At 43.5% G+C, this 144,179-nt stretch overlaps 1 protein-coding gene and 1 pseudogene across 2 annotated transcripts; both read left to right on the top strand.

The window, feature by feature from the left end:
• Positions 1–34,299: 34,299 nt before the first annotated feature.
• LOC309549052 (large ribosomal subunit protein eL39-like) lies at positions 34,300–34,760 on the top strand (annotated as a pseudogene). The gene is made up of 2 exons: positions 34,300–34,411; positions 34,570–34,760. The product of its transcript is annotated as a large ribosomal subunit protein eL39-like (transcript).
• Positions 34,761–35,540: 780 nt separating this feature from the next.
• PLRG1 (pleiotropic regulator 1) lies at positions 35,541–130,352 on the top strand. The gene is made up of 15 exons (XM_082256315.1): positions 35,541–35,651; positions 56,095–56,201; positions 61,285–61,418; positions 65,007–65,060; positions 67,891–67,984; positions 72,089–72,179; positions 75,565–75,663; positions 78,723–78,815; positions 82,519–82,668; positions 85,949–86,050; positions 86,166–86,268; positions 110,602–110,710; positions 123,830–123,969; positions 124,081–124,274; positions 129,757–130,352. Exons 1-15 carry the CDS (start codon positions 35,622–35,624, stop codon positions 129,814–129,816), a joined length of 1,560 nt encoding a protein of 519 aa, XP_082112441.1. The 5' UTR covers positions 35,541–35,621; the 3' UTR covers positions 129,817–130,352.
• Positions 130,353–144,179: the final 13,827 nt, after the last annotated feature.

Here is a 144,179-nt window from a genome sequence, read left to right as displayed (position 1 = left end):
GGGCGGAGTCAGTACAGGAATAACTGTTCGCAGGCAGCAAGGTACCATGGGATATGTAGTCCTTGAAAATAAATAGCAGAGAAGAAGCTGCAAGGCATGCAGGGAATCCAGGAAGTTGTGGAAAGAGATGAACACCAGACAGGCAGTATTCACAACATGAAAGGAGATTTTTCATGCAAGTTTTTATTGGAGTGTCAAGAAGATTGTAGCACTCATAAAACATGAATCCCAAGATAAAAAAAAAATCAAAGACCAGAAAGTCCAAAATTGTCCATAAATGTCCATAAAAATCATATGATAAAAGTCCAGATGAGTACCTGAAGTGAAAAATATCTCACAATGCATAGAGGTTCCTCCCAAAATTTAAATCCAAGAAGGGACATGCAAAGAGAATATAAAACACATCATACTGTAATACGTCATAATAATTGTCAAAACACAACATAGAGGGTGCATTCTGTGATGGAAAACGTATATCCTATTATGCTCAACTCCTTCGCCCCGCATGGAGTGCAAACTCACCAGATGTTAGGGACAAAGGCACTAGGAATCTCCAATGTCGTTATCTCCTAGAACATCCACATAGAGAGGCAGGCATTAGTTGGCAGGAAAATCCATCTCACTAACAAAGATCACTCCAAACTCATTCCTCTCCAAGAGTAGACAGATCAGTGCATGATGAATATTGAAACATCAATAAAAGAATAGTAACCACTCACATTCAAAAACGCTGCTCCAAACAGCATATGCAGCGACGTGACAGCTTGTGTGTGGCTCCGCCCAACGCGTTTCAACACAAAGCTCTTCTTCTGGGGCTCTTTATTAGATAACTATTTTTTATGATGCTATTACAATGCTGATGTTATAAAAGTAAACTGTATGCAATGACTTAAGATCTTCTGTTTGTGATATCCTATTTGGATAAGTTAAGTCATTAAAGATGCAAGTTCTTGGGATAACTTAGATCCCTTCCCTTTTAAAATGTCATTAATAATTAAATTTAGCCAATAAACAAAAACATTTGAACTCCATACTTTTAGTATTAATTAATGGTTAACACTGTAAAATAATTTAAATATAATAATATTAATAATAATAATCATCTAATACATTACAGGGAAACACATATTCATCCTTATTCAGTAAAGAATTACTAATCATTAATGCTAATTTCTAACTGCAATAATACATCAGTCATGTCCTGACTGATCTGACTTCAGCACAGAGAATTCTAATTAGTTGGTATGGGTTACTGAACTGAATTCAAACCATTTATTCAATAAGGCTGCTCACAGTGATTAATGATTTTCCTTCTGCTGTATATAACCCTGCAAAGTAATAGCAAGGAAAAAAAAAATAAAAAAACAGCATAACTGTACATAATAGTGTGGTGCTGTAACCCTTGTTTGTTCTACTATATATGTCATCACGCAATGATTATAGAATAAGTCAGCTTCTTCGAAAATATGCAGTCAGCTTTTAGCTTTTTTGCTCTGTAAATCCCCTATCCATAACATTTTGTTCTTGTGTAGGTAACTAGTGCCACCTAGTGCTGAACTATATAATTTTAGCTAAACAATAAATGGTGCATTAAATGTAAATAAACTTTCCAGTACAAAAAAGATATATATACACACACTGTATATATACATACCTGTAGCTCATGTAGCACTGCCCCCTAGGGAGGGGGATTCCCCTGAGTTACCCATAGCAACAGTCTGTAAAATTTATCACTTGGCTCAGACAATGAACAGTCCAGGGGATTTGGCTTTTGTGTTTTATTTTAGAACTTGGATGAGAGAAGGGATGAGTGGGATACTCCAACTTGAACTATTCACAATCTCTGAGGACAACTGAGTGTAGTGTGTGCGGCAAGGCCGCTGCTTCATCTTGCCACTAAAGTGAAGCAGAAGATATGTTCCTGAATTAGAAGATATGTTCTTGAATGAATTCCTCTTCAGGGTCCTAACTTGGCACCCCCTTTCTCACTTCCCATGCATGCTAGCCCTTGTCCACTGACTCTCCACTGGAGTGGTCCCCTTCCTGGGCAGACCCCTGGCAAGCTTCCCAGTACTCACGGACACTGTTTTTCCCTGGGTTGCTCTGCCTTCAGCTCCACTCGTCAGTATCCTGGACCTCCTGGGTCAGCATCACACACTCGGTCCACTAGGCCGACTACCTGTGACCACCTTCCTTGCTGACAGAATGAGAGACAGTCGTCACCCTCCTCTTGGGACCTGGCTTCCTGCCCAAAGACGCCCTGTCACATGTGCCCCCCGGCTTTTATGACCTATCCCAGAATGCACCACTATTGTGCCAACCCACTGGGTTAGTCACAAAAGCCTGTGTGTGACTGGCTGGGTTTCCTCCACTGTCCAACAGGCTCTCCCATTGGATACAGTGGGGACACTCCCTCAGCCTAGATGAATCACACCCTGGACACATGCAACAGGTAGAGCTAACAATCAGGCTCCCCTGATAAGCAGATGGAGCTGCTAAGCTTTTACCTACCTAGGAGGGTGCTATACTCAATAGGAAGATAATACAGTATTTAAAAAGTAGCCAGTGACCCATCCCCAGACCATTTGCCATCTGTTCTTCTGAGTTGTTGTCATTGAAGTATTTATTGCATTTGTCTGGCACATCTGATGGCCAGATCTGCCTTTTTGTTCACATGCTCAGGCCCCCAAAGTCATTGCATGGGTGGTCAGTGGTTCCCAACCCTTTCTATGCTTACACGCCGAGGAAATGTTTGAATTATTTTCACACTCTCTACAAAAGTAGTATCACCTTTGTGGAACAAGAAGTCTGATTTCTAATTTATGAAACACAAATTAAACCACATACAATACTGTGGATGAACAAACTGAGCTTAAAAAAAAAGCTCTTAACTTTCACTTAAATTGAGCACTTATAGTTGGTCAGTTTCACAACCAATAAACTCACCCCTCACTAGTATGAGTGAATGAATAGAATGGGCTACCAAAATATGGAGAAACCAACCCACCCAAAGGAGTTTGGGTCTCTCTCAACTCGGGCAGCGGGATACTGGAGTGTGCTTCAGGACAAATGTTATCTTCTCTCTTTCCTTCGCTCTTCAGTCCATCACATTATATACAGGAACATTATTTACAGGAAGTCAGTGGCAACAAGGGAAGTGTATGATTGACTGGACAAACCAGGGATAAGCATGGGATTGGCTAAGTGAATTCATTTGATGTAGGGAGACACAATGCATGTGTACAGAGCTGATGGGTAAGCTGAGCCCTAAAGGTTTATGTAGCACTCACTTCCGTAGGAGCCCATTGGATATGTTGGGTCTTTCCCTTTCCCACAGCCAGGCAACAGGAAGTTTCACACTTTCTCAAAGGCTCAATAAACAGTCCAGGGGTTTTTGTCTTGTTTTGTTTATTTAGGGCAGTGGTCCTCAACCCTGGCCTACAGGGCCCACTAACAGGCCAGATTTGCAAGATAACTGAAATACATCCCAGGTGATATAATTTGCTGCTCAGTGATTGCAGTACTCTAGTCTGCATCTCCCCAAGGTAATACCTAAAATCTGGCCTGTTAGTGGGCCCTGTAGGCCAGGGTTGAGGACCACTGATTTAGGGGATATAAATAAAAACAAGTACATTTCTGTGCTAAAAATGAAAATAAGTGAAGACAATATAAAACGTGATATGAAGGAAAGCAGCACACAAGGACCTATAGAAAAATCCAACGCAAAAACTAAAAATATAAATGTGTAGCGCTATCCACAGTGGATTTTCAAAGTACAATAATCATGAAAGTGAAAAAAAGCAATATGAAGTCCATATGTTAGTCATTAAATGAATAAGGGAAACAAAAAAAATTGTGCAAAGAAGAAGGAACCTCAAGTCCCAGCAAGCGGATGCACTCCGTACTTCTTAACACGGAAGGATCACCCGTGGAAGGAACAGCACACCAAATAGCAGCTTACCAGATTGCGTGGGCCACCCAAGTCCATGGAGAGGCCAATAAGCGCTTGACATAATGCAAGGAGACTGCCAGGTATCACTTTCAAGGGTGTAGTATCACTTTCACAGGAGGTAGTACCAGGAAGGCATTCAGAACCAGATGACGAGGGGCCACATGCATAGAGAAATGTACAGGCACATAGCGTAATACAGTTTTAAAAATACAATTTATTAAAAAAGATAGCACTCACATGGTTAATCAGGCATTTCGTTATAGGCTTGACATCGTCAGGGGCATCCCCTGACGAAGTCAAGCCTATGACGAAACGCGCTGGGGGGTGCCTGACGTGATGTCACCACGCCCCCAAAGCCAGACCTTTTAGTGTATGAGTGCGGGGACGCCACATCTCCTGTTCTACAGCATTTATGGATTTTATATACCTGATCATGCCTTAACCATGTGAGTGCTATCTTATCTTAATAAATTGGATTTTAAAACTGTATTACGCTATGTGCCTGTACATTTCTCTATGCATGTGGCCCCTCATCATCTGGTTTTGAATGCCTTCCTGGTACTACCTCCTGTGAAAGTTATACTACACCCTTGAAAGTAATACCTGGCAGTCTCCTTGCATTATGTCAAGCGCTTAGTGGCCTCTCCATTGATTTGGGTGGCCCACGCAATCTGGTAAGCTGCTATTTGGTGTGCTGTTCCTTCCACGGGTGATCCTTCCTTGTTAAGAAGTACGGAGTGCATCCGCATGCTTGGACTTGTGGTTCCTTCTTCTTTGTACAATTTTTTTTTTGTTTTCCTTATTCATTTAAGGACTAACATATGGAATTTTCACTGTCATGATTATTGTACTTTGAAATTAGTTTATTTAGGGGATAACTTGGATATGGAATAGGGAATGACGGGATGCCCAAACTGAAGAACTTGAATAAACCGTGAGGACTTCCAAATAATGGCTAATAAGAACTGACTCCAATTGTGCCGTCTACCCATGGGAATGATGGTGCAGCTAAGTTAACAATAGAAAAGGTTCCAATATGTAGATGCCAGTGCTGCTCCTTGCAGGAATGCCAAAGCACCTAGCTACTACTGTCCCAAGCTAGAGGTATGGGGTTGCTTCTGGCTGCTTTGTGCTGGCTCTAAGGTGACCCCTGGTCCAAGACATGTAGAGTGTTCCAGTCTTACAATCCTCTCTGTACAGGTTTGGTGTAAGTTGAAAAGGAACTTAGTGACTTAGGTAGTTCCTGGAATCCAAGAAGCTGCTGTATGGGGGCAGTTCTATATAGGCTTTGCCCTGGTTCAGGAAGGCTTTAGCTTAGCTGGGGCTGGTGAATGGGTGTGAGGTTTCCAACCGCTCCTTCAGTCTTCCTCTCTCTCTCTCTTGCTCTTTCCTGGCTCTCCTTTTGTCCAGGGGCAGAGCCCCCCAACACAGGGGTCCCCTGCAGGTGACTGGACCCTGGCCTCTGCTCCCCTTTCTGCGAAGCTCCTGAGCATTAATGGGTTGTCCACCAACCTACTGAGCCTCGCCTCCCCAGGGATTGGTGGGAACTCCATAAATAATTAGTCTGCAGCATCTACTCCTCCACCCACTCGATTCTACAACTATCCACAAAGTTCTAGAAAACAGGGAAAGGTAGCAGAACCACAGCCCTTGGAGCACTGCACAGTCAAACCTCAACAAAGTAATCCCTGCTCCTCAGCCTACAGAGAAGCCAACTAAATTTGCCTCACCTAGCAACCAGGCCCGGATTGGCTAATCGGGAGCATCTGGAGAATTCCCGGTGGGCTGGTCGATATGGGGAGCAGGCAGGGCCGATGTACTGCTGAAAGTTACAAGTATCATCTGCCCTGGACGTGTCCATATCTGTGATGAAGGGGGGACGCACTGGGAGCTTCTGCCTTCTCCTGCCTGGCAGGGGTGAATGTCATTCTCCCTCCTGTCACTGTACAATCAATGTATGATCCTCGGACTTGTTCATTCCATCCACTTCACCTCTGCCTTATCTCTCCTTCAGCTGTTTATCACTCTACTCTTTACAAGCTCCCCTCCCCCTGTCAACTTGTTCTTCGGCCAGGTCACTTGAATCTTCCTCGTTGGTCACTTTCACTTTGTCTGCAGCATGTCGTCTCTTTACCTTCCCTGCACAATAGTAAGTCAGCACCGAGTCTTCTGCTCCTCTCTCCTGTCCTGTTCACATTAACCCTTAACCTTCTTCTTTCAGCTGTCCACTCCATAAATCTGCACTGCATGTCCTGCAGCCTCTGGTCCGAACTCTGGGCTATCCAAGCAGCCATTTATCTGACCCTGTCCTGTCCTAAAATGCAGCATTAGCGCTTTCTGTACAGTCCTTCACTCTGCTCTTCATTAACACATGTTCTTATTACCCAGACCTGCCCCCCCCATCCCTATTCCCCCCTATCCCCCCTATACCCCCCCCTATACCTATCCCCCCCTATACCTTATAACCTGTGCACTGCGGTTTGGTCACAGTGTGATTGTATGTGCGTTTTACCTGGATTTAGGTGGACTTCTATTGAATTTCTATTACAAAGTGTGTTTTCATGAAAGTACATCAAAGTCCTGCATGTTGCATCTTTGATGCGGTCTCAGAAAACGCACTGTGTAATGCAATTCAATAGATGTGCACCCAAAATCCAGGTAAAACGCACATACAATCACACTGTGACCAAACTGCAGTGCACCGGTGTGACCCCACTATAAGGCAAAGTTCACACCTTTGAATGTCAGTCACAAGATTGTGGCTTTCCTGACACACACACAGAAACAAATCGTCCATTAGTAGACATGCGACAGTGCCATTTATTGGTAATGGCACCCCACACATCTGCTATCACATGCACCAAACCACATGGTGTCTCAAAAGTGAAAATTAAACGCACACTGTGTGATTCCTGAACTGGTTGCTATCCACCTGGCGTCTAGCAACCAGTGACATCAGGCACACACAGGCAGAGGCCCAGCATTCATAGCGGAAGAGGGTTTAAATTCCTCCTCCTCCGCGCCAAGAAAGTAGCTCCACCCACCTCCTCCTCGCTGCAGGTAAGAGGATTGTTCATGTTATCCTCGCTCTGGCTCTGCTCTTCTTCCTGCTAAAAATCACTGCCATGCCACAGTGTAGGATTGTCTTCTCATGAGCTTTGCATTACTCAATATTCCCCAGGATCTCAATAGGAGGAGATGACATCCTCCTTGATTGGCTACCTCTGGAGGAAGCTGGGGGAAAGGTAAGTAAATTGGCTCATTTTTTTTTTTTCCCTACAAGTATTTAGGGGATTTTCCCTACAAGTATTTAGGGGATTTTTTTTTTTTTTTTTGCAGTTTTAACTAGCATTTTATGGAGGGTGAGGTGAAGGATGGCATTGAATAAGGAGATATTGCCCCTGAGTTGCAAGGTCCTCTTGTTGCCATCATTCATTTTGGTGTTCCTGAGACAACTGCACAGTACAGGAACAAGTAACAAGAAGCATGCATTCCATGTGGGAGCTTGCAAGAAATCTTAGATTTTTGCATAATTCTTAGAAATACATAAAATTCAGATTAAAGTGAAGTAAATTAATTTCTGACTGCAGCACAGTTGCAGGGTTTGGTAGTTTACTGAAGCAAAATTGGAAAAAAGCCTCCAATGGACGCTGCTTAGGTGCTTTTGAGGTCCTTTAACAAATGCACATAGACCATACATGACCGAATGTAACTGTCACCTTTCACCAAACTGAATGTGATCTATGGATTCTACATCGTTGCATGTCTGTGTATTTCTCTAGAAATTTGTACAGGATAGAGGTTTTATTTGAGCTATAGCCGGAGAACAGATTACAAAAGTTCCCCACTTTATATCACTGCAATGTTTAATCTCATTTTTAATACTAAGCTAAAACATGGAATAGGCTGCTTTGGCAGCACTATGAATTAGTGATCGACCGATATAGTTTTTTTATTGCCGATACCGATATTTTGGCCATTGAATATCGGTTTTGGCCGATATTTTCGTACATTTAAAAAAACTATGTGGCAAATGAGGTTTAATGTTGATAAATGTAAAGTTATGCACTTGGGGGCTAAGAATATGCATGCATCATACATACTAGGGGGGAAGGATCTGGGGGAATCCATGGCGGAGAAGGCTACTACTGTATTTGCACTGAATTGGAAATTATGATATTTTTTGAAAAATACAATGAATTACAAGGCTGTAGAGAACAGTGCGCCATTGCAAACTTATATTCTGAGGTTTTAATAACATTATTTTAATATAGTCAGTCGTGAACTAAAGTGGGCCGGTCTAAGGCATAAAACTCCAGGGCTTAAAATTAGTCCCACTCCGGCCCTGCTAGCAACTAGGAGGGTTCTACAGTTACATACTAAATTAACGCTTGCGATTGTGAATTTATGAATGAAACAACATACAATGATTATGTCAGATGTTGTGTTACTTATAATGAATCTAAAAGCAATCATTTACTCACTTTACTTGTATATTAAATCAGTTTTTCTCTCCTTTTGATTAAATAAACAATGTGGCTACTATTGCAACCCAACCACCTACACAATTACCCACTGCCACTGCTCGAGGTACACTGGCAGCTGGCTGGCTGGCCAATGACCCGTGACTTGTCAGGAAGCTTCGCCCAGTGCAATTCCATCAATTTCCATCAAGTCCTCACCACAGGTTGAGAACCCCTGATCTAAATCAACCCTGCAGTCAAAAAAATTCAGCTCAACCAAGAATTGTAGATTGCATGCCACTCTATCAGTGTCTCAGCTTACACACACACACACATACATATATATATATATATATATATATATATATATATATATATATATATATGTGTATACACTATCTCACAAAAGTAAGTACACCCTTCATATTTTTGTAAATATTTTATTCTACCTTTTCATCTGACAACACTGAAGAAATGACACTTTGCTACGATGTAAAGTAGTGAGTGTACAGCTTGTATAACAGTGTAAATTTTCTGTTCCCTCGAAATAACTCAACACACAGCCATTAATGTCTAAACCGCTGGCAACAAAAGTGAGTACACCCCTAAGTTAAAATGTCCAAATTGGGCCCAAAGTGTCAATATTTTGTGTGACCACCATTATTTTCCAGCACTGCCTTAACCCTCTTGGGCATGGAGTAAACCAGAGCTTCACAGGTTGTCACTGGAGTCCTCTTCCACTCTTCCGTAGTGGCATCACGGAGCTGGTGGATGTTAGAGACCTTGCGCTCCTCCACCTTCCTTTTGAGGATGCCCCACAGATCCTCAAAAGGGTTTAGGTCTGGAAACATGCTTGGCCATTCCATCACCTTTACCCTTTGGCAAGGCAGTGGTCATCTTGGAGGTGTGTTTGGGGTCGTGATCATGTTGGAATACTGCCCTGCAGCCCAGTCTCCGAAGGGAGGGGATCATGCTCTGCTTCAGTATGTCACAGTACATGTTGGCATTCATGGTTTCCTCAATGAACTGTAACTCCCCAGTGCCGGCAGCACTCATGCTGCCCCAGACCATGACACTCCCACCACCATACTTGACTGTAGGCAAGACACACTTGTCTTTGTACTCCTCACCTGGTTGCCCCCACATACGCTTGACAGCATCTGAACCAAATAAGTTTATCTTGGTCTCATCAGACCACAGGACATGGTTCCAGTAATCCATGTCCTTAGTCTGCTTGTCTTCAGCAAACTGTTTGCAGGATTTCTTGTGCATCATCTTTAGAAGAGGCTTCCTTCTGGGAGGACGGCCATGCATACCAATTTGATTCACTGTGCGGCATATGATCTGAGCCCTGACAGGCTGACCCCCACCCCTTCAACCTCTGCAGCAATGCTGGCAGCACTCATCCGTCAATTTCCTGAAGGCAACCTCTGGATATGACGCTGAGCCCGTGCACCCAACTTCTTTGGTCGACAATGGCAAGGACTGTTCTGAGTGGAACCTGTCCTGTTAAACCACTGTATGGTCTTGGCCACTGTGCTGCCGCTCAGTTTCAGGGTCTTGCCAGTCTTCTTATAGCCTAGGCCATTTTTATGTACAGCAACAATTCTTTTTTTTCAGATTCTCAGAGAGTTCTTTGCAGTGAGGTGCCATGTTGAATTTCCAGAGACCAGTATAAGAGAGTGAGAGCGATAACACCAAATTTAACACACCTGTTCCCCATTAACACCTGAGACCTTGTAACACTAACGAGTCACATGACACCGGGAAGGGAAAATGGCTATGTGGGCCCAATTTGGGCATTTTCACTTAGGAGTGTACTCACTTTTGTTGCCAGCGGTTTAGACATTTATGGCTGTGTGGTGAGTTATTTTGAGGGGACAGCAAATTTACACTGTTATACAAGCTGTACACTCACTACGTTACATTGTAGCAAAGTGTAATTTCTTCAGTGTTATCACATGAAAAGATATAATTAAATATTTACTAAAATGTGAGGGGTGTACTCACTTTTGTGAGATGCTGTATATATATATATATATATATATATATATATATATATATATATATATATATATATATATATATATATATAAAAGATGCAGAATCGTTTGATGGAAATTAAAATTATCAACCTACAGAGAGCTGAAGTCAAATACACCCCGAACATCAAATTGAAAAATGATACAGCAGACTAGTCCATTTTGCTGAAATGTCATTGCAGCAACTCAAAATGGTACTCAGTAGGTTGTATGGACCCCGTGTGCTTGTATGTATGCCTGACAACATCGGGGCATGCTCCTAATCAGATGACCAATGGTGTCCTGGGGTATTTCCTCCCTGATCTGGACCAGGGCATCACTGAGTTCCTGAACAGACTGAGGTGCAACCTGGCGGTGTCAGATGGACCAAAACATAATGTCCCAGAAGGGTTCTATTGGATTTAGGTCAGGCGAGCGTGGGGGCCATTCAACGGTATAAATTCTTTCATCCTCCATGAACTGGCTTCATATTCTCGCCCCATGAGGCCAGGCATTGTCATGCACCAGGAGGAACCCAGGACACAGCACCAATCAGGGCCGGTCCGAGGCGGGTGCTTAGGGTGCAGTGCGCCCAGGCGCCGCAAGGTGGGGGGCGCACTATCCTCTCCCGGCTGCAAGTCTCTCACTGCAGCCTCGCCTTTCACTGAAAAAATACATTGGTTATAGCTGCTCCGCCTCTCTGCTGCCTCCTCAGCCAATGGGAACACAGTGGACACGCCCCCTTCCCCAGCGCGCCTTGTTTGATATCTCAGCAGGAGATGCCGACCTGGAGAAGAGAGGAGAGGAGAGGAGAGTGCACAGCCTGCAGCCTTTATAGAAGAAGGTGAGCTGGGGAAAATAAACTAAATGTATTCTTGTCAGTGCTTCCCCTGCTGAGGAGGGGGGAGGGCTGTGTTTTCTCTTCCTGTCTCTGAGTCTGTTGTTTTTTCTGTGTGAGTAGCAGTGCACTGCTTCTGGAGGGAGGATATGCTCTAACCTTCTCCAATCTCTACTGCACCTCCCTACTCCATACCTGACCACCTCCCTCTCTTCTGCATTACCACATGCAATGTCTGTGAACTGCTGGAGCACTACAAGTACCAGCATGCCAGGAAATGGAGGCAGCAGCAGTGTGTTCAATCAGGCAGGCTGATATTTAGATGGAAAGTGCTGGTGTGTGTGTGTGTATACTGTGTGTGTGTGTGTGTATGTGTGTGTGTGTATGTGTGTATACTGTGTATACTGTGTGTGTGTATACTGTGTGTGTGTATACTGTGTATAGTGTGTGTGTATGTATACTGTGTGTATGTTTACTGTGTGTGTATATACTGTGTGTGTATATACTGTGTGTGTGTATATACTGTATGTATACTGTGTGTATGTGTGTGTATATACTGTGTGTATACTGTGTGTATGTATACTGTGTGTGTATATACTGTGTGTGTATATACTGTGTGTGTGTGTATACTGTGTGTATACTGTGTGTGTGTGTGTGTATATATACTGTGTGTATACTGTGTGTGTGTGTGTGTGTATATACTGTGTGTATACTGTGTGTGTGTATATACTGTGTGTATACTGTGTGTGTGTGTGTGTGTATACTGTGTGTATGTGTATGTGTGTGTGTGTGTGTATACTGTGTATAGTGTGTGTGTATATACTGTGTGTATACTGTGTGTGTATATACTGTGTGTATACTGTGTGTGTGTGTGTGTATATACTGTGTGTATACTGTGTGTGTGTATATACTGTGTGTATACTGTGTGTGTGTGTGTGTGTGTATACTGTGTGTATGTGTATGTGTGTGTGTGTGTGTATACTGTGTATAGTGTGTGTGTATATACTGTGTGTATACTGTGTGTGTATATACTGTGTGTATACTGTGTGTGTGTGTGTGTGTGTGTGTGTGTGTATACTGTGTGTGTGTATATGCTGTGTGTATACTGTGTGTGTATATACTGTGTGTATACTGTGTGTGTGTATACTGTGTATAGTGTGTGTGTATATGTATACTGTGTGTGTATATACTGTGTGTGTGTATATACTGTGTGTGTGTATATACTGTGTGTATACTGTGTGTGTGTATACTGTGTATAGTGTGTGTGTGTATATGTATACTGTGTGTGTGTATATACTGTGTGTGTGTATATACTGTGTGTATACTGTGTGTGTATATACTGTGTGTATACTGTGTGTGTATATACTGTGTGTATACTGTGTGTGTATATACTGTGTGTGTGTATATGTATACTGTGTGTATGTATACTGTGTGTGTATATACTGTGTGTGTGTATACTGTGTGTATGTATGTGTATATACTGTGTGTATACTGTGTGTGTGTATGTATACTGTGTGTGTATTTATACTGTGTGTGTATATACTGTGTGTGTGTATACTGTGTGTATGTGTGTGTATGTATACTGTGTGTGTATATACTGTGTGTGTATATACTGTGTGTGTATATACTGTGTGTGTGTATGTGTGTGTGTGTGTGTGTGTGTATATACTGTGTGTATACTGTGTGTGTGTGTGTATACTGTGTGTGTATACTGTGTATATACAGTGTATATACTGTGTGTGTGTGTATACTGTGTGTGTATACGTGTATATACTGTGTGTGTGTGTATACTGTGTGTGTGTATACGTGTATATACTGTGTGTGTGTGTATACTGTGTGTGTGTATACGTGTATATACTGTGTGTTTGTGTACTGTGTGTGTATACACTGTGTGTGTTTGAGCTTTGGTTTGAGGTGCACACCCTAATGCCATAGGCTGCACACGCCTATGTTTGTAGTTGTGAGCTGAGGGAAGGGGCGACAGTGGGGGAGGAAGACAGGACAGAGGGAGATGCCAGGTGAGAGTTCCAGCTTTAAAAAGGCAAGCACATGACAATGACAGATGATCAGGTGAGGTGGGAGGTGTAAACATTGATCGGATGGATCGCTGAGTGTAGTATAGCAGCTGCCTCTCCTTACAATCTTCCTCTGTCTGTTACTGCAAGCAGGCTTGGGGCTGCTCAGAGAGTTCCAGTCCAGCCCCTTTTTCCCATGCGGAGCTGAGGAGGAAGAAGTCTCATGGCATGTGTGTGAGTGTGACTCGGCCATGCCATCCCATAGCCTGAGCCTGCTGAAGTTTTAGTGTATGCTGGCAGTTTGTGACACTGATTAGCAGAGCCTGGGAGGGAGGCAGACTTTACCAGGGGACAAATCTCAGTCCCACACTGACAGATGAATTAAAGTGCCTGCCTGTGTATGGGCTGATCACAGTGTGATCACTGGGTTTGATAAGTTACAGTCAGACCATGTAATGTACACTACACATACACTTCCATAACATGACGGTGATGTCACATTACCTTTATGGAAGTGTATGTGTAGTGTACATTACATGCTCTGACTGTAACTTAGACTGAAGTTTAATGCATAGTAAAACGTTTTAGGCTTATGGAAGTGTATGTGTACTAATAATGCGCATTGTACCGCACATTCACGAGCATATGGGGGGGCAGCAATTTTTATTTTGCCTAGGGGCCAAAAATCCTTGCACCAGCCCTGGAGAGGAGGAGCCATACAGAGGAAGCAATGGCTTTGCTCTCTACTGCAGCCGCCTACTTTCTCTGTACGGCTCCTCCTCTCACAGGCGGAGTGCATTTGATGTCACTCCGCCTGTGAGCCAGGACTATGGAGGCGCCGTTCTCACAGTGACATCCGCAGCCCCGCTGAGATGTCACACAAGAGCTTTACACCACAGAGCCCGGCACACCACAGAGGAGCCAGGAATCAGGACAGGCAGCCAAGAATCAGGACCAGCAGCCAGACCCCAGGACCAGCAGCCAAGAATCAGGACCAGAAGCCAGCCCCAAGGCCCCAGCAGCCAGACCCCAGGACCAGCAGCCGGAATACAGGACCAGCAGCCTAGCCCCAAAAACCAGGACCAGCAGCCAGGAATCAGGAGGACCAGCAGCCAGACCCCAGGACCAGCAGGCCAGCCCCAGCAGCCAGACCTTAGGACCAGCAGCAAAGCCCCAGAAGCCAGGCCCCAGGACCAGCAGCCAGCCCCAGTACCCATTATTTAAGATAAGTGAAGTCTTCTAGTCTTGGGCCTGGGCATCAAAGTGCTATTAATATAATATTGTTTATTTTTCTATTGTTCGGTGACACTCTAATGTAGTCTCTCATCGGGGATGGAGGGGACTCTTTCTATCAGAGACTCTCCAATAGTCACAGAGAGGGCTTCTGTAAGATAAACCCCCCTCCAGGTCCCATTAGACTCCGTTGTAGTCTCTAATGGGGCCTGGTGGGGGGTCTTTCTAACATAGACTTTAAAATGCACACAAAGATGACCTCTGTTCGAAAGACCCCCCTCCAGGTCCCATGATACAACCCCATTGTAGTCTCTAATGGGGCCTGGTGGAGGCTCTTTCTAACAGACTCTCTAACAGAGGCCCTCTCTGTGTTCCTTGGAGAGACCCCCTCCAGGTCCCATTAGGAAAGGGGAGGGGTTAGTAAGATGACCACGCCCACACAGGGGGCGCCATAAATATTTCTGCACCCAGGCGTCTGTTACCCTAGGATCGGCCCTGGCACCAATGTAGGGCCTGAAAATGGGTCCAAAGATTTCATCCCAATACCTAATGGCAGTCAGAGTGCCATTGTCTAGCCTGTAGAGCTCTGTGCATCCCTCCATGGATATGCCTCCCCAGACCATCACATATATATACACACACATACTGAGAGAGAACCTCTAGCCAGTACAGCGTGCATTCTGGAACATGCACCCGCATGCACCCACACAGATGTCAAATTGGGAACAAACTGTGTGTCCATGAAGCCGATGCATCCCAGATCACATCAGGGACTGCCTGCACAAGGTTGCATGGAACACCTGTGCACCCCATACAGGTAAACACGTACCTCAATGGGTGTACGCTTTAGTGCAACCTGTGCGAACAAGGCTAAAGTGACAGTCTAAGCTATTTTCTTCTTTTTACTTGTTAATTGCACCAAAAACCTTGCTGAGAAGTACTGCACTAGGCCTAGATAAATAATGAAATAGTGGGAAGGTGGTATGCTCCCTGTGTAGCACCACCCCCGCAGGAGCTGCTGATTATGTTATTGGGTCTACACCCTGCCTAACAACCCTATAGAACTGGCTCGATCCCTCCTCAGGCACAACTGACCAGAATAGGACTGGACCTTCAAATGGATACACAGATTGGACTACAATACTTCAATATGCAACAGTGACTTATTACCTTCTTCAATGGTAGTCTTTCTGGGTGACACAATGGAACAGCACACAGGATTGTAATTAACCAAAGCTTAATTTACTGTATATCAAATTAAGCAAGTGAGATACAATGAAATACGGTTATTTTAAAGGGTTACTTAAATCGGCTTTAAAAAGATAAAAGAAATATCCCACACTACTCCCTCATTGATGCTAGACACAGTACAAGATAGATAGGCCTATCTGAGTCCCTTCCCCAAAGTCCTCTTCTTTCTTCTTCTTGAATCTTCGCTAGCAAGATAACTGCGCAGATATATTTGTAATCCGCATTAGGAATGAAGATCAAGAGAGAGAAAAAGAGCAGTGAGCTGTTGGTTGTCACCACAGGGTATCTGTGTAGCTGAGCAATAACTTCTGTGAGAGAGATGGGCCTCTGGCGACTCCTTTACAGATATTATTGTTTGTCTATGAATCTCCTGAGAGAGTATGCTGATCTACCCCGGGGTTTATCACCTTCTGTTACACTATAGCTATCTGTGGATAACGTTACTTCTTTTGGTAGATAAAGTCAGGTTTGGGCAAGTGCCCTCTCACCAACAGGATTTTCCCTTAGAACTCTCCACGGCTGTCTTAGTCTCTGTTCTCTGTCCCCAGCCGCGCGAGGTGTTTGGGGTGGATGGCTCCGGTCTCTGCAAACAGCGATGGGACCTCTGGGAAGGGTCTCTTGCTTTGCATGGAACGTTTCAGCGTCATCACTTCAGGCCCAGAGGCTTCGGCCTAGCATGCAGCATCAGCCCACAGCGCTGGCTTCCTGCTTGTCTCACTGTGTCTCTCCCAACAGACTGAGCCTGGCTCCTCCCTTCCTTTATAAAGCTTCCCCCAGAAGGCTGTGCGGTGAAGCAGTGCATCCTGGTAGTCCAAGAGCACTATGGATGATGAAGTCTCTCAACTTCCTGAAAGGAAAATCACATCACAAGAAATTCCATAGTAGCTGCAGTGTGTCGTTTTGGCCACTAGATGGAGCCGAGTTCCTCTCAAATGTCAAACAATCATCTTTCAGGCATATTAAACACCGCTACACACTCCCCCCACTTAAGAAACTTTGGTCCCCAAAGAGCACAACAGCATGTACTCCAGTGCATATGTTGGCAGTACACAACAAAAACATTAACATATGCATAACAGGGAATTATCTTCCTTTTCATAAGCAGAATTCAAACTCAACAACTGCATATTACAACACAGGTTCGACATAGGAACCTCCCACCAATTGTCAGGGGAGGGAAGGTAATTCTGTTCACAGACCCCCGACACTTGGGTGGCTTGTACAGATGTGCCTGGGGGTGAGCTAGGGTTGTCCTCCACCAAATCTGCGGTGGAAGAACTAGGCTGATCAAGAGATCGTTTGGAAGTAAAGATAGCTTCTTCCGAGCATTCACCCAATTGGTCATAGGTCAGTCTTTTGGGTGGGTGAATGACTCTCCTGTCCCTCTGTTCTTTGGGAGGCACGATCTCAGAGGTACTAGGACCAGCCACTTCTGGGGATTCTTCAATGTCCTCCTCCTCATGTTCCAACACACAGGAATCTGATGTTTCAAGAGCGGTCAGTTCTTCTTCAGAGAAAGGTGCAACCTCCTCCTCAGGATCTTCATCATCAACTACTTCTTCTGGAAGCATGTGAAAAGGTATGAATTCGGGGGCTTCTGCCCGAAGGGTTCCTCTTTCAGCCAATTCGGATGAAGACAGGGAGGCAGGTGTGGGTTCTGGTAACTGAGATGACCACATCCAGTCAGGTACCTCCTCTTCATCTTCCAGATCTTCAGATGAAGAATTTCCCTCCCTCACATCTGGGAGTGTCGACTGAGATCTGGTGACTGGTCTGGATAGGCGGGAGGTCGAAGGGGTATCTGGCGAATCTACGACAGGAGGCATGCGAACTGCTTCAGAGAGAGGCAGTAGATGGTTCCTATGCCAAGTCTTCAATGGGCCCACACTTCCTTCAGGCCGAATTTGATACACAGGGAGGTTTGGTAGTTGCTTGCAGATAACATAAGGTTGGGATTTCCAGCGGTCTGCCAACTTGTGTTTTCCCGGGACACCCAAGTTCCTCAACAATACCCTGTCCCCGGGTTGCAAGTCTTGGATCCGAACTTTTAAGTCGAAATTCCTTTTATTCCTCAGTCCACGTTGATCAGATGTGGCCTGAGCTTTATCATAGGCCGATTTCAGACTCTTCCGCAGTCGGTCCACATATCCCTTGTGCGATGCTGAAGAGGTGTGATCGGGCGAGATGCCAAAGGCCAAATCCACTGGCAACCGAGCCTCTCGTCCAAACATTAGACGATAAGGGGAATATCCAGTAGCATCACTGACAGTACTGTTGTAGGCATGCACAATGGCAGCTACATGTTTGCCCCAATGCTGTTTCTTCTCTGAGCTCAAAGTCCCCAACATGTCCAAAAGAGTCCTGTTAAATCTTTCCGGCTGGGCATCCCCTTGTGGATGGTAGGGAGTAGTTCTAGTCTTTTGGATGCCTAACAGATCTAACAGTCTCTTGATCAGTCTGCTTTCAAAGTCTCTTCCCTGATCTGAATGGAGGCGTTGTGGTAACCCATAGTGTACAAAGAACTTTTCTACAAGAACTTTGGCTACCATTGAGGCCTTCTGATCCTTTGTTGGGAATGCTTGGGCGTATCTGGTAAAATGGTCTGTTATCACAAGGACATTCCCTTGGCCACTCAGATCAGGCTCTAGGCAAAGGAAATCAATGCACACCAGTTCCATGGGTCCCTGGCTTTGCAGATGGCCCATTGGGGCTGCTTGACGTGGCAGAGTCTTCCTTTGTATACATCGGACACAAGAATGACAGTATCCTTCAACTTCGGCCCTCATACAGGGCCAGTAGAACCTGTCTCTGACAAGCTGAAAAGTTCTTTCAGGTCCCAGATGGCCATGATTATCATGAAGAGCAGCCAGAACTCTCTCCCTGTATTTAGCTGGTAAGAACAGTTGCCACTCCAGATCTTCAGATGGGCCTCTTCGGTAGGCCACCCCTTCTCGGATCTGTAACCGGGTCCACTCTCTATGCAACAGGCGGGCCCCCTGAGGAGAATCGGTTAGAAGCAACTCAGGGCGCTGGATCTCCAAGGCTTCCAAAAGAAGTTTTCCCAGAGGGTCTTCCAGCTGCTCCTTCCTCAAGTCCCTTTTGGATAGCCGGGGTAAATCTTCCCTTTCAACCTGGGTCCCCCTGCAATAGTATTTGGGTACCCCGACAGCCGAAACCCCAATCTCTTCGGCTCTTGATCCTCCTCTGGATCGAAGTTCAGTTCCCTGATATAGGGCACGCACCCCTTCTGGAGCCAAATGGGTCCATTCTTCATCAGGTTCGTGTGGTGCATGCAACCTTCTGGATAGGGCATCTGCATCCCTGTTCCCGATTCCTGGCCGATACTTCAGGCTGAAGTTGAAGCTAGAGAGGGCAGCCAACCATCTGTGTCCTGTGGCATCCAGCTTGGCTGTAGTCAACAGATAGGTAAGGGGATTATTATCCGTCTTGACAATGAATTCAGCTCCGTACAGGTAATCTTTCAATTTGTCAACCACTGCCCACTTCAAGGCCAAGAATTCAAGTTTGTGGGTAGGATAATTCCTTTCAGCAGGTAGTAGACTCCTGCTCACGTAGGCGACAGGTCGCAAGTGACCCTCATGTTCCTGGTAGAGTACCCCACCCAGCCCATCTCGGCTGGCATCGACATGCAGTTCATATGGTTTCATGGGGTCTGCATAGGCCAACACAGGGGCAGTGGTTAGATTCTTTTTCAGCTGAATGAAAGCCCCTTCACATTCTGGGGTCCACTGATCCTGGATGGATTCCTTAGCCTTCCGGGGTCCCATGGTGGACTTCGTCGGCTTGACCAGTTCAGGAACGTCATCTTCCTCGTTCTTTAGTAGCTCATTGAGGGGTCGGGCAATCTTGGCGAACCCCTCCACAAACCTCCTGTAATAGGAGCAAAAGCCCAGGAACGACCGAAGTTCGGTCACATTTGTAGGTCTCGGCCAGGAGGAGACAGCATCCAGCTTGTCCGGGTCGGTGGCTACCCCTTCTGCAGACACGATGTGGCCCAGGTAATGGACCGAGGATTGATAGAACTGACACTTCTCAGGAGAAAGTTTCAGGCCTTCTTCGTGTAGCCTCTTCAGGACCTTTTCCAACCTCTCCTCGTGTTCTTCCAAAGTCCTGCCAAACACGATAACATCATCCAAGTATACCAGTACCTCTATCAAATTCATATCCCCAACAGTCCTTTCCATCAGCCTCTGGAAAGTAGCAGGGGCTCCTGACAACCCCTGCGGCATGCGATTGAACTCAAAGAACCCCACGGGGGTTATGAAGGCTGTCTTCTCCCGGTCTTCAGGGTGCATGGGGATCTGATAGTACCCACTCTTTAAGTCCATCACACTGAACCACTTCGCCCCTGACAGGCTCTGTAGGGCGTCTTCAATTCGAGGAGTGGTATACTGGTCTGGGATGGTTCTTCTGTTCAGTGTTCGGTAGTCGATACAAAGCCTCAAAGATCCGTTTTTCTTCCGGACTACCACTATCGGAGAAGCATATGGGCTCCTGGATTCTCGAATAACCCCAGTCTTCTTGAGTTCCGCCAGCTGCTGACGTAGATCTTCTAAGTCACCCAAGGGAACTCGCCGGACTCTTTCTCGGAAAGGTTTGTCCTCACTCAGGCGGATCTTATGAGTGGCACTCCTGGCGCAGCCCACGTCAAACTCATCCTTAGAAAATATTCCTCGCCATCGAGCAAGTTGTGCCTTGGCCCTCTTCACCCATTCCGGTGGGAGGGCAGCGCTTCCAGAGCAGAGCTCTTCTATGACAACTTCACCACTTCCCTCCTCTTTAAGATCAGATGGGACAACTGGGGTAGCCGGGTTAACTTGGCCCAACAGCAATCTGGCCGGTACCTTCACCGGTGTAGTAGAGGTGTTTCTGACACTCACTAAAACCCTTCCACGGTTTTTCTGTAACACCTTCAAAGGGATCACTTCAGGGATTACTTCTATCCCTCTCTCCTCTTCCTGTGGACCTGATTCAAAGATGATAAAAGGGCCAGGCTGTTTCCATGTGAGTTTAACTGAAGCTTTCAGACAAGCCACCTCTCCTGGCTGCAAGACCTTTTCTGTTCTGTCCAACTTCCAGAGTCTTCCAACTCCTTCTGCAGGAGTCTCTTGCTCCAATACTAGTCGTTGATAGGCCTGCCGTAGCATGGGGTGAATCCTTGGCGCTGGAGAATCCTGTCCCTGGACCAGTTGTGTCAGGAGGCGCCTTACTAGGTCAGTGTTGGTCCCTACAATGAGAGAGCTTTTGTTGGCCCCTGGCGGACGAGGACAGACCACCGCTAGGGTGTCAAAGGTTTCAGCTTCACCAGCCACTGATGGGTCAAAGGTCAACTTGATTGGCAGATACCCGTCATAGGGAAAACTTTGAGTCCCGATACCCCATATCTCCAGATCTTCCAACTTCTGCAGAGGTAGATGGGTAAGGTGTTTATCATAGAAGTCTCTATACAGAAGAGTCACTTGGGCCCCAGTGTCGAGGAGGGCTCTTGTGTAAATTCCTTCTACCTGGACGGAGACTACAGGGGAAGGCCCGACCAAGTTAGTTGGGAATTCTCTTGAAGTGGCCTTGTTGTCTGATTCAGTTCTCTGCACCCAAGCTCTTTTCTTCTTTCTTTTTTTTCTTGGATTCAGTCCCCGCTGGGCACGGTGTGCATTGATTTTCCTCCCCCCAGTAGCCTGGAGTATAGAACGAGGGGCGTTGTACCTAGATCTTACTCCCTGACTCAGTTTCCCTGAACCAGTGAGCCTCCTGGAGTCCCTTGAAACTGGCGGGCACCCGGTTGACTCCTTCACCGGGGGCCCTCTGAAGTTTTCCGCTAGCTTGCGAGGTTTTGAGACAACCTTTCCTGGGCTGGGACATACTCCTCTAACATGACCTACTCCCCCACAGTTGAAACAAGTTAACAATCTTGTAGGTCTCGGTTCCGGATCTGCTCTAAGGTTAGCAGGTTCATCTGGCTTCTCTGATATGTTCCCATTAGGTAGAGTGGATGCCTGACTAGTCAGGATAGACACCATTTCTATCAACTGGGACACCTGGGTCTTTAGGAGTTCAACTTGCGAATCACCTTCTTCTACACTTATCACTCTGACTCGAGCAGTTGAGTCAAACTGCAGACTCTTCTTTTTGTTGTCCAACATGACCTCTTCCTCTCTGACCATTCGAATCAGGTCAGGGTATTCTAGAATGCCACCGTCTTGACGAGTTCGCAACAGTATGGCAATGGGATCTAAAGGTTGAGCCCCTCTCAGCACCTGCCGTGCACGAGTCTCATCTACCTTCCGGGGGTCTATCCCTTTCTTTAACAGGATCTGGTGGATGATCTTATCCAGGCGTCTAATAAATTCGGACAACTTCTCTTCCTCTTCTTGGTAACAGTGGTCTAACTGGTAAAGAAGTTCAGCCACGTTCTCCGTCCGACCAAATACATCTTGTAGAATGTCTAGATAATCCTGTGCAGTACAGTTCTTTTTGCTTAGCTTGAGATTACGTACGGCCTCTAGTGCAGGTCCCCTTAAACTTTCTGTGATTCTCTGTTTCTTATGCTGTTCTGGTACCTCCCACTCTTCCAAAGCCTGAGTGGCGGTATCTAACCACTCTTCAAACCCATCTTCTGTTGAAGGCACAGGCTGTTTCCCAGAGAATGTCCTGAGCTTCCTATATCCAGTCATCAGATAGTTTGGGGAGTCCTTACTACATTTTGCTACGATTTCCCCGAGAACAGCACACAGTTCTGAGCTAAAGGTAGACAAAGGTGGTGACTCTGGACTTCCTTCTTGGACACCTTTTTCTTTGCTGGATCCCCCAGGAGTGGTGGATGAGGGACCTTCAGTAAGGACTTCTGGATGTATTAAAAAAAGTTCTGTTTGGTCAGTAGTCTTTACACTGGTTCCCTTAAAGTAATCGGGGACCCCCTTCCTCCACTCACACAATGCATACGTGTGTGGAACGGTGGTGTCTGTCTTTATGTCAGTCACCCAGAATTTCCTGTCTGTGGACAGTGCCCTTAAAACTGGGAGGAGTTTTTCCTCAGTCCAGACCTCTCCCTTGATTTCAACCACCAGGCCATTTTCCACTACGACATTCTCTTCCCTGCACCACTCGGCTGCAGCGGTAGGATCCATTTCTGCGTTGAGGGGGATTCTGTGGCTGAGAGGGTTGTGTTGCAGGACTGTAGAGATCCCGGACGAGCCCCCACGTGTAGCACCACCCCCGCAGGAGCTGCTGATTATGTTATTGGGTCTACACCCTGCCTAACAACCCTATAGAACTGGCTCGATCCCTCCTCAGGCACAACTGACCAGAATAGGACTGGACCTTCAAATGGATACACAGATTGGACTACAATACTTCAATATGCAACAGTGACTTATTACCTTCTTCAATGGTAGTCTTTCTGGGTGACACAATGGAACAGCACACAGGATTGTAATTAACCAAAGCTTAATTTACTGTATATCAAATTAAGCAAGTGAGATACAATGAAATACGGTTATTTTAAAGGGTTACTTAAATCGGCTTTAAAAAGATAAAAGAAATATCCCACACTACTCCCTCATTGATGCTAGACACAGTACAAGATAGATAGGCCTATCTGAGTCCCTTCCCCAAAGTCCTCTTCTTTCTTCTTCTTGAATCTTCGCTAGCAAGATAACTGCGCAGATATATTTGTAATCCGCATTAGGAATGAAGATCAAGAGAGAGAAAAAGAGCAGTGAGCTGTTGGTTGTCACCACAGGGTATCTGTGTAGCTGAGCAATAACTTCTGTGAGAGAGATGGGCCTCTGGCGACTCCTTTACAGATATTATTGTTTGTCTATGAATCTCCTGAGAGAGTATGCTGATCTACCCCGGGGTTTATCACCTTCTGTTACACTATAGCTATCTGTGGATAAAGTTACTTCTTTTGGTAGATAAAGTCAGGTTTGGGCAAGTGCCCTCTCACCAACAGGATTTTCCCTTAGAACTCTCCACGGCTGTCTTAGTCTCTGTTCTCTGTCCCCAGCCGCGCGAGGTGTTTGGGGTGGATGGCTCCGGTCTCTGCAAACAGCGATGGGACCTCTGGGAAGGGTCTCTTGCTTTGCATGGAACGTTTCAGCGTCGTCACTTCAGGCCCAGAGGCTTCGGCCTAGCATGCAGCATCAGCCCACAGCGCTGGCTTCCTGCTTGTCTCACTGTGTCTCTCCCAACAGACTGAGCCTGGCTCCTCCCTTCCTTTATAAAGCTTCCCCCAGAAGGCTGTGCGGTGAAGCAGTGCATCCTGGTAGTCCAAGAGCACTATGGATGATGAAGTCTCTCAACTTCCTGAAAGGAAAATCACATCACAAGAAATTCCATAGTAGCTGCAGTGTGTCGTTTTGGCCACTAGATGGAGCCGAGTTCCTCTCAAATGTCAAACAATCATCTTTCAGGCATATTAAACACCGCTACACCTGTATATAAAGGTTACATTTTCAATGCACTGTAGCGAACCTTTACGGTAAATGAAGTTAAGCTTACTGGATAAGATTAGAGTTTTACTGATAGAGTTAACTTAGGTTCACCTTTAACTTATTTTTCCTGTGTTCCAGCATCAAGGTTATAATAACTTCACACAGAAGAATAAAATAAAAAAATGCTGTCTATAGCACTTTCTAAAACTTGCAGGTTTTCATAAAAACATTTCTGCTGTTGTCAGCTTTTATTCTGTCCTTCATATATTTTGTGGGTTATAACACATTAGCAATGCAGAAACATGAGGGTATTATTGTTAGGATAAATTGTTGGACCATGTTTGCTGATGTATATACACACTCACGCACACTTATAAGCAGTGGTGGGATTCAAAAATTTTAGTAACCAGTTCCGACTTTCCCAGCAGAATGACCAGCGTGCCCCCTTTCAATGCACAGTGACCAGCGTTCCCCCCTTTCAATGCAGAGAGACCAGCGTGCCCCCTTTCAATGCACAGTGACCAGCGTGCCCCCTTTCAATGCACAGTGACCAGTGTACATGCCCCCTTTAATGCACAGTGACCAGCGCAGCGTGCCCCCCTTTCAATGCAGAGAGACCAGCGTGCCCCCCTTTCAATGCAGAGAGACCAGCGTGCCCCCTTTCAATGCACAGTGACCAGCGTGCCCCCCTTTCAATGCACAGTGACCAGCGTGCCCCCCTTTCAATGCACAGTGACCAGCGTGCCCCCCTTTCAATGCACAGTGACCAGCGCTGCGTGCCCCCCTTTCAATGCACAGTGACCAGCGCTGCGTGCCCCCCTTTCAATGCACAGTGACCAGCGTGCCCCCCTTTCAATGCAGAGAGACCAGCGTGCCCCCCTTTCAATGCACAGTGACCACAGCATTGCCCCCAATCATTGCAGAGCGCCAGCCACAACATTGCCCCCAATTGCAGAGCGCCAGCCACAACATTGCCCCCAATTGCAGAGCGCCAGCCACAACATTGCCCCCAATTGCAGAGCGCCAGCCACAGCATTGCCCCCAATTGCAGAGCGCCAGCCACAACATTGCCCCCAATTGCAGAGCGCTAGCCACAGCATTGCCCCCAATTGCAGAGCGCCAGCCACAGCATTGCCCCCAATTGCAGAGTGCCAGCCACAACATTGCCCCCAATTGCATAACGCCAGCCACAACATTGCCCCCAATTGCATAACGCCAGCCACAGCATTGCCCCCAATTGCATAATGCCAGCCACAGCATTGCCCCCAATTGCAGAGCGCCAGCCACAACATTGCCCCCAATTGCAGAGCGCCAGCCACAACATTGCCCCCAATTGCAGAGTGCCAGCCACAACATTGCCCCCAATTGCAGAGCGCCAGCCACAGCATTGCCCCCAATTGCAGAGTGCCAGCCACAACATTGCCCCCAATTGCATAACGCCAGCCACAACATTGCCCCCAATTGCAGAGCGCCAGCCACAGCATTGCCCCCAATTGCAGAGCGCCAGCCACAACATTGCCCCCAATTGCAGAGCGCCAGCCACAACATTGCCCCCAATTGCAGAGTGCCAGCGATCCCCCCCGCGAGACCCATGCACTTACCTCACGGAAGGTCTCGCAGTCGGCTCCCCGCGTCTCCGAGTCCTCCCGCGGAGCCTCCTTCTCGTCCAACGGCACGGTGTTTGCCTTTCGGCCAATCAGGAAGCGGGAGGACCCGCTCCCTGATTGGCCAGGAGGAGGATCATGTGACAATAGCGAATTCTCATTCGCTATTGTCACAGAATGGGCGGGCCGTGGCGCCACGTCTGCCCGAGCGCGGGACATTCAATTGTCCTGCGCGTCCTCAGACGCGCAGAGGGATTCAGCCGGTTCTGCGAACTTGCAGAAAGTTAGCAACCGGTTCTATGGAACCGGTGCGAACCGGCTGAATCCCACCACTGCTTATAAGAGAACACTGTCAGGTTTAGGTACTAGGGATTCATTTTGTAATGGCCAGAACTCTTTAAAACCAAATGATCTCAGGGAATAACATCATAAAGTAATATACTTTGTTGCACTAGCACTAAAATTGGCTCTAGAATGTATGCAAAAAAAAAAAAAAAGACCATGTAAACAATAAACATGCCCTTCCGCTGCTTGTAATAGCACTCAAGAGGCTAGTTAGCTGCTGTGGTTGCTATTACAGGCATCAACCTGGTACAACCACTTGAAGATTGATGACGTACCAGGCACGTGACTGGTCGGCAAGTGGATAGAACATACAGTATGTGTAGGGCGAAAGAGAGCACAAAAATGCGCAAAAATGTCATAGTGTGATGGGGTCTTAAAGTGTTTCTCCAGGCAATATGCCCTTACATGATCATTGACAATATAATCTGTTTGCATATCCTTCAATGCCTTATGTACAGTGGGTACGGAAAGTATTCAGACCCCCTTAAATTTTTCACTCTTTGTTATATTGCAGCCATTTTGCTAAAATAATTTAGGTTCATTCTTCTTCCTCATGAATGTACACATAGTACCCCATACTGACAGAAAACCACAGAATTGTTGACATTGTTGCACATTTATTAAAAAAGAAAAACTGAAATATCACATGGTCCTAGGTATTCAGACCCTTTGCTCAGTATTTAGTAGAAGCCCCCTTTTGATCTAATACAGCCAGGAGTCTTTTTGTGAAAGATGCAACAAGTCTTTCACACCTGGATTTGGGGATCCACTGCCATTCCTCCTTGCAGATCCTGTCCAGTTCTGTCAGGTTGGATGGTAAACGTTGGTGGACAGCCATTTTTAGGTCTCTCCAGAGATGCTCAATTGGGTTTAAGTCAGGGCTCTGGCTGGGCCATTCAAGAACAGTCACGGAGTTGTTGTGAAGCCACTCCTTCGTTATTTTAGCTGTGTGCTTAGGGTCATTGTCTTGTTGGAAGGTAAACCTTCGGCCCAGTCTGAGGTCCAGAGCACTCTGGAGAAGGTTTTTGTCCAGGATATCCCTGTACTTGGCCGCATTCATCTTTCCCTCGATTGCAACCAGTTTTCCTGTCCCTGCAGCTGAAAAACACCCCCACAGCATGATGCTGCCACCACCATGCTTCACTGTTGGGACTGTATTGGACAGGTGATGAGCAGTGCCTGGTTTTCTCCACACATACCGCTTAGAATTAAGGCCAAAAAGTTCTATTTTGGTCTCATCAGACCAGAGAATCTTATTTCTCACCATCTTGGAGTCCTTCAGGTGTTTTTTAGCAAACTCCATGCGGGCTTTCATGTGTCTTACACTGAGGAGAGGCTTCCGTCGGGCCACTCTGCCATAAAGCCCCGACTGGTGGAGGGCTGCAGTGATGGTTGACTTTCTACAACTTTCTCCCATCTCCTGACTGCATCTCTGGAGCTCAGCCACAGTGATCTTTGGGTTCTTCTTTACCTCTCTCACCAAGGCTCTTCTCCCCCGATAGCTCAGTTTGGCCGGACGGCCAGCTCTAGGAAGGGTTCTGGTCGTCCCAAACGTCTTCCATTTGAGGATTATGGAGGCCACTGTGCTCTTAGGAACCTTAAGTGCAGCAGAAATCTTTTTGTAACCTTGGCCAGATCTGTGCCTTGCCACAATTCTGTCTCTGAGCTCTTCAGGCAGTTCCTTTGACTTCATGATTCTCATTTGCTCTGACATGCATTGTGATCTGGAAGGTCTTATATAGACAGGTGTGTGGCTTTCCTAATCAAGTCCAATCAGTATAATCACACACAGCTGGACTCAAATGAAGGTGTAGAACCATCTCAAGGATGATCAGAAGAAATGGAAATCACCTGAGTTAAATATATGAGTGTCACAGCAAAGGGTCTGAATACTTAGGACCATGTGATATTTCAGTTTTTCTTTTTTAATAAATCTGCAACAATGTCAACAATTCTGTGTTTTTCTGTCAGTATGGGGTGCTATGTGTACATTCATGAGGAAGAAGAATGAACCTAAATGATTTTAGCAAATGACTGCAATATAACAAAGAGTGAAAAATTTAAGGGGGTCTGAATACTTTCCGTACCCACTGTATTTTGCACTATCCTGCTGTGATAATGAACATCAGTTGCTATTGAAATGGCTGATCTCCTTAATACTGTCAGGTCCCAGAAGCATCACTGCTCAGTGCATATGTAAAAAGTAGTGGAATTATTTTTCTCCACTGTCCATGCTCTTCAGTTATGTATTGATCTCCACCACCTCTCAGTCTGGACAGCCAGTTGCAATTCCTTCCTACCTTCACTTCTACTCCTGACATGCATAATAAGGGGATATGTCTGCTCACCATTAATCAGAAAAGGGACGCATGAATTAGTAATAGCTAACTTCACCGCTATTTAATACAAAACAAAACTTTCTCATAAAAAATCAGATGGTGATACAGAAATGTTATCCATTGGTGGTGTACTAGGTTTGTATATACTTTATGATGATAAGTAAAATGTATATCCTTGAGTGTTCAAATGGAATACATACAAGCATCGCATACTAGCTCATTATGTAATGCTTACCTTAGAATGAGCCCCCGCCGTGCCGCCCGCTTACCTGTATGACGGGCGACATGTTCAGTCGCCCGTCTTCTGGGATCGCGGCTTTCGGCCATCTGATTGGCCCGAGCCGCGGTGACGTCACTCCTGCGCACACGCGCGGGAGCCGACGGTCACGGCACTGAGCTCTGAAGGAATGGCACCAGCGGCTGTTTCTTCAGAGTGCATGCGCCAGTGATGTCACTGGCTGCATGTAAGGTAAATATCTCCTAAACGGTGCAAGTTTAGGAGATATTTACAGTACCTATAGGTAAGCCTTATCATAGGCTTACCTATAGGTACAAGTTGCAGAGGAGTGTTTACTTCCTCTTTAAGGACTTTAGTTTGTTAGCTCCTGAAAAGAAGGGACTGATGTGAATTTACAATATATGTAAAGCCCTGAGTAATTTGTTGGCACAATAAAAAATACCTATAATTATAATTATAATAAAAAAAGGCATTGTCTTCAACAAACATGTTTTACTGTAGGTTTATAAAATGGAGCAATTTTAATTTTACTGTTTTATAGTAAACAAAATAGTGTTATGTTGGTCATGAAAAAACTCCTGATGGAATCAGATGTGAACAAGCACTTGACACAAGGCTAAAGCATATGTTGCAGCACACATTAGCAAAAACTGAACAGCTGAAACTCTATCTAGCTCCTATTTGTATTCTGCAGCGTGTAACACAAAGGCTTCTCCCACATGGAGTACATAATCAACGGCACTTGGAAAACAAAGCAGTTCAGTTTTCTGAACAGGCAAATAGGCTGTTTACTTTCCAAGAGAATTTCCTTTACCTTATGTGCCGAAAATTAAATGGCAATAAATACCCAATCATAGTATTTTTGCTTGCTTTGGATGATGGATGTCAGAAGAGCATCACCTCATTCACTAAAGCCACACTTTGAGATACTGTAAATGCTTTAAAGCAGAGCTCCACCCAAAAGGGGAAGCTATGCTTGTTTGCACCCCCCCCCCAACCACTGACCCATTTGCACTTTTTTTAGGGGGAGCGGGTACCTGGTTTTGACATGTACCCTCTCCCAATTCCAGCTTAGATTCACAAGCATGTCCGACGCCTCCTTCTTACCCCCACAGCCTTCTGGGACACACACAGGTTCCAGTAGACTGTGGAGACCATTCACAAAGCGCAGCACCAGGGCTGTCTTTATTATTGATTAGACCCTTGGGCCTACCTAGGCAATTTCGCTCTCTACCCCAACATCCCAAAAAAGCAAATAAACACGCACATAGACTTATCTCAAAAATTTTTACTAATGTACCATAAAGAACTTGTCCACACTCACTGATTGGTTGCTAGAGGTTACTGCACATTCGTACCGCTCACCCATTGGTTGCTAGAGGTTACTGCACATCATTACTGCTAACTGATTGGTTGCTATAGATTACTAAAAAAAAAGCATAAAGTAAACTGCGGTCAGTGCTAATCAGTCATCAATAAATACAGCAGCACTCACAAATATACCCAATACTATGGTGTACATAAAAGATTTAAATAGAAAAGTGTTGCACTAAAATATCCCTTTTAAACAGAAAAGCCTTTCAATAATAAGTCCACCACCAAAAAAAACCAGTGTCAGTGAAATCCATTTAAATTAGTGTCAGTGAAAAATCCACTGCTAAATGAAACATCCACCGGGGCTTTCAATAACACGCTATATCACCATAAAGTGTTCTGGACACCATTCAGATGCGCTTACCAGATAATCAGACTCGCCAAAGCTAAGGTCAAACACGCTGGAAGGATTAATTACCACAGCCAATTTCAAATAGCTCCACTTCTTATTTGGGCTCCTGCTTTTATTTGAATGGGGACACTTTTGATCTATGCAGACTTCTTTTCATTGCCAACCAGTACACAGGGAAAAAGGCACACTGGTGTGAACCAGGGTTTAGGGTACATGAGGAGCAGAAAAAATGCCAGAAATTCTGGCAGAAAAAGTGGAAGAAAAAAAGCTTATAGGAGCTTATATTGCACTAGAGTTTAAGAGAGTTTATGGGCATTAGACTAGGTTCACACTGTAGCGGCTGGTTGCGGGTGCTGAAATTGCAGGGAAATCGATTTCCTGCAGCTGCCTTTTGAAAAAGGTGCAGGCACCTATTTTTGTGGAAAACACAGGCACAACAGCCCATTCAAACCCACTCAAGTGTAACCTAGCCCTAGGTTGTAGGGCAGTGTACAAGAAGTCAGTAGAATGTAGGGCAGTGTATAGAGGTCAGTAGTATGTAGGGCAGGGTACAGAGCAGACATGGGAGTAAGTCACACGTGTGCAAGTCACAAGCAAGTCTCAAGTCTTAACCTTCAAGTCTCCAGTCTCAAGCAAGTCCCAAGTTACTGTGGCGAAAAGCAAGCAAGTCAAGTCGAGTCCCTGCTAGAAGTCAAGCAAGTCAAGTCAAGTGATTTATTTTGGTCAAGTCACAAATCAAGTCAAAATACTGATCTACCCCAATTTTCACCTTTAAATCAGATAAAAGTCAGTGGTCAGGAAAGGTTTTGTTTTATTTTCAACATTAAAGCAGAGTTCCACCCTCAAAAGTGACTTTGGGCCATCCGCTTGCTCTGTGTTATCTGAAAAAGAAATGGATAATGACAATTTTTTTTCTTGTTTACGTACCTTGTTTTTGAAGAAAATATACTTTCCTTCCTTCCTCTTCCTCCCTCTGCGGACACGGCCGCAGCCGCCGCTTCCCATTTGCATTGACTCCTGGGAGCTGAACGTCATCGCTCCCAGGAGTCAATGCGCCTGCACTGGCCCTGCTCGTCAGTTCCGGTGCAGGGGCGTCATTCCCTGCTAAACAGCTTCTGGGAATGCCCAGAAGCTATGCAGGGATGACACGCCTGCCCCGGAACTGACGTGTGGGCCGGTGCAGGGCATTCTGGAATGAAGAGGACACAGAAGAGGACACCAAAGAGGAAGCGCTGGCTTCAGCTGCCCACACCTGAGATGGCAGTGCTGGACAAGAAATTTTCAAGGTAAGTATTACTTCTAAAAAAGTAAGTGCAACCTGGGACAGTTGAGAGGCTATCCATTGTGGAATGTACTAGCCCTGACTGTCCCGGGGGTATTTTTATCTCAAAAACTTTTTTGAGGGTGGAACTCCGCTTTAACAAAACTGCTTAGTGCTTTTTTCTTGGCATACTAAAGAAACACTTTGAATGCCCAAACAGCTCAAAATCCTTCGTCCGGTAATGTTTCAACACCACAGTCACTAAAAACATGTTAAGTATTTCCATTGTTAAACAGCCAGTGTCCTAAAAATCAGAACACACTGAGGTGTTTTAAGTGACTGTGGTGTCAGAAACATAACAGGCACATTAATTTTGCTTTAACACATCTTGAGAAAATGCAAATATTTGCTTAGTGCTTTTTTCTTGGCATACTAAAGAAACACTTTGAATGCCCAAACAGCTCAAAATCCTTCGTCCGGTAATGTTTCAACACCACAGTCACTAAAAACATGTTAAGTATTTCCATTGTTAAACAGCCAGTGTCCTAAAAATCAGAACACACTGAGGTGTTTTAAGTGACTGTGGTGTCAGAAACATAACAGGCACATTATTTTTGCTTTAACACATCTTGAGAAAATGCAAATATTTAATAACTTTAAAAAGTAAAGTCATTTAGAGTCTTATGCCTCAAGTCAAAGTCAAGTCTCAAGTCATGAATACCAAGTCAAAGTCAAGTCGAGTCTTTTATTAATTTTAGTCAAGCAAGTCTCAAGTCCTCAAACTGGTGACTTAAGTCTGACTTAAGTTAAGTCATGTGACTCAAGCCCTCCACCTCTGGTACAGAGGTTAGTAGTATGTAGGACCGTGTACAGAGGTCAGTAATAAGTAGGGCAGTGTACAGAGACCAGTAGTATGTAGGGCAGTGTACAGAGGTCAGTAGGATGTATTGCAACGTACAGAGGTCATTAGTATGTAGGGCAGTGTACAGAGGTCAGTAGGATGTATTGCAACGTACAGAGGTCATTAGTATGTAGGGCAGTGTACAGAGGTCAGTAGTATGTAGGGCAGTGTACAGAGGTCAGTAGTGTGTAGGGCAGTGTACAGAGGACATAAGTATGTAGGGCAGTGTACACAGGTCAGTAGTGTGTAGGGCAGTGTACAGAGGTCATAAGTAAGTAGGGCAGTGTACAGAGGTCCTTAGTATGTAGGGCAGTGTACAAAGGTCAGAAGAATGTAGGGTAGTGTACAGAGGTCAGTAGTAGGTAGAGCAATGCGCAGTGGTCAGTAGGACGTAGGGCAGTGTACAGAGGTCAATAGGATGTAGGGAAGTGTACAGAGGTAAGTAGGATGTAGGGCAGTGTACAGAGGTCAGTAGGATGTAGGGCAGTGTACAGAGGTCAGTATGATGTAGGGAAGTGTACAGAGGTCAGTAGGGTGTAGAGCAATATACACAGGATAGTAGGATGCATTGCAATGTACAGAGGTCAATAGTATGTAAGTCAGTGTACAGAGGTCAGTAGTATGTAGGGCAGTGTACAGAGGTCAGTAGCATGTAGGGCAGTGTACAGAGGTCAGTAGTATGAAGGGTAGTGTACAGGGATTTGTAGTAAATTGGGCAGTGTACAGAGGTCACAGGCCAGTAGTATGTAGGGCAGTGTACAGAGGTCAGTAGTACGTTGGGCAGTGTACAGAGGTCAATAGGATGTAGGGAAGTGTACAGAGGTAAGTAGGATTTAGGGCAGTGTACAGAGGTCAGTAGGATGTAGGGCAGTGTACAGAGGTCAGTATGATGTAGGGAAGTGTACAGAGGTCAGTAGGGTGTAGAGCAATATACACAGGATAGTAGGATGCATTGCAATGTACAGAGGTCAATAGTATGTAAGTCAGTGTACAGAGGTCAGTAGTATGTAGGGCAGTGTACAGAGGTCAGTAGCATGTAGGGCAGTGTACAGAGGTCAGTAGTATGTAGGGTAGTGTACAGGGATTTGTAGTAAATTGGGCAGTGTACAGAGGTCACAGGCCAGTAGTATGTAGGGCAGTGTACAGAGGTCAGTAGTACGTTGGGCAGTGTACAGAGGTCAGTAGTATGTAGGGCAGTGTACAGAGGTCAGCAGTATATAGAGCAGTGTATAGAGATCAGTAGGATGTAGAGTAGTGTACAGGGGTCAGTAGTATGCAGGGTAGCGTACAGCGCCATTGGCCCCGCTGCTGTCAATCAAACTCAGTTAGCCAATCAGGAGAGAAATTACATATTTACCGACCCCTTCCTTGTTCTCTATTGTGACACATCCCCTGCAGCAGCCGGCAGGAGAGGGGAGGGAGCACAGTGGGGGGGGGGGGGGGCAGCACATTGAGGACAGTGATTTCTCTATATGCTGCCCCTGCCGCCCCTCCTATTCAGGTGTACAGGGGGGCCGCACAGGCCCCCTGGAGCAAGGGGCCGGGATGCAATTGCAACCCCTGTAGTTATGCCCCTGGGTCCATATTTGCAGAGGAACAACAAGTCACACCCAAGTTGCACCCGTCCACAGTTGCATCAAAGACGCACTTCAAAGTCGCATGACTTTGGAGTTGTACAAGTGTGAATGGGGTTTACCTGTGGTCATGGATAGATGTGCCCCCAGAGGCAAACAGTCAGCACCCATTGGTGAACATCTATCCATAACCACAGGTTAGAGTTAGCCTGTTATTGATTTGTACAGACTACCTGTCTGCATGTGATAGCAAACACCTGACCTTACCCACTGCTGAAATACAATGATGGCTCTAATTGGCTGTGTGCGTGAGCCTTAAAACTGATACAATATACCAGGGTAACCTCTTTCTCAGCTGCCATTGTAGTGACAGGGTCTACCTGGCTCAGTTTGTCGTCCCATAAGATTTTCAGAATTAAGAGGTTTCTTGCCAAGAACCAGAAACAGAATAGACCAATCTCACAGTGGATCAGAATGAAAACTGGCAATAAGATCGGGTATACCTTTAAGTGAAGACACTGGAGAAGGATCAAGCTTGGCCTGTAGTAAGCTCTGTCCATGGAGGCTGGGCATCCTGTGAGTTACTTGCCAAGACCTAATCAACACCTTATACAGTTATTTTAAATAAATATATATATATATATATATATATATATATATACCAGGGTAAAAAAGTTTAGGCCAAGTTCAAACCTCACCGTCGATGTGGTGCAGTGCATTCAAAGCTCAGCAGTCCACAAATTGGATCTGCGCCGTTATTTAAAAGCACCCCAAACTGCAAAGTACATGCATTGCCTATCAGTGCACTGTGGTGTGGGCGGTGGGGCACACCTTTGGTGGCACAGTACATTGGTGTGTCATTGTTGTCACCATCGCTGTAGTAGAAAGGCGCAGTGCCGGCTGTTGCAGTAACCTACAAATGAATGTATGCATTCCCACAATGCCTTACAGATCATTACAGTCAAAATATGGCTTCCCAAAATACATTTTAATAATTATGTAATATATTTTTGTATAGAGGGCCCTCAGGGTTTCGCCTTTTGCCCCCTTAGAACTGGCTTTGCACGCACTAACAGATACTGGATTAGTATGAAAGACAGTAAAATATTATTTTCATAAGTAGACACCATATTTCTATAGCATAGGGTTTATCTTTTGGCTGATCTCCTATATCTGAACAACAGTGGCTACAGCTGCTCTCCATAGCCAGGCGGCACGGGTCCCTAGCATACAGCGTGTCGCGCATGCACATTCCCCTCCGAACCATAGAGGTCGCTGTAGAGAAGCCTCTATGGCCAACTCTATCGGTTTTTCTCATCTTCCGGCTTGGGAACGTCACATCCGGTTTGGTTTGTGTTGGTACGGCGGTGCATCTTTCCCTCGTTGCTCCTGTGGTGTTTGGCCGGGATGTCTCAGCGGGAATGGGGCGTAGTGGAGGTGAGCGGCAGGGCGTTGTGACTGGGTGTATGTGTGTGTCAGCACTGCTCTCCTATCATGTCCCTGTGTGTGGGGACGTGTGCAATGAATGAGGTGACATGTCCAGAGGGATGGAAGGGGTACCACATCCCACGTGTGTTGTGTGACTGAGGTAAACACAAATGATTCGCATAGTTGATGTTAATGAATTGTATTGACGTTTGAACGGAAGGTATCAAAACTGGAGCAACTGCATGGCAACCAGTGCGGTGACAGACATCGCATTGCTCTGAATATCACATGCAATGTCTGTGCAATACAAATTCAGCCATACAAACTGCATGGCTGAAATCACATTCCCATCAAAATGGTGCAGGGCCCTTTTTTAGCCACACTGCAATTGGGTTGCATGAGTGATCACACCTATGTGATCCGATTCTTGCACCATTTCACAGTTCGCACTGCAATCTACAAACCGATCGGGGGGATGGGGGTCATAAAACTTTACATTGACTCTTGCAGAGGTAGTCAAGCCTAAAGAATTAAAGTCGGCAATACTTCTCATTCAATGGTCTACCTGGTGCTAGGATACGGCTCTGTTAATTGGCTGACGGGGGATGAATTCAGTCATCATTGAACTCAGGATCAGCATAGCTCAGTGTACATTCTAAGCCGCGCAAGGGGGTCAAACTGGCGGCCCTCCAGCTGTTGCAGAACTACAAATCTCATCATGCCTCTGCCTGTGGGGTCATGCCTGTAACTGTCAGCCATGCAATGCTTCATGGGACTTGCAGTTTTTCAACAGCTGGAGGGTCACCAGTTTGACACCTGTGTAAGGGCTCTTTCACACGGTCCGCCTCCGTCGGTGGACTCCATGCTGCTCAGCGGGGGATCGATCTGTTGATCCCCGCTGAGCAGGCAGGTGACGGCTCCCTCTCCAACTGTGTGTCAGGTGTCAGAGCCCCGCTGCTCTCTATGGGGGAATCGGATGAGAGCGGACCGCCTGTCTGCTCTCATCCGATCCGATCCCCTGGATGGATGGAAAATAGGGTTTCCATCCGTCTGGATTTCATGGACAGGATTGAATGCGGATTGCAGCGGGTGTCAGTGGACATTTCTCCGCTGACATCCGCTGCCCCATAGGAATGCATCAAGGATCCGATAAGATCCGCCTAAAAAACTGACAGGCGCATTTGATCGGATCGTTCATGTGAAAGGGGCCTAAGGAAGACTTGTGAGCAGGCAGCTCAGTGTATTTTATTGCAGTGCATGTTTCTTCTGCTGTATTGCTGTTTTTTTAACCACTTGTTGACCACCCCGTAGCAGATTTACTGATACAGTGCGGCCGCAGTGTGCAGAATCACGTATATATACACGATTCTGCACTTCCGGGTAGGGGGCGCACCTCTTCTGCTGTGATTAGTCAGAGCAATAGCCGGCCAATGGATACCCGCTGGACGAAGCTCTGCATATGTAAACAATCTGTCCTGATGGGGGAAGTGATGGATTTTTTCCCTGACAAGCAGAGAAAGAAAATCTATCACTTCTCTTAGTAAGGTCCGGTTCACACTTATGCGATGCGGGAAGGCTGCGAATCCGCAGCCTGTTCCCGCATCGCACACGCACCCCCGGCAGTTCACACTGCCATATGCGATACGCTGGGGGTGTCAATGTAATCTTAACGACACCCCCAGTTTGATCGCATATCGCAGTGCAATCTTGCAGTTCGCACAGGATCGGATCGCACAAGTGTGAACCGCTGTGCGATCCGATCCTGATGCGGCTGCAAAAAAGGGTCCTGTGCGTGTTTGGTGCGGTGCGAATTTAGCCATACAAAGTGTATGGCTAAACTCGCACCGCACAGCCGATCGCATGTAATGAAGGAGCAGTGCGCTCCGACATTACATGCGAACCCCGCACTCGCATAAGTGTGAACCGGGGCTAAAAGCACCACACAGGGCACACATTTAACCCGTTGATCGGCTTAGATGTTTAACTCCCTCCTAGCCAGCATCATAAGTACAGTGACTGAATATTTTTAGCACTGATCACAGTATTCGTGTCACTGGTTCCCACAAAGTGTCAGAATGTCGGTTACAATATTGCAGGCCCGCTATAAGTTGCTGATAGCCGCCATTACTAGTATAAACGTTCCAGTATATATCCCCTAGTTTGTAGATGCTGTACCGCTTGCACACACCAATTAATATACGGTTATTGGGATTTTTTCTTTTTACAAAAAATATATAGCAGAATATATATTGGCCTAAATTTATGAAGAAATTTCGATTTTTTTAATATTTTTTTATTGCCTATTTTTTGTAGCCGAAAGTAAAAATTTATATGCATATTTTTTTCCAAATTTTCGTTTTGTTTATAGCACAAAAAATTAAAAATGCAGCGGTCATCAAATACCACCAGAAGAAAGCTCTGTGTGGGGAAAAATGACACATTTTGCTTGGGTACAGCATTGCGTGACTGTGCAATTGTCAGTTAAAGTAATGCAGTCCCTTATCGCAAAAAAATGGCCTGGTCATGAAGGGGGGTAAATCTTCCACAGAGCAAGTGGTTAATTAGAAACATAAAGCACAACTAAACCCTCATATCCTTTACAGTCAAGGAAGCTGCCATCTTAGCCTCTTTTGGATCTGATGTGATGCTTTGACACGTGATCCGTTATAGCACCAGACATCTGATGGCTTGATAGTTTGGTGAAGAGCAAAAACAAATGTGATAGCTTTAGTGATGGGTTTAGTTCTGCTTTAAAGCTGAATTTTATCCTAATAGTTTAATAAAAAAATAATGTTCTTTAACTAAAAAACATACATTCCTCAGTAATAATTATGCTATCAAAATGAGTGTGTGCTATAAATTGCCTCCAACATTGCTCCTGTTTCTTCTTGCTGGAGGCCACCATTTTGTTGAAGCCCAGAGCAGTCATTTCCCTATGGGAAAAACTCTCCTTCTCCTTGGTCTCAAAAACAATGCCACTTTCTTAAAATATGCACATTTCTAGCACTGATTGTATGTCATGGCTCAGAGGCAAAGACTGACAAGCTTTAGCGTTTGCCCACTGACAAAAAATTGCTCAGTCTATAATTTTATTGGTAGGTTTATTTTAACAGTGAGAGACAGAATAACAAAAATATCCAGAAAATTGCATTTAAAAAAAGTTATAAATTGATTTGCATTTTAATGAGTGAAAAAGTATTTGACCCCTTCGCAAAACATGACTTAGCACTCGGTGGGAAAACCCTTGTTGGCAATCACAGAGGTCAGACGTTTCTTGTAGTTGGCCACCAGGTTTGCACACCTCTCAGGAGGGATTTTGTCCCATTCCTCTTTGCAGATCCTCTCCCAAGTTATTAAGGTTTCGAGACTGACATTTGGTAACTTGAGCCTTATTTTCACATATATTTACTTATTCACCACATATTTTCTATGGGATCATGATCTGAAGACTGGCTAGGCCACTCCAGGTGCTTCTTATTGAGCCACTCCTTTGTTGCCCTGGCCGTGTGTTTTGGGTCATTGTCATGCTGGAATACCCATTGACGATTAATTTTCAATGCCCTGGCTAAGGGAAGGTTCTCACCCAAGATTTGATGGTACATGGCCCCGTCCATTGTCCTTTTGATGCTCTGAAGTTGTCCTGTCCCCTTAGAAAAACACTCCTAAGGAATAATGTTTCCACTATGTTTGACAGTGGGGATGGTGTTCTTGGGGGGAGGGGTCATAGGCAGCATTCCTCCTCCTTCAAACACGGATTCCTCACCGTTCTCATGAGCAATGAAACTCGATGACGTGAGTTTTTGCATGGAGCCCCAGACCAATGGAGATTGACATTTTATTTTGCATTTCTTCCGTTTGTGAAAAATCGCACCGGCCGTTGTCACTCTCGCACCAAGCTGCTTGGCGTTGGTCTTGTAGCCCATTCCAGCCTTGTGTAGGTCTACAATCTTGTCCCTGACATCCTTGAAAGGTTCTTTGGTCTTGGCCATGCTGGAGATATTGGAATCGGATTGGTTCTGTGGACAGGTGTCTTTTATACAGGTAACAAGCTGAGATTACGAGTAGTCCCTTTAAGAGAATGCTCCTAATCTCCGCTCGTTACCTGTATAGAAGATACCTGGGAGTCAGAAATCTTGCTCATTGATGGGGGATCAAATACTTATTTCACTCATTAAAACACAAATCATTTTATAACTTTTCTGAAATGCGTTTTTCTGCATATTTTTGTTGGTATTCTGTCTCGCTTTTAAAATAAATCTACAATTAAAATTATAGAATGATCATTTCTCTGTCAGTGGGCCACCGTACAAAATCAGCAGGGGATCAAATCCTTTTTTTCCCCTCACTGTATGCATCGCACACTAGCACTTTTTGACAGACTTGCCTTAAACGCAGGTCCCTCCAGCAAGACGTTTTCACAGCTGAAATGAAATCCTTCTTTACCCAGTCTTCCTTCAGAATTTGCAGGCTCTGACCACTTGAATGGCTGCGCTGCGATGACGTCACCCCTGCTGCACAGCTCTCTCAGTGGACGACATGCCATCCATTGAGAGTTCAGTGCTCATGTGCCGATGACATCACTGGCTGCTACACATTACTTTATCTCCTAAACGGTGCACGTTTAGGAGATATTTACTGTACCATAGAGCTGAACGATTCTGGGTAAAATGTGAATCACAATTTGTTTGCTTAGAATAAACATCACGATTCCCGGTGTAACATAATATTTCACATTATTCAAAAAATTGGGCTAGCTTTACTGTTTTGTTTTTTAAAATTCATAAAAGTGTATTTTTTCCCCAAAAATTGCCTCTGAAAGTCCGCTGCGCAAATACAGTGTTACATAAAATATTGTAACGATCGCCATTTTATCCTCTAGGGTCTCTGCTAAAAAATACATAAAAATGCATACAGTATCTCACAAAAGTCATATTTTTGTAAATATTTTATTATACCTTTTCATGTGACAACACTGAAGAAATGACACTTTGCTACAATGTAAAGTAGTGAGTGTACAGCTTGTATAACAGTGTAAATTTGCTGTTCCCTCAAAATAACTCAACACACAGCCATTAATGTCTAAATCGTAAAAAAAAGATATAATAAAATATTTACAAAAATGTCAGGGGTGTACTTTTGTGAGATACTATATAATGCTTGGGGGTTCTAAGTAATCTCTAGCATAAAATACTGATTTTGACTTGTAAGTAACAAGTGTCAGCAAAAGGCTTAGTGTTTAAGAGGTTAAACTGACCCCATTTACGGAAAGAAGTTCATTCTTTTGATCTAAAAGAACAAAATGATACATTGTAAAACATTGTGTTTATAGTACTCTCCCAGCCTTAGCAATGTTGATAAACCATTTCCAGGGCTCTTTTTTGACAGCTGTGAGCGAGCAGAGAACAGCTCTGCTCTGTATGAATTGAGGAAATGCCATTTTAAGATCGTCAGGGGGGATGAATCGAGATTGCAATTTTTTTAACGATTATTCGTGCAGCTCTTCTGTACCTACAGGTAAGCATTTTTATAGGCTTACCTGTAGATACAAGATAAATAGCCGAGTTTACTACCGCTTTAACTCAAAAAAGCACTTTCTTTTGCTCGCAACCTCTTCCAAATATCTTCATGATCCCATGACCCCACTGTATGTAACAATGTAGCCACTCTTTTGCTTGTTCTCAGAATGGGCTATAGACTTATGGGATTGTTAGTGCTCATAGAGCAGTTCACATGACTGCTAACTTGTAATGCTTGTTGCAAACAAACACAAGTGAAGAGGAAACATAGAGGTCTGGGAGCTGACAAAAGATGTCACAAGGAGGCAGAAATGCAGTAAAAAAACAATTTAAAAAATGTACAGGTCCAATCTTATAGCCCAGTTTGGGTGGCTTCTTCTACCCCCTTCCAGTGCAGTAATTATGGAGCATGCACAGATATCTCAAAGGGCTGTGCCCACCTATTGGGTCCTGACAGAGCCCTTTGACACATTTGCACATGTTCAGAATATTTCCCACCCATGAAAAAGGTGGCACATTTTGGACTTCTTACCCGTCTTTGTGCATGTGCAGGGGTAAGCCACGCATGTGCAGTTGTACAGGAGAAAGTGCCTGCGTGTGCAGATGTTCCTCAGGGTTCTCATTAACCTGACGCTCTGTAGCACATCTGCACATGCATAGAATCTGGGAGCGGGTGGGGGAGCAGAGATATTTGTTGCTTAGGTGAAAGGTGCTGCTTTGCAGTGCAATAAATCTTAAAATAAAATAAAGAAGCTTTGTATCCAGTTATAAAAAAGAAAGGGGGGAGGCAGGACAAGATGATATTAGGTTTGGGTGAAGGTCTTAATTAGTGGATGTGTATGGATTACTTTTTGGGGAATAAGAAAATCGTATTCTAATATGTTCTTAAGGGATAAGTTCACCTTTCAAAATAAAAGCACATTTTTTTGCACGTGAGAAAATGTGCATTTACTTTATTTTTAGGAGCATTGCACAAACTATCAGCAGATGACATGTGCAATCTCAGGCTCCTGCAGGCAGCCAGTGTATCTGTCTGCTCGTACCTCTTACGGACAGGCAAGAATCAATGAACTACCTTCAATGCGCATATAATTCTGCAAAAATGTGCTTCCATCATAAACCTAGACAGGTGTTTTGCATTGTAATAACACATGACGTGGTGTGCATTAGGCCTGCACGATATTGGGAAAAAAATATATTGCGATATTTTTTTTTCAATGATATATATTGCGATATTGAGGGACTCGTCAATCCAGCCTTTCTGACCATACAGGGTTAATGTATGTTACTGTAGGGAATGGGATTCAGTGCACACTGCAGCCTTGTACCATAGGGTTAATGTTACTGACACTGTAGGGATTGGGAAGGATGCTGGGAATGGAAATCATGAAGCATGCAGGCAGCCTTGTAAATTTTAATTGCAGATACAGGGCACTGGGCAGGTCTGGGTTAATATGGTAAAATCAATTACTCAGTGACAGTGTGGACTGTGGAATCGATCAGAATATTCAGTGACAGACAGTCTTTCTCATAGTGGTGGTGGTAGGAGGCTGGAGCGGTGGACTAGGAGCCAGGAAAGGATCACAGCACAGCCGCATACATTTACTCACTCGTGCACTGCAGCCCGCCCCACACGTTCAGTGAGTATCACTCTCCGCCCTAGTTTTCTCAATGGCACATTCAGAGAACCAATCACGCCGTGAGTAGCTGCACAGCGAACCAATCGGGTGTGCAGGCACGTGTGATTGGTTAGCTGTGCAGCTAATCACGGCGTGATTGGCTCCCTGAATGTGCCATTGAGAAAACTAGGGCGGAGAGTGATACTCACTGAACGTGTGGGACGGGCTGCAGTGCACGAGTGAGTCAGTTTATGCTCACCGCTGAAGTGTCCCGGCTTCTCCCTGCCTAACACGAAGTCTGTGAGTCCTCCTCCGAGTCCCTTCCCCCTGCCTATGCAAATATCGTGACCTCGGCGATATGAACATCGCCTACGACCTCAGAACAATAGTCGATATCATATCGACTATCGTTCAGCCCTAGTGTGCATAATTAAATTTCATAATGTAATGTCTGTTTCTGTCAATATATACAGTGGGTACGAAAAGTATTCAGACCCCCTTAAATTTTTCACTGTTATATTGCAGCCATTTGCTAAAATCATTTAAGTTCATTCTTCTTCCTCATGAATGTACACATAGCACCCCATACTGACAGAAAAACACAGAATTGTTGACATTGTTGCAGATTTATTAAAAAAGAAAAACTGAAATATCACATGGTCCTAAGTATTCAGACCCTTTGCTCAGTATTTAGTAGAAGCCCCCTTTTGATCTAATACAGCCAGGAGTCTTTTTGGGAAAGATGCGACAAGTCTTTCACACCTGGATTTGGGGATCCTCTGCCATTCCTCCTTGCAGATCCTCTCCAGTTCTGTCAGGTTGGATGGTAAACGTTGGTGGACAGCCATTTTTAGGTCTCTCCAGAGATGCTCAATTGGGTTTAAGTCAGGGCTCTGGCTGGGCCATTCAAGAACAGTCACAGAGTTGTTGTGAAGCCACTCCTTTGTTATTTTAGCTGTGTGCTTAGGGTCATTGTCTTGTTGGAAGGTAAACCTTAGGCCCAGTCTGAGGTCCAGAGCACTCTGGAGAAGGTTTTTGTCCAGGATATCCCTTTACTTGGCTGCATTCATCTTTCCCTCGATTGCAACCAGTCGCCCTGTCCCTGCAGCTGAAAAACACCCCCACAGCATGATGCTGCCACCACCATGCTTCACTGCTGGGACTGTATTGGACAGGTGATGAGCAGTGCCTGATTTTCTCCACACATACCGCTTAGAATTAAGGCCAAAAAGTTCTATTTTGGTCTCATCAGACCAGAGAATCTTATTTCTCACCATCTTGGAGTCCTTCAGGTGTTTTTTTTAGCAAACTCCATGCGGGCTTTCATGTGTCTTACACTGAGGAGAGGCTTCCGTCGGGCCACTCTGCCATAAAGCCCCGACTGGTGGAGGGCTGCAGTGATGGTTGACTTTCTACAACTTTCTCCCATCTCCTGACTGCATCTCTGGAGCTCAGCCACAGTGATCTTTGGGTTCTTTGGGTAGGCTATCCTCCCCACAACCACATGTTTCCACTCTGACTATAAAAACACTGTTGTCTTTTTTTTTTCCTGTGATTTCAAAAACCACAAAGATTTTGATGTTGGACATCATGTGGTCTATGGTGTAAATAAAAATTCCTTTCCCCCAATGGGATCCTAACTTTTGTGGTATTCACAAATAAAACAGTACTTCACCTTCACAACCTCAAATTCCTGTTCCCCCAACAGTTCACCCTCTTTGTACATTTCTGTCTGTGACTCCCCCCACTGGAAGAGCATTATTTCCACTATTTGTTTTTGCTAGAGGTCAGTGGCCAACCTCCTTACCCTATAATCTTCCCAAGGTTATCTTGGGAAAGGAACCGCAATAAACACCTGCACCTTCATGAATGGTGTCAAATTTGGGACACCATGGCACACTGAATGTGTAAAGGGTACACAGTACCACTTATCATTTACAAAAATGTAAAAAGTAAAAAAAAAAAAAGGATTGGAGGTTTTAGTGATTCCTTTAATATTAACCGTATATATGGTCAATGATATTGAATGTTGAGAGCACGTGGTCTGGTATGGTTCAGGAAGGAAGGGGGTGGGAGAACACGCTTGTCATTTTTACATTGGTCTAAAAGTTGGGGGAGCCTCCTTCTTTTTTTTTTTAATTCTTAAATTTTCATCTGGTGATCTGGCCAATAAGTTTGTTTTCTTAAAAGAACAAGCTGTCCTACAGATGTAGCAGTTAGAGGGTTGCCTTTCATTTGTATATGTCAGTGTTTCTGTAGTAGGTTGTATACATCACACAGATGCGCCACTTCTCAGGCCAGGGTGTCTCCTGGGCATTTTTTTTATTATAAACTTTTCATTTCAGGCATTACCAAAAATCGCTGCTCATCGCCAAATGGAATTTTCTAAAAAAATAGAAAACTCTGCTTTGCTACGTCTCCCAGGGTAGTGTCCATCCCTCATGCCATTCATTTCACAAACTCTTTTCTATTAACGTTAATGTTTTTTCAACATTTGACTTCATTGGGGTTTAGATACGGCACCTAAACTTTAGTCATTTCCGCTCAGCACATCTCTACCTCTGAAAGTGTGTGTGTGTTGAGGACTGGGTATGTCGGATCATAGCTGCATTGTACTTTTTTAATTGAAATCAAAGTTTAAAGCCTACGTTTAGCCGATATAAAAAACTGAAAAAGGGACATTCCTTACTACATAACCAACATGAATGATATTGGATTTCTAATTCAGGGATCTCAGTCATAGAAGTTGTAGTATTGTTTCCATGAATGGCAGATCTGGAAGTAAAGGGCAGGCATAGTAGAGCTGTCTTGATGAGTAGGGATGGGCTCTCTCTCATGTTCGGATCGTAGTCCCAAGCCACCTGATCAATCCTGAAACCCGGAAGCCATCAATGCACACCACCAAACATAGTCAGTAAGGCATTTCCTGGCCTGCAGCTGCACATGCTGCCTATGATTGGCGGCGTGCAGTGTGGGCTACCTGGTGGGATTGCTCAGGTGGGTTGGGACTACAATCCGAATGTCCTGAGTCCATTACTATTGATGAGAGCTCCTGACAACGCTTTAGCTATATTAACCCCTGCCACACCAGAAAAATATGGAGGTGGGAGGCTTAAACCAATGAAAATTTATCCTAAAAGAAGAGAGACTTCTTGTCCCTTGTACCGGTTTTTCGATTTCTATTTTAAGCTAAACTTAGGCTTGAACCCCCTCCCATGTTGCAGCACTTTGAGAGTCCTTTCTGTGGTTTTATTTTCTGCCATGTCACCTGTGATATATCCAACTTCTATCAATCTTCTGTTCCCTAGACTTACATTATTTTAGTCTACTGCATTACTGGCGGTTTGTCGTGATTTTATTCTGTACATGATCTGAAACTTCTTTGTGGATTGATCAATTAGTGAATGCTGCCCTAGGAAAGAAGATAAAGGTAGTTTGCTGTGTATTTGGTATGCATAGTAAGCCTTCAGATATTGCATAGTAATTCAGATCATGTTCCTATCTAACTGTCTGGAAGAGCTGAACACTTACAAATAGCTGGCTAGAAATCATACTGTTCTAATAAATGCATACTTTGTGAATGTAGGAACAGATCTATTTTTTTGCAGAATTTTTCTTCCAAATATATTATGTTCTGAGTGTGGATATAGTAAATTTTTTATAAGGAAAACAAATGCTAAAAATGCCAGTTGCCTGTAATTATGTTGAACCATTAGCTTTAAAGTGTATGTAAACCTTAAAGCTGGCCATGCACTTGCGGAGATTTACTAAACCTGGAGAGTGCAACTCTGAATAGAAACCAATCTGTTTCCTGGTTTCACTGTCAAAGCCTACATCTTCGCTCGATGTCTCTTCCAGGTTCGGCGGCTTTGGCACTGTGAGCGGCTGGAGCCGCGATGACGTCACTCCTGCGCATGTGCGTGGGAGTTCAGTTTTAGGCAAGGAGCTGTGAAGGTCCGCCGGACCTTCAGAGCGCATGTGCCGCTGGTGTCAGCGGCTGCATGCAGGGCAAATATCTCCTAAACAGTGCAGGTTTAGGAGATATTAATTTTACCTACAGGTAAGCCTTATTTTAGGCTTACCTGTAGGTAAAAGGTAAAAAGCGGAAAGGCGCTTTTCAGCTGTAAAAATGCTCTAACTCCGATAAAAGCTTAAAAACGCTGCTCTTCGGCCTTTATCAACGTTTTTGAGCCATAAGCTTTTGTAGGAATATAGTTTTGCTAAAAAGAAAAAGCTAAAAAACGCTACTGCAAAAAAGCTGAAAATCATCTACAGCTACTGCTTTCTACTGATGTTTTGAAAACGTCCGGTGTGCATGAGGTCTAAAAGTGAGCCGAAAGCTTCACCAATGTGCTCAAAAAGAGAACGCAAAAAAATGATTGGAGTTCACATTTATCTTTTATAGTTCTGACTATGTTTAATGAAGAGATTCTATCCAAAACCACTACATGGTCACCTTAGCACATAGGATATTTTGATTGTGCTTTCACGTTTCCTTTTTGGGTTGTTATGAAATAGGGTTAACTGTGCCCTGTTTTTCTTCCCATCGTGTTAAGGATGTTGTGTTTGAAACATAAAGCTTCTATTATTTTTCATGCTTTGTTTTATAGTTAGCTCAGTTCAATAAAAAAGATTTGTAGATGTAACAAGATTCATTTAAGATGATTAGTGATCACACGCGCAGCAAGTTTAAAGATAATACATAATCCGAGACTGAGAACATTGCATAACAGAATATTTATCATCCGATTTTAAATTTTACCTAATCCCAGTATTGTCTTCTTTGGAAAGCCTACAATCAGTTTGGTAAAATACATTTCTGAGTTCCAGCAGTATTTGTACAGCGGAGCTCCTATACTGTACGCATCATTATCCAGTATCAATATTATTTAAAGAAAGGCCTTTAGCCATGATTCTCCTATAATTTCTTGGGAAACATGATTTTATAGTTTCTGATAACAGATTTACATCTGCTAATTAGTTATATTTACCACACTTTGCTCTTTTCGCTGGCTGTAGATTCAGTGTACGCAGTGTTTATTTTTGTGCAGGGTATAAAATGGAGCATGTTTTTTTGCATCTTTCCTTCAGTCTGATAATGAGGGGGGTGATCAAAAAGTTCGAAGAATGACATAGAAACAATTTAACAAAACAAATGATATTCAAGCTGAAGTTTAGAGAGTAAGTCCCGGTTCACACTAGGGCGACCTGTGAGGCGACCTGGTCGCCTCACAGGTCGCCGCAGGTCGCCTCCCATAGGGAAGCTGCGGACCCGTTCTAATAGGAGCGACACAAGTCGCTCCGACCTAGAAAAAGGGTCCGGAGCTTCTTTGGGGCGACCAGGAGGCGGCCGCCATAGACTTCAATGTTATGAAGTCCGTGGCGGCCGCTCCGAGGTCACGGCGCGCTGCTCGCACCGCGACCTCGGAGGTCGCCACCCGAAGTCGGATCGCCCCTATGTGAACGGGGCCTAACTCCACTTCTGTTGAGTAAAAAAACAAAACACACCCCTCTGGGTGATCAATGTGCATTGTGGGGATTTTAAGAAACTTTGTTTCAGATTCCCACCTTTTTGTTCTGAAGCCATAGCTGTTAAATTTCAGTGTGAAGGAGTGCGTGTTCCTAGCAGATTGTATGAGTGCAGTCCTGCCTAGATAATGTCTACAAGGGATGATTTGCCTCCATGACTTAACCACTTGCAAACCGCCTAATTGTGAATATATACGTCATTAGTTTGACATTAAATACCAGGGTTATGACTGCAGCTAGATGCCATAACCCTGGTATCATTTTTTTCCCTGAGGCGGCTGGCTTTCAGATAAAGATTCGCCGCGGTATCCCTTTTTTTTTTTTTTTTTTTTTAGAAGCAGCGGGAGAGATGACCCCTTCCTGCCAGCTGCCGGGCTCATGTTACTGATCGCTGAGCCTGGGAACCATCTGGCGTTAGCAGGGTTTTCCCAAAAGATAAGCAAAGGCAAAATGGGCATCACTCATCTCTGTGCCCTTGGGGGGGATCGGTATGTCTTTTTTTTTTTTTTTGCTTTTAAGAGTAGAGGAGAGATTTGGGCTCTTTTAGACCCCAGATCTCTCCATAAAGAAGACCTGTAATGCTGTATTATTATCGCAAGGGATGTTTACATTTATTGCGATGGCAATTAAAGTGATCAAAAACATTTTTTTTAAAGGGATAGTGTAAATATGAAAAAAATAAATAAGAAAAACCCTCCATTTTATAAAGTGCCCCCATCCCCGCCTGCTCAGTAGTAATCGCATATGTAGTTTATGCCCACATATGTAAAGGGTGTTTTCACCACACATAAAGTATCGCCGCGAATGTCTGAGCGAGAGCAATAATTCTAGCACTAAATAGACCTCCCTGTAACTCTAAATTGGTAACCTGTAGAAATTTTTAATGCATCGCCTATGAAGATTAAGTACCGTGGTTTTCGTGCCTGTTGGGTATCTCTGCACTCAGTGTAACATCTTTCATATTATACAAAAAAATTGGGTATATATTATTTTTTACATATATCACATTTAACCTGTATTCAGTTATATAAAAAAGTCAAAATAACTAGCACAGTTCGCTGGTACCAATTTAACTAGAATGTAATTACAAGTGCATCGCTTCCACATAGAGGTACAGAAAAGTCCTTTACAATATATCCTAAAAGTTCAGAGTGAAAAATCCAATGGGTACAATTCCACAGAAAGGGTGCTCAAGATTTCCTTCACCAGTAGTAAAGCACTCACTGACCTTTACCCTTGGTGATGAACCACTCTTCATAAAGCGGTCAAAATCGCTCAACTAATTTAGACTCCGGACCACCATCACAGGAACGCCTGATGTCTGCAATCTTCATGACATAGGACACTCCACCAAGAGAGGCCATCCAATCATGCAGGGTTTAGGAATAGGCAAAAAACACTTCGTTTTGCAGTAGTAATGGTACCAACACTTATTAAAATCCACCAAAATACTCACAAGCAATATAAGTAAAAAATGCATGTCACTCCATAATGGAATGGGAATGACCCAAGTGCCACCCCACACGTTTCGTCATGAAAAGACGTTATTTTTAGTACGTACATCGCGCTATATATATACATATAATATAAATAATGAGAGCCTGATATGGGCATACTCCATAGACACTGCGCTCCAGAAGCACGAAGCAACCGAACAACCAGGAACCAGAAGTGATGCCGGGACCGGCATTATAAACATCCTGTGGCAAAGCTAAGAGCTGAAAACTACAGTGGTAGATATTGCAAAACCGGCTTTTAATGTGTACAGCTACCTGAAGAACCATATACAGAAAACAGCCGGCTGGAAACATAAAAATAGGAACTAAAAAAATATTTTAATATTTAAAATCTATTAAAAAACAAAGCCATTAGTAACCATTACTAGAGGACAATATAAAATTTGATCGTCAACGCCAATATCCCAACAAACAAAAAAGGTTAGCACTATCTTGTGTTTGAAAAAATTAATTGCAATATCAAAAACAATGGTCATAAATTCATCACATTTACTGAACTAATTAAAACCGTATCATACAATTATTACTTATAGAAAGCTGGTTTCAAATGCATATATTTACAAACCTACAACAAATTCTACAACCGGTTTGTGAAACAAGGGAAAATTTTAACTGCTAAGAAAGCATTTACATCCCACTCTGAGTTCAACTTTAAAGTATACAGTATACGTGAACCTGTGTTTTCACAGTATTGCACATTGTAGTGCAGTCATACAATATTAATACTCTGTAGGTTTTGTAATGTAAAAAATCTTACATTTTTTTTTTTTTTTTTTATTGCTATTATCAAAGATCCAGTCTCTGCAGGCCGAGGCAGTGGGAGAGAAAGAAGCTGCTTGAAATCGCCATTGACATCCCTGAAGCAGGAAGTCCTGTTTCTTGAGTGTCATGGCAAAGACTGTAAATACTTATGTACATGTGATTGATTTTTTTTATTCTGAATAAATTTGCAAAGATTTCAAACAAACTTCTTTTATGTTGTCATTATGGGGTATTGTTTGTAGAATTTTGAGGAAAATCCATTTTGGAATAAGGCTGTAACACAGGGGTGTCCAAACTTTTTTCAAAGAGGGCCAGATTTGATGAATTGAACATGCGTGAGGGCTGGCCATTTTGTGCGGTGACCCATTGCAGGGGATTGTGAGGAGTGCCTGCTTTTTGTATGGTTGTTCTGACAACTTTTCAATGTTCTATTTACTACATTGGCATCAGTCGTGACTATTATTGCTGCCATCAGTAATCATCGGTGGGTTCATATAGCGCTTATATGTGGTTAACCCTTATGTGACTGATACTTTTGAATATCCCTCCTGATGTGTTTTGTTTTTAGTGCTCCCTAATCAGGCTAAGTCAGAGGCTATATTGAGCAATGGATATAAAGCTAGAGGGGGTGGGTGTTAACAATAGTGTATTCACAAGTAACAGGAAAAAACAGAATTGGATACAGCGGGCAGAGATGGACCATCTTTTTGAGTATGTCATTCAAAACAGTAGCATATATAAGAGGATGTATAAAGTTAATGGTAAAAGAACTAATATGGCATACGTGCAGTCCCGCGGTGTTGAAGGATCCAGAGATCCCAGGGGTCCTGTTGAGCGTTCGGGGATTCACAGGGGCCACAACAGTAGATTTTTCCAAATTACCTGTGGGTCCCGTGGGCCGGACTTTGGACATGCCTGCTGTTGCATAACAAAATGTGGAAAAAGTGAAGCGCTGTGAATACTTTCCGGATGCACTGTATAGATCCATTTAAAGTAATGTTTCATATGGCACTTTTCCACTGCAAGTACCGGCTAGTACCGGCTCGGCTCTACTCGGCCCTGCTTGGCCTGGTTTGCTTTTCCACTGCTGGTACCGCATGGTATAGGGTCAGAACGGTTCGGTATGGTACGGTATAGGTTTGCTTTTCCACTAAAGCAGTACTAAAGTTAAGTGGGTGGGATAACAACGGGGTGGGTGGGATTCTCTGACCAATCAGTGGCTAGTAGTGACTGCATGCAAAGGATTGTGGGATATGGTACCAGTTTGGTACCTGTTGGAACCACAATCGAGTAGGTACTGTTTTTTCAGAGCCGTACCGTACTGTACCGTTCAGTTCCATGCAGTGGAAAAGCAAACCTATACCGTACCGTACCGAACCGTTCCGACCCTATACCATGCGGTACCAGCAGTGGAAAAGCACAAAAGGGTGCCGAACCGGTACGGTTCCATGCAGTGGAAAAGCGCCTTTATTGATCCCACCTCTACTTGTAACAGCAGATAACAAAAATATTATGAGAAAATATCTTTTCTTGCAAAACCTCCAGCTGATGTTTGAACAAGTAAAGGACATGATTTTTTTGGAACAAGCATTTTGGTGGAAGGATTCCGTCAAACTCCCTCATGCAACGTTGTTAAAGTGGCTGTAAATGCACAAGATTTTTTACATTCATGGCATTCAGGCATTGATGGCAAGTGCCAATTGTGGGATGAGGATGGCACGATTGGCTCCCGCTGCTGTCAATCAAAGTAAGTCACCCAGTAAGGAGAGAGAGGGGGTGGGCTGGGTCGCGGCCCCGTGTCTGAATGGACTCAGGGAGCTGTGACTTGGCTCAGGTGCCCCCATAGCAAGCTGCTTGCTTTGGCGGCACCCAACAGGAGTGAGGGACCAGGAGCACAGAAGAGGGACCCGAGAAGAGGAGGATCCGGGCCACTCTGTGCAAAACTAACTTAACTAAGCAGGTAAGTATAACATGTTTGTTTGTTTTTGTTTAAAAAAAACGAGGCTTTTACAATCATATTAAGTGTAAAATGTAATAACATTTGTATCCCTGAGCTTCAGTTTTTGCATTTTGGATGGTAAAGAGCTGCGAGGGTAACTGTATTTTAGCATGGGAAAAGTAAGAAGAGCAGGACTTGAATGAAAAGGCTGAGTTCAGTAGAGAAGAGAATGACAGTAGGAGTGGAAGATTGCTGCAGGCAATAGAGAACATCATAACCTCATTTACTGCAGACCTTGGAAGAAGCAAACATTTGTTTTATTTGGTTATGCACACTGCTACAGTTTCAAATATTTCTTTACTGCTGTAAATAAAAATTTACAGCCTAAATATAATTTGCATGAAATGCAGATTGCATCAGTTATTAAAAGTGTAACTAAGATCCTACTTTAGGGGCCATGGGAATGCTGTAGTCATAATTATTTCCTTGTAAAGCTCAAGAACATTTGAACTGTGCAGTATGTGGATTTCCTCACCATCCTGCTAATAATGTGCAGAATCTCATCTCCTTCTCTGCTGGCATTCTTACTTACCAGCACGCTACCTGAATACATACAAAGTAGTATTTACCATCATGCCTGTAGCATTTTTTTCTAACTGGATGGTTCTGCTTTGCTTCAGGAAAGCTATCATTCCTATTTCATGAGCTTCAACTCCTTTAAAGCCTTTTCCTACATCCCCTGGCTCTACACCCATCCACACCAAACCACTCACGACCAGCAGATGGACACTTGCATAGTCATGTACAGATGTAAACTTGCCTATAAACATAATAGGATTTTGGATATGTAGGTATGATCTAACCTCCTGGTAGGCAGCCTTGGAATACTCTAGAGCCCTGGTGCCAAACACGCAGCCCGCTGGCCCTCTACGCACAGCCCGTGGACTACCGGGCACAATTCAGATTGCAGAGTGGCAGCAGGGTGCCTGATGCTGGAATGCTCCCTGTGTTTCAGCGCCACCACTGAAAGAGAGACTACTGTGGGGGGGGAAGAGTTATCTCTATCCACAGTACAAGTGAAATCCTGGCCTGGCCGTGTGGGAACATATGATGGGTAAGTGATCACCAATGGTGCGGGGGTTAACGTATTCACTGCCATGAACAAAATACATAGTTTGGGGGGGGGGGGGGTGTTCACTGCCATTACAACCAATACTGGGAGGAGGGGGATGTTAACACTTTTAGTGCCATGACCATCCATACAGTGGGATGGAAAGGTTAACGACTTAAGGACCACCCCACGTACATTTACTGTGTCAGGGCAGCCCTGCCGGTGTCATTTATACAGTACCATTGCATATTTTTAATACTGATCGCTGTATTGGTTTCACTGGTCCCCAAAAAGTGCCGCTTAGTGTCAGATTTGTCCGTTGCAATGTTGCAGTCTCGCTAAAATTTGCGGATTGACGCCATTACTAATAAAAAAAAATAAATAAAAGTCCATAAATGTTTCTCATAGTTTGTAAACACTATAACTTTTGTGAAAACCAAAATGCTTTTTGGGATTTTTTTTTTTTTTTTTAACCAAAAATATGTAGCAGAATACAAATTGGCCTAAACTGATAAAGAAATTCGGTTTTTTAATTTTTTTTTATTGAATATGTTTTATTGCAGAAAGTAAAAAATAATAAATAAAATTGTCAGTCTTTTTTTTTGTTTATAGTGCAAAAAAATAAAAACTGCAGAGGTGATCAAATACCACCAAAAAGCTATATTTGTAGTTAAAAAGGACATCAATTTTATTTGGGTACAACATCGCAGGACCGCGCAATTGTCAGTTAAAGCATTGCAGTGCAGTATTGAAAAAAAATGGCCTGTTATTAAGGGGTTAAAACCTTCCAGAGCTGAAATGGTTAACCTGCCATGGAAGTTGGGGGGTATGTGGGGGTAAGGGGTTGACTTTCACTGCCACTGACCACCAGTAAAGGGTGGGTGAGGTTACATTTCACTGCCACTGACCACCAGTGCAGAGGAGGGGTGGGTGGTTAACTTTCACTGTCAATAATCACGAATGTGTGTTAATGGTAATAGTACTGACACCAATGTTGGGGGTATTGCGGCCACTGACACCAATGTTGGGGGTATTGCGGCCACTGACACCAATGTTGGGGGTATTGGGGCCACTGACACCAATGTTGGGGGTATTGCGGCCACTGACACCAATGCTGGGGGTATTGCGGCCACTGACACCAATGTTGGGGGTATTGCGGCCACTGACACCAATGCTGGTGGTTATTGTACCCTCCCTTTTCAGTGTGCATTGTGATATACTGCAAAAAATGCAACAGGACCAACATTTTTGGGCATCGAGATGCAAAATTGTGCTACTGCTGTGCGACACTTTATAATTTTCGAGTTCACCACCACGGCTGTAGAGGGCTTCAAAAACGTTCAAAGTGGCCCTGCTGCTGAGCAGTTTGTCAAAGGTGAGATGAGTGTGGAATAAGGCAGTGTGCAGGCAGAGTCAGCTGACATCGCTTATCTTGGGGGTGAACAGTATTTATTGTGATGAGGATTTTCTAATATGCCCAATTTATTCTAATCCTTTCCCAAGCCCTCAGGAAGGGTCATCTTCCAGCCACTATAGACATGAATTCCAACATGCTGCTTTAGGTTGACTGTTTTTGGTTTAGTCTGTCAAATAATCTGCTTGCCTTTACTTGTCCACCCTGTGCTTGCTTAGGTCCCTCCTTGGGTTCTACTAAGGGGTAGAGCTCATCCCTATTGGTCAGTAGTCCTACATGATCCAGAAGAGGGCCAGAGGATGATTGAAGCAGTATTAAACACAAAACCAAAAATGTAATATATTGCAGCTTACCAATCATTAGATGTGGTAGCTGCATTAGTTTTATTTTCTAGGCTTTTTTTCCTTCTGTTTTCACCTGGTTATTCTGGTGATACTGTATATTTCAAAGCAAATGTTAAATATTTTTTGCAATAGCATAGTGAAGGCTAAGTTTACATTGGCTGAGAATAACTTTCACTTTGTTCACACTGTAAGGATATCTGGAGGAGGTTCTGCCAATCACAGGATTTCCCGCCCCTCCATCCTGTGTCTATAGTGTGTATGTGCTGGGACTAACAGGGAAGTGGAAGCCTCAATCTTATATCTCGCTCCCATAGGGTTTAGAAATATGAAGACATGGAGGAGGAAGGATGCTACCGTAGTGTCATTTATCACTGTGTATGTGCCCACATGTGTGACTCTATAGTCAAATGGGCTGCACAGATAAGAAAAAATAGGAAATGAACAGCTTAAAAGGGAACAGAAATTGGAGCATGCACAGTTGATGTCAACAGATTGTTTACACATTCTCAGGCTGCAGTGGGGACACAGACAAGGAGGGAGGGATGGTAAACAGTAGGCTCAACCAAGATTTTTGAAGGCTACAAAAAAATGCTTTAGTGAATGAGTGAGTGTGAATACGATGTAATTGTAATATAGCATGTATTGACAGTTTTTGATGATTTGTGTTTCACGACACTTGAATGTGCTAATTTTGTTCTCAGGATGTGCAGAAACACTCGGTCCACACTCTAGTTTTCCGATCTCTGAAGAGGACTCATGACATGTTTGTGGCTGACAATGCTAAAGCTATCCCTATAGATGAAGAAGGGTAAGTTTTGTAGCTGCGTTTAGTTTTTTTCATAAATTATCTCCTTTTATTGTTTTTAGTAAGTTAATATCTGGTCAGCCTGAGCAGACAATGCATTGCAGCTGTAATAGTAATGGAAGCCGAGGTAATGACGGCAGTGGTAATTAACGTCTGATAGTTTGAAGACTCCTTTAAACAACATTTGGCGAATTCAGTTACCTACACTTTGCTGGCATGGTTTATAGTTCTCTCCTTTTTATGTGCAACCAGTAATGTGCAGTAAGCAGGATATTATTTATGCCTGCTGTGGAGGTTTCCGAGCAGGAAGTGGATGCTGATCATTTTGGTTAGACTCAGTGAATTAAATCAGACTTCAGTCCACTGGATGCTTGCTTTGTGGCAGTAGATATAATGGATAGGGTACAATACACGTGCAGCTAGCTGTCATCAAATTAGGCAATTGACAATACATTTGTAATTATAATGGTTTCAAATAAGCTTTAACTAAAGACCCGTACACACAATAAGAAAATCGAAAGTAAATTTCGTCCGACGAACGATCTGCCGATTTTTGGAGTTAGTATAGTGCTTTCGTCAGCCGATTACGAATTTTCGGATGACAAAACCTGGATTTGCAGGCTATAAAATTTTTATCATATGTGAACACAATGTCCAATTTTCGTTTAATTAGTACAGTTTTCATCCGAAAAAAAATGATAAAGGCAAGACTACCCATGCTCGGAAACGATAGAATACTTACAAAACAATTCAACACGTGACATCACTTCTCTGAAGTTGAATTCTGTTGTATGATTTTCATATGAAAGTAACCTCTTCACTTTCCATATGAGCTTGTAACAAAAAAACGGGTGAAAATTCATCCAATGATCTGATCGTGTGTACGAGGCTTTGGGCTAACAATCTGCAATTCTCACTTCTAACAGCTATTTTTATGTATAGTGTCACATTACACCTGAAATTCACTACTATTAAAGCTACACAACTAGAGGCAGACTGAAAATGAAACACTAGACAAACTGCTACATACATAATTGAAATTCATTTGTTTTAGGGCTTTACCTGCCAAAGAATCTTTCATTATTCTTGACACTCGCACACCATTGCAAGTTGTTAAGATCTCTCTGGTACTTCCTAGTTTAGCATTACCATTTCCTAGATCTGTTTTTACAGTTTCTAGGTCAGCTCCCTGCTAAGTAGACAAAGGTAAGCTTGCTGATTTTCTGTCCATTGAGGAAGTTAGAGATGGAGAAATGGACACATACAGCTCAATTGTTGTACAAGAAGAATGAATTGCTTGATTGGAGATTTTGGGGTTGATTAACTAAAACTGGAGAGTACAAAATCTGGTGCAGCGGTGTGTAGAAACCAATTAAGTTCCTGTTTTTTTTTTTTTTTGCCAAACCTAAACGATAAGTTCACCTTTTGGAACATGTTACATTTTCCACTTGTATTTAGGGTGGAACATGTAACATGTTCCAGCAGCTGCAGCCTCTCCCCCCTTCCCCATTGACAGCTAACGGGCATTTTCCCTGGTGCCTGCTGTCACCATTTGAAAATAATGTGGCTGTGTGGGGCTCTGCCTGCCCAGACACGTCATTTATTCACAGTGCTCTGAATGGGAACTACAAGTACCGAGACAGCCTGTGCAACTGTCAGCTTGTAGTTTTTAATGAACTGCCATGGTGCTGTTGAATGCTTTGGTAGCTCTCTTTTGGTCAGTGTGTCTGCCTGCCCATATGAGGTACGAGCAGGCAGATACACAGACAAATCTGAAGGAGTCCTACATAGCACCCTCGATCTGCTGATTGCGGGTGCAATGATTTACAAAATAAAAAATAAAATCGGCGCAATCTCCTTGATGTGAATACCGTGAATAAATATATATACTAACTGGCTGCTATCACTAATCGTGTTTCATCATCACACCAAAAAATTTAAAATCTTAAAAACAGTGCTGCGCTAGATATAAACAGTAGTGAGATATTATGTAAAATACAATATACAATTAGGTTGAAAACCACTCACAAAGGAGGCACTAAAAGCAGTGCGGACTAGCAATGCAGGCTGTATGTCTCTCATGGTAGCCGCGATGTGATGCTGACTGACAGGCGTCACATCGCGGCTACCACGAGAGACACAGCACGCCTTGATAGTCCGCACTGCTTTTAGTGCCTTTTTTTGTGAGTGGTTTTCAACCTAATTGTATAATAAACGCAAGTTTCTTTATTTAGAGAGCACTAGATTTTCTCTTTCATCTTTTAACATATCATGGATTCACACCGATACTGCGGGAATTTCCTATGAGCATACCATCAGTCGGCTCCATCAGATTGCCCTTCTACCAGAAGGGAACAGCTGATTCTGACCTGCTGGTGAAACGGGTCAGAATGTGAGGTGAGGGGCTGGAAAGCACAGGTGGTGGATGAGCACAGAGCACTTACTATTATCCCATACACGGATAATGGATTTTATTGATTGATTTGATTGGATTTTCTGCTTATGGACGTTTACATTTATATAGTTTGCATATGACTCTATTTTGTCACTGAGACACTTTATGAATGCTCTTCATTTATGAATGTTATCATCTATATCTGGTGCAGCATTGTTTTAAATATTCCAATCTGCAAATTTTTTTTATTCCATTGAGACACTTTAAATGAATGTCTTATGTATTTTACATCATATCTCACTACTGTTATCTGGTTCAGCATTGTTTTTAAGATTTGCAGTGATTTACAGGCTCCATGTAATAAAAATAATGAATGCACATTATTTTTTTTACCTGCAAAAAGATGTACATTTTTTTTTTTTTTTTTTTAAGGTGAACTTATCCTTTAATTGAACAAGCTGAAGTTAGAAGCTGATTGGCTACCATGCAGAGCTGCACCAGATTTAGCACTGTCCAGTTTTAGTAAATCAACTCCTGTGTGTCAGCGGTCTGGTTAGGCGAATGTGAATAATGTATGTAAATCACAAAATTAGCTTTAAAAGCTGGGGTATGTTTCCTTCACTCGTTTTATTGTGGAAACCAATTAAATGAGTGGTGAAACAGCTTCAGCGTTACAAAATAAGACCATTTAATAAAAACTAACTACTACTAATTGCATGCATGATATTCTCTGTATCTTAAGGCCTTGAAGAACTTTGTCTGTTTCAAACTGCTTGTTCTCTTCTTCTTGCTCTACTTTATACTACTAAGAAATAAGTAGATGGATCAGTTATTACATAGAAAATGGCATTGTGTATGTCTGTCTCTGCTGGAGCACCGTTCTCATTCTTTTGGCATGGATGGAAAATTTACTGTACAATTCAGGATACCATCATAAAATTTTGGAGTAGTTTGTTGTACTATATTGCCTATGGGTAGTAATAGAAAAGAAACATGTAGGCAATAGCTTTTGTGTAGTAAAAAAAAAAAAAAAAAAAATATCCACGCTCAGAAAAAATTAAAAAGCAGCCACTAAAAAAACTGTGATACCAGTCCAATAACAATACATAAAAAAGCGGCGCTGAGGTGCGCTAATGTGAGCTAAATAGGATCAATGCAACAACATATAAACTTTGAATAACAAATAATAATAAAATCAGTATGAACAAATTGTGCAAAAAAGTCCAATAAGGTGATTAATCCAATCTTCAATGAGAAATACAGTGCAAACAGAAGACCAAAATGAGGATCACCACCACCGACGCCCTTCAGCACACGCCTCTTACCAGATCAACAGGACCATAAGTTATAATGGTAAATAAGCTCAAGCAGACAAGTGGATATGGATGATCATCACTGGTGAAAGTGTTGACCCCTGACATTAGATCCCATATGAACCCGAAAATCGATAAATAAAAAGGCTCCCATAGTGAAGTCAATCAAATTCAATATGATGTTTATTTTCAAAATAGATGGCTACAGTTACATTTAGAAGGTCAATAAAAGACATATAGAATGTATCCTTCCAGCAAGTTGTCAGCTTACAAACACCGCTCTCTCGTTCACAGCTCTGCATGCGTGATGACGTCACCTCGAAGCCACTTCCGATGCATTTCGTCACCAATGATGTATATGGGGGACATTGTATATGTCTCTTATTGACCTCTTAAAGGTAATTGCAGCCATTTATTTTTAAAATAAACATCATATTGATTTTGATGGACTTCGATATGAGAGTTCACATGGGATCCGATGTCTGGGGTCAACACTTTCACCTGTGATGATCATCCATAACCACTTGTCTGCCTGAGCTTATTTGACCATTATAACTTTTATACCTGTTGATCTGGTAAGAGGTGTGTGGTATTCCTCATACACCACCGACATACAGTTTGCACTGTATTTCTCATTGAAGATTGGATTTATCACCTTATTGGACTTTTTTGCACAATCTTTTTGCACTTTTTGTTCATACTGATTTTATTTATTATTCAAAGTTGATATGTTGTTGCATTGATCTTATTTAGCACACATTAGCACGCCTTAGCGCCTCTTTATGTATTAATAGCTTTTGTGTGGCAATGTATAATTTGAGGTGAACGCTTTCAAAAACACAAAAGGGATCTGTTAGGGGTTTAATTATCTATTTTTAATTATGTGGTTAGCTTTATTGATGTAATTGAATGTGCTAACACTAGTAATTCGTTTACATTGTATAAACAATAAAAAAATATATGTAACTACATTACTGAAAATGCATTCCAGTGAAATGCATGACCAACCACCTTACTATCATGGTGACTATAGTTTCATCGGATAAGAAGTGAGGTAGATGTGCTATCAACAACATAGTCCAAAATAAAATGCATTTTTTTGGGAGGAATTGGAGAAAACTAGAACGCTTGTCAGCTTTATGTTGGTGTCTGTGTCCCTGTTCCAGATTTTTCCTCGCTTCTTGTCTGGAGAAGGGCTGTCGACACAATAGTAAATTAGGGCAATCCCTCAAACAGAACAGGAGATAGCAGTAAAACCAAATGGGTTTTAATCCTTTCTCTCCCCATCAAAAACGTAAAATAAAGTTTTGGCTGGATATGCAGTTTAATAAATGTTATGTTTTCTACTGATTTTGATTTTTTGTTTCCTTCCTACTAGTCACAAGATAAAGATGTCTGTGAAATTACGGACTGAATATGGCCCTGTGCTACACATGCCCACACTAAAAGAAACCCGTGAAAAGACCCAGCTTGCCATTGGTGATTCATATGAGCACTATACTAGTAATCAAGGTTCGTTGGACACTTTAACTATCTTGATTTCTTGTTCTTTGTGGTTTAATTTGTAAATAAACCTATTTAAACAATTGTACTTGTTGTAAGAAAAGAACAGCTATGGGATTTTTTTCTGTAAACTTTTTATTACATGAAACCCATCATCTTGAGTGCCCCCTTCTCCACATGGAGATGACAAAAGTTGAGCTTTGGCATATTGTGGTTTTAAAGGTGTTTTTTTTTTTTTCCTAGAATAAAAAAAAGATGTTGTACTTATCTGATCTGTGCAATGATATTGCACAGAGTGGCCCCTTACCTCCTCTTCTGGGGTCCGGGGCTGGCACTGTCCACTCCTCCCCTCCTACCCTCCTAAGTGTGCCCCCATAGCAAGCCACTTGCTATGGGGGGCACAGGTGTTGGCTCTCTCCAGCGCCTGACTGTGTGCATCCATAGACACACACAGCACGGCTTGGTCCTCTTCCCTCCTCACTGGATTTGATTGACAGCAGTAGGAGCAAATGGCTCCTGCTGCTCTTAATCTGTCCTGTGAGACAAAGGAGAGAGAGCAATACTGATGCAGATGGCCAAAGCACTGGATCGGCAGAGAATGCATTAAGGTTAAAAATGATGTACCTTAATCTCTGCGAGCCGGCGCCTCCCGGCCCTTTAAGAGGTTTAGGATACTGGGGGCGGGGTTTATGATCATTTGACGGCAGTGATTGGCTGTCACGGCAGGCACATGATCGGAAAGCTCCAGTTAGCAAGCAGCGATCGGGAACTTTCCGTTAGTCGCTGGTAACTGTGTCAGGAGCACGTAGGGTGCGGGCTCTTGCCACAGGTTTTTTTTTTTTTTTGCCCCAATTCATGAAAATTTGCAGCTGCTCGGCGCCAAGAGGCCGTGTATTTACATTTGGCTGGTGCCAAGGGGTAATAACCACTGTAAACTTGACATACGTGGATTGAAATTCACCTGGGTCAGTAGGAACGAGGCAAATTTCGATCCAAGTATTGATCTTTTCATGAACCAGCTTGTTGGTAAATTCTCGCTCTATCAGCGCAACAGTGCTGATTGGTGTATTTGGACGTCAGGGGAGTCCTACTATCAGAATACAATGACACAGCGGGGAGGATTCCCACATCAAATGTGTGGCTATGGGAATTGGGTCATATTTATTTTTTTCACTCAGCCCTGTGGCCAGGACCCGTATATGGCCAGCTTTTTGTTTGTAACTGCTATGTAGTGTCTATTATAGCTGTCTGGATCCAAAGACGTTTCCTGAGAGAAGCATGAAGACTGCCATTGTGGATTTCTCTTTCTGCAAATACTAGTTAGCTGGCTTATTCACTGACCACCTTGTTTCAGTGTTTTAAGGTATTATCCCAGGCTAAAACTATCTAGTCTTAAAATGCTCCCCTCCACCCCCTAACACCTATGCAGACTAACATGTGTAAGAAAGATGTATATACAGTACTTTATCTATAGTATTTTCAGCCCGCTCACGTGATCTGGCTTCCCTATGTCAGCTGGCAGCGGCTGCAGGGGAGAGGAACAGATGGGCCATAAGAGTCTCTGGGTAGCGTCAGTGCTGCAGGCTTTACCAGCCGTTGAGTGCTCTCTTCTTCCCTGCAGTCGCCACTGGCTGACACGGGATCACGTGACTGGACCGGAGCAGGCTGAAAATAAGCAAGTATATACATATTTCTCCCGCATGTTAGTCAACATAGGTGTTAGGAGGAGGAGTCAGTATTTTTAAGACTAATTGGGCTTAACCTGATATTCTACTTTGTCATTAAACCAGCAGATAGCAACTTTACTCTGACTTTCCTGATCTGCACACGTATTCCAGATCAATTAGAAAATATAGTAGTCATAAGTTTAATATAACAGGTAGGCAACCTGCATTTTTGATGGCCAGAAGAGCAGTTCAGATATGTGAATTTATAGCATTATTTAAAGTTAGCCTGTAGACACTGAGCTAATACTCAAAATATTGATCAGATGTTCTGAAATAATAAATTATCCCAGTTTATAGAAATTAATCTATCCAGAGAAAGTTCTTTCTTGTAAGCAAGGAAAGATATGTGGGCTGTGTGTGCAAGAGCTTCCTGTGAATAGAACTAGCATGGCCGTGAGATCAGCCTGTTCTCTGCCACCCATTCTAAAAAGGATCATATCACTTTACTGAGATGTACAGGTGTGCCCAAAATCTTCAAATCTTCCAAAGTTTTCAAAATCTGTGGCATTGCTATCTGTTAAACGCTGCCAGCAGGGCATAGTAATTCGGCTTGCGTGAATACACCCAATTTTGTGATTGTGACACATTTTTAATATAAAGCACTTTAGAAGTTGTTTCTTCTATATTGCTTTGCTGGCTATTGGCTAGAGCATAACACTTGTTAGAGTGTTAATTATTTCCTCATTAAAATAAAAAGATGTAAGGCCTCATGCACACTGGACCTTTTAGAGCCCCAGTAAAAAGCTGAAGCTGTAGAAGGAGTTTTTTCATCTTTTTTGCAGTAGCGTTTTTCAGCTGTAGCGTTTTTTAGTTTTTTTTTTTTTTTAACAAAACTATACTCCCACAAAAGCTTATGGCTCAAAAACGCTGATAAACACCGACTAGCCACCTTTATCAGCATTTTTTAAACTTTTATCAGAGCTAGAGCGTTTTTGCAGCTGAAAACTCCTCTTGAAACCCACTAGTTCTGGGTTTTTTCCAGCCAGAAAACGCCCCTGCCAAAAACTGCTGATAACAGCCTATATATGCATGGACTTATAGGGTAACATGCTGGGGAGTTTATTGGCTGGCAGAAAAAAACATCTGAAGCCAAAAGCAGCAGCTATATAAAACATCCAGTGTGCAATGAGGCCTTAGGCCTTATACATACTGGACATTTTTACAACTGCTGTTTTTGGTGTCAGCCATTTTTTTCTGCAGCCAGTAAACTCCCCAGCATGTTATCCTGCGTGTCCATGCATATATAGGCTGTTATCAGCAGTTTTTGGCAGGGGCGTTTTCTGGCTAGAAACAAACCCTATAACTAGTGGGTTTTAAGAGGAGTTTTCAGCTGCAAAAACACTCTAGCTCTGATGAAAGCTGAAAAACACTGCTGTTCAGCATTCATCAACGTTTTTTAGGCATAAGCTTTTATGGTAGTATAGTTTTTGCTAAAAAAAAAAAAAAGTTGAAAAGCGCTACTGCAAAAACTAGAAAACTCATCCTACACCTGCAGCTAACGCTACTGGCTTTAATATAATGTCCAGTGTGCATAAGTCCTTATACTTACCTGCCCTGTGCAAGGATATTGCACAGAGCAATGGCTTATCTCCTCTTTTCAGTCCCTTACCGGTGCTGTCCGCTCCTCCTCTCCAAGTGCCCCCTCAGCTAACCATGTACTAAGGGGGAACCTGTGCAAGCGTTTCCTGAGCCAGGCTGTGTTTGTGTGGCTTCTAAGTAATTTTCTAGCAAAAAAAAATGCTGATTTTTAACATGTACATGAAAAATTTCAAAATTAGCCTGGACAAACAAGTGATTAAATTATGTATTAGAAGGAAATTAAAAATGCATATTTTGTGCTCTGATTCATTCTTATTTTATATTTCTTTAGGTCTTGATTCTGAATACATGATAACCGGAACACACCCGTATCCATCAGGCCCAGGTAATTAAGTTATTTTTTTAAAATGTATTCCGAAATATATACGGTAATTTCTCTAGCTCTCTTTAAAGGATACCTGTTTTATAAGGGCATAAATTGACTGCCATTGCTAACCTCTCCTTCTGATTAGTTGGCATGGTGATCCATAAGGCTAGATTCACACATGTCCGGCTGCGGTTTGCAGTCCGGAATGATTTTGTTCACCGGTTCAGGTGCCATTTAGGTGCAAATTATTACTTGAAATCGCATGTAAACTGCCCAAAAGCGCACAGGCTCCTTTTTAGAAATGGGCCGCGGGCGCCCTAGACGTGTGTGAACTAGGGATTTACCGATTATCGGGGGCTGATATTCACTTTTTTTTTTAAGTATTGGTATAGGCTACAAACTTCCCGATATGACCGATATTGCTTTGAATGGTTGTGCCAGAGTGATGCCTGCAGTTAGAGGCATCAACCCGGTACCTTTGTTGAGAGCCTATGGTCAGCTTTCTTGTAATGACAACTGATGTGGCCGAGCAGCCCCTCGATTGTCATTACAAGGAGCTGAAGGGGACGTCCACCCCCCATCCCGCCGCCTGGCCGAGGACCCGAACAAAGCCACATTCGGCCCTGATCGGGTCTCTGATGTTAAAACCGTAAAACGGTGTCATAAAATCACTCTTAGACCCCAGATCCCTCAATAAATAGTACCTGTTACTGTCACAAGGGATGTTTACATTCTTTGTGACAGCAATAATAGTGATCAAAAAAAAAAAAAAAAATTTAAAGGACTTTAAATGTGAAGAATATCGACACCTAGTATCGGCCTGAAGGGTGGACAGAAAATCTGTATCGGCCCTGAAAAAACTATATCGGTTGACCGCTAGTGTGAACCGGCTCTATTGAAAGCCGTTCCGATTCACATGTTATGCAAATTGGATGCGGTTAAAAACATTCGTTTCGCATATATGTAAACCAAGCCTAATAATTTGATCTATGTCTTTGAATAGATGTTAAAGCAGAGTTCCACCTAAAAGTGGGACTTCCGCTTTAAATACTCATGACCCTCTGACATGCCACATTTGGAATGTCATTTTTGGGGGGGGGGGGGGGCAGGTACCTAGATCTGACAGGTACCCGCTCCAACTTCCGCCAGGCGGCCCGAGCAGACGTTTTCCTCTCCCCCTCCCTCCCTGCAATCTTCTGGGACACGCCAGAGGTCCTAGAATATTGTCTGGCTATTTACGACGCGCAGAGCAACTCGCGCATGCGCAGTGCGCACCCAGCTAGGAAGCCGCAAGCTGTCACAGCCGGGTGCCTACACTAGGGATGCCGCCGCCGCAGAGAGGAGCGAGGCTTTGGGTGGCTGCTTCACTGGATCTTGGGATAGCTGAGTGTAGAGCCCTGCGCGGGACTGTTTTATTAAACCCGCCCACACCCGCTGAATGTATGACCAGGACCGCCAGCACCCCCAATGTTTGTGTTCCACTCCCGCCCACACCCGCAATGTTTGTGTCCACTCCAGCGGTTTTGCCCTATACTCGCCGAGGCAACACCATTTCATAACATCAGTGGAGCCATCACGTCCCTATTAAATATTTTAGCCCGCTGGATGTACCCTAATATGTACTGTAGATTCCGCTACATACATAACTTCTCTATTAATAGTTTAGCCCGCTGGATGTGTATACAGTAAGCTTTGGCTACTTACATAACAACCCTGTGCTGTAATACTCTTATGTACCACGTTGAGCCAATCACGGCAAGCTGTGTATTCTGTTATTGCATGCAAAGCCTGCTCGGATTGGCAAAGGTTGTATAAGCCCACTTCTCTGACTCGGCCAATCCGAGCAAGCTTTGTATGCATTAATAGAATACACCGCTTGCTGTGATTGGCTCAGCACGGTACATAGAGTATTACCTCACAGGGATTTTCTGTAAGTTGCCAAAGGTATAGTATACACATCCAGCGGGCTAACATTTTTAATAGGGATGTTCTGTAACTAGCTGATGCTACAGTACCTGGCGTATGAGACGACCCCCGATTTTTGGGGTATATTTTTTTTATTATAATAAAAGTAATCTTATACACCGGAAAATACGTTACACCAAATTGCACAGTTGCCCGTGGGTCTCCGCAAAATTTTTTGACAGCCCACTCCCGCCCACAGCAGAGGTAAAACCGCCCGCTCCCGCAAGATTTGCATTGGGTCCCGCGGAAGCCTAAACCCAATGCAGCCCTCTAGCTGAGTGTGTGTGTTTATTAAAAGTCAGCAGCTACACTTTTTTAGCTGCTGACTTTTAATCAAAAACAAAAACGAGTGGAACTCGGCTTTAAGATAACAAGTTAACCTCATTATAACTTTACTTTCCACATGATTGATCTGCATCGTTCAAGCCAGAAGTAGCTTGGCAATTAGCATTTTATGGGGACCTGCAATAGTAGCTACTGCTTTTCCTTAAGTTTGTTCACTAGAAGTATAATACTCAGATGTTACAGTATGTCTGTGATTGATTTCTAATACTTGCTGCTGTGCTTGATCTGCCTGCCTCTGTTTACACCTGCTTTTGGCATGGCATATCAGTGGAAAGTGTTCACTGAACTAATTTAGTAAAAAGAGGAGATGTACAATGTAATTCTAGAAACAGTTGCTTTTTATATGGGTATGCTTCTTCCCATGATCAGGAGCTATGATTCTAAACATAAAGCACTGCCATGTATTGTACATATTCCACACTTCCAAAGTCGCTGATACACAGACCAGTAAGAGCCAAAATGTGTTCTACATATGGTGTGCACAGCCATCTTAAGACTGCTTTTTTACATGTAATTTTGTTATCCCCACTTTTCCTAGGTCTTGCTTTGACAGCCGATACTCAGATCCAGAGAATGCCTAGTGAATCAGCCGCACAGTCTCTGGCTCTGGCACTTCCACCTTCACAATCAAGGTACATGTTTATTAGGCAATCTCGAGGAATTTCTTCTATTTTATCTAATTATTTTTATTGCTTGGCTGGTCCTAATGGTAAGCCATCCAAGTACACTTGTGTAGCTACAGCTCAGCACATGTGCTGTTGGACTAAGTAACAGACTTGGCAATTAATAATATTCCCCATTTGCACTTTGATGCAGATGTCAGAAGACTATCATAATTCCCCATGGCAGTTCTCTATCCCCACCCTAGCATTTTCTGGGGCAACAATTTAGCACAAATGGCTTACTGATTTTGCTAAGGAAAAAAGCAAGGATCTTGGGTGTGAACATTGATTACATTTTTGTAGAGGCTGGTGGACAGTTTTTTTTTTTATCCTGTTATGTTAACTGTAACTTTTATTAAAGCTAAACAGAAACTGTAATCTCATACTTAAATATCGTAATCTTTTAGTACAGGACACAGGCAAAGTCTTAATAGACCCTGGATTATTGGCTCCTAACTTTACAATATTACACACTGGCAAAGATTTCAAGAACCTGGCCCCTTGGCACCACCCCTACCCTGTTCTGTAAACCCTCAGTTTCTCTATCGTTTGACAGCCACAGCTCCATATTCTACTTAACCATTGTGTTATGCTGCCCCCTACAGGAGTAGGACACTAGGCAGGAAAAATCTTTACTATGCCTAGTCAGGAGTAAGGACCTAGTTCCCTGGTGGGATTTCAGTCCTAGCATGTTTTTTTATGGGAACCTTTTGTCTAATTTTTTTTTTTTTAGCTAGTTATGTTCCTGAGAGAACTACAATCAACAGCCGGACTGGGCATCAGACTGAATATTCTAGATCCTTATGGTCTCCCAGTCTGGCCAGTGAGCGCGTGCAGGTCGCAGCTCTGCGCTAGGCCTAGCCATGACATAGCCCCACTGGGCGGGGGCTGGCCTGCGAGTGAAACACCTCGCTGGGACGCACAGGTCCTGGTTTGGCTTGAGTTGAAGTGTATCCCCTGGCCGTCATTACCCCCACCCCAGGTGGAAAGGTGGTCTGTCCGGAGTGGCGCCCACCCGAATATCGTTGGTATGGTGATTAGGGTCCCCTCATATCTCTTGCGGTCTCGGTGTGGACACAGGCCTCTCCCTGGGACGGTCAGACCCTCGGGTTACCCCCCCCCCTCTTGTATGTGGAGTCCCTAGGGACCATCCCCCATCGACCATCCAAGGCTTCCCCTGCAGGCCCTTCTCCCCACTATTACATAAGGGGTTCCTACCTTAGTCCGTTGCAGGGGCTGTAGCGGCCGATTAGGGCCCTCGAGAGGGGGCGCGCGCCACTGAACGTGCAATCCGCTGGGTGGAAGGGGGGGGGTAATCCTGGTAGGGGGCCATGCCAGGGCCCTCCTATGCCTGATTGATCAGGGGATCCTGTAGACCACATGGTGTGCCGAGGATGCCGCCATTTTTTTTTAGATTAGCTGTACAAGGCTTGGGAGCCATTAAAATGCATTGGGCGGCCATTTTCTCAGAGCCCGAGAGCGCTGTACAGCAGTGAGGATCGTTTTCTGTACACTTCAGACTGACTCTGCTCTCCCGAATATCGGGCCGTGGTGCCTGTGTCCTGTAATAATATGATTAAGAGGAATTTTGACGCGTCTGTACACAGGAAGTCTCCCTTCTATTCCTTGATTACTCTGCATTGCTTGCTATAAAACTGAGGACTCATGAAGTAGGGTAGGGTTATAGGGAAGGTGCGTAGGGGGCTTGTCCTTGAAAGCTTTACCAGTGTCCTATTACCTGAAGATTTGGGCCTATAACTCAGGGTCTTTTTTTTTTTTTGAAAAAGATTTTTATTGAAGTCCAACTTAGGCACACAGTGCAACAGAAACATTACATAACCAGCATAGCACAACAGCCTCCAAGGGGTAAACATCCAGAAACAAAAAATGTTCCATAACACATATGGTATACAGTAAAAAAGGCAAAAACCCCTCAGACAGCCGCCGATCAGCTCGCACTAACCATGCGCCCAGTAGGACCCCAAGTTTTGCATTTTTAAAGAAAAACAACATCCCGGAACCCCCCACCCCCCAGCCCAGAACCAAGAACCAGGCCTCCCCACCCACACTCCCTTAGGAGGAGCAGGCGAGCTGGCCATCTGAACAAACCCCCCACAGGTGACAACCCAGAGAAACCCCCCATACCAATCCACCAGGTCCATGGCAGAGCACACCAATCACTCAACAGTCACACATCAGGGGAATGATCTAAGCCTCAATCCGCCCCCCATATCGCTCCAGACCCATCCTAACCATTAACCTGCGGTTCCACTAAAGTAGCCTCCGAGTCCACCCATCGGTACCACACCTTCCTAAACTTCTTAGGTGACCCCCTAGCCTCATAAGTCATCCTGTACAGTACAATGTCGGCATTCACCACCCGTATCCACATCCCAAGAGTCAACTCCGCAGTATAGATCCAACTCCTGGCGATCAATTTCCTAACGCAGAAAAAAAGAATGCGGAGAAACAGCTTGGTGGCCATATCTAGACCCTCCACCTCCACGACCCCCACAGGGTCTTTAAATACTTTGCCTGGGTCCTGTACTGTACTCCAAGATGTGGAATTTACAGATAAGTCAAAATTCCTCCCTTTTGTTGAAATGCTGACAGTGATAAAATTCCTGAATCAAAATGATGTGCTCTGTTGTATCCTAATGGTTTTATGTCCCTCCTTGCTGCTCATTTACCATATGTATCTGTTGAGAGGCTAGATGTCCCGGGAGCCACGCATGAAGACAAGACCCGCTGTGTGTGGACAAGTTTGTCTCAGCCTGGCCCCCTGCTGAGCCACATCCCCATGAGTAAGCTCTGGTGGGTGGAGTGAAACGCATTGGTGGTGCCCAGTGGGGGTCCAGGCTGAGACTTCCACTTGCCCACAGTCTTGTCCTGATGTGTGGCTCCTGGGGCATCTAGCCTTTCATCTATTGTCTGTAGCATGGACAGGCTCCTTCCCTGGCCAGCACTCACAGCAGCAGGCACAGGACTATACTTCCTTGCAGCCTGAGCGGCTCTCTCTCTCTCTCAAACGCAAACGTACAGATCACTGTACTGTACACTGTGTATGCACTGGCTTTCCCCTTCATTCCTCATCTGAGGGTGGAACTTCATAGTGGAACAGAAAGCCGAGATAAATAAAGGTGGAGCTTCCAAGGTGTGATATGCAAAATGTGGCAGGTACCCGTATATTTTATTTATGCTTTCTATATTCATAGTTGTATATAAAGTGATTCTAAAGAAAAGAAAAAAAAAAACATGTTATACTTACCTGCTTTGTGCAATGATTTTGCACAGAGCCACAATGATCCTCTTCTTTTTGGGTCCCCTGCTATCGTTCCCTGCTCCTCCATCCCTGCTCCTCCACCCCCCCCCATCTCGCTGAGTGCCCCCAATAACAAGCCTCGCTCTGCTCGACCCTACCCCTGCTCTCTCCTTATTGGCTCGCTGGCTGTGATTGACAGTAGCGGGAGCCAATTGAGCTGCAACCAAAAGGTTTTTTTTTTTTTTTTTCCTTTTTACCTTAAAGCATTGAATGCATTAAGTAAAACAAAAAAAAAAAATTGAGCCTTTAGAACCACTTTACACCATACAGCTTAATTATATCTATAGTCATGTTTCAACAGACATTGCATATATTGATAACTGGTTAATAATACACTGTGAACCAAAACCAAAATGACAGGTGCCGCTCAGGACCCCCTGGGGTCATCCTCTATGACAAACCATTGGGAGTGCAGCCAGGCTCGGAGCTCGTCCCAGTTCCAAAAGTCAAAAAGGGGAAAAATAAATTCCTATAAATTCCCGTTGCTAAGCTCCGGTGGTGAAGTGAAACTCGTCCGGGTGGGCTTGGTCTGGCTGGAGCCTGGGCTGAGGCTGTCATACACACACATGTACAGGGTATTGCAGTCATGTGCGGCTTATAGGATTTTCTTTTTTCCCCATTTGATTAAAAATACAATTGCATTTCCCATTTACAGTTGGAGGTTTATTTTTGTTTCTACAGATTACTGGATCATTTTTATACAATTTGTTATTTATTTTGATGAAAATCTTTTATCTCATGTCTATAAACAGGTTGGACGCACAACGCACAGCTGCTAGTGTTGGAGATATCTACAGACATGCTGGAATTCCTGAGCGCTCACAACCCCCGGGCCTATCAATGGTAAAGTTAGTCTAGATGGCATTCGCTTGGTAAATACTGTGTGGCAGAGAAATAATGTTGGGGTATGTACACATGAACATTTGGTGTCAGTGATGACTCTCTGAAGAACTAAGTTGCAGCATCACCAGCCTTTGGGAGTCTGACTACTGTACTGGTAACTGTTCTATGTTACAGTAATCAGTACATGCAGAATATATCAGTATTGTTTTTCTTTTTCTTTTCATTCATAGCAAGCATGCCTTTGAAGGAAATGAATGAAAAAAATAGATAAAAATAACCCAAGTTAAGGCAAACCCCACTGGCTGGACACAAACATGATGGCTTCGGGGTGTGACATGTAACATGTTATAAATGCACTGGCCCCCGCACCTCCCCGATCCATGCTGTGCCAGTTGGGGGTTCTTCTCCACCGCCAGTTGTCAGTTTAAATAAAAATGGGGTCGTGCGGGGCTTCGTCCACCCGACCGTGTCACTCATTGATGGCACTCAGTGAATGAAAAATTACAAGGTCCGGCAGCCTTTGCGGCTGTCAGCTTGTAGTTTTCAATGAACTACCACAGCGCTGTGGTAGTTCATTATTCCTCTCCGCATGTATTGGTACAAGGAAGCGGATACACAGACAGGTCTGCTGATCGCTAGCGCAATGCTTTACCTGCAAAAAAAATGTGCATTTTTTCTGAAAAGGTGAACTTATCCTTTAAGTAGACCCAATGTAATGGCTGCCCTCAGCCCACACTCAAATGCCCCCGGGGCTTATTACAGTACACCTCCTGATGGTGCCGATGTCTACATCCTGGAATGCTCTTGCCCTCTGCTTCTAGAGTCCAACCTGTCACGAGTCCTTTTTAGCTACATTGGTGGGGCCGATTCCTCTTCCCTTGTGAAAAAATAGGATCAGCTTATGGTTTCTCCTTATGCTGTTTCCAGTCTTGGGCAGTTTAGAGACCCTAAGTTTGCAAAGACTTATTAACATAAAACTTTATTAATTATTAATACTTATTAATTATAAAACTCTGGTCCGACCACATCTGGAGTATTCTGTCCAGTTCTGGTCGCCAGTCCTCAGGAGGGATGTGTTGGAGCTGGAGAGAGTCCAGAGAAGGGCAACTAAACTAATTAGGGGATTGGAGGACCTTAACTATGAAGAGCGTCTGCAATCGCTTGATTTATTCTCCCTGGAGAAGAGACGCCTGAGAGGGGACATGATAGCAATTTATAAATATCTCAATGGTGATCTCGGTATAGAAAAACAGCTATTCAGTCGAAGGGATTGCATGAGGACTCGAGGGCATACAATGAGATTAGAGGAGAAGCATTTTAACCTCAGGCAACGTGGGGGGTTCTTTACTGTTAGGGCTACAAGATTGTGGAATTCTCTACCACAAGAGGTGGTTTCTGCGGGTAGTATGGTGGCTTTCAAAATACTCTTAGACATACATCTCAAGTATCAGAACATTCAGGGGTATGTGAGATGATTACGGCCACACACAGTTGAACTGGATGGACTATTGTCTTTATTCAACCTCGCCTACTATGTAACTATGTAACATTAGAACCGTTTGGGAAAGATTTTATTAAAAAGTCAGTCTACCCTACAGTGTATCTGGCAGTGTTCTGTCTTAACCCGGCTACTACCATACTGGTAGAGAATGCATTTGTCTTTAATCCAATAAGCATTTGGAAGTCCTCTCTAGAGCTCTGTTCCTGCCACCAGGGCCTGTTCCTCATTCATCATGACTGTTATCTTACTGTGCCTCGCGGTTACTGAGCAAAATCCCTTAAAAAGATGTTACTGCTGCTGTGGATGCTTGCTTGCCTATAAAACGCATAGAGCAGAAAAAAACCTTAGCTTTAAACTTAAAAGCCTTAAAAAGCCTTCTCTGTGCAGCAGCCCCTCTAATACTTACCTGAGGGCCATTTAGATCCAGCGATGTTGTAGGAGTGTCTCGGCTGCCCGGGACTTTCCTCATTGGCTGAAACAGCAGCGTGGTGCCATTGGCTCACGCAGGTGTCAGTCAGTCAGCCAATGAGTAGTTCTCTAGGTGGCGGGGCCAGGTCATGGCTCAGTATCTGAATGGACAAAGGGAGCTGTGGCTCGGCTTGGTTGACCCCATAGAAAACTGCTTGCTGTGGGGGCGCTCAATGGGACGGAGGGGCCAGGGGCACTGAAGAGGGACCCGTGAAGAGAAGGATCTGGGCTGCTCTGTGCAAACCAACTGCACAGGGCAGGCAAGTATAACATATTTGTTATTTTTAACTAAAAAAAAAGAGACTTTAGTATCACTAAGTTATAACAGTTTGCTGGAGGCTTCCTGGCTTATCTCTTGCATTGTTTTCCTGTCCGTACACATGTGTAGGACACTTTGTTTAACGCGCAAAAAGCACCTGATCTGCATTTGAAGTATTAGATCTATCCTTGGTATTGTATCAAGGATGATACCAGTGGCAAGAGCACCCATCTTCCTCAGCAGTAGAAACCCAAGGAACAGATTGCAAAGTCACCTTCCTCTTTCTGAGAAAAGCTTTCCTCTACAGGAAGATGTGCCCCCACTTTCTAGAGTTAGTCAATGCTTGCTAACTTTTGTGTACACTTGACCAGCTTACACCCCCCACACCCTTTGTAGCCTTGGTATACCATTTCCTGCACCAAACTGCAGTTTTTTTCCCCCTGACCCTTCCTCGATTTTTCTCTTCTAACCTTCCTGTGTCGCTTCACAGATTAGCAGATCTCCATTGAGCCCTCGCAGGGCTTCTGCACCAAGTTGTTGTTTCCTCAGTTCTTGTCAGGAATTTTTTAAGGTTTTTTATTTTTCTTTTTTTTTTTTTTGTTACAGTTCCCAAAGGGAACATTTGCCTCATTTCAGATCTCAACGCTATGAATGTCCTGATTCATTATCATAAATTTTGCATTGAATCCACCAAGTCTTTCATCTCCTCCTTTCACCAAAGAGACTTTCTGGCTTTTGTGGACATCGAGGATGCAGAGATGCATGTTCCCTTTTTATCCAGTGCATTAACATTTCCTCAGCTTTGCTGTGGGGCACCTATACTGTCAGTTCATGGCCCTGCCCTTCAGGATTTTACAATATATAAAAATCCTATTTTTACAGTAAGGGCCTGCTTTTGTCGTTTGGTAAAATTTTAGCAGCTGGTTTTGTTTTAAAATGCTTAAAGGAGGCTGACAAATTGCTATATGCTTCTTAAAATGCTAGCTTGTTGCTCAATACTTTGAGTTACTGTTCCATAACAAGTATGCGAATAAGGACCTTTGACTTTCCCTGACATCCCTGATCTACATCCTTGTTGCAGATTGATTCAGGAAGTGCCATCCCCCAAGTTTTCTCATAATATTAAAATTTTACGTTTTTTTCTGGTTATGTTTTAGGCTTCCATGGAATCTGGTGGAACAAAAAGCTCTGCATTAGCAAAGAAAGCCCCAACAATGCCAAAACCACAGTGGCACCCACCATGGAAACTGTACAGAGTGAGTATTGGCTTATGTCTTGTAGGGGTTGTTATTCAAACACAGAAAACTCACTCTCATGCACACAGAGGTTGAACTTGATGGATCTGTGACTTTTTTTCAACCTTACCTACTGTATAACAATGTCTTCTCTCTGTTCAAGAATTTTAAATGTTGATCATTAGCCATTAATACATCTACTATTGGCAACCTTTTACTTCTTATTGCCTTTCGATAGTTCTCTAAGATGAAGACCTATTACATTAAAGTGGTAATAAACGTCTCCACTATCATTTAGTAGTGTGTTCTTGAAGATAATATGGTAATTGAAAAACTTCAGATGTTTTAGAACAACAATACATCATAACATTTTCTAGTTACATACATTAATAGAGATTTTTTGTCCTATCCATCGACGTTATAACTTGCTTTGTTGTACTTGTGTGTTTCCTAAACCCTACTTACTTAAAGTGGAACTACACTGCATCTTAGCACCACAAACCAAAAATGCTATTTAATTCAATTTCAATATTCAAAGCAAACTCCCCAATCCATCCCTGTCTCCACTCTATTTTGCTGAGAAATAACCCCCCCCCAGCATTTCTGGCCATGGCCATCTTGAGTAAGAGCAGGTGATTCATGTAGCATATACTTCATGAAATCCATCTGCCCTTAGCTTAGGCACGAAAGCCAGGACGGCATGTTTAGATGAGACAGCCCCTCCTGAAGACTCCTGGTAAGTATGATATCATTTGGCTAGACGAGAATCCAGGAAGAAACAGTAGAAATGTAAAAAAAAAAAACAAGTAAATATGATATACTTTCATATCTAATTCCATAAGGATTAAAAATAGTCAATGTTCATTAAAGAGGTTGTAAACCTCAGAATTTTTATTTTTTTTTTTTAAAACAAACACCTGAAAGACAAACACATAATGAGCTAGTATGCATCGCATACTTATGAAATACTTACCTTAGAACGAAGCCCCGAAGTGCCGACCGCTCACCTCTCTCATGGGTGACATGTTGTGTCGCCCTTCTTCCGGGTTTGCGGCATCCGGCCATCTGATTGGCTGGAGCCGGGATGACGTCACTCCTGCGCATGCGCGCGGGAGCCGATGGTCACGGCACGGGGCTCTGAAGGAACGGCCGCTCGTGTGCATGCACCAGTGATGTCACTGGCTGCATGCAAAGTAAATATCTCCTAAACGGTACATGTTTAGGAGATATTTACAGTACCTATAGGTAAGTCTTAATATAGGCTTACCTATAGGTACAGGTTGCAGAGGGTTTTCTTCCTGTTTAAGAGAGTGAAGTTCCACTTTAAGAGCCATAGTTTCCATATCTCGCACTAATGCTTGCTGACATACTCGTACACTTTTATGCACGTTAAAATAATTTATAGTTTGGCTACATCTGCATTTCGGCATGCCAAGTTGACCCACTGTCCTTCTATGGGGAATAAACCTCCTTTCTCTATCATTCATTGACAGACGCAGCTCCATTTAATTCTTGACCATTGGGTTATGCTGCCCCCTACAGGAGTAGAACACTAGGCAGGAAAAAGCTTTACCACGCCTATGGGGCTGTCCCTGCAGGCATACACCCACACACTCTGCTATAGGCTTCAGTTTGTTTCTGCCTAGTTTAGGAGTAGGACCTTTCTCTCTGCTGGGACTTCGGTCTTAGCTGTTTTTTTTTTTTTTTTGGGGGAACCTTTTTGTAAGACTTTACTTTTTAGTTTGTTTTGTTCCTGAGAGAACTACAAGCAACAGCCGGCTGGGTTTCGGACTGGATATGCTAGATTCTTAAGGTCTCCCGGCCAGCGAGCGTGCACAGGTTATAGTCCAGCACTAGGCCTCGCCACGACCGGGCCCTGATGGCTGGGGCTGGCTGGCTAGTGAAACACCTCGCCGGGACGCATACGACTTGGGTCGCCCTGAGTCGCAGCATACCCCCTGGCTATCGGCACCCCCACCCTGGGTGGAGAGGTAGTCTGTTCGGAGTGGTGCCCACCAGATGCCGTTGGTATGGTGGGTAAGTGTCCCCCCATTTCTCTGGCGGTCTCGGGGTGGACGTGGGCCCCTCCCTGGGAAAGACGGACCCTCGGGTATCCCTCGGTTCCCCTGGCCTCTCGGTGATACCAGGCCCCGCTCTTAGGATTATCCCTCCACAAGCAGGTTCCTACCTTAAGGGGGCAATAGTATTGCGGCCGCTGCAATGGTTCTGCTAAGGGAGGGGGGGTTTATCTTGGTGGGGGCCTCTCCTCAAGACCCCCTAATGCCATTGTCTGCTGACCCACCATTTCTAGGTGGATCAGGCAGACGGGGGTTCAGGCTTATTCGCTGAAGGGTCAGGTTCCACCTTTCCCTGTGAAGGCGCATTCTACTAGGGTGCTGAGTGCTTCTTGGGCTTTTCGCCATCAGGCATCAGTGATACAAGTTTGCAAGGCGACAAATTGGTCGCCTGTGCACACGTTCACAAAATGTTATAAAGTAGATGTGTTGGCATCCTCGGATGCTTCTTTTGGCCGCAAGGTTTTGCAGGCTGCTGTTTGAAAGATACTAAGTCTCTTTGAGGGTGTTTGTCCAGGTGAGCTACTGTTGTTCCTGGTTGAGCTCTATATTCTCTGGTTGGCTAAAGTTTTAGCCTTGTTAGGAATTATGTTTTTTTTCTGCGTTGCATTCCCACCCCTCATGCAAATACTGCTTTGGGACGTCCTAATGGGCAAGAATTATATGGAGCTGCGTCTGTCAATGAACGATAAAGAAAACTGGATTTTTGTCTTACCGTAAAATCCCTTTCTCTGAAGTTCATTGACAGACGCAGCACCCGACCCTCTATCTTGAGCAGAGTGTGTGGGTGTATGCCTGCAGGAACGGCCCCATTCCCGCACTTCTCTTTTAAATCTTGTCTGACTGGAAAAATGTAACATTCTAAAAGGTCACCAAGCTTATCTGAGTAGTTGTTAAGCAGAAAAGGCTGATCACATTCCCTGATACACAGATTTCCATTTGTGAAATACAACAATAAATTTATGTATCACTTTTGATGTAAACAAATGTGTGCTTTTTGTACAGGTCATCAGTGGTCACTTAGGATGGGTGAGATCCATAGCGGTTGAACCCGGAAACCAATGGTTTGTCACAGGCTCAGCAGACCGGACAATTAAGGTAAGAGGACTGCAGTATTGAAGTAGATCTTTTAATGATTCATTGTGCTGAAGGGTATAATTTCTAGTGCTTCCATCAAGTCCTTGTAATTTTCTGCATGCCGGTTTTAGCGGTTTTTAGTGCCTTAAAGAAAAAGTAATTTTCTTTTACACGCTAGGTGGTGAGAATCTATGCCCTCAACTAAATTTCTGTTAAAGAAACATCCTAGGTTTAACTGAATCAGTGTTTTATCTATATATATATATATATATATATATATATATATATATATATATATATATTTATAGTTTATAGTGTGTGCAAAGAAATTAATAATTTAAATCAAAAAAATTCCATGAATTAAAATACTTATCACCACATAATAAAATAAACACATAAATTGTGCAAAAAAGTTTTTTTGTGCCTGACGTCCAAACAACTAAAATAAAGTGACTTTTCAATGTCTGTGTAATCAGGTAATGAAGTCCTTCTATGATATATTGGAAATCCTCCACCATACAATAAAAGTGATTGGGGTGCTATTCCACTGGTGACACCTATGTGTGCTTACCTCCATTCTCAATCAACAGCGCTTGTGGGTATTCAAGATATGATAGCTTGTAATCCTACTGTGTTTAATCCTTTTTTTTCCCTCCTCAGAGTAATACAGATAAATAGGGAACCTTTCACCTTTAGGCGATCTAATGTCTCCAGACAATGGATGAAGAAAAGGCCATCATAGTGTAGTATGTAAAAATCCTTTATTGGAATAAATATATCCACTCACATAGAAAACCACAATTCCAGCCAAAAAACTCAGACGAGCACTCCGTTCGTGTCCTGATATGTCACTTCAGTTTCAGGCCCTATGCGTTACGTCACGGGTCACGTGACTTCTTCACTATGACATACTACACTATGATAGCCTTTTCTTCACCCATTGTCTGGAGACATTAGATTGCCTGAAGGTGAAAGGTTCTCTATTTATCTGTATTACTCTGAGGAGGAAAAAAAAGGATTAAACACTATCTTTAATACCTGCAAGCGCTGTTGATTGAGAATGTAGGTGAGCACACATAGGTGTCACCAGTGGAAGAGCACCCCAATCACTTTATTTATGGTGGAGGATTTTCAATACATCATAGAAGGACTTCATTACCTGATTACACAGACATTGAATAGTCATTTTATTTTGGTTGTTTGGACATTTTTATGTGTTTTTTTATTATGTGGTGAGGAGTATTTTACTTCATGGAATTTATTTGATTTAAATTAATAATAATAAATATATAATGTCTTTGTACACACTATAAACTATGCATTTTACTTAGATGTGTGTGTGTGTGTGTATATATATATATATATATATATATATATATATATATATATATATATATATATATATAGTACAGACCAAAAGTTTGGACACACCTTCTCATTCAGAGTTTTCTTTATTTTCATGACTATGAAAATTGTAGAGTCACTTCAAGAGGTAGTCACCTGAAATGGTCTTCCAACAGTCTTGAAGGAGTTCCCAGAGATGCTTAGCACTTGTTGGCCCTTTTTTCTTCACTCTGCGGTCCAGCTCACCCCAAGCCATCTCGATTGGGTTCAGGTCCGGTGACTGTGGAGGCCAGGTCATCTGGCGCAGCACCCCATCACTCTCCTTCTTGGTCAAATAGCCCTTACACAGCCTGGAGGTGTGTTTGGGGTCATTGTCCTGTTGAAAAATAAATGATGGTCCAACTAAACGCAAACTGGATGGAATAGCGTGCAGCTGCAAGATGCTGTGGTAGCCATGCTGGTTCAGTATGCCTTCAGTTTTGAATAAATCCTCAACAGTGTCACCAGCAAAGCACCATCACACCTCCTCCTCAATGCTTCACGGTGGGAACCAGGCATGTAGAGTCCATCCGTTCACCTTTTCTGCGTTGCACAAAGACGGTGGTTGGAACCAAAGATCTCAAATTTGGGCACATCAGACCAAAGCACAGATTTCCACTGGTCTAATGTCTATTCCTTGTGTTCTTTAGCCCAAACAAGTCTCTTCTGCTTGTTGCCTTTCTTTAGCAGTGGTTTCCTAGCAGATATTCTACCATGAAGGCCTGATTCACACAGTCTCCTCTTAACAGTTGTTCTAGAGATGTGTCTGCTGCTAGAACTCCGTGTGCCATTGACCTGGTCTGTAATCTGAGCTGCTGTTAACCTGCGATTTCTAAGGCTGGTGACTCAGATGAACTTATCCTCCGCAGCAGAGGTGACTCTTGGTCTTCCTTTCCTGGGGCAGTCTGCATGTGAGCCAGTTTCTTTGTAGCGCTTAATGGTTTTTGTGACTGCACTTAGGGACACTTTCAAAGTTTTCCCAATTTTTCGGACTGACTGACCTTCATTTCTTAAAGTAATGATGGCCACTCATTTTCCTGTACTTTGCTACTTTTTTCTTGCCATAATACAAATTCTAACAGTCTATTCAGACTATCAGCTGTGTATCCACCTGACTTCTGCACAACACAACTGATGGTCCCAACCCCATTTATAAGGCAAGAAAGCACACTAATTAAACCTGACAGGGCACACCTGTGAAGTGAAAACCATTTCAGGTGACTACCTCTTGAAGTGTGACTCTACAATTTTCATAGTCATGAAAATAAAGAAAACTCTTTGAATGAGAAGGTGTGTCCAAACTTTTGGTCTGTACTGTATATATACCCTTGCATTCTAATACTTGTTTAGCACTATAAGCACTTTTATATTGTTGATACCATTAACATTGGAGCACCTGTATGTATTTATTTATATTATCTACTTTATTTTGGACAATAGAAATATTGGAGCACCTTTATTTATTAACTATCTACCTCTATCAAATCCTAGGAGCGCAGTACTATATATTTATTATTCTGTAGAAAATCTTATAGCTATGTGTGGAAGAGGGAAGAGTAAAATGGGGAGATTTTGAAGAGACTTGCTACCTTAATGATGACTCTTCCTTGATGAGTAACTGATTGTTGTTTGAATATAAAAGGATTGGAAATTTTGGGAATAATGTAAACATACTTTGTAACAGGAAAGAAGATGTTGCTTTTGTCTGTGTGCTCTATCTGACTTCCTTGTTTTATATATTATAATTTTGTGTACTAATTTTCCTTGAAATTAAAATAAAGTGATAAATAAAAAAAAAAAAATAAAAAATGTTATAGCTTCATGTAAGTGTTTGGTTTTCCAAATTTCACTTTCACAACTCCAGGTTGCTGCACATATTAATACAAAAATAAAGTGTCCTGCAAATGTCCTGGCTCTACAGTACGGTGTTGGGATTACAGTTTCTGACTTCCTTCTAGACGGGAGAAACAACAAATCGAAGGAATCCAGCATTATTCAGTGTGCTGGGAACTTTAGAAATGTGACATTACCACCATAATGTATTTTTATCTATCGTAGGTTAAAAATGTAAATTTGACATATGACCAAACTTTTTATTTATTTTTTTTACTTTTCAATTCATCTGCTGATGCGTTCACTGGAGTTTGCTCTGCTTTCTGTGCCTGAATTGAACAGCATAACTCCGTCCAATAATAGAAGTCCCATGATAAATATATTGTTAGCACATTGAATAATTCTAAAGTGAACTTTAATAAGACTTTGTTTATGGAAAGCAATTTTGGTCATAAAATATTAAGAATGTACTGCACATAGCTTAATGTCTCTTCTGTCTTCTCTTGAGATCTGGGATCTGGCAAGCGGTAAATTAAAGCTGTCCTTAACTGGACATATAAGCACTGTCCGGGGAGTGATTGTAAGCACCAGGAGTCCATATTTGTTTTCTTGTGGTGAAGACAAGCAGGTGAAATGCTGGGATCTGGAATACAATAAGGTTTGTATTGTGTGTATATATAAACAATGCTTTATGCTAAGGGGGATTCCTTTTGCCATGGTTTACGTCTAACATCTAGAAAAATTGTCAGTGTTTGAACCTTGTCATTGTTACTGAACTGAATATATTTGGGCACTGTAAAGATTTAACTTACTAAACTGTATGCATTAAGAGTAACAGAAGAGAATTATTCCTAGGAACAAAAATTACTTTTACTGTCACCATCAGAGAAAACTTTGGGCAGAAGGAGGCTGCTAGGCAGAGTTAAGCTAGCTACTAGGTCAAGGGGGTGTTCTAGGTTAGGGGCTGCTTAGAAGGGGGGTGGTTAGCTAGGTCATATTTGTTTATGACTTGAGTTGGGGCCTAATGAAGGTAAATTGGTTGGTTTATGTATAAAAGTAAAGTTGGAACAAGTAAAGTTAGTCCCAGCTCCAGCTAAATCACTTTTTATTTTATTGCATTGAGTAGGATGGGGTTAGAGGCACTTTCAGGTGATTGCTAATGTGTCAGGACACATCTTTTCAATAGTGACACGAAAAGAGAAAACAAATTTATTTAACTACCCTCCTGCATGCCGTATGAACAAATGATGGCAGGCGGGATGCTTCGTTGTCCTGGGAGGACGTCCTATGACATCGGCCTAATCTCACCACACTTGCGCGGCTACCACGGGCGCGCTGTGTCACTGGGACACATCGCGACCCCTATCTCGGTAAAGAGCCGATGATGCAGCTTTTTACCCATATGATCAGCTGTGTCCAATCACAGCTGATCACATGTATGCAAGGAAATGCTGAGGATCGGCTCTCCTTTCCTCAGACTTGCAGAGTGTGAGGAGAGGAGAGCCAATCAGCGGCATCTCTTCACAGGGGAGACATGCACATAGAATCAGGGCACTGATCATCAGTGCAGCCCCAACAGTGCTCATCTGTGATGCCAGTCTGCGCCCATCAGTGTAGCAAGTCACTGCTGCCTTTCAGTGCTGCTATTAGTGCCACATATTAGTGCAGCCTCATCATCGCATATCAGTGAAGCAGAAAATGTGCTTATTTACAACATTTTCTGATAGAAACTAACAAAACCTTTTTTTTTTTTCCCCCCCCAAATTTTTGGTCTTTTTTTTAGTTTTTAGCGGCAATTAAATATCACCAGAAGAAAGCTCTAGTTGTGTGAAAGAATTGTTAAAAATTGAATTTGGATACAGCATTGCATTGCTGCTTATACAGGGCTGGCGGTTCTCTGCGTGCCCCCATGTCACAGCACTAGGTCAATTGGCAAATAACTGTGCTGTCTCATGCTATTCCTACCTGAAATTGCCAGGTATATTTCTTCACTACCTGCAGCCCAACCAAGAAGGGAATTGAGGGGCAAAGGAAGAGTGAATATCTGTGGTGGGTGGAGGGGGGGGGGGGGTGTGAGAGAGTTAATAGAACCCGTTGCTCTTTTTAGATTAAACTTCACAGGGATCACCCGGACACTTCAAGTGTAGTGGTTCTCAGCCTAAGGGAGACAACCGCCCAGTAAATTCTTCCAAAACTTACGATGCCTCTTCATCGCCATGATCAATGGGTAGATCAGGATCGGCCTGTTGTCAGCCCTTTTACATTCATAACTTATCATAAGAAGCTATAGGGCTGATCCATTAAAACCGAAGAGAAGAAGAATGGCACACAATTGTTGTATTGCACAGCAACCACTCAAATTCGTGTTTACCTTGTCCCCCAAAATAAACGGTGAAATCTGATTGGTTCCTATTAGTTAAAACTTCAGTTATCTGCATATTTACATGTAATGTTCAGTCTCTGGAACAGACCTTTTTGCACAGTGACTCGTTACATGAATACACATACTAACCGGAATGGAAACAAACTTGCAACATGCATGCAACTTCAAATCATCAATGAGGATCGACCACTGGCACAACATTGATCCTGGCAGACAGCAGAAAACATATTTATGATGAGGGCAATGTGCATCTCCAGCAATAGATAAGAACCTAGGAGGAGAATGTGTAGCCGTAGAATTAGTGCGCTGCAGTTTAGCTAAACCTGGTGGCCGCAGAGGGCTTCTGTGTATTTTCATTGAATATCGGTGCTGATGAACAAGCTCCTGTCCCCCCTGCAGTTCCAGATGCTTGCAAATGGGGCACCAGTGCAGTGTCAGATACCGGCTTGTTGTGCTCCTAAATTACATGCGCTCTCATGTGCGGTGCGAATTTCAGCCATACACTTTGTATGGCTGAATTTGCACCGCATCCGCAATAAACACGCACATGAGGCTTTTTTTTTATCTGCAGCAGAATCGGATCGCATAGTGGTTCACACTAGTGCGATCCGATTCTGTGTGAACTTGCAGAGTGCACTACGATATGCGATCGCAACTGGGGGTGTTGTTAACTTTTAATTGACACCCCCTGCGTATCGCATATGGCAGTGTGAACTGCCAGTGGTGCGGATGCGATGCGGGATCACGCTGCATATTCGCAGTGTTCCCGCATCGCACAAATGTGAACCGGGACTAAAAAAGTAATATCTTATACCCTGCAATTATAATTACTCTTTTTTTTTTTTACTCATTTATTCTTATCCGCTTTGTGTTGCATTTTCACGGATTTATAAATATTCCCCCTTTTTTGTTTTTGTTTTTTTTAATCCCATTATGAAAAAAAACGAATTGCATGTTTATTTATGGCAGGAGCTAACTGACACTTCCCAGCCTAGGAATCCTAGATCACACAGTCTCTAGTTACCCATCATTACTGCAGAATCTACAGTTTTAAGCCAGCTGTGGTGCAAGAGGATCAGAAAGACTCTTATTTTATATCTATAGATAAAAAGTTAAGGGTATAAAAAAAATGTCAAAACAAGTCACTCCATGTTGTGGAAATGCTAAATAAAATGTAGAAAAAGCACCTGTTGGGGGAAGAATATACATATATCCTTATATAGTGTGTGTATGTATATTTATATCACACTGCCCCCTAGTGCAGCTGGCAACGCAGAGCAGTGATCGCTCCAGCTGCTGTGCTTTTTCCCAGCTTGTATGGTGTAAATTGGTCCTCAACAGATGGCTGAAAAACAGACAGACAGAACTCCCATGTGAAAGGGGCCTACCACCCTGTGATGTAGTATAGGGTACTGTGACATGTTTGCTGTACCCATTATTTTTGTAACTTGAATACCTGCTTCAATTTAATATACTGAAAACCAATTTACCCTACAGATCTTAAAAATTGCATGCATTTTATATATTAACCTGTATTGTATTTTGTTCATATTAGGTCATAAGGCATTACCACGGTCACCTGAGTGCAGTGTATGGTTTGGATTTGCATCCCACAATTGATGTGCTTGTGACTTGTAGCAGAGACTCAACTGCTCGTGTAAGTAGTGGTTGTTTATCTTTTGTTCTAAATGAAAATGTTGTGGTTACTACAGATATATCTTTTATTGTCTCACTGCATAGTATCAGCTTGCTATTTTTCCTTTTCTGAACAGATCTGGGACATAAGAACCAAAGCTGGTGTTCACACCCTTGTTGGACACACAAATGCTGTTGCAACAGTAAGGTGTCAGGCTGCAGAACCACAGATAATCACAGGTAAGTCATTGCAAAAATCTTAATTTTGTAGAGCAGATTCTTATTCATTGGAGTTATATGGGTAGTCTGAAAGGTAAGCATTCATGTACATACCTTTAGTTTATTATATTTTGATTTCTTTGTGGTACTTGCTTTGACCTAACTATAACCAAGTAGCATTACAAATGCAATTCACTATTCTTTAAAATAGGAACTTTCAGTGTGACAGTGACTGTAATGCCTCATGCACATGAGCTGTTTGGCCAATACAGCATTAAAACCAGATGTTTTGGGTGCCTGAGAGGCACATATGCAGCATACATACTGCTACCAGCAGCCTGTCAAAATAAATGACCTGTGTCTCTAGTTGCCGAAATATTATGCTGCATTGGCTATAGCGATCCAGTGGACAAAAGTTTTGAGGCTCCCCCTAAAGCTTGATTTGCTCTATCTAGCTTGACCATGCAACGGTTGGTTGTGCCTATGGCTGTTTGCCAAACCTTGGCATTCTGGGCTAAGAGCACGGTGCACAATTCTGATGGTTCCTTCAATACTCCAAAAACTGAAGCTCCTCCTGGTAGCCTTAAGTAACTCTCTAGGTGGTTAGGCAGAATCAAAATCCTCACATGGCTCTTATGTCTTTGATGAGTAATTGGATATCTTTTTCAAGGAAGTCACCGGCAGAAGCAGAACTTTTACCCACAGCAAAGTCTGTTGCTTGTGAGTTTAATTGTTCTCTTCATTGTTCCCAGACCTCTGCTTCAAAGCAAAGTCTTCCAATTGGTTCTGTCCTAACTCCTGGATGTCTGAGCCAGCCCATATTTCCCACAGTGCAGTGGTTCCTATTTACCTTTTCATTACCCCCTGGGTCTTCACAAATGTGGTGCTTGCCCCCATCCTAACGCTTTTGTGCTCTCAGAATACACATTATTAGATATCTTTGGCTTTCTCTTGAAGGCTCACTCCACCCCAGCCCTGATGCCAGTGTTTGGTGGACTATGCAGACAATTCAGAGCTTTTCAGAGAGTAGAGGAGTTCTGCTTCCTGCGAACAATAATTAGGCAGGGCCTGTCAAATACAGGTCACATATCTAGTCTATTGGGCAAGACTCCTCAGAGGCTGTACTTTTGGGGAAGCTATGAAGGGCAGGCTTTTCAGAGCAGGTCCTCATTAGTTTTTATAAGCTGCAATTGAAAGTGTGTTAATGTTTCACATTTCTCTATGGCAAGTATCATGCACGGTCCATGACAGAAATGCTTTGAAAAGGGTCATGAATGTGGTACAGAAAAATATTGTAGCTTACCGAGTTTTGAGGACCTGGGGAAGGGATATTTTGCATCCTGGTAATGGTCTGCATTGAACCTTCTGGGAGACGATATAGAAGTATTTGTTCCCATACCTCAAGACTGCAGGATAGCTTCCTAAGGTGTTTTGGAATAGACTGATTGAAGTAATGTGTTTATTATGGTGTATGTGGTGTTTTCATTTAAGTGTTTTTATGTTAGGTGTGGAATTTCTTTTTAATCTAAGGGAGCTACAACTGTTTCTTTTTTAAGTGTTCTTGCATAGCAAGACCGCTTACTGTTATCTCACATATATATAATTATTATTATAGCCAAATTTACCACCCTAACTCCTCCCACAGTTTTTACACTACATAGACAGTAATATACCGAAACGTGTGGATTGTTCCCGATTGGTGTGCTCTTACTTTGTGGAACGTTTCGCCAAATGGTTCACGAAATATCAGCGTTTTTGTGGCGAAATTGGTCCCATAGGAATGAATGGCGGAATGTTCAAAACTAGAATAGGAGCTGACAAAAGCTAGAGTGGGAGCTGAAAAATCAGGACATGATATCTAAACTGGCACCCCTCCCTCATTTTCAAGCCCACCTACACAAATATTAAATCAAAATGTTTAGCTACCCTGCTGCCTCTAAAAATGTCCACGGCTAAGCCATAATCCTGACCGTTTTCACAATTTCTTAATTGCTACCACACACACACACCACCTCCCCCCCCCCCCCCCCCCAAAACACACACACACACACACACACTCTTCACACAATTTCCCCAGAAATTGTAAATTTTCTAGTTATAATTGATATAAAATGATAAATTAATACTTTGAGTCTGATTCTCACTCCCGGGGGCCAGCCCATGTGCCTTTGTCTCAAGACCAGGCTATCTCTGGACCGGTATTTTACAGCAGATGCCAACCTTCTGAGCTGGGGAGGTGTCCAGGGTATTGTTTACCAAGGGATTCTTGACTTCTCATCAACATTATAGCACTAAGGTCTCTTTGCTTTTGATAACGTCCACCGTAGTGACGAAACGTGTCAGCTACGTCGGCCCGCACGCAGACACGCCCACAGCCGCGGCCATCTTGATATCAATAGAAATACAAATGTGGCGCTAATCTTGTAAGATTAATCAAAGAAATCTTTGATATTAGTGGATAATAAGCAACAGTTCCAATTCTTTCCCATGGATAAATAAAAACTTCCAAAAGAAGGGGAGAGATGTGAAGATCCTCAGCGAGGGAAACCACCACCAGGCACCCGCACACACTGATCCTTACCAGATCCCAATGACCCTCATTACAAAGGTCAAAAGCGCTAATGGCACAAGCCCTGGAAAGCCGGGATCCTTCACTCCTCCTCATTAGATATTATCCATCAAGCGGGCAGTCGTTAAGTCCTTGCAGGGTCGCCATGTGAGGAAACAAAATGCCAACACATAGTGTACACTGCTAAAAGGTTTTATTGTCCCCAAAGGATAAAATTGCACTTACTCGACAGCCGCAATTAGAGAGCGTTGCTTATTTCCTCCTCCGTACGGTCGGGTGCTCGCGCATCCCACCAGAAAAATGGCCGCCGTGTCTCTTCCTCGTGTGGCGTGCGTCGCCGTAGGCTCCACCCTATGGAGCCTACGGCGACGCACGCCACACGAGGAAGAGACACGGCGGCCATTTTTCTGGTGGGATGCGCGAGCACCCGACCGTACGGAGGAGGAAATAAGCAACGCTCTCTAATTGCGGCTGTCGAGTAAGTGCAATTTTATCCTTTGGGGACAATAAAACCTTTTAGCAGTGTACACTATGTGTTGGCATTTTGTTTCCTCACATGGCGACCCTGCAAGGACTTAACGACTGCCCGCTTGATGGATAATATCTAATGAGGAGGAGTGAAGGATCCCGGCTTTCCAGGGCTTGTGCCATTAGCGCTTTTGACCTTTGTAATGAGGGTCATTGGGATCTGGTAAGGATCAGTGTGTGCGGGTGCCTGGTGGTGGTTTCCCTCGCTGAGGATCTTCACATCTCTCCCCTTCTTTTGGAAGTTTTTATTTATCCATGGGAAAGAATTGGAACTGTTGCTTATTATCCACTAATATCAAAGATTTCTTTGATTAATCTTACAAGATTAGCGCCACATTTGTATTTCTATTGCTATTGATCTTTCTGTTTCCAAAGATTTGTGTTGGCTGCTTTTCGCATATTGAATGTTTTATATTATATTCTAGCGCAGCAATATTATGTTTTATAATCTTGATATCAATGTTTGGGTCATCTACCAGCGTGAGTTTTTTATCATCTATTATTGATTTTAATAAAGTGAACATACTACACTATCCGAGATCCATTTGTCTTTTGGAGGTATATCCTCAATTATCTCTGTGGAGGAACTCTGAAGGAGTAGAAGTATTTGGATATTATGATCTTGGGACCGAGTGCGTGTGACCTGGTGCCAGTTACTATTGGAGATTCTAGTTTGATTCATGCCTGTTTGACCTCTCTTAATCGGGGGTCAAGAGTTCCGGTAAGGAGACCTCTTCATTTGAGCACGTGGTTTTTGCAATAATTATCAGTTGGAAAGCTCTTTGGTGTTGGATTCCCTTCTTTTTTCTCCACTAACAACTGGCTTTCATGCACTCACCTATGGACTTTATGGACTTTGTTTTCTATTAAGTTTCCATTTATTTGTTTATACATTGCTTTGGCGCTGTACACAATTTTGTTAATTTAGTATTTGGTCTGATTTACCTATTTACTGGCTGCCTCCTAGTGACTAAGCGCAGCTATTTCTTGTTTTTTTCTCTTTGCCTATCCCTACTGTGTTTGACCTTCCAGCTTCAGGAGCGAACAGCAAGGGTTAAGACAGATAATCATGACAGGCTATACGCCCAAATTGCAGTGTCCAGAGGATCAGTCTCCAGTATTGGGGTTCGCTCTCAGCTGTAGATGCGATGACCCGGCACCCGGAAGTTGTTGGCTTGGAATGCAGTGTGGAGCGCAGCGTCTGTTCGCGCTGATTACGTCAAAGCGTTTTGCGTACATATGCTTCGTCAAGGCGTACCGGCGTTCACTTCCTATTTTTATAGTGGGAAAAGCCGCACCTGTTTCCAATTGAAGGTAATAACATTGAATAGCGGCATCTTGTGGTGAAGACCTGGAACTGTTTTACATCTAGGAAACTAGAAATGTAATCACAAGCAATCAGTGTCTAATAACATGTTGGAAATTATCATTCTCATCATAACAATTCAAGACTGAAATTCAGCAAGGAGAATGGCATTTATGGAGGGGACAGATTAATAATTGAGGACCAAAGTTGGAGAAAAAAAACAAGAAATCACTGATCTAAACCCAGCGTAAAAAAACAGCGGCCAACACTCTGCTTCACGCCGATAGTCATCACCCCAAGTCCTTGATAAGGGGCATACCAGTGGGGCAGTTTGAGGATTTAAAGAAACTGCACCAGCTATGATGACTATCGATGTGAACTGGAGAATCTATATAGGCGCTTTAGAGAAAGGGGATATTCCCATAGAACCTTGAGAAGAGCCAGGAGCTTAGCTGGTGGGAGAACAAGGAAGGACCTTCTCACCCCTAGACAATCACAGGTTGTTAAACAAAATGCCCCTTTGAGAACTATCACCAAATATTGGGTACAATGGGAGGAAGTCAGAAAAGTGTTCAATGACCATTGGCATAGTCTAACTAGATCGGAGAAATTAAAGGAATTTGTGGGACCTAAACCCCTGATGGTGGCCAGACGATCAACAAATCTGAGTGACATGCTGGTACATTGAGTTTCAAAAGAAAACAAATAGAAACTGGCTAACTGATCTCCCCGCTCTTAAAGGAATGTATCCTCTATTCCAAACAACTGAATCACACAAGCTCTAACTCCAATGGGAATAATAGGCGTGCTGCTCTCAGGCGGGGAACTCCAATCAGAAGTGCATAGGAACGAAAAAAAGGAGGCGCAAACACCTAGTGCATTACCCTTGGACACCTTAAAAACGTTTTATTAAAATACCAAAAACATACTCGCAGACATGAAGAGCAAAAACCGCATTGAATGAGCACCACATGTGGAGGTGTTCATCCCTCTAATTGGACTGAAGGGTGGACTAGCTCTGAGGAAGGGATCGTGTCTCCTGAAACGCATCGGCTGTCCAATTACAGGGATGAACACCTCCACATGTGGACTCATTCAATGCGATTTTTGCTCTTCATGTCTGTGAGTATGTTTTTGGCATTTTAATAAAAAGTTTTAAAGGTGTCCAAGGGTAATGCACTAGGTGTTTTCACCTCCTTTCTTTCTTTCCTATTAAAGGAATGTATGCATGTGGTCACTGTAACGTGTAGCTATGTTGATAAAACTGTTTTCTCTGACTCAAGTAAATAACTACGAGATTAGACAGTTTATAAACTGTGCTACTATTAGAACTTTATACATTATTGAATGTCCGAGTAAAAAAAGTTATACATAGGGAAGACTAAACGCCAGCTGAGAGTGAGATTTGGGGAACATCTAAAAAGTATCAGACTCAGGGAAGAAACCCCTCTGGGCATACACTTTGCAGAAAGTCACGAAGGTATCCCCAAAGAACTTAGAATAAAATGTGTCTTGGCTCTCCAATTGCCCCCCAGGAGAGGAGATTTTGATAAGTTACTATTAACTTAAGAAAAGTTATGGATTTTCAGGCTCAATACTCTTACCCCTAGAGGGTTAAATACGGAGATGAGCCTAAAGGTATTTTTGGACCCGCAATTTCTAATGGCCTTCCCTGTTCTCTCTTCCTTTGCTCCAGCCTCCTTCCCAAATGAGTGGTCAGGGGACCTATATGAGTGTACACTGACCATTCTATGAGTGTCATTATTACTGACTCTGTACCCTCCCCCTTACCCCCCTGTTGTATATCCCCTCTGGGTTTTTATCAGTGATTCCTTGTTTTTTTTTTCTCCAACTTTGGTCCTAGATTATTAATCTGTCACCTCCATAAATGCCTTTCTCCTTGCTGAATTTCAGTCTTGAATTATGATGAGCATGATAATTTCCTGTGTTATTAGACACTGTGGTTGCTAGTGATTACATTTCTAGTTTCCAGGATGTAAAACCGTTCCAGGTCTTCACCACATGATGCTGCTATTTGGCGTTATTATCTTCAATTGGAAACCGGTGCGGCTTTTCCCACTATAAAAAATAGGAAGTGAACAACGTCGGTACGTCCTGACGAAGCGTACGATCGTGTGTGAAACGCGTTGACGTAATCAGCGTGAACGGACGCTACGTTCCACGCCAACAACTTCCAGGCTTCCAGTTCCGGCTCTGACTTCCGGACGTCGCATCTACGGCTGAGAGAGAACCCCCAACACTGGAGACTGATCCTCTGGACACTGCAATATGAGCAGAGCAGTCGGGCTCGCAATACGGGTGAGTCACCCAATGAGGACTTTGAATCCATATGCCTATCTTGTGGTACCACATGTCCAAGAACTGACTTCCTGTGATTAACAGATTTTGTCCATTCTTCTGAAACTTAGTTCAGGATCCTAGTCGGATGTGGGATGTAGAAATACCTTCAAGTATTAAATGTCCTTTTGAGTCTGGTGAGAGGACTGTTGTGATTGTGGCAACCATGAGATATTTACTGCCTAATTGTGGCTCTATCCATTGATGTTCAAGCCATGGTCTTCAAGTGAAACTCAGTCCCTATATACCAGCTAGTTTGAACTGCCATCTTCTGGACTGTTGGTTCTGCCCTAGCTGTAGTGGCGATTTCAATTCAACCTGCATATGATTGGGTTCATGGCCATACTGACCCATGTGGTTTACACATTGGAAAGCATTTGCTGGAATTTTTTCACTAGCCTTGATTTATATATTTTCATATGCAAATGTGAAATTTTAATGGAATGTATGTGTGTGTGTCAGAGATCCATTTTATGTGCTTGTCTAAGGTTTTTTTTTTGTGTTGTCCACTGGATGTCTGGGATGTTTTTTACATTTACTAATACACTTTTTGCCAATTTTTTAATAAATGTTTGCATTTTATATCGTTTGAGGTCCTCATTTACAACTCCTCTATGGGGAGATCTCTTTTATTGCTTTTTTGATAGCACTGCAGTTGTTGGGGTACCCGGTCCAACTGCACGGAGCGGTGATATGCTTTGAATATTATACCATTTCCCTTAAGTGGAGGGTTGAATGGGTTGAGGACCCTGAATTCCTTTAATAGTTTAAGATAGATAATGCCACAGTTATGGTTTACATCAACCATCAGGGCCAGCCCTTTGACCTTTTGAGAAGTGGACCTCATTATGGCTTGGGCTGAAAGGCATGTTCTAGCCTTGTCCAAGGTCCACATTCCCAGAATAGACATTTTCCAGGCTCATCAGCGCCTGGATGCGAGGGAATAGTCTTTTCACCCCAAAGTGTCCTGGAGCATTTGTTTCCCTGGAGAATGCAAGACGTACAGCTGTTGGCAACCTACTTCAATATCAAGTTGAACAGGTTTGTGGCCTGGATCAGGGATCATTTCTTTGCAGTAGTGACCCCATGGGATCATTTCTGGCTAATAAGCAATGTGTGTATCAGTGCTGCTCTAGATATGAATAAATATACGAAGAGTTCTTCTGGGGGTTGAATATAAAGTGGCAAGTGCAAAATTTAACAATACTGTACATAATTATCAATGGATGTGAGTAAAGAATCAACAATTCATAATGGTAGTAATATAAGCAAATCCTTGTGATCAATAAATAATAAAATAGCCCTTGTGATAATAGATGAAAAAATGACAAAAGTGCCAGTGCTGGAAATCAGGTTGTTGTGTGGGTCACTCAGTGCTCCCCTCCTGTGTCCCCACTTACCAGACAGATGGGGAAATAGCGCGTAAGTTGCGACTCAACGTTGAGGATCTTTACTTATTGTTTTCTTATGGTGCACCAATCTTTTATATAGAGGGTCCTCAGAGTGATAACTCCCCAGTTAGGATATATGTAATTGAAGAGAGATCTCCATAGCATAAAACTGTATTTTTATTAAAAGGTAAAAACAAATAATCCACTTACATACAGTGCAATGTGCTTGTTCAGTCCATGTGGAGAGCACCGCCTCGGCGTGCGTTCCAACCACCGGAAATCACGTCAGACGCTTTTGGTCTCATCTGACCAGAGCACGTTTTTCCATACATTCGCTGTGTCCCCCACATGCAAACTGAAAACAGGACTTCTTATGGCTTTCTTTCAACAATGGCTTTCTTCTTGCCACTCTTCTATAAAGGCAAGATTTGTGGAGCACACGACTAATAGTTGTCCTGTGGACAGATTCTCCCACCTGAGCTGTGGATCTCTGCAGCTCCTCCAGAGTTACCATGGGCCTTTTGGCCACTTCTCTGATTAATGCTTTCCTTGCCCGGCCTGTCCATTTAGGTGGATGGCCATGTCTTGGTAGGTTTGCAGTTGTGTGCCATACTCTTTTTCCATTTTCAATTAATGGATTGAACAATGATCTGTGAGATGTTCAAAACTTGGGATATTTAGGGTTGGGATATATTTTTATAACCTAACCCTGCTTTAAACTTCTACACAACTTCCTCTGACCTGTCTGGTGTGTTCCTTGGCCTTCATGATGCTGTTTGTTCACGAAGGTTCTCTATCAAACTCTGAGAGCTTGACAGAAAAGCTGTATTTATTCTGAGATTAAATTACACAAGTGGGCTCAATTTACTAAATATGTTTCTTCTGAAGACAATTGGTTCCACTAAATTTTAGTTAGGGGAATCAGAGTAAAGGGGGCTGAATACAAATGCACTCCACACTTTTTCAGATATTTATTTGTACAGAATTTTGAAAAACATTTATAATTTTCCTTCCACTTAACAATTATGTGCCACTTTGTGTTGGTCTATCACACTGTTTCTCAACTCCGGTCCTCAGGGCACACTAACAGGCCAGGTTTGCAAGAAAACTGAAATACATCCCAGGTGATATAATTTGCTGCTCAGTGATTGCACTATTCTAGTCTGCATCTCCTCAAGGTAATACTTAAAATCTGGCCTGTTAGTGTGCCCTGAGGACCGGAGTTGAGAAACACTGGTCTATCACATAAAATCCTAACAAAATACATTTACGTTTTTGGTTGTAACGTGACAAAAAGTGGAAAACTTCAAGGGGTATAAATACCTTTTCAAGGCATTGTAATTGCCACCAGATCTTTTTATTAAATTGCTTCTTATATTGTGTTACTTTGGTATCTGGAACTGGGATGTTCAGTCATAATGAAACTTATAAACTAGTCAGGAGCCTGGGAACTGTGATTGCAGTAAATATCAGTCCTACTCCTGGTGGGTAATCACAATTTTTTTATTTTTTAAAAAGAGCCTAACCTCTGGAATCTGTGCCCAAATAAGCAAACTGAAGAGAAAGGATTAGTTACCAGTATGGCTGTGGGCTCCTTACAGTGGCTATTTTCTCCACAAACCTATGCCTTGTTTTGAGCAAAAATTGCAACCAACCCAATTTTTAATTATCTTTTAAAGTAAGGTGCACATAGAAGGGCTTTGCACTGGGCAAACAAAACGTGTTTCTCAGTACACTTACAGTACCAGCTAGTTGGCAAAACAAAAAAATTAGACTGTCTACTAATTTGCATTAAAAAAAGGTTTTATTTGCATTACACTTGCAAATACATGTGGAAGGTGTGCTGCATAGTCAAGCTTCTCTGTATAGTACAGAGTCTTAATTCTGGTCTATAAAAGTCTGTGTTTGAGCATATGTAGCAATAATATATTTAAGCCTTACTTGCCTCATCAAGGATTCTGTATAGTGTGATACCAACTCTAATCAATAAGAGCATAAATACAGTAACGGCAAATACATTGAGTAAATTAAATGTCTTGTTCTGCACTGCATTTCTGTATTGAGATGGCCATCTTGCTAAAGTAGCAGGGCTTAGCTTCCCACTGGTTATTTGATAACTCTTAGGAGGGAATATTCAAGAAGCGACAGGAGAGGTATAGGAAGTGCCAATCTGCAGATTGGAGATGCAAGGTGATCCATGCAGTGCAGGTCCTCAGGTACAAATTCCTCTTTAGCAGCAGAACAATAGTGACATCGCCAAATCCTCGCTCCTTGTAAAATCAAGTAGATGTGTGTGAAACAGGTAGAGTTAGAATGTGGTGTGAGTGCAGTCCCAAGCAGCAATCAAACACAGATCTAGTAAAACCTAAACAAAGTAAATCACAGAACTGTCTTCATGCATGGGAAGCATGAGGTAGATGTCCTTACCTTAGGTTCATGTGAGCATAACCACAAACATGCAAGCTAAACGTGTAGCCGGGGGAAAGAGGCACATGCTCCTTCTGACACTTACTAGGAAATGACACCCCCCAGAAAAAGGTGACTGCTGGTAATAAAACACGTTCCCCCTATTAGCTGGCACAGGAACAAAGTGCTCACAGAGTAGATGAAGATTCCATGTAGAGAACATTTCCAAAACCGCATACATGAACTACCAGGTACTTATCAGGAGTAATTCAATACCACAACCACAGTAGATCAACAAGTGAAGTAGCCTTCAGGCAGTACAAAGTAGGCAGCTTTTTGTTTGAATGGGGGATCTAGCTTTCATTTGCAGTCTGTCCATCCATTAAGCCACCAAGGAAGATTCAAAGAAATTGAATTATCCATTAGCAGCCATGCATATAGTCAGGCAGGACAGTGCGTGGAGCATTGGAGGTGTAACTTTTGAAGCCACTTTTTGAAACTTGGTCTGCTGTTTCTTACCTTTCTGGGAAAATCAGGGGAAAGCATTAGTCTGGATCCATTCAAGCTTATATCCTTGAGTTCCCTTTCTTTGCATAGGATATTGTCCTTCTCTCAGTAGCAAGGGGTGATTAAAAAAGTTAAAGGTAGGCAAGGACCTAGAGTGCCTTTTTAACAGCAAAGAAGGCCCTCTTTACACATTGTATCACATAGCCGTTTTTCAGTATAGGTGATAACATTAGAGCCCTTGGTTTTTGTTAGACTGGCATGGGAGCTATCACAGAGATGTACTGCAGAATAGGGCTGTGCATCTTCACTTACCTCACGATTCGATGCGATTACGATTATTAGGGTCGCGATACGATTCGATTCCGCGATGCATCACGATTACTGCCCAATGCCCATGCCCAGTCCACTGCCCAATGGTTTTCAAAACTTTATCAAAAAAAACAAACAATCAAGCAGTCACAAATAAAAGAATCCTTTTTATTTTCATTTGCTTCAAAGGACACTTTCCTGGAACCTGTCATGGTCTGCAAGCCCTGCATACTTTAGTGCACTTGCACTGCAAACATATAGGACGGTCTGAAAATGCAAACAGCATAGCAGAGACAGACAACAACACTAGTATTTTACTAGAAGTAACAGTAAAATTAGTAAAAAACTGTAGTAGTGCAGTTTACTGCTTCATAAAAGAAAATATTAATATAAGCCAGGCCTACCACCATTTAAAGTACAACTAAAGGCCAAACTTTTTGGATTTTGGATAAAGTTTGGCCTATAGTTGTACTTTAAGGCAAGCCAAGATAGAAGAAGCCAGCCAGCCAGCCAAGCTAATATTCTTGTGAAAATGGTCATCATAAATTCCCACAAAACATTATATATAAATCCTTTTATGTGAATATGCATTGCAATAAATTCCGGTGTGCCATAACCTGTCCTCTACAAAACAGAGCACTTCCTGACTAGTAGCAAACATCAAGGGTGAACCTGGCAATAGTGCACTGCTGCATAACTTCCATGTTCACCGTGATGTTTGTTTCCCTCTGCAACTGCCAGTCAACTCAAGTGAGTTGATGGATTGGCTGCTAGAGGGGAGTTACACAAATATAAGCTTTAAGCTTATCAATTCACTTATGTCACTTAGACATATGCCGGTTTTCGGTAATTCGATATATCGCGGTATTGCATAGCCACGGTATTGTTATTGTGGCATTTTTAAAATACCGAGTTTCTCTGTCAAGTCTGCCTGACTTGTGAATTGATACATTTCAGTGAGCTGGATGACTCATTCACTCACACAGCTAATGCCTATCAGCAAAGTCTCCCAGTAACTATAAACAAAAATGATTACATTGTATTTTTTCCTTCCCTCTGCCAGGGAGAAAGGAAGTTTAACCTCTTAAAGACTGGATCTTTTTCTGACACTTGTTGCTTGCAAGTTAAAATCAGTTTTTTTTTTTTGCTAGAAAAGTACTTAGAACCCCCAAACATTTTGTATATTTTTTTAGCAGAGACCCTACAGAAAAAAATGGCGATTGTTGTAATATTTTATGGCACACTGTATTTGCGCAGCAGTCTTTCAAACGCAATTAATAGACTTTAATGAATAAAAAAAAAAAAAAAAAAAACGTAACAGTAAAGTTATCCCAATTTTTTTTTTTGTTACACAGAGAATCGTGAGAGAATTATGATCTTTATTCCAAGCTAAAAAATCGTGATTCTCATTTTGGCCAGAATCGTGCAGCTCTAATATCTATCTATCTATCTATCTATCTATCTATCTATCTATCTATCTATCTATCTATCTATCTATCTATCTATCTATCTATCTATCTATCTATCTATCTATCTATCTATCTATCTATCTATCTATCTATCCACACACACGCATAGCAGCCCACATTACATTATTATATAGCCATCAAGCAGTGTCTGGCCTACCTGGTGATGATTGGTCCTGGCGCTCTGATCCGATGGCCTGGTCTTTAAAGGGGCAAATCCTTGCAATCCAGAAGTGGTTAAACCTGCAGGAGGACCGGTGTTTTTATCTATTAATGACTTTACTATTGCTTTAGGCCTGGTTCACATGTATGCGGGTTGGCGGTTCACATGTATGCGGGTTGGGGGCCCACATTTGCACAGGCATAGCAGCCCATTGATGTGAATGGGCTTGAGCTGCTATGCCTGCGTTTTCAGCTGAAAAAAGGTGCATGCAGAATTTAAAAAAATGCAGTGGCCATGAAATCCATCCTTTTGCACCATGCGACTTACCTGCCGTTGCTGCACACGCAAACTGTTTTTAAATGCTGTGCCCACGTATACAAAAAATGCAGAAAGCTTGCCAGAGCAGAAACTGCAGGTTAGTCGCATGGTGCAAAAGCAGGATGGATTTCAAGGCCACTGAATCTTAAAAAAATGCTGCATGCACCTTTTTTCTGCGGAAAATGAGGGCATAGCAGCCAGTTCAAATCAATGGGCTGCTATGCCTGTGCAAATGTGGGCCTCCAACCCGCATACATGTGAACCACCAACCCGCATACATGTGAACCACCAACCCGCATACATGTGAACCAGGCCTAAAGCAATAGTAAAGTAATTTATAAACAACACCTCCTTCAGGTTTAACCACATCTTGACCACAAGGATTTGCCCTCTTAATGACCAGGCCATCGGATCGGAGCCGAGCGCCAGGACCAGTTATCACCAGTTAGGCCAGACACTGCTTGATGACCTATTTTAGGCCTGGTTCACAGAGTCTGTACTGACTGACTATATAATAATGTGCATAAGTGAACCAAAGCCCCTAAATTCAGCAATGAAATTGAAGTGAGGTGGAAATTTAATAATTTAAATTTAATAATAGAATACCGTGATAATACCGTATACCGTGGCAAAACCTTAATCAATTAATCGCAGCATGAAAATCTGATACCGTCACAAGCCTAATGTCACTTTTATGTCACTTACTTTACAGAAAACGTTACCTGTCCTGCAGACAGTCTCTGTCTCTACCACGATTAAACCCAACTGAAGCCAAGCCAAAGCCACCATTAGAGGAAGGAAAACCCTTGACAGAGTAAATCATCAACTAAAGCTTAAACCTTGAGTAAATCTTCATGGGATCACAAAAAAACACCCAACACGATTGTCTGCATCAGAATCATGAGAACTGAAGAAAGGTTTGGCATTGCCACACTGGTACAACTCAAGGCATATAGGTTAGGTCAGGTTTGTGTGTATTTGTGATCCAGTAAAGATTTAATCAAGGTTTTACGCTTCAATGTATGATTGATTTTAATCTTTCAAGGATGTCCTTTCCTGTACCGTGGCTGCCTGGCTTGCCTTCAGTTGTCTAGATACACTTTTACCTTTAGTATTTGTTTGGTTGAGGGAACCCCCTACACTTGCTATTGCTACAGAGTACAACAGACCAGCAGACAGACATGCGTTGCAATAATTTCCAGGTGTGTGCCATAACCTGTCCTCTACAAAACAGAGCACTTCCTGACTAGTAGCAAATATCAAAGGTGAACCTGGCAATAGTGCACTGCTGCATAACTTCCATGTTCACCGTGATGTTTGTTTCCCCCTGCAACTGCCAGTCAACTCAAGTGAAGTGATTTGATGGCTGCTAGAGGGGAGTTATACAAATATAAGCTTAAATAATTATCAATTCACTTATGTGAATGGACCATTTTTGAAAACAAGCCATTCTCCATCTCTCCAGTGCTAGAAAAGCTGTAAAAATATAAAATGTTCCAGGTTCACTGCGATTGTGTTTGCCCCTGCCATTGCCAGTCAACTAAACACACAGAGTGTGTGTGTGTGTGTGTGTGTGTGTGTGTGTGTGTGTGTGTGTGTGTGTGTGTGTGTGTGTGTGTGTGGTGACTACTCAAAAGCTTATACGCAGCCTCATCAGCATCAACTCAACACACACACACACACTGTGTGTGTGTGTGTGTGTTGAGTTAATGCTAGAGCTGCGTTATAAGCTCTTGAGTTGTCACGACACAGTCAGTCAGTCACGTTACAGAAAGAAAACTTTACCTGCACTGCACTGAGCAGCACTCTACCATGTCGATTACATCTGTAACTGAAGCCAAGCTAGCCAACAAGCCACCATTAAAGGAAGGAAAATCCTTGAGAGAATAAATTGTAAACTGAAGCTTAACCTTGAGGAAATCCTATGGGGGTCACATTCACAAACTCACAAATATAGTATATTACACAAGAATCCACAATTGGTGTTTGTGATCCAATAAGATAAGATTTACTCAAGGTTAAGCTTCAAATGTACAAGTTATTTCTCTCAATGATTTTCCTTCCTATAATGCTGCACCGTGGCTGGCTTGGTGTCAGTTGTCTAGAAGAAAATACACTTTAATATTATTTATTTGGTTGAGGGTTAAATGAACCCCTAGTACTTGCCTAGACACTTTTAGTGTGAAGCAACGGAACGGATTATGGATTAGAAATGGACACATTGGACAGGACAATCTTCAAAAACAAACCATCAGTGCTATAAAGCTATAAAACAAGACTGGTGATGTGACTGACTGGTGACTGGCGGCAGACTGAATTAGTAATTACTAATTCATTAAAAACAGGAATTAGTAATTATTTCAGTGCTTAGCATTTGGGAACATGTATGTTTTTCTGTAAGAACACTAGATGATCCACATGCTCAGGTTTAAGACTGCTTCTTTTCGCTGTTATAACATCTCCTGCAGTAGAGAAAACCCGCTCTGCAGATACACTTGTACCTGGGATACACAAGTATTGCTTTGACAGCTTAGAGAGGAGGGGGAATATGACCTCATGCTCACGCCACCATTTTAAAGGGTCCTCAGTGAGAGGCAGAGGTGGGGCTTTACAATATTTTTCCATTTCGTCTTCTGCCTTGGCATAGGGGGTCTTAGGTTCTATTGCACCATCAGTGAAAGACTGCCCCAGCAAAGTCATGAGCAGCGATGTTGTGGCCTTTTTTTTGGGAGGAGAATGGCTGTCCTCAATGGGTGTTGTTTCTTCTTCCACAGTTGCTTTTTCCCTAGGCACTTCATCCACATTTGTCCTTCTATTAGATGTAATCTGAGTGTTTGAACAAAAGATAATAGTATAAGAAGAGCTGAACTGACTAAGAGTGTGATTCATTGATGAGGTGTGGGAAACTGCACGGTAATCCATACCATACAGTTCCACTTCCCACACCGCATCAGTGAATCAGGGCATGTTATTACACAACACAATGTAGCTGAGCTTCTAGCTGTCTGGCAGGAAACATGATGAAATTCTAATTACCTCCAAAGATGCAGCCTCCTCAGTCACTCCTCTGTATATCTCCGATCTCTCCTCCTCTGTGAGAATAAAAGGCAGTCCTTTAAAGCGAGTATCCAGAGCAGAGGCTGTATGAAGGATCTTCTTCTCTGCCTCACTGCTGTACCTCTTCAGGAGATCTGTTTTGATTGCATTCTTGATCTCATGGGTCATGGCTGTGTCTGTCATGCTCTGGAGCAGTTGTGCATTTAGAGGGGCAATGAGAGACACTGTTGGGTTGCGCTCTTCTGACATCAGCAAGGTTGCATCCTTCATTGGCTTTAATGCACTCACAGTGTCCTCTGCATTTGACACATCTGTTTCATTGAGAGTGCAGAGATCAGACTCTCCTTTTCCTTTTTCTTCTTCTGGAGACAGCAAGGTGGCACAAACTGCAGGTTGTTGTTCTAAGAACCTCTCGACCATGTCATATGCGCTGTTCCATCTTGTTGGCACATCAGTTATTAGCTTATGATTCTTCAGGCCCAGACATTTCTGTTTCTCTTTTAGACAGTGGCTTGCTCTAGTGCTGCGATTGAAGAATGTGGATATTCGTCGCACTCTGGCGAGAAGCCTGGAGAGCGTGGCCCCTTTCAGTGCCCGCTGACATGCAAGATTGAGTGTATGGGCAAAACATTCAACATGAGGAAATTTACCAACTTGAGCTGCAACTATCATGTTCGCCGCGTTGTCGGTCACAAGCACTACAGATTTATCAGACCGCTGCCATTCTTCCACAACATGAGACAGTAGCTCTGCCAGATGAGCACCTGTGTGAGACTCATAAATGGCTCTTGTTTGCAACACGTGACAAGACCTGCCAGTCCTTAGTAACGTAATGTGCTGTTATTGTAACATAGGACTCCGTTGTGACTGACGTCCATGAATCGCACGTTATTGCGACTCGACTGGCTTGGTTCATTGACGCAAGTACCTGAGCTTTGGTGTCGTGGTAGAGTGCAGGTATAACGTTTTCTGTAAAGTGCCTGCGTGATGGGATCCTATAACGTGGCTCTAGCGTCTTCACAAGGTAGCGAAACCCGGCGTTGTCCACAACTGAGTAAGGCCGTAGGTCCTTGGCGATGAAAGCTGCCACAGCTTTGGTTAGTTTCTTCCCTTTTTCTGAGTTGGGCGGATAAGTTGACAGTATGGCATTAATTCTTGGCTGATCTGGGTCTAGCAGTCTTTCCTTGGCAGTGGTGGCACTGCTGGTGGCGACAGGTGTTACTCAGAGTGAAAACGGCTAACATGGTTTCTCAAGTTCGTAGTATTCCCTAGGTATTTAATTTTTGTGTGACAGGCTTTACATACGGCGTGTGTCTTATCCAACTCACGCTTCACTGTGTGTTCGTAAAATCCGAAATGTGCCCAGATGTTTGCTCTTAAAACGCTAGGTGCATTTTTTATCTCTCGATCTTTTTCTCCTTCTGCCATATTTTCCACCATACTACCACGTATGTGACGGAGACGGATGACGTAAGTTGCCAAACTCTGTCAGTGTTTAAAAAAAAAACTAAAAAAAAAAACTTGTAAACTAAGCCGCAACAAATCAACCAAGCAACATCTTTCATAAAATATGACTGTCTGTCTGTCAGACTCCCTTCCTTGCATGCACTGAGCCAAAACCCCCGGGGCCCCCCCTTACCCCACAGCTGCCTGTGACAGTGACACTGACAGAGACCCCCCTCCCCCCACAGCTGAGCTGACTGCAGCCTGACACACTGACAGAGACCTGGGTGGATGTCCCACACCTTCCCCAATCCCCCACAGCACTGACAAACACAGAGTGAGTGAGCCCCCCCCCTTGCCCAGACCCCCACATTGACAGAGACCTGGATGTCCCCCACACCTTCCCCAATCCCCCACAGCACTGACAAACACTGAGTGAGTCCCCCCCCTTGCCCAGACCCCCATAGCTGACTGACACTGACAGAGACCCCCAGGCCCCCACTGACACTGACTGACCCCCCTGGCTGCCAGACTGCCACAGCAGAACAGTACCCCCGGGCCCCGACCGACCGTCCCCTGTCCCAGGACATCACAGACATCCCCCAGAGATACAGACGAGAGACCCCCATGAATGATTACACAATTATTTGTTCGGACATACCTGCTGTGTGACTGTGTGGGTTGTTGTGCACTGCATTGCAGAGGAGGACAGGTGCTGTGCTGCTCTCTGGGCTCTGTGGCGGGCGGCTGGCGTCACTGGCAGTGGCGTGGCGGCTGGGCCTCCAGGGCCTGTCGGCTACGGTGAGGTGAGGCTGGCGGCTCTGGCTGGCTGCGATGGGGACGCACTTGGGGCTCCTCGCTCCTGTGTGTGGACTCACTGGACTGGCGGCTTCTGGCTTGGATGGCTGGCTGGCTGGCTTCTAGGCCGCAGGTGGGACGCCGGTACACGCGGGGGATGTCTTGCTGCGCCTCGGCCCGGGTCAAAGAGGTGGAAGGGGAGGGGCGGAGCCTTTTTATTAAGCTCCCGCCACTAACCCACCAATCAGCTGCCGATCCTGCGATCTTGTGATTTTTTTTATTTTTTTTTCCCTTGCGCGATAGGGCGTGGCCGCGGCTGATGACGTAATTTCGTATAATCGATTATGCCGGCAGCCCGCATCGATGCAGAATCGTGAAGGGTCGAATCGCGATGCATCGATCTTTCGATTGTATTCCCCAGCCCTACTGCAGAATAAACATGTTGTGGGTTCAGGGACAGAAGGCAATGCAGAAAAGTGGTTGTGTCAGGTAAAAAAAGGTATCGGGGTAGTTATTACAGGATGCAGGATGGTTCTCAGGATCTGAGGAGCTCACAGACTTGTTGCTGCTCACAAACACTTATACTCTGCCAGCCTTGTGCCTCATCTATCCAAAATCTTCAAATTTGTGAGACCAGTATTCACAGACAGCAGTGCCTTTTGCACAGCAGTTATACAGTCTTCACATGCCAGGAAGTTTACTGCTATTTTTTCTGGAGGAATTCAAGACAAAGGTCCTTTTTTTAATTTTACTTATGCAAAACTTCTAGAGGCATTTGAATGTGGGAGTGATCAAAATGGCATAGCGTAAATGTCAGAGACTTGTAGGCAGTTATGCAAAAAGCCTACAATATGTATTTTCTGTGAAAGGGGGCCATACTGGCATCTGTGGCTAAGGGTGCACTTATTTATCTTTACACCTACAAGTATAATTAGGCACATGGACAAGGTAAGATAGGGCTATACAGTTCCAGGGCGGTGGTCCATTTCTTTTGCACCCCAACCCTGACTATCCCTTTGGGGGTATGACCACCATGATGGATGAAGCTTGGAGTCTGTACCAGCAACATGGGCAAGGTAAGACAGGGTTCCCCTGTACCCTTATGTATACACCTTTTCCTGGTATATATATCATGATGGCTCTGTAGTATATACTACATCCTTATGCTACAAAACATATGGCAGTACTATGCCACAAGTGATTCATAAGGCACAGGTGTAGGGGGACTTGCACACAATGTTTACCTATTCGAAAGTGGTGGTCGTCTTTAACATTCCAACCATAAGTTCTTCTCTGGGTGCAGACCCCATTAGCCGAGTTTACAGTTTCCTTTTAGAATGGGTATCCCCTACATTTACTGATTAGATCTGTCCACCCCCCTCAGAAGCAATTGCTATCTACTGTGGGTTCCTCTGGCCGTGGTAAACCTTTCCCCTTTAAGCTCTCCAGAACTGCTAAAAAGAACTCCTCATGCTAGTGGTTCATCCTCATTGTGGAGTTGAAGGAGTAGTCTACTGACGTTTCTTTATTCTAACTTTTACAGAAGGTACACAAATAACCTTAATTGCTAACCTCTACCAATGCCGTACGAGAACTGTTTTCCCCCTACCTGTTATTGGCCAGGTGTCAAGGGCCTTCCTAACACCATCCTTTAGCATGACTTTTTAGGCTATGCCTGATCCATACTACAAAAAAAGTAATGATTTTGTGTCTTTCTATTTTACCATGGCATTTCCTCTCTGGCTTCAGCCCTCAGGTCTTGTCCTGAGCCCTGGCACACTGTTACTTGTTCATTCCACTACCGTAGATTGCCATTTTCCAGGCTAGAGCAGCCATTCTGCCTTTCCTTCTCTAGGTCTCTTATCCTTGGTTCTGGATGGCTATCTTACCAATTGTCATTTGCTCTTCAAATGCACAGAACCACTAGCTGGTTCTCCTTTCTCTCCATCTGGCCTATAGGAGCTTGGGCAATTCCCTGCCTTGGTCCACTTTCATCATTACATCGAATAGGATAATCTCATTATAAAATGTATATACTGTTATGTCTAACTAGTATTGGAGAAAAAACTGTAAGGGGTTAGATTAAACTTGTTTGAAGCTGACTAGAGGAGAGAGATACCCAGGGTTAAAGTTTCTGGTACAATCTGCACTGTACTGTACTGAGCACTTTCTAGGAGTAGAAGCTAAGATCAGTCAGAGACACTCAATAGTCTGTCTGACTTTTGTTTGCACAGGTTCAGCATTCATTTTTCTCTATGCAGAAGCCCTGTGCCCTAGGCAAAAATAAATGTATTTTATATGGGGGAAAAAGTAATTAGTATGTTTTTCTTTTGGTGGAAGTTGTTGTACTACTAAGACATGCTATGGCACAAATGGAGGTAGGTGGAAGCCCATTTCATTTAGTTATAGATGAACCTTCGTTATACTTGATTGTGCATGTTTGGTGTTTTATACAGTGTATGCAGCAAAGCTTTATCAGTTCTAAAGCCAACAGTGTGCTTGGAATGTTTGTAAAGCTTGCCAATGTGCCTTTACAGGCGGTCCCCTGGTTACAAACAAGATGAAAGTACATGAAGAAGGCAGCGCATGAACCACACCGGGATGCAATGGATAAAGAAGTCAGGTGAACATCCAGTATAGAAAGGGGTTAACGGTTTATTGGTATTGATAACCGAAAACAAAGTACATAAAATGCTTACAAATCCCCTTGGGCTGGAGTGGACAAGGGCACCTGGCAGCAAGCAACACGAGTGCGAGGAGGTTAGTCTCCCAGGACCGCTGAGCGGTGTGTGCACAAAGCCGCAAACCTGCCAATGTGAGGATGAAAGGACTCCGCTGTAGTTTCAGAGTAGTGACATCAGCCAGACAGGCGCCACTTGTGGGAAAACACCAGGAACCAGGGTGGGACACAAGCTATATGGTTGCCATGACTACACGTTTCACGCCATGCGCTTTATCAAGTCATCTGACCTCCTTGCACTCATGTTGCTTGCTGTCAGGTGCCCTTATCCACTCCAGCCCAGGGGGATGTAAGCATTTTGTGTATTTTGTTTTCCGGTTATCACTACAAATAAACTGTTAACCCTTTCTATTCTGGATGTTCACCTGACTCCTTTATCCATTGCATCCCGGTGTGGTTCATGCGCTGCCTTCCTCATGTACTTTTGTCTGTATCAGCACTCTTCCTATGCTCATTGACTAGCAGCAGAACAGCCGCTGGGGAGCCTCACAGGCTTACTTCTATCCCTCCACCCTACAGGCACCCCAGGAGCGCCTGATTTGTGATTAATGCTTTTACAAACAAGATGAAGACTGGGTTTGTTCTTAAGTTGAATTTGTTTGTAGGTTGGAACAGGAACATTTTAAGTGTAGCTCCAGCCCAAAAAAATATTTTTACGTTTTTTGGATAGCATAGGAAAGGGTCATTTGTTTTACTGTATGTGCCCCTGTGCTGAAAATTTCACCTCATTTTTTGTCCCTACGATAATTAGATTTTGAAAATTTGGGTTGTTGTGAAAACAAGGATTGGTGATAAAGCTTCAGTGGAGACACCGTTTTCCCATGATAATCCTTCCAGGATAGAATTTCCATTCCGAAGTGTAGATTACCTCTCACTTCCTGTTGTCTTTCTCTGTTTGTAAGTAGGAGTCGGGGACCATCTGTATAGTTAAGCTATGTAAATTGAATCCATATACATGCATTGTGAGAAGGAACAATTGTATAGCATTGCAAAGCAGTATATGCATATGTAAGATATATATGTGTCTGCTTTTTTAATGTACAAATACTTTATACTTGTACATTAAACATAGAAACACGATCTTTAAAACACATTGTCTATATATAAATAAGCTTTATATACAGCTGATCAGTGTATTTTTTCTGTTTTTTATTTTAAATAAATTTGCAAAGATTTCAAACAAATTTATTTCACGTTGCCATTATGGGGTATTATTTTGTAGAATTTTGAGGAAATAAATTTAATCTATTTTGGAATAAGGCTATAACATAACAAAATGTGGAAAAAGTGAAGCGCTGTGAATACTTTCTGGATGCACTGTATAGCTAAAAATAAAACACATTTTTGAAAAACAATCGTAATAAACGTAGCTTTTTCCTACTAAATGGATTAAGTTACAGTAACGTCATTTTGTCATTGCTTATGGCAAAGGGAATAACTGTACTGAAAAAGTGAAAAACAAATCTGATGATATAAAAGGAAGCAAGGCTAACCTTTAAGAAATGGATACATTGTACGACATGTACTCTTGTAAGAGAAATTGTTAACCCAAGCTAATGGTTTATTTGTTGTGTGCAAGTGTCTCTGGTTCGGTGCGGCTGTGAAGGTGTTACTCTGTGAAGTCTGCTGATAGTAAAGCGTGCTCTTTGCTGGCACGTTATGTTTGGTCTTTGTTAATTTCAGCTGCTCTGCATCTGCTGTACATATTTGTAGCTCCTGTTATCAGGATAGGTTTTTTGGAGTTCTCGGTGTTCTCATTAAATTACGCTTTTCTTTAACCTCATCAGTACCAGCATGTTCCACCCATTTCATTATCTTTTTTTAGTACCGCAATTGTTGGACAATTACTCTGTCATGCAACATTGTCTCAGAAAATGACATAAAATGTATTTAGATACAGATAGCTTTCTTTTGGTGGTATTATTGGTTGTAATTAATAACCACTAGATTTTTTTTCTTACACTTTTAAGGGGAAAAAAAGCAAATTTGATCAAAAAACAGCTTTTCATAATTTCTGATATGTTTCAAAGAAAAATGCTAAAACCATGTGAAAACCCCCCAAATGGCCACTTTTTGGAAAGTGCATAGCCCTAAGGTGCTCTTTTTTGCCAAAAGTTTTTGGAAATGAAGAAACATACTGGTATCAAATTGTATAGGTAATACATGTTTAATACTCTGCTGTTCCTAAATGTATGGCAGAATTGAAGTGGTTAGGAGGGTTTGTTTTTATGCTTTCTGAAGCACTTCATTGGCTAGCCCTCATGTACCCATGTCTTTCATGCAAAACATCCAGTGGACTTTAGTAACAAATAGTGAGGAGCAGTGATGCTATACTAGATATAGCAACTAGATTTTACTGTTTTACTGATCAAACTATGGTAAACTGAGATTTGGCTGCTATAGGCTATTGAACTTTCCACATCGTTATTGCTTTTTCCACTGCTGTCTTCAATGAGTCTGCTAGTTTTATCTGGATCTAATCACAGTTTACACTCAAACGTATTACTTTATGAATAAAGGTGCCGGGGTCTTTAAAGCTGGATGTTCGTTGCCTAGGGCAGTTCCGACAGTCTGCCATGAATTAAATGCTGTATGGCTGTTCATTTATGGCTGAGCACCTCTATGACCATCACAGGCTGTTTTGGAGCTTTCAACACACAGCAGTTCTGAAGAACTGTGACTATTTTCCTAAATCTCGGATTCCATTGCATACAAGGCAATGGAAATATGCATGTAAATGTAATTGTATCATCAATTATATAAATTATTGATATAATTATATATTGATATGATGAATTTTAATAATTTATGTATCTATCTCTACTGCTGATTTTTTTTTGTCATGGATTTTTTTTGTTACTTAATCATGTAATTTACAAGTTTACCGGTTTCCTCTTTTTTAGGGAGTATAGACTCTTTTTATTCTGTATTTTATATTAATCGTATTCTCTGTCTTTGGTTCATAATTGCATTTTTAATTCATTTATCTTTTCAGGAAGCCACGATACCACCATTCGGCTTTGGGATATGGTGGGTGGAAAGACTCGTGTCACATTGACAAACCACAAAAAGTCTGTCAGAGCTGTTGTATTACATCCACGACAGTAAGTTTATTTCTTCAATATCTCGTCTTGTACAACACAATATCATAGTGGAAATTCACTTTACTCATTGATAGCCTCGAAGTAAAACATCTTTACTATCAAACTATCAATTTACAGATTCATTCTATTATGGGAATTTCTTTGGAAGATTATCTAATCCCTTTTAAAATGATCTCTGCTTCTCCTTCCCCATACCAGATGACAATCTTTTTTACTGTCTACATATGATTGAATGTGCATCTTTAGGGCTTGTGTACATAGGCATCTGGGATATGCATCTGAAATAAATCCAAAGGGGTGATATGAAGTTATCGTAGTGTTGTTTTGGAGCAGCGTTTTCAGGAAACTTTAGATTTTGCAACATTTTTTTTATTCATAAAAGCAATATCTTCTCTTTATTTAATAAACAAAAGTGTAGCACTCTGCCTTATAGTAATGAAATTAAATAAAAGTATATATAAACCAGGACTTGACAAACCCCAGTTGCCAGGTCACCTTGGCGACCAGAAACTACGTCCTGGCGCCTGGGCTGCCACTAGCCTACTCACTGCGACCAGAAACTGCGTCCTGGCGCCTGGGCTGCCGCTAGCCCACTCACTGCAACTCCCGACGCTCCGGACATGCAGCTCAGAGTTCTGGGCAGCTGTTTCTTCTCTCCCCCCCCCCCCAACCTTGTCTGTGGTTTCCCTTGAGGCGTGCAGTAGTCTGATGTCCAGCGGTGAGTGACATGGAAGGGGAGGGGGCCTCCTCAGACGGCTGCTGTCCCCTCCTCCACCTCAATGCCTGCGCAAGGTCAGATAATGAACTGCTTCTCTCTTCTGCTGCCCATGCCGCATCGTCGCCAAAATGGCCTTCCTCCCTCCAAAACCCACCTACACAGTGCGGGAGGGGTCAGCGAGGGGAGGTCAGACCTCAGTGAAGAGTTAGGTGGAGGGGGACCAGGCAGACTGTGAGTACTTGGAGCGGGAGGTTTTCTGGTGGAGGATGGAGCAGGGGAGCCTTGGAAAGTTTACGGTGTGCTGTATGGTGGAATAGGAGAGATAAGGCAGGTGAATCTGCTTTAGAATAATCTTTCTATGTCCCCTTATAAAGCCCTGTGTACCATCGACAATTACCACTCTTTATGTACAGCTGGGCTCCAGTATTTCATGGTGACCAGCAACCCACCAGAGCAGTGAATAGTCACCCCGGGGGGGACGTGTAGGCAGAAAGTGGCTGCAAAGAGACAGCAGAAGATCAGCAATGCTGGGATACTTTTTATTCTTTTTTGTATTTCAAGTGTCACTAAGGCTTCATTTAGATATGCAGTTGGATGGTAAAAATGTTCAGTAGAGACAAGTTTTTGCCACCCACCAATGGCCACCCTTAAGCAGCAATAGGCAGCAGATGAGGGTGTTGCACATGCCACAGTGATGATGCATTCGGCATAATAAGGAGTTTTTAATGAAATTCTTTCTGGCTAGACCATAACCTTGAGGTAACTGTATTACATTAGAGTAATTGACTGGCCACTCTGCTGTAAGTTGGGGTTAGGGGGCGCAAATTACTTGCCTTGCCCCAGGTCCTGGCAGCGCACACTATGATGAAAAAGAAAAACTGGCTCCTAACTTTTTTAGCTGGCTCCAAGATTCAAAGCAAATTTGTCAAGCACTGGAGTAAACAGTTTATATGCAGCAAAAATATTACTAATCTCTCAACCAAAAACATTTACATCAAATACATCTCTAACAATTGTGGTGCAAAATTAGTGAAATTCTTTTAGGTATACATATACACTTATTTCCAGTTTCTTTTAGGAGCAGTTTTCTATGTAGTTCAAAGAGTGGCTTGGATGGTAGACATCATCCCACGGTAATTGGGCAGTCAAATTGCCTAGTTGATTACAGTAGGGATATGAGAATTACCCTTTTTTGGCTGAGACCAACGAGTGGCTTGGATACATGACACCATACCACAGTAATTGGCCAGTCAAACTGTTTGATAGAGCGCATTCTGTTTATCGATAGTGACCATTTATATAAAAAAATTGGCAGATTAGTACTATTGGCAGATCTTTCTACCTTCTGCTCTCCTACAAAATTTATATGGTTTTTCCATCTTTATATATAAACACCTATTTGCATTTTCTTTTATAAGCATTTTTCTATGTAGTTTAGAGAGCTCTTTTTTTACTGGGACCAACAAGTGGCTTAGATGCTAGACACCATCCCATGGTAATTGGCCAGTCAAATTGTCTAGTAGGTTACAATGGGGATAAGGAAATTGCCCTTTTTTGACTGAGACCAAAGAGTGGCATGGATGCATGACACCATACCACAGTAATTGGCCAGTCAAATTGTCTGGTCTCAGTCAAAAAAAGGATAATTTCCTTATCCCCATTGTAACCTACTAGACAATTTTACTGGCCAATTACTGTGGTATGGTGTCATGCATCCATGCCACTCTTTGGTCTCAGTCAAAAAAAGGGTAATTTCCTTATCCCCATTGTAACCTACTAAAGAGTGGCATGGATGCATGACACCATACCACAGTAATTGGCCAGTCAAATTGTTTGAAAGAGGGAGGCTTCCTTGCAGATAGTTACCATCTATCTGATACTCCTATATCCATAGGAACAGGCTAAAAAAAGATGAGCAGATTTGCAATACTGGCATATGTTTCTACCTTCTGCTTTCCTACAGAATTAATATACTTTTCACCCTTTAGGTATACACATACTCATTTGCTTTTTCATTTTTTGATATACTTTTTAATCAACAAAGATTGTATTTCTCTATCGTTCATTGACGGATGCAGTTCTCTGTGATTCATATCAGTAGGGTTATACTGCCCCCTACAGGAGTAGGACACTAGGCAGAAAAAAAGTTCTGGCTACGCCTATGGGCAGTCCTGGAGTGTACACCCTCTCTCTTCCTGCATAGGATGTCAGTTTTAATCTGCCTAGTCAGGAATAATGACCTAGTTCCTTGCTGGGATATTTGGTCCTGGCATAGAATTAATTTTTTTAAGTAGATTTTTTTTAGCTAGTCTTTTTTTCTTTCTCCGGAACATTTTTCCTGTGAGATCTTCAAGCAATTATGCCGGGCTGGATCCCTATATCCAGTAGTCACCCCAGTCTGGCCAGCGAGCGCGTGCAGGCCTTAGCTCCGCTCTGGGTCGGCCGCGACATACTCTCACTGGACGGGGACTGGCCCCGCGAGTTAAACATCTCGCCAGGACGCACATGACAGGGTCTAGGCTTATGTCGCAGCGTTCCTATTTGGCCGACAGACCCCCTACTCCGCTGACGTGGGGTCCTGTTATGAGATGCACCCGCCTGTGTTCCCGGTATGATGAGTAAACGTTCATGCAGGCTCATGTGGGGTGGGACCGTCTGAGACGTTCCCCTGGGGTGTCTTAAGTGGCTGCTAGATATTACCCTTTTTGTGGAGTCTCTGGTACTGTGGACTGTTCCGCCTGTGGTGGACGTGCGGTCTCTAGGCTGAGTAGGACTACTGTTGTTCTGGTGGAGGAATCCCCGTCCTTTAAGGACTTGGGGGATAGGATGGCACGGGCTGTGGTTTGCGATCTGTACTCCTGGCCTAGTCTGCACTGGGAACAGTGTTCATGATTGCCCTTGCTACGCTGACTCTGCCTGATGGGCGGAGTTCCAACGCCGTGACCTGGTGAAGTGCAAGTCCCTCCTGCCCTGGGGGAGCTGTTGGAGCAGCTGGCGCAGGGGCTGCAATTTGTTTGCGATGCCGCGCTGGACTCGGCTCCTTTTTTCTTGGGTCATCTGTCGGTTTCGGCGGTGGTTATCCAGCGTATGCTTGACTGAAGTGTTGGTCTGCGGATCGCGCTTCTATGAAGCCCTTAACGGATCTCCCCTTTCAGGGGGATCGCCTGTTTGGCGCTTCCCCGGATGACATTATACAAGACTCTCACGGGGGGGGGGGGGGGAAGAGTGCTTTCTTCTACAGGCTAACAAGGGTAAGGGCTCACAACAGTTTCTTCGTTCCTCGGGGACAGTCACCAAACGTCCCTGGTCTGGCGAACAACAGATCTTTTTTCTCTCTCCTCCCCTTCCAGGACAGCCCGACAATGAGAGATGATAGGCTCCTCCCTACCGGAAACACAATCAATTAAGAATAGTTAAAAGGCCCCACCTTTCCCTCTGGCCCCAGTTTAGATTGTGTTTCTTCCTACAAAGAAATTACGATTAAGATCTCACCGTCGAAAGGGATCCTGTGAGCCAGGTTCGGCAGAAAGCCACGGGTTCCCCTTGCAGAACTCTCTGGAGTAGGGGGGTGGGGTCTTAGGAGCGGAGCAGTCCCTGCACTCCCGTCCGAGGGAACTCACAGGTCGCCCACTGGCAAACCCTCGGTCACTTCCTAGTGTTTCCAGGTCTTGTTTTCCGGCGCTAGCAGCTCTCCTCCGTTTTTTGAATTTCCCGCTGAAAAAATCGAGATGACGGGCGTTCCAAACCTCGCTTTGAAACCGGAAATTCTGGCGCAGAAGTCAAGACGCACGCGACATGGGAAGGAAAAGAAGCATGGAGGAGATGCCGGAGCCGCTCGGTAGCAGCAAAGCAGAGTCCAAAGCTAGCACAGCTCTGGTTCCTGCTTCGGAAATGAAGTCCTCCACGACTCATCCTCCGGGGAAGGAGGAGGAGAGACAGTCCCAGGTGTCGGCAGCAAAAAAACAGGTCGGACAAGGTAAGTGATCATCTGTATCCTTGCTGACCTATGCTGAAGCCTGCTAGCTTACCAACATAACATGTGCCTGGCACTTATCATTTCCCTGACCCTAGTAGATGACACTTCCTTCTTTCTATGGTCCCTATGTTTGATGCCTTTTTGCTGGAAGGGCGATACTTATGTTGTTTCTGTATCCTGTCTTCCAGAGTCCCAGAGCGGTTCACAAGAAGCTACATCTGCATTACAAGGGCCTGCTGTCCATAAGAAGTGTGGTTATTCTTCAGAAAAGATGCCCAGTACCCACACTAGACTGTTTTGCTATAGATGTATTCATAAATTGTCAGGAAGGGAAACCTCAGACTTTATGAAAGATTTTTTTTTAAATATGCAAGATGAAATGCTTTCTACTATGATGGCAGTACGGTCTAATCTAGGTTTAGCTTATAGAAAGGAACAGGTAGACCCTCCCGCAAGGGCAGGGACTTCTTGTCAAGAAACCCCTCTAAATATAGCAGGGCCTTCAGCCACCACACCACCTACTCAAAGTCTTCCATCAGCACAGGTTACAGAAGAAGATAGAATATTTACAGAAGATGACCGCTCAATTTCCCAATCTTGTTCAGAAGATGAGGGAAATAGGGACTCAGATGCCTCTGAGGAGGTAGAGTCAGCAAAAAACCTGTTTGGTTTGGATAGTATGCAGGGTCTCCTTCAAGCCATATATGCTTCAGAAGATATCCCTGACCTGCCTAAAGAAGTCACAGCACAAGACAAACTCTATAAAGGGATAGGAAGAGTTTTCATATTCACCATTCCTTGAAGAGTCTGATCCTTCAACAATGGCAACAGCCTGAAAACAGGTTAAGCAAAGGGAATTCTTGGAAAAGAAGATTTCCATTTAAGGATGAGGATGCAAACAAATTCCTTAAAAGACCAAAAATAGATGCTCCCCTAGCGCAAGTCTCCAGAAAATCAGATCTCTCCTTTTTAGATGCTGGTAGTATCAAGGATACCATGAATCGGAAAGCAGAGACATTACTGGGAAAAGCTTGGGATTCCAATGCTAAAGCAATGGGTTCAGCTCTAACTGCTTCTTGCGTCGCAAGAAATGCCTTTTCCTCGATTGAAAAACTAAATAAACATTTTTTTACAATTAAAAACCCAGAACATACAGGATTCCCTGTCGGTTATAACCAAGGCAGTAGCCTATCTGGCAGACACTGCACTAGAATCAGTGGAAGCCACTGCTAAAACAGGGGCACTTGAACTCAGCTAGAAGAGCCATTTGGCTTAAGGAATGGGAAGGAGACATCACGTCCAAGACCAAGCTCTGTGGCCTTCCATTTGAAGGGTCACCCTTCTTTGGTTCAGGACTTGACGAAGTCCTTTCCAGATCTTCAGAAAAAGGAATTAAATTTCCCACAAAGCCAAAAGAAACTAATAAAGTTTTTTTCGTGGCCCTCGGGATAATAAGCAGCAAAATAGGAGAAGGGAACCTACAAAGAATTTAAGTTTCAGGAGAGATAAGTCAAAAAACAATTCTCCTTCTTCCTCTGGCCCAGCTGCGAGGGACAAAAAATGACTCCAACATCAAAGTAGGGGACAGACTGGAACTCTTTTTTCCAAAGGAAGAAATGACAGGCTTTCCCTTTTCCCCCTTGCATCCTAAAAATAGGCTACAGGCTCCTAACCGCACTTATATCCCTTCAGAAAGTAACCCTTACACATCCCCCCAAAAGAGTTGCAGAGGGACAGCTCATAATGCTTCCAGGGATTCAAGAACCTGGAAAATTACCTGTAATTGTTCCAGTACCAAGAAGCCGGTGTTAGCAGGGGTCCTGTTCCCATTTCTTAGTGGTAGCAGGACCCTCAGGAAAATATTACCGGATCATGATCCAAAGGATTCCAGGAAGCATTCCAGCCACTTCAGGGGCTCAACCCTTTGCAAAAAATCTGTGATTCTCCAAGATCTACTTTTGGGTAAAAGGAACCATTTCCTTGGGCAGGATACTCACCCTCATTTCACAGGACCAGAACTCTCTGAAGTGGTGGCCCAACCAAAGCAATCCAAAAAGCAAATTGGTGGGACTGAGAGTTCAAAACCAGCAGTGGCTATACAAACCAGCCAATGCCCTTCCTCCCCTGATGCCAATTCCCAGAGTCTACCAGAATCTGGGCAGGCATCGGGGACGGAAAATAATCCTGCCCGCCCCCCTATTCCCCATAGGATCACGGTTCCTATCCCTAAAAACTATGTCCACGGTTCGCCAGTGGCATCGCCCAGTTCCCTCAGACCTGTCTCAGGGACTAGTAAAATTTCAGAATCCAGGATTCTCCCAATTGACTGCCTGGTTACTGAACGCCAGTTGCTTAAAGCAAAAGGGTGCTGAGATAGAGTGGTAGATACTCTTACTTAGTAGAAAACCAGCCACTAGAAAGATTTACGTTAAAATATGGAAAAGATTCTGTACCTGGCAGAAGCAAAAGAATTTCGCTTCTACCTCTACTCCAATTATTTTGGAATTTTTACAAGATGGAGTAGATAAGGGTGTGGCAGTTAACACCCTCAGGGTACAGATTGCAGCTCTTTCAGTTTTTCTAGACATCCGTTTGGCGAAGGAGCCATTGGTTAAGAGATTTTTGTTAGCTAGGAGTAGGGCTACTCCTATTATAAAAAACAGGTTCCCTCCTTGGGACCTGAATAAAGTCTTAGAGGCGTTATCTAAAGACCCCTTTGAACCTATAAAGGAAATTTTTTCAATTTCTATCCTTAAAAATAGCTTTTTTGCTAGCCATCATCACAGCCAGCCAGGAGAATAGGTGATTTACAGGCTCTGTCTATTAAAGAGCCTTTTATGTTGGTCTTCCCAGATAGGATAGTCCTAAAACCAGACCCTTTATATCTACCCAAGGTAGCATCCTCCTTTCACAGAACTCAGGAAATAAATCTACCTTCCTTTTGTGACCGACCAAAAAACAACAAGGAAAGGGAATTCTATTGTATTGATGTGAGAAGAGCTCTTCTCACTTATTTAGAAAGAACTAAAACCTTCAGAAGGTCAAACCACTTCCTAGTCCTTCATTCTGGGCCTAGGAAGGGATTGCAGGCTTCTAAGCCTTCACTAGCCAGGTGGATTAGGCAAGCAATTACCACTTCTTATGAATTATCAGGTCTTCCTGCTCCAACCAAGGTTAAAGCGCACTCAACAAGAGCCATCGCCACATCCTGGGCTGAGAAGGCAGGAGCTTCATGGGAACAAATTCGCACTGCAGCCACCTGGGTTAGTCATGACACCTTCCTGAAGCATTACCGCATTGAAGTACTGTCTCAAAAAGACCTAGCCTTTGGCTGAAAAGTCTTGCAGGCAGTGGTCCCACCCTAAGGTAGGCAAGGGATCTCTATTCTCTCATTGTTGGGCCGTCCTGGAAGGGGAGGAGAGAAAACCTACCGTTAGTTTACCGGTAACGGTCTTTTCTTCCGAGCCTTCCAGGACGGCCCGCCTACCCATCCTAGTTAAAAGGGTGTATGATGTTATGCATAGATGTAGGTGATAAGTACCTATAATATTGTTAGAACATTTCCCTCATAAATTTGGTTGTGGAAGTTTACTCTATTACAACTGGGGAAAGGTGGGGCCTTTTAACTATTCCTAATTGATTGTGTTTCCGGTAGGGAGGAGCCTATCATCTCTCATTGTTGGGCCGTCCTGGAAGGCTCGGAAGAAAAGACCGTTACCGGTAAACTAACGGTAGGTTTTTTTTTTTTTCCAGGCCTGTGGACAAGGCTTACTCGGCCTGTAGGTGCGTCCTCATCCATCTATTGGATGGGGGGTCGTTCTTGCCAGTTTTCGGTCCTACGGCTGGCCCAGGTCCCAGGCAGCTGGGTTCAGGAGGTCATGCGGTCCAGTTGCAAGATCAGGTTTCCATCCGTTTTTTTCCGGTGAGTTCTCTTTCATTGTATGGCTGTCCCTGGATTGCTTGCAGTGCTCTGTGGGGCAGTTCAGGCTCTGGTTCCCCCAGAAGGCAATCCTTCTCAAATAGGGCTAGAATCCAAACTCTCTGGACTTTCGGATCCGTCTGTGTCGGCTGACCAAGGAGTCTTGATCTGGAATCCTTCCTCCCCTTTTTACTGGACGATTGTCACCGCGGATGCAAGCCTGTCCGGGTGGGGAGGAGTCCTCAGCAGGTTCTCTGCTTCGGGAGTATGGTCCCTGGAGGATCCAGGTTACCGATCAATGTCCTGGGGCTGGGAGCGATCCGGATTGCCTAGTTCACTGGATCGGGCACCTGCAGCTGTCCGGTGCACGTTTGATCTACTACGCCACGACCGTGGCTTCTGTCATTCACCACGGGGGTACCAAGGTGTCCTTGCGGCCTTGAAGTGCCGACTTGGAAGTGCCGATTCGTTGGGCAAAGCGCCTTGTTTCAGCTCCCTCCACTGTTCCCTTCCAGGTGTGGAAACTTCAGTCAGTCAGCCTCAGTCAGACAGGCCTTGGATGCAGGGGCATGATCCCTTCAACCGGAGGTGTTTCAGTAGTTGTGCCTTCGTTGGGGCACTCCAGACGTGGACCTTTTGGTGTTGAATCTACAGGATAGTGCTGAGGTTTGTGGCCCGCTCAACCTTTTGGTGTTGAATCTACAGGATAGTGCTGAGGTTTGTGGCCCGCTCCCGGGACCCTCTGGCGGGTGCAAAGGTGGCACCATGGTTTCTGTCTTGGGCAAGAACATTCACTAAGTTCAACTTGAATGATGCCGAGGAGTTTAGCATGGTCACCTGCGCACGGCTGACGCCGGCATGGTCGTGTGAGAGTGCTCACGGATGGGCCAAGGTCTGTATCGGCTGCGGCCTGCCTTTCCTCCTCTCAAGTTGCTGCCAAGAATTATTCGCAGGATCGAGGCGGAAGGAATTCCGGTCTTTCTTGTGGCTCCGGACTGGCCTCACCGAGCTTGTTACACGACCTGGTCAGGCTAGCCGTGGACGCTCAATGGAGAATTCCTCCCAGGGAGGAGTTTTTGTCTCCAGGGCCAATCTCCCATGAGACTTGACGGTCGCTGGCTTTGCCAGCTTGGCTGTTGCAAGCCAGGTGCCAAAGGACCGAGGATTGTCTGCTTCAGTGATTCCCACCCTGCGTAAAGCCGTCTAGGAAGATATTTTTCATCGTATGAGAAAGTCTTTGCTGGTGGGATTCTCCTTGGGCTCCCCCTCGCTCTTACTCAGTGGCCGGATCTTGCCCTCCTTCAATAGGGAGTTGATCAAAAGTTGGCCTTGAGTACTGTCAAGGGTCAGGTTTCGGCTTTGGCAATTTTCTTCCACAGGCCGTTGGCCGCCCCTTTCCCTGGTGCGTAACATCTTCCAGGGGGTGCGACACTTGGTTCTTCCGGTGCGACCTCCGTCACCAATTGGGGACCTTGATTTGGTGCAGTCGGTTCTTCAAGACCCTCCTTTTGCAAGGATCGAGGGTATCCCTTGCCTTCCTTATTACAGAAGGTGGCCTTCTTGGTTGCTGTCACTCTGCATGCAGGGTGTCGGCACTAGCGACATTGTCCTGTCCTCCCTATATGTTGGATTTATGGGGCCAGGTGGTACTTTGTCCAGATCCATCCTTCCCACCCAAGGTGTTTTTTAGTGTTCACTTGCACGAGGACATTGTGTTGCCATCTTGTGTCCTAAGCCCCCTCATCCTACGGAATGTGCGCTGCATACTCTGGATGGAGTTCGGGCACTCAAGGTGTACTTGGCAACTACGGAGTCTTCCCGTAAGTCAGGTTAGCTCTCTGTGCTCAAAGATGGCCCAAGAACTGGGCTGCCTAGGTTTGTTGCAACTATTTCCAGGTGGAGCGGACAGTCGGTGGTGCAGGCTTCTTCACTTAAGGGTCAGGTCCGGCCTTTCCCTGTTTCTGCGCTTTCTACTCGGGCGCTTAGTGCTTCCTCTGCTTTTCGCCATACAAGCATCTGTGCTTCAGGCTGAAAGACGACTACCTGGTCGTTTGTTCACACCTTTACCACATTTTATAAGGTGAATGTGCTGGCATCTGCAGATGCCTCTTTTGGCCGCAAGGTTTTTTGCTGGCTGCTGTTTGGAGGGCTTTTGGCCTTCCTTGAGGGTGTTTACTGTTTGTTTCAGGTGGGCCTCATCTTTTGTTCTCCTGAGTCCTGTGTTGCCTGGTCGGCTATGTTTAGCCTTGGGGACTTGTTCTTTTCTGCTGTTCCCACCCCTCATTTTGTGGCACTGCTTTGGGACGTCCCTACTGATATGAATCGGAGAGAACTGCGTTTGTCAATGAACAATAGAGAAAACTGGATTTTTGACTTACCGTAAAATTCTGTTCTTTTAAGTTCATTGACGGACGCAGTACCCGTCCCTCTATTTTGAGTTGGGTTGGTGTTATTTTCTGACACTGCTTTGATACTAAACTGACATCCTATGCAGGAAGAGAGATGGTGTACCCTCTGGGACTGCCCATAGGCTTTTTTCTGCCTAGTGTCTTCCTTTAGGGGGCAGTATAACCCTACTGATATGAATCTGAGAGATCTGCGTCCGTCAATGAACTTAACCACTTAAGCCCCGGAGGATTTGGCTGCTAAAGGACCAGGGGTTTTTTTGCGATTTTTTACGGCGTGACTTTAACGGACAATTGCGCGGTCGTGCGACGCTGTACCTAAACGAATTTGACGTCCTTTTTTTCCCACAAACAGAGCTTTCTTTTGGTGGTATTTGATCACCTGTGCGATTTTTTGATCACGCGCTATAAACAAAAAAAAGAGCGTAAATTTTGCAAAAATAACAATATTTTTCACATTTTTTTATATGAAATTCCCCAAAAAAAAAAAGTAAAAATCAAAATTTTTTAACATTTTTCGGCCAATTTGTTTTATGCTACCTATGTTTGGTAAAAAAAATCGCAAAAAGCGTATTTTGATTGGTTTGCGCAAAAGTTATCGTGTTTACTAACAAAGAGAAAGATTTTTGTCATTTTTGGTGTTTTTTTTTTTTAACGCGTAGTGGCGGCGATCTGCGATTTTTTTTCGGTACTGCGACATTGCGGCGGACAGATCGGACCCTTGACTGACATTTTTGACACTTTTGGGGTTACCAGTGACATTACTGCAGTAATCAGTGCTATACATATGCACTGTTACTGCAAAAATGACACTGGCAGGGAAGGGGTTAACTTTATTGGACAGGGAGGGGTTAAGTGTGTCCTAGGGGCGTGCTTCTAACTGTGTAGGGACATTCCTATTGGTGTAAAAGCAAAGATCAACCGTTCTACATAGTAGAACGGTCAGATCTTCACTTTTACACAGGGAGAACTGACAGGCAGCTTGTTTACACAAGCTGCTCTGTCTTTCTCCCTTCACAGGAGCGATCGCAGTGTGACTGGCGGACATCGAGTCCGCCGGTCACACGCACTGACTTGCCTGTGAACGAGCCGCGGCGGGCGCGTGCCTCGGCGGGCGCGCGCCCGCCCGCGATAGGCTCGCAAGTCAGTGACAGGCGAGTGACGTACCGATACGTCACTCTGCCTGGCCGGGGCTGACCGCCGCAGTGTATATTCGTGCGGCGGTCGGCAACCGGTTAAGAGAAAAGGATTTTACAGTAAGTCAAAAATCTAGTTTTTTGTCTTACTGACATTTAGGAGCAGTTCACATACAGACCCCATAGCTGCTTATGTTTTCTTTATGCAACGTCAAAATATGCTACTTTAAATTCAGGGCCTTTGCAATTATGTTTGTGTTAGTTGCTTTTTAATTTTATGTTGTGCAATTCAAATACATGCACTTCTAATGTTAATTGCAAGCATGTAAATATTTAGCTTTCTATAAGAAAAACGTTTTTTCCTGCTGATGAACATGCACATTTCCATGTTCATCATTAAAAGCTTGTTTTTAAAGAGCTGTAAGTGGCTCTAACAATGCATCATCCAGCTCTCAGATCAGAAGTCAAACATCTCACATCCTCCTGTGATATGGATATTCTAGGGAATGTTAAGGATGTATTGCTCTGTTACACCAGTTTGTATTCAGTGACACTCTGAAAGTGTAATGAAACATTTTGGTGTTGGTTTCTTTTTTCCCAAGGAATACAATTTGTGGCCAGTAACATCTCAGTGCTTCAGAGAATCGAGTACTTAGTAGTCAATAATGAAATATTTTGTTTGCCTGGGCTGTAATGTAGTGTGACTGAAAGGCAAAAATGCAGAAGAAAGATAGCTAAAAGACCAGTAATACGTTTTTTTTTTCCTGAGTATCCTGACAACTGGCCTTCAGAGGAGCCCAAAATAGATTTACGTTCACAGAATCTAGTTACGTGATACAATAAGTGCCACTGCTGCATTTCTCAGCTTGTCGCTAAAGTCAGCACAACTGTGTTTTGTGCCGCACAGTCAATTCCAAAATTATCTGTTACGTTTGTATGCTTCACCATCTTGGCTTTTATTCTAGGTACACATTTGCATCTGGGTCACCGGATAATATTAAGCAGTGGAAATTCCCTGATGGAAACTTTATCCAAAACCTTTCTGGCCACAATGCTATAATCAACACTTTGGGAGTAAATTCTGATGGTGTGCTGGTGTCAGGAGGTAAGAAACTATTTCTGATGATTTTTCCTTTAGAGAAAAGACACTTTAGCAGTGCTCATTGACTGAGCTAGGTGTGGTTTCTGTCTGACACCTCTTATTTCTGCCCTACAGCTGATAATGGAACAATGCACTTATGGGACTGGCGAACGGGTTATAATTTCCAGAGAATTCACGCTGCTGTCCAGCCAGGCTCTCTAGACAGTGAATCTGGTATATTTGCATGCACGTTTGACCAGTCAGAGAGCCGATTGATCACTGCCGAAGCTGACAAAACAATCAAAGTCTACAGAGAGGATGACACTGCGGTATGTGTTAATCTTTTTACAAGAGCATTCGCTAAGCACCTTTCAGCCATTTTTTTTAGCATTTATAATATGAGGAGAAACATCCTTTAAGTAGCATGCGTTGTCATTTCACAGCCTTGTCCCATTTTACTGCGTCTGTCATCTTGCACCAAAACTAAAATGTGTCTTGAAGGTATCCAACCTATACAGGACTTGAAGAGTTTAAAGTTTAAAAAAAAAAAAAAATCAGCAGGAAGTCAGTACAGGCACAACAGTACAGCCAAGTGCCATGAGGCGTCTCCCATGGTACCACTACAACTAGCTTGTTCTTTGAGTAGCCCAGCCTGACCCATACTGCCTTCTTTTGGTCTCAGAGGCTGTCCATCATAGTTTCATAAAAATAGTAATGTGGGAGGAACTAGACCTGAGCATACCTTCAGGAGTTGAAGCTGTAACTTGTAAAACAGATCTCTGTGGGGTTCATGGCATTTACTTTCTGTACTCTTTTCAATTAGTTCAAAGTGACTTTCAGAAAATAAATTAAAATAAAATAGCTAGCTAGTATAAATGCAAGCATCTAGAGGTCCCTGCCCAGTCTGATAAGGCAAAGCTCTAGCACTTCCTGCCTGATGGGCAAAAGGGAATGTGTTTGGGTTAGCAGGGAACGGACAAGCTCCAATACTACCTGGAATGTTGAAGCTTTTTGAGTTTAGAACAGTCCAGCATTTGGTCTTGGAACAGACAGTAAATGCTGACACCTTTAACTTGCTGCACTTTATAGGTGCTGTTAGCTTTACTTTAGGGTGGCAGTCCTTTTAAGGTGAGTAAGTTATGCCTTAAGCCTTCGAGCATGGATTATCAAGACTCCGTGAATACAGTTTTGCAATTTAGCTTTTAGCATGTTTATGACTTTTTGCAAACACCTGATATACAGACATCTGAAAACCCTGTAGTTTAATTTGAAGAATGGGTCAGTAACATTTTACTTTGGAGGTTTGAAGTCCTTAAATATAGGCAAAGTGAACCGGATCAAGACATAAATACTTGAAGAGTACGGCATTAGATATTATATTAACGTGAATGAGCTGGGTGCCTCAGTGTGACACTATAATACAGACACAACTAATGCGGTTTCAGTCCAAAGCGGCATTGAACGTCCAACTATATAAAGATTACTTTTGTATATCTCTGTTGATTGCGCAGCATATACAATTACAGGGTTATCTACCATGTGAACATTAAAAGCCTAATTAACTGACTTTTAGTTTAAAGCTCAACTCCAGGAAAAGTAAAAGTCCCCCCTTGCAGTTGAGCTGTGCCAGCACTAAAAGGTTTAGTCTGGGGACATGAAAAGCATTTTTACTTGCCTGATCCTCTGCTTCGCTTCTAATGGAGTTGCTTCAGTAGTGGATTGTCCCTCAGCGTCCTTGCATCCAGTGCAGGGCTATGGTGTCTAGCAGCTGGATGCATTTCAGTTCATCAAGACTAATGCAGAGTGCAAGGAAGATTAGGCTGCAGGGACCAGTATAGCTGCATGGAGGATCAGGTAAGTAAAACTGCTTTACTTGTCGTCCTTGTTACAAACAAGCATTTAACCCTTGCACTGTGGGCACAACCTCACTGCAAAAATTGACTTTTCCGAGGACTGCGTTTGAAGGGAAGTGTCGGGGTGAATTCTGGAATTCCAGGTGTCTGTTTTGCACTGGAATAGCACTTAAAGTGTATTTGTAGTTTCTGCATGAGGCTTTATTAAAGCCAAACTCAAGGGAAAAAGCCCTTGCACCCCCCCCCCCCCCTTCAATACTTGAATTAGATGCTCATTTATGCCTAGGGTACCAGTAAGAAAAAAAAAAACTTCTGTAGTTCTTTGCTCCCCCAGAGCTGTCATCCTCTTCCTGATTCTTCCGGTCATGAGCAGTCCCTCTACATCCTTACCTACAATGCAGGGCTATTGGTCAAACTACCTGTTACCACTGGAGCACTTTAGAGAAGAGGCTACAGGAACCAGTCTTATAGCATGAAAGGAGTCTACAAGAGTGAGGCATTAAAGAGTCCCTTTTACTGGTACCCTAGACAGAAACGCATCTAACTTCACTTGGTCTGTACTGTAGTGCAAAAGTATTTGGGGCATTTACTGTGGAAGAAGATCTGTAGACCTTTGGTTATCAGGCACTTGTTGAATTTTTTTTTTTTCTCCCCCAGACCTGAATGTCTTCATTTTTCTTTCATACTTTTGTCCATAGTATGTCTGCAGGTCTCTAATGAGACTCTGCTCAGCAGTCTTTCTTTTTAATTAGATTTATGGAGCGCTGCAGTCATCCGATAGAAAGATCACATTGAGGACATTTTTCATTTGTGTAGTCCGATAAATTATTGAAACCGCTTTATAACCAGCTGAATAAATGATTCCCTCGAACTTTTGTGGTTCTTACTTAGAAACATTTATTGCCGGAAAGAAATCATTTTCGCCACCGTTTATATGTAGATTTTGTAGGGCATTATTTGCTGTGCAGCCTGTTGCATGATGTGAGCACAAAATCCTAGCATGCTATAATCAACACTAAACCTCTACCTCCTGACCTGGACAGTTACCACGAACCCTGGTAGTCAATAGGCCCAATAATTACTGTTCTTACCTTTACCAGGTTAGGTTTCACCAGAGTTAGTGTAATAGTATATTCCTTCCAATGGTTAAACCCTAAATTTAAATATTTAACAAGCATTTACAAATATGAAAATCATAATGAAATAATTTTGAGATATTTGTTACATTTCTTTCAGTGAGTACTGTGGACTTTTTAACCACTTCCCTCAAATGGATGTTCCTGTATGTCCTTGGGTTTCAGTGGTTGTACGGGGATGATGCATGCACCTACAGGCATCATCCCAGTATCATTCTTTGCATCCGGCGATTCTCTTTCAGACAAATGTGATCTGAGTAGCTAATTAGCCACTCAATCACTTCTGCGGGTGGTGAAAGGGGGTCCCACCCCCCTCTTGCCAGGCACTACCGTACGATCGGGGTGCCCTGTAGCAATTCGACCACCTACGATGGCTGCCTTGTACAGAGAGAGAGGAACTGACGTTGTTCCTCTCTCTCTGTAACCCTGGAAACCGGAAGCGACCAGTAGTTTGTCACTTCTGGTTATACCTCCCCTGTAATAGCAAGAAAGTTAGTACAAAAAAAAAGTGTAAAAAAAAAAAAAAAAATTGAATAAAATAAATAGTAAAAAATGTTTTCAAGCGCCACCGTCTCACGGCGCTTACGTGCAAATGTGAACGCATACTTCCGCACACCTATGTAAATAGCCCTCACACCACACATGTGAGGTATTATCACGAACATCAGAACCAGAGCAATAATTCTAGCATCAGACTTCCTGTGCAACTCTAATCTAGTAATTTGTAAAGGCCTATGTAGAATTTTAAGCACCGTAGTTTGCCACCATTCCACAGGCAGACGCAGTTTTAAAGCGTGACATATTAGGCATCAATTTACTCGGCGTAACATCATCTTTCATTTTATACAAAAAGATGGTGCTAACTTTAGTGGCTTGGTTTCTTTTTAGTTCATGAAATTTTTCTTTCCCCAAAAAATTGCATTTGAAAAACTGCTGTCACAAATCCTGTGTGACATAAACACCCACCATTTTATTCTATAGGGTCTCTGCTAAATATATATATATATATATATATATATATATATATATATATACACAGACACACAAATGTTTAGGGGTTCTAAGTAGTTTTCTAGTAAAAAAATAGATTTTTACATGTAGGAACGTAGTGTCAGAATAGGCTTGGGGAGGAGGTGGTTAATAATATGAAGAAATGCTTGATATGAAAATATTCATTTACTAAAACCTTGTTTGTGTATGTAGTTTATAATTAAACTATATGGCTAAAAGTTTGTTGACAAATGAGCATCACAACTATGAGCTTGTTGGACATTGCATTCCAATACTGTGGATATTAATATTTAGTTGCCCCCAATCCCTTTGCTGTTATAGCAGAAGATTGGAGATCTTGGAGCGTGTGTGTAGTAATGTGTGTTCTTTTAGGAAAAGAGCTGCAGGCACTGATGTAGGACACACAACACTGTTCAATATGTTTAAACCTAAGGCTCTGTGCAGGCCACACAGGTTTCTCAGCACCAAACTTGTTAGGCCATATTTTTATGGACCTAGATTTGTGCACAGGTTCACAGTCATGCTGGACCTTAAAGGGGCCTTCCCCTGATTTGTTGCTACAAGGATAGCAGCAGAAAGTTGTCTAAAATGTATTGAGAGCTGTTGAATTAGCAATACCTTTTACTTAAATGCGCCTGAACTCTAAATTTGAATGAGTGTCCCAACATTTTTGGTGATATAGTGTGCCTGTGTCTAGGGGACAGACACACTGCTCATTAAGTTTGCAGTTGCTTTCTGCTTAGTAGTGCACAGTGTTTACCTTGTGAACCTCTTATTGCAGTGCGAGTCTACTGTTTAAAAAAGATTGACTATAGTCTCTAAGGATGTAAATCTCACTTCACTTCCCTGGTATCGAGAGACCATACAATCTATTTTACTTAGGGTTTAGGTTGCACCAGATTGCTCAGGACCATTGTTTTCCTATTCATGACAAATAAGCGATGCATGTACCTAAAAATATGATTTTGGTAATGCTGTTAAGTATTCTGTTTGCTCATGCGAAGTGTGGATTTTATGGATAAGTCCACTTAAACTCGTTGTAAACCCTTACATATACCCAGTGAAGTTACTTGCCTCAGGTAATACACAGAGATGAATCAAATCCTTCTGCATCAGCTGCACCTGTTTATCTGCGGTCGTCTCTTCTCTACATCCAAAGTCCAGAATCTATAAAGCTTAGATGAGCATTCAGAAAAAAAAGTGTGAGGAGAGCTGAAATCGCACCCTGCAGACCTCTGTAAGGAAAGCTCTGAGAGCTGATTGAATGGAAAGGAGACCCCCCCCCCCGCCCGGTCTTCACAACTGTTTAAAAAGTCAATCACAGGCTGTGTGCTGCAGATCCCTCCCTGTCACCTTTTTTTACTCTTGGTGTCAGGAAAATTTGTCAGAAGTAATTAATTGGACATCAAAAGAACGAAGCATCAGTCAGAAATTACATTTAGTGCTCTTAAATGGGACAAGTACACACAATAGAGCAGGCATCTTCAAACTATGGCCCTCCAGTTGTTCAGGTACTACAATTCCCATCATGCCTAGTCATGTCTGAGATTATCAGTTTTACAGTGTCTCATGGGAGGTGTAGTTCCGCAACAGCTGGAGGGCTGTAGTTTGAGGATCCCTGCTATAGAGGGATATTCTTTGTTTATATTTCATATCTGAGGTTTACAATCACTTTAAGGTGCTTAAATGCTTCGAACATTTGCTTAATTGACACCCACAATGCTTTTCCTTTAACATTATTAAAAAGTGTTGTTTGTAAATTAAACATTGTGAAAATTCAACCTGATCACTTGTGTTTCTCCTTTTTTCAGACTGAAGAAACTCATCCAGTGAACTGGAAACCTGAAATTATCAAAAGGAAAAGATTTTAATAAGCTGCATCTGTTTTTTTTTTTTACATTTTACTTTTTTTTTGTTTATCGCAGTTTGACAAGCATGGATTCTGTTTCAAACATTCAGCATAATTTTGGCTGCGGCTTTTGTCTTTCATCATTATATTAAAATACATCCTGTTATGGCTATTTATTCTGTGATCCCTGGAAGCCATCACATTTTTTTTCCATGAAGAAAACTTATAAAAGTCAGAAACGTCCCAATGTAGGAAGAAATACTTGTGTCCTCCTTTCTTGATTTTGAAGATCTGAGCTCATTAAAGAGAACTTATTAACAAAGCAAGCTCTCTAGCATACAAAGTAAACCAGCTTTATAACAGTGCTTTGTTTTCAGCATATTCAAATATTACTTCATTGTACAAAAATCTCATACTCCAGCAGGTGAAGAGATTACTTTTTTGTTTTTCATTTTAAAAAGATGAAGGCTAATCTTTGGTTGGAGCCACCCAGATGTTTTCTCAGTAAATGTTTTATATTTCCCTCTCTATCTCAATAAAATAGAGACATGGACATAACTCTGATTTGGTGCTGACATGTTAATAAGCTGCTGTTTTATTTTTTTTTAATTTCTAGGTAATAAGGTGAGTTGTAAATCCAGTTTGATGATTCCTAAGTGGAAGGTTTGTATAATATTTCAGCTCCTACAATCTGTTATAATGAATGTTTGTGAGTATATTCTATCAGACTGTGAGAGAATGTTGTATGCAGAGCAAATGTAAATGAACGTTGGTTAAAGGTCTGGCTGATGCATGTAGTATTGGTATTAGCGTGAGTCTCCCTCTCTTTTAGCTAGTATGTGGTTTAAATATTTTGATATTATTCACTGAAAGCTAAAAGTTCCCTTTAAGACATTGAGACATCTGAATACAAGAGACAGTAGCTGCTAGAAGAGTGCCAGTATTTCTTATGTGAGATTATATCTTCAGGAAACAATCAATGATTCCTGTTCTCCTGGCCAAAACCTAAATGGAAAATGATGTAACACTGAAGGTGGTTAGACTTTAAAACATTAAACAAAACAGTTGATTTTTATTTTTTTTTAAATGTTAATTCTGTTCAGTAGTCCAGAAAGGATATTTACGGCTTAGGCACTTGGATGGATTAAGACTGAGGTCTGTGAAGCATGCACATCAATAGGAATATCACAAGTCCAATTATGCTCCCATCAGCCAAGTGGAAGAATGTGTGGCAGCGGATGCCAGTGAAAGCCGCACAATCAAGACTTTGCAAAGCTGGCACGTGGTCTTCATTACTGTTATCCTGGAATAAATTGTCTGCTTCTGCATCATTTCTTAGAGAGTTTCGAAGAGCTTCTAGTAGCTCAAAGCTAATATCATATAAAAAACCATACTTCACTAGTGAGTTATTCAGATTGCTTACATGTATTATTGCATGTTGCAGTGCCACCCATTGTTAATTGTGCCCTAACCTATTACCTCATCTTACTTTAAAACACGCATGCATGCAATGCAGAGTAACACTTTTGTGAATTGTGCATGTCCTTTTCATTCTTGTACAGCACGGGACACAGAGTCTTAGACAACTGGGTTATATGCTTCCACCTTCAGGTGATTGTACACTGGTAAAGCAGAGCTCCAAGACCCCCCCCCCCCCCCCCATATAACCCCTACCACTCCCAGCAATCTTCAATTTTGTTTCTAGTGTCCTTAGGTAATAGATGTCTCTTCTGTATTGAGGGAGATTACTGGTTTTTAACTTTGGTATTTTTCTGTGTGCATTCCGTCTTCAGGTATGGAACTGCACTGCCCCGTCTAGACTAATTGCACAGTTTCTGAATTGGTACCCTGTGCATATCACTGGGGCAGTACCTGGATCCTGCCATCAGGGCGATGCAAGCTAGTTTGTAATGTTTCTGGAGACACTGGACTCTACAGGTTCAAGACAGTGGCGATCCATTATGGTATTCCAGTCCATGAAGACCCTCTGTGGTATGCCCATTCAAAGTGGGTGAAGTAGGGGTGCCACATTAACAATATATATATCCTCCTTATTCCGTGCTTGAAGAGTGAACACATTTTAAACTTCACAGCAGCTGAAAAATATCTCCAACAATTCCCACAAAAAAGTTAAAATAATATAAATTGTAGTGCTACAAGATAATCAATGAAATGTGCAAAAACCTATGTAAATGAATCCATAAGCACATTCGTAAATATCAATTGATATAAGCAATAAAACCAATATTATAATATGCTTATGTGCTTAAACCAATTGTATAATAAAATCCTTGTGATCTGATATAAAGTTAATTAAACTTATTTCTGTTTCTTTCATTAACTGACACAACTTCAATTTCTTGACTATAGGGTTTATAGCACCCCCTATAGGTATAGGACACTGGGCAGAAAAGAAACTTGGCACTGCCTATGGGCTGCCCTAGCTGATATAAACCCCCTCTTTGCTATAGGTAAACCAGTTATTTGTGCCTAGTGTTTCAGAAGTAAGGGCCTAGTGCCCTACTGGGTTCTATGGTTCCAAAGTTTTTTTTCTGGGATTTTTTGCTGTGGCTATCTTCAATCAACAGCCGAGCTGGATAATATAGATCCAGTAGTCATCCCAGCTTGGCCAGGGGGTGCACACAAACCTTTAGCTATGCTCTGGGTTGACTGCGTCAGCCTCATTTGGGACCCGGGCAGCTGGCAAGTTAAATGTTCCTGAAGAGCATTTGACCGGACACAGGACATGTCACAGCGCTACTCTGGCAGACCGACCACCCCCTTCCTCTATTTGGTGGATGGCGGTTCTGGCTGTGGAGTGTCACCCACATAAATCATTGGACTGGTAAGTAGTATCCCCCCTCTCCCAACCTGGTGCAGCATAGGTACTCTTTGTGGTTGTCGACCCTGCAGGTTTCTCCTCCCTTTCATGCATCCTGGCCTGACAGTTTTTCCACCTGGATATCTAGGTTGACATTAAGACATTTAAATTTGTTGTAAAGGCACAAGGTTTTTTTTTACCTTCATGCAATCTGTGCATGAAGGTAAAAAAAAACCTGTGTGCAGCAGCCCACCCTAATACCCAAGCCCCCTCTTGATCCAGCGATGTCCACGAGAGCCTTACCTCTCCGGGGACTCGCACTCCTAAATTGGCTATTGGCAGCAGTGGAAGCCATTGGCTCCTGCTGTCTATTGCAGCCAGTGAGCCAATCAGGAGACCTAGAGAGCAGGGCTCAACCTCAGCCCTGTGAAGGGAAACGCAGTATTCCCCATGCACACATTCAAGATAACGGGCAGTCTAGTGATGCTGGGTGCTGTAATAACCATAGTTTGGAAACCGTGGATATTCAGTGATGAAATGTCATCGGCACACCACGGATTCTTCAAAAGGGTCCAAAGCTTTATTCTCTGGTTACATAATCGATATGTAGCAATGTTTCGGTGCTGTGGATGGCGCGACCCCGCAGCACATGGAGCTCACTTCCGTCACTGCCACAGACCCCCAGTACCTGCTTATGGCGCAGGCGGTGGCTTACATCATCGCACCCACCATAAGTGAGGCGGTGGAGCGGGCGGTGTCCGCAGGGATCACCCAGCTACGCAAAGAGCTGGGTGACCAAGCAATACGCATAACGGAGGTGGAATCCAGTCTCTGATCTGGAGGAGGAACTGCAATCCTCGTTCTTGGTCTGCCTGAATCCTTCAACACGGGTCATCTCTCTGATATCTGCTCCACCCGCATCCCCCAGGCACTTGGTCTCACGGTTCCATGTACAGTTGAACGTGCTCATCGCCTCAGAGCGCCTTCCAACGATTGCAAGACCCCCCGCCCGGTCATAGTCCGTTACTTGAACTATGCTGACAGGCTGTCCATCCTAAGATCTTTCAAGAATGCCAAGTCACTAATCCTGGACGGCAATAAACTGCTCTTGTTCGCGGACTACTCCCAAGAGGTGGCTTGCCGACGAAAAGCTTTCCAACCAGCTTGTTCCTAAAAGGCCTAAAATTCACCCTTGCCTATCCTGCTACTCTAAGATTCACTGATCAATTTGGCGAGTCAAAAGCCTTCACCCTTCCGGAGGAAGCCATGGACTACATCCAAAACCACCTACATCTTTCTATGGGTACGTAGCCCTCTGTGGTACCGTCTACCTTGCCGGCTCTTAGAGACATCCGCAGCCCCTGCAAAGAGTCTCCTAAGAGGGGCTGCTTCTCTTCTAACTCCTCTTACAGGGACAGACGCCGTTGAACTTTTTACTCTCCCCACTATTTGATGCCTTAGTATGGCTCTGCCCGAGAGAGCTAAGTCGCTAATACTGCCTAGCCCTCATTACTGTCAACGCCCGAGTGCGAATCGGTCTCTGGGAATATGCTTGGCCCCCTGATTGCCACTATCTGTATCCTTGACCTATTTTGCTTATGTTTTATTGTCTATTTCGGTTATGACATTTACATTGTTATATTTGTTATTCCTCTCGTGTACAGCCTTACCAAAGTTCTGGTTTCTCACGGCTTCTACATCTGGGGTACCGCGCCTGGAATGTCCTCTATTTCCTTTTCCTGCAGCGCACCTCACCTGATACTAGAGTGAGCGGACTCAGCTGCCATTCGGTAACGCTGTAGGAGGTGATTCCATACGGAAAAAGGCGAAGTCCACATCTCTCATGGTATGTTTTACCTTTATGTTTATTTCCCTGTTTGTTTCGTCCCTTCTCACTCGGAGTCCCTTGGAGTGCGAACGGCACGAAACTCCTCCCCACTGCACCCCTCTTCTTCATGCCGCCCTTGAGTCACCCCTCATTGCCCCCTCCTGTTCTCTCCGAGTGTCCCACAATGCTCTTGTTGAACCATTAACTTCCGGAAAGCCACTCATCTTATTAAGCTACCCCCCTTGATTTAAGTATAGTCTCATGGAACGTAAAGGGTCTCCACTCTCCCCACAAACGAATGGGCTGTATTGCGCCACCTCCGCCGCCTCAATGCGGATATAGCCTTCCTCCAAGAATCCCACTTATCCCAGTCGGACATAGACCATATGAAAAAGCTGTGGGTGGGTCGGGTTTATAGTTCAGCCTCTACCAAGGGTAAAGCAGGCGTGTTAATACTGATTCACAAGCGGGTCTTCGCCGACATATCCGCTTTGCATTCAGACACGGAAGGCAGGCTATTGATCCTCCTCCTGACGTTGAACTTGGAATCCCTAGTACTGGCCAATGTATACGCTCCCACCCCCACCTCAGTGCCCTTTTTCCAGCACCTCACTGGCCTTCTGGCCCCTCATCTTCACCTACCTCTTCTCCTGGGAGGGGACCTAAATGCGGTAATGGACCCACTTATAGATAGATCTGCTCCTGCCCCTGCGACGACACACATGCCCAGTGCCTCCCCCTCCCCTCTTGCCAACTTTGCTGACCGCCTTCAGCTCACTGATATTTGGCGCCTGGCTAACCCCGTTGAACGATCCTAATCCTTCTATTCGCCACATCATGATTCCTTCTCCCGAATAGACTATTTTCTTGGTAACCACTCCATCCTCCATTCGCTACACACGCCCAACATTACTGACATGGTCATCTCTGACCACTCCCCTCTTTCGTTCACCATTTCGCTCTCTACCCCGGCTTCCACCTATAAGCCATGGCGCTTTCCCTTATATTTGGCCGACAACGTCGACTTGCATGCAATACTGGAGGACACATGGCAGGAATATCTCACGCATAATGCCCAACACACCAATGACCCAGTTCTGCTCTGGGAGACGGGTAAGGCGGTGCTAAGAGGGCGTAGCTAGCCGCCGCTCTCCTTTTGTAAGCAGAGGCGAAGGCAATGATATCTCAAAGCTAGTGCGACTCTGCAAACGGCTCACGCCCGTCTCCAACAGCAGCACTCGCCCCTGCATCTCGCGCAATGGAAGGAGGCCAAACGGGACTTTGATAGATGGGCATTGTCTCGGGAACAATTCCATAAATCGGGTAAACTTTTAGCTCGCCTCTGCAAGGGGCAACACCCTACCACGTCGATTAAGTCTTTAAAGGACCATACGGGTTCTCTAATCTCTTCCCCAGAAGGCATAAATTTAGTCATGGAAAAATTCTATGCTACTCTCTATGGCAAAGACCCCATAGATGAGGCTGAAGCTACCACCTTCCTCCAATACGTCACCTTACCCGTGGTCTTGGATTCCCAACTCAATGCCCCTATTGACATCTCGGAAGTCTTAGATGCCATCTCCTCCCTATCCCCTGGAAAGGCCCCGGGTCCAGACGGATTCTCATCGGAATAATATAAGCTACTCAAAGAGGCCCTGTCCCCCTCTCTGTTATCCTCTTTTCAGTCTATACTGGAGGGCGGTCCCTACATTCCCACAGGTTCCCAAGCATACATAGAACTTATCCCCAAGCCGGGAAAGGACCCCTCTTAACCGGGGTCATACCGCCCCATCTCCTTCATCAACCTTGACGCCAAGTTATTATGGAAAATTATAGCCCGCAGACTCGCGCACATAATGCCCACTATTCTAAACCCATCTCAATCAGGTTTCACCAAAGGCCGTTCTGCCACTGCCAATATTCGTAAAGTCCTGGCTGTGCTGTCCCAACAACAAACTCAGCCTCAATCAGATCTAGCTAACTCACATTAGACGCCGAAAAAGCGTTTGATAATGTTAGCTTCCAATGGTTACACTTGGTACTCCGCAAATTTGGTTTTTCCGGCCCCTTCCTTCACCTTATAACCGCCATGTATAAGTCCCCAACCGCGAAAGTAGTCACCTCAAACCTCCTTTCCCATGATATTCCATTGCATAAAGGCACTCGCCAAGGGTGCCCCCTCCTTTTCAATTTGGCACTGGAACCCCTATCACGCTACCTTGCGAACCATGCGCCTCTCGCCGAAGTTCAAATTGGTAATATGGAATTGTGCTCTGTTTTGTTCGCCGATGACATATTACTATTTACCTCTGACCCTGCGCAAGACATCGGGACGGTCAAATCCATCTTTGACAGATTTAGATTATGTTCCGGGCTTCGCATAAACTATGCCAAGAGTGAAATCTTGTCGCTGAAATCCTCGCAGTCCCCCCCTTGGTCGCAGTCCTCCCCTTTCCCACTAGCCAAAACACACATCAAATATCTGGGGATCCAAATTGGCAAGACCCCTTCCTCCTTGTACAACTTGAAATACTCCCCACTTTTTCTGAAACTCACCAGAGAGTTGGCCAGGTGGTCCAAACTTCCACTCTCCCTTATTGGGGGTGTCACCTCTATAAAATGGTTTCCTTCCCAAAATTGCTATATGTCATCCAGACCCTGCCCCTACTGATTAAACACAAAGATTTGCTCATGTTTCAAAAGGCTCTTAAAGTCTTTCTGTGGTCCTCAAAGAAACCCAGCATCGCATTGCATAAATTGTACCCTCCACGACTCAGATGGCATGAATCTTCCTGATCTTAGACTGTGTAGCCTGGTAAGGGTAGATCTTGACTGGATATATGGCACCTCTACTGTCTCCAATTTCCTATTGGAATCGCAAGTGGCATACCCTTACAGTCTTGGTGCTATTCTACACTGCAAACTAGGTGAATTACCCCTGCACCTATGTCAACATATCCTACTCAGACACGGGAGCTGCATGGAAAGCACTACGCCAAAAACTGGGCCTCCCTAAACACTTATCCTGCTATCTACACATTGGTGGACATCCTGCTCTCTTCCATCTCAATCTGGAACGGATCTACTCCCTATGGGCATCCAGTGGATTACAATCTCTATCTCAACTATATGACCCCGTCTCTGGATCCCAACTCTCCTTGAACACACTTCAATCCACATATGGGATACCCCCGATTCACTTCCTCTATGTGCACCAACTACATGCCTTTGTAAACTCTTTGTGTTCTAAGCCAACCGCACGCTTCACCCCTGACCCACTGGAATCTCTGAATCTACAACCCCCCTTGAAACTCTCACAGCTCTACCGCCCACTTCAACTTGAATTGGAATCTAGATCTAAAGACTTTAACACCTCCTCCTGGGATAAGGCACTCTTGACCTCAGACGCAAAGCCTCTCCTGCTGGCAGGCTTCAACGCCACCTGTAAGTACATTTGTAATGCCTTTTGGAGAGAGCAGCAACTTAAGATATTGCACCACGCATATGCCCCTTTCTCTTCCTCATGGCTGGACTTCCCCTATCAAGCCTGTTCCTGGTGAATATCTGCCCGCCCTACTCTTCTACACAAGTTGTGGTCCTGCCACCTTATATCGAAGTGCTGGGACCAAGTAGAACTATTGGCCCTTCGGGTCACCACTCTTCAACCCACCAAAGATCCTTTTCCCCTTTTATTTGGACATTTGGCTGGGGCGCCCAATCCGGCCCCAGGGTTCGACTCCAAACATAGATCTATGGCTTTACGAAACCACAAACCCTGGCTTGTCACTTGTTTTATGGTCGCCTGAAGAGTCATCCTTCGCCATTGGGTGTCCTCCATACCGCCCAAGGTTGGGGAAGTCAGATCAGATCTTGACGCTCTATTACAGAAGGAACAACTGGACCTGTCCATACACAAAGCAAATGCAGCCCACTTCTGGAGGAAATGGAATGTCTACGTGGAACTCTTCTATACCCATCTTCCTCCTAGCCCAAATGGCATTGATACTATTGCCAAAGATGGGAGACCTCCCCTTCCATGTACTACTTGACTGGTTTTATAATCCATGAATATCGGATTGACTCATATTATTTTAAAGTGTCTTATGTCCTCAGCTTGCATATAAGGTTACTCTCACTTGTTTATCTCAGGTATTGATCACTCGGATCTCTCTTCCCTTCCCCACCCCCTCCCCCCCTTCCCTCGCCCTCTTCCCCCCCCCCCTCCATCACTCCTCCTGCATGACTCCTCCAAATCTACCACTACTCTTCAAGTATTTGAATTGACGCATCCCCCAGTCCCCATGGTTCGGGGGTCTGTTTAACCTTCAATCCTCTGTTCCGTACGATGATCTATGCATCAATATAATAGCCCCCCCTCCCTTCTCCCCCCCCCCCCCCACCCATCCCTGTTCTTTTGCTCTATTCCTAGTTTCTTCAATAGTGCTCCTGTGGGAAATGCATACTGTGTAGTGTTTAACGCATGCTGTACCTATTGTTCGGAGTTTCCTGCACTTGCACAACGCTTTGAACTTTGTTGTAAAATTTTGAAATGCAAATAAAAATTTTCTTAAAAAAAAAACTGGCATCACCCGACCCAGGAGGAAGTGCGTCCTCTGCCCGCATTTAATTCTCAACGTGAAAGGTGTTCACCAATTACCTCCGAAAGTGAACGCCTGGCTAAAAACCCATCTAGTGACAGTGAAGCCGTTACTTCCAGCAGCTCTGCAGCACCTACCACTGAAGTCAATGTGTCCCTTTTACTAGAGGCTTGCGGTGTAGAAAAACCAGGAGGGGCCTCAAGAGGCCGTGGTGATTATCAAACCCGGAGAGGGTGACAGCACACAGACAGACCAGTCCAGTGAATAATCTCTCACCAAGGAATATCACAGAAGGTGAAATGCTTCTCCTGCCTAAGGGCCTATCCTTCTCCCCTACATCTAAGTTCAACCGAACTTTGAAATCAAGATGTTTAGATTTGAAAGGTCCATTAAAATCAAATAGTTCTTCCCCACACAACCCTGGCGGCGGCAGCAACTAATGGGCCATACACACTATAAGATTTTCTGAAGACTTTTTCCTTCAGACTTACCAAAACCATATAATATGAGGTCAAACCTAAACACTTTCAATTTGTATGCAATCTGGCAGGCCCTTGCACTACATAGAAAAGGTATATCTGAAGGAAATCTAACCACAAAAGTTGGATAGTGTGTATCCAGCTTAAGGGGGGACCATTTAAGTTGAAGAGCAAATTCATGCCTCCCAGACAATACCAGTCCATTGAGAGTTACACAAGAACTGTAAAACTTGATGTCTGCACTGGGATCCATGAGAGGACTTACACCAATCTTGGTTCTGAGGAATTCTCAGGGTTGAAAACTCTAAAAGATGACAAAAACATATTAAACCTGCCGATAAAGGCGGAACTATTGTTATTATGGACTATGCGGAATATAGGGACAGTATGTTGTCGATGTTGGCAGATACCACAAGCTATGTGCAATTAACCAATGACCCCTCACACAGCACAAGAAATGCCTTAAAATCTCTGGTGGACATTGGTCGATCGAATGGGTGGATTTCTTTGGACACTGCCAAATTCTTAATGAATGAACAGCCATGTCTATCGGTGATCTACGGATTGCCTAAAATCCGCAAGGGTACTAATCCCCTTAAGTTCCGTCCCATTGTGTCTGGTTCTGGGTCAATCACTCAACCTCTCTGGCACAATGGATCGATTTTAATTTACAGCCGCTGGTTAAGAGCTTACTAGCTTATGTCAGGGACACAAGTGATTTTTTTTTTTTGGATAAGCTAGCAAGTTTCTCAACTTGACAATTGGCTATTCGCAACTATGACTATTTCATCCCTATACACCAGCATACCCAATGCGGCTGTTTGGCAGCAGGAGAAATTTTCTATCCACATCGAATGTGCAGAATCGGTTGATTTTTTTTTTTTGATCGAATGTCTGCATTTTGTGCTTGAATAATAATTTTTTTGCATTTGAGGGTAGAAAATATACCCAGATATAAGGTACAGCTAGGGCAGCTCTGCAGCCCCCTCGTTCGCAACTGCTTACTCTGAACATGTTAAATGCTGGTTAAGATACCTTGATGATATCTTTTTAATCTGGGATGGTAGTGAATCCAATTTCTCTGCTTTTGTTGATCACTTGAACTGAATTTTCCCTGGTATTGTCTTCAATCCAGGAAAATTCTGCTCAAAGTATCATCTACCTTGATGTAATGATTAAGCATATACATGGGTCACTTAACACAACAATTTTCACAAAACCAACTGACAAGAACACCTTGCTTCATTACCAGAGTGCACATCCTAAACACATTTTAAACAGCCTTCCTATTTCCCAGTTCAAGAGAGTCTTGCGCATTTGCTCCAGTGAAGATGAAAAAACCGGCAACTTGAGATCATGTACAAAAAATTTTTGGAACATGGTTATTCCACACCTGTACTTTGATAAAGCCATAAAGAGAGAGCGCCTATGAATAGCCACAAGACCTCAAAAACTGGGAATAGGCCACTGTCATAGGTTCAATTGTGAATCCGAACAGATCAGACATGCAGCCACACGGAACCTGAAAATCCTTAAAGTTGATGATACCTTGATGACTGAGTAAAAGAACCCACCACTATTGGTTCACAAATGTGGAAAGTCTCTAAGGGACCTACTGGTCCAAGCAGACCGGAGACCTAAATATGCTAAACCAGTCACCAATATATCACAGAAACAGGACTGTTACAAGTGCGGCAAGCCGTACTGCATAAGCAATTATGTTATTTGTAATACAGAATACTGCGTTATACCTCTTAAAATGTCCATGTTCGCTGGTGTATGTGGGCAAGACGATTGGCCCCTTTAAACAGAGATTTCAAAGACACAGGAGTGATATTAGGAATGCCTTTGCCAAGGTAGCAAAGGACCTTCCCATTGACCTTTCCAAACCTGTGGCTGCTCATTTTATTACAAAGAAACACTAGGTACATGAGCTAAGGGGTATGGTAATAGAGCGTGTGGACCATTATGTCAGGAGACCGGGACTGTCTCCTCTAGGGATTAGCTTCGAGTTTGAGTTGAACATTGGCTGTTCGCCCGTTTGTCGAATGACGAACAAATGTGCTTCTTCGCAGGAAATTCGAGCGCCTGCATCCATAATGCACTGTGCGTGCAGTGCATTATGTGATTGGCCAAAGCATGGAGGTCAATCAAATCATCTCTGCCGTGATTGGACAAAGGCAGGTGCCTTTAGCCAATCATGGCTCAAGAGCCAAGTACACGCCCCACACTATAAATTAGGCTGCTCACACAGCAGAGGTGTGTAGTGTGTGACTGCGCGGGCGAGATCGGAGGTGGTTGAGGCAGGGAGAGTAATGTGATTTGCAGTTTATCAGACAGTACAGTGTAGTCAGCGGAGTAGTCTAGTTAAGACATTGCTAGCAGTCAGTTAGGCAGGGAGAGAGATTTGTGCTTTTTACAACACTTAAGAGATCAGATAGTGAAGTGTATTCAGCAGTGCAGTATACACCACTAAGTAATATATATATATATATATATATATATATATATATATATATATATATATACAGCTGCAAGAAAAAGTATATGAACCCTTTGGAATGATATGGATTTCTGCACAAATTGGTCATAAAATGTGATCTGATCATCGTCTAAGTCACAACAATAGACAATCAGTCTGCTTAAACTAATAACACCCAAAGAATGAAATGTTGCCATGTTTATATTGAACACACCATGTAAAGATTCACAGTGCAGGTGGAAAAAGTATGTGAACCCCTAGACTAATGACATCTCTAAGAGCTAATTGGAGTGAGATGTCAGCCAACTGGAGCTGCTGCCCTGCCCTATAAAAAAACACACCAGTTCTCGGTTTGCTTTTCACGAGAAGCATTGCCTGATGTGAATGATGGCTCGCACAAAAGAGCTCTCAGAAGACCCTACGATTAAGAATCGTTGACTTGCATAAAGCTGGAAAGGGTTATAAAAGTATCTCCAAAAGCCTTGCTGTTCGTCAGTCCACGGTAAGACGAATTGTCTATAGATGGAGAACATTCAGCACTGCTGCTACTCTCCCTAGGAGTGGCCGTCCTGTAAAGATGAATGCAAGAGCACAGCGCAGACTGCTCGATGAGGTGAAGAAGAATCCTAGAGTTTCAGCTAAAGACTTACAAAAGTCACTGGCAAATGCTAACATCCCTGTTAGCAAATCTACATTAAACGTAAAACACTAAACAAGAGTGGATTTCATGGGAGGATACCACAGATGAAGCCACTGCTGTCCAAACAAAACATTGCTGCACGTTTACAGTTTGCACAAGAGCACCTGGATGTTCCACAGCAGTACTGGCAAAATATTCTGTGGACAGATGAAACCAAAGTTGAGTTGTTTGGAAAAAGCACACAACACTATGTGTGGCGAAAAAGAGGCACAGCACACCAACATCAAAACCTCATCCCAACTTTGAAGTATGGTGGTGGGGGCATCATGGTTTGGGGCTGCTTTGCTGTGTCGGTGCCTGGACGGATTGCTATCATTGAAGGAAAAATGAATTCCCAAGTTTATCAAGACATTTTGCAGGAGAACTTAAGGCCATCTGTCTACCAGCTGAAGCTCAACAGAAGATGGGTGTTGCAACAGGACAATGACCCAAAGCATAGAAGTAAATCAACAGAATGGCTTAAACAGAAGAAAATACGCCTTCTGAAGTGGCCCAGTCAGTCCTGACCTCAACCCATTTGAGATGCTGTGGCATGACCTCAAGAAAGCGATTCACACCAGACATCCCAAGAATATTGCTGAACTGAAACAGTTCTGTAAAGAGGAATGGTCAAGAATTACTCCTGACCGTTGTGCACCTCTAATCTGCAACTACAGGAAACGTTTGGTTGAAGTTTTTGCTGCCAAAGGAGGTTCAACCAGTTATTTAATGCAAGGGTTCACATATTTGAAATCGCATGTACTTGTCATACAGGTTCCAAAAATTGGGCTTTTGCTGTTGGTGGTGCCTGAACACTGTAACCAACCCCTCTCAGTTACTCTTGCTGGGCGCAGGAATGGGACCTGCTGGTAAGAATTCCATACAAATTTGAAATTGCATGTACTTGTCATAGAGGTGCAGAAAAATTGTGCCTTGGGTGTTGGTGGAGCCTGAACACCGCAACTCCTCGCAGTTACTCTTGCTGTGCGCAGGAACGGGCCCTGCTGGTAAAAATTCCATACTAATTTGAAATTGGCAAAGATGAAGTGTTGTATGTGTTCTTATCAGTGATCTAGTGGGGGCGCTGTGCTGTCATCTGACCTGGCCAAGGTTGGGTGGTGGCTATGCAAGCTGGCTGGAGTGACGGGGACCTGGAAGGTTAGTATCGGCAGGAACTGAAATTGAAATTGGGCCTTGGTTGTTGGTGGTGCCAGAACACCGCAACCCCTTGCAGTTACTCTTGCTGAGCGCAGGAATGGGACCTGCTGGTAAGAATTCCATGCAAATTTGAACTTGCTTGTGCTATACAAGTGCCAAAAATCAGTCCTTTGCCGTATGTGGTGCCTGAACACTGTAACCAAGCCCTCACAGTTACTCTTGCTGGGAGCAGGAACGGGACCTGCTGGTAAGAATTCCATACAAATTTGAAATTGCCTGTTCTATACAAGTGCCAAACATTGGGCCTTTGCTGTTGGTGGTGCCTGAAAACCGTAACCAA

The sequence above is a fragment of the Pelophylax lessonae genome (genome assembly GCF_965119305.1).
Source record: "Pelophylax lessonae genome assembly, chromosome: 1".
In the NCBI taxonomy this organism is placed as follows: Eukaryota; Metazoa; Chordata; class Amphibia; order Anura; family Ranidae; genus Pelophylax; species Pelophylax lessonae.
Note: the sequence above shows the minus strand (reverse complement) of the source record. Positions and strands in the feature narration are given on the sequence as shown.

Bases quoted from the DNA above. Each gene is read 5' to 3' on its own strand.
- PLRG1 (XM_082256315.1), top strand. From the start codon at position 35,622: ATGTCTCAGCGGGAATGGGGCGTAGTGGAG. The intron at 67,985-72,088 runs GTACATGTTTAT...GTCTATAAACAG, and splicing joins CTTCCACCTTCACAATCAAG to GTTGGACGCACAACGCACAG. The intron at 86,269-110,601 runs GTAAGTCATTGC...TTATCTTTTCAG, and splicing joins AGAACCACAGATAATCACAG to GAAGCCACGATACCACCATT.